This window comes from Medicago sativa, chromosome 3 (assembly GCF_051527215.1).
Source record: "Medicago sativa cultivar Bolivia chromosome 3, Bolivia_mono, whole genome shotgun sequence".
NCBI lineage: Eukaryota > Viridiplantae > Streptophyta > Magnoliopsida > Fabales > Fabaceae > Medicago > Medicago sativa.
The window spans coordinates 97,675,170-97,791,523 of NC_140751.1; the positions used below are offsets into that span (position 1 = coordinate 97,675,170).

A 116,354-nucleotide genomic window follows, 5' to 3' on the forward strand; every position below is an offset into this window, starting at 1 on the left:
CACTCAAATATACAAGATAGATAGATATTTAATATTTTCCCCTTTTTCTTCTCTTCTTCTCTCACGTGTTTTTCTTTCTTTCTTTTTCCTATTCTTCTATTATAATATAGTCCACTCACCATAGGGATACTCACTTAACGGTAAAATAGTAATTATAACAACGGTCACTTACCGGTTCACAACCAATTAGAAATATTACTACTCACTCAACTTAGTAAAATGTCTAATTATCTAACACTGAATTCTAATAATCCCAACCAAAAATACACACACAGACAATTAATCACATATGAGCACATATAACACATGACAATTATTCAAATAAATTATACAAAAAGACACCAAACTTGATAAAATAATAATTAATAAAATAGGGCGTTACAACTCTCCCCAACTTAGAAGAATTTCGTCCTCGAAATTCAGAGCACATAAAAAAATGAATATAATTATTGCTTAAATATCTTTAAAAAAAATAGAAACTTCAAACAATACACAAAAAAAAAAAAAATCATTGGAAAATAAAACTCTACTCCGCTATGCACTCTGATAACAAATTAGTATGACAATTTGAGTAGGTTTTTCGATCATAGAAATAAAATTTTTAGTATAACACCAATAATTAAATAGTTCCCAAGAATGAAGGTTTTACATCAAATAAGAAATTAATCGATAGAAATTTAAAAATACCTTCGCCGAATAGAAAATTCCTTTCATTTTAAAAATAAAACAACACATAAGCAAGTAGTATGCACACAACATACAAGACACCTAATCATGCAACTTTTCAGAATTTCAAATGAGCCACAGTCACAAATACGTTTAGCATATAAGATATACAAATTTTAATTTAGTTCAAGCTCAACCATCGCAACTTTCACATTTTTTTTTTTAATTAATCACAATGTGCTATCATTTTAATACCACATCTTCCAATCCAGCACCGTTATTTAAACCACTCTTAAGATCACATCATTTCCAATACATCCTTTCACCGAATCATAAGTTCAAATATTTTCTACAAATCAATTCATACAAAGTCTAACTTTATAAAAAAAATAATGGTTGATTTTAATCATCATAACTTTATACAGATATTTCATTATTTTTCACGAAAACAAATCCAAAACAATACCACAAAAAAAATATAGGAAACTTGGCATGTAACAAAACAAAATGAACCACAGTAAAAGAAATACATATATCTATTAGAGAGAAGCCATAAAATCCTTCAAAAATTTTAACACTCCAAAATTAAAAAAAAAATAAGTTCATCGGTTGCTTTTAGCTTTTAACACCACAGATAGAGTAGAATCCACTCTTCTTCTTGGAAAATAATATTTCTTTAAGTCTTAACATTTAAAATAATAATAAAACAAATTCATTTTCAAATCAATAAACAAATAAACAAAGCTACAATTTTCCACACTTAGATAATAATAACAGCACTTTAATTCTACAGTATAGAAATCCCATAATTTATTTTTCTAAAATAAATAAATTACAATGATTTTGTTTATAACCACGTATCATGCAAAATAAATATATATCATTTACTAACCTTAAAATATTATTTTCAAGCACTCCCAGTGATCTAAATATAATCCTTTAGTTTATTTCATTTTAAAGTAAGAGAATTGTTCTAAAAATTAGTTTTAGAGTAATAACAACCGGTAAAATCATACCTCAATTATTCTAATAAGAACTGTAAACGTAATTAACTTAACTTGCTAATAGCTGGTCTAAAGATAAAAAAAAATATTTCTAATATACTTTAGATTTCAAAATTAATTCATATTATAAAATAAAAAATATATATATCAAAAATAATTTCAAATATCAGAATCTCAACTTTAATTAATTCCACAAATCCTAATCTTACAATTAATTCAAATTTAGTTCTCAATTAATTCAATTACTCATACTTATAATCAACTTTTTTTTTTTTTTAATAAAACAGTTCTTCATCAATAAAATCATCTTCAGCTATAACTCATGCATAAAATACTTTTAAAAATCAAAATTTCCATAACTCATATCTTTATAAGAAAAATCTCTAGATGTTAAAATATGCAAGAATTCTCTTTTTATTTATTTTTTTTAATTACTACATCTATATTTCTTTGAAAGACCATCCGACCACAAAAAGTTACTCAACCAAGAGTATTACATAGAAAATGGTTGCTAATAATATAGTTCATCATAATAATTATTCCTATTATATAAAAGACTACAAAACTATACGACAGAAAATTCATAAAGAATAGTATAGTTTCTAACAGTAACAAAGTTGTTTACTTTACGCAAGAAGAAAAATCACAAAGATCATCAGACATGAATAAAACAAGGAATTATCGACTATAAAAAAAAAATAACCCACAAATAAATCAAACAAGCACACATAATTAAATCAAGGCATGCGTCATACAACATCGCCCCAACCCAAAAACATTTATCTGAGGATTATTGCTCTAATATCTTAAACCATTTATAGCAAAATAGAAACTTCAAACAATACACAAAAACTACATTAAAGTTAGTCAATTAAACATAATCACATAATAAACATAACCATTAATTAGAAAACACAACGACAGTATTTGACCGTCACACGACACAACGACTCATCTACTTGGCCGGACGGACCGACCTGCTCTGATACCAATTGTAACACCCCGTTTTCCCGACTTGAAAATTTCATTAATAAAAATCAGAGTTTTTCAACGTAAACGGAATGTCACATTCTTTTCTTAAAAAAAAATCGTAAACGGAATAAATAAATATTTATCCTTCAAAAATCCAACAACGTGATATTTAAAACTTTGCAGCAGAATAGTTTCAACATCTTAAATAATCTTTGGCACAAGGGCCTCAACATAAAATCTTAGTTCAACAATAGTTCATAAAAATCTTCTGAAAGTAATACGTAAGGAATAGAAAACAACAACTAAATTCCCATCCCGTTACGTATCAGAGCACCTAAGACACACACTTGTGAGGAGTCCACTCACGACCGCAACTAATCTCGGTTACCTGCAAGTTACCCATATGAAGAGCAACATTTTCAAGCAAAGGGGTGAGATTTCTCAAACAATAATATTAAGCATATAAATCATAAACTACACTTAACAACCTAGACATCATATAATTCAATAATTATATCTAACATCTTAAACTTCATTAACTAGCATCATTAATCTTCCTACATTAGTCATATACTTCATCTTATATCATCTTAATCATAGCATCATATATAATCTTAATCATAGACATAAACATCATCATATAATATCAGTTACTAATCATAAACATCATCATACATCATCAAATAATAATCACAAACTTCATCACATATATTAATCACAACCATCATCACATATATTAATCACAAACATCATCACATATCGTCAAATATTAATCATAAACATCATTGCATGATCAAACATAGCATTATCATAACAACTTCATAATCAAATTCATGGTCAGCTTCATAATCAATCATCAACATCAACTTCGTATTCAACTTATAAATCAATCTTAACAACTTGACATCTTAACTTCTTAACAACTCGACATCTTAACTTCTTAACAACTCGACATCTTAACCTCTTAACAACTCGACTCGACTATGTAACTTCAACTTCTTAAAATCATCTTAAATCATCTTGATATGCAAATGCATGTGGTACCAATCAGGGCATCAAGCCCCCAACATATTTGAGCGTAAATAGGCTCTTCAACAAGTGAGCATAAAGCTGCCGGGCATCAAGCCCCCAACGTAGTTTGAGCATAAAGCTGCCGGGCATCAAGCCCCCAACATGAATGAGTATGCATGAACTCAACATCTTAACAACTTACAACTTGAACTTCTTGAACAACTTATATGATTCCAATAATTTGGACGACTTCTTATGACTTCACAACTTAGACTGACACTTACAACTCAAATAAGATCAACAACAACATATAAATAATTCATATCATATCAACATCATAATACAACATCATCAAATATCACATCCTTAAATAACAAATCTTAAAAGCACGCATATTCAAATAGCACATCTTTATATAGCACATCTTTAAATCACATATCTTAAAATATCACATCTTTATATAGCACATCTTTAAATCACATATCTTAAAATATCACATCTTTATATAACACATCTTACAAACTAATCCTACAACATGTTAATTGCAATCTAATGATATACATACTTAATATTAGTGAAAGATAGTCTCACCCTTACCTTATACGCTTCCCTTCCTAAGCCAAAACTCTATACCTCAAGTTTGCAGCTACGGTGCTAGTACAATTTCATGGTAATTTGAATGGGATTCAATGAGCAAATTGAGAGAGTGGTATGTGACATGTTTTCGGTGCAATTATATATCAAAAGAGGGTTGAGGTTTGGTTTCTAAGTGCTTGTATACATAGAGAAAAGTGAGAGTTTGAATTAGGCCATAGAACCATGAGGACTATGGGAGAGACGTGAGGTACATCATGTACCAATACACTTAGCACCAAGAGGCCTAGGCAGAACTTAATATAGAAGCAAGTGGTCCTCACTATCATGTTTTTCCTTGGCTCCATGACATGTTCCTTAATACTATTTTATTGCAACAAATCAATAATGGATCGGTCCATTGAACAAGAGAGCATACTTGAGGGCCACAATGTATTATTATTATTATAGGAAAAGAACCGCCACTAACATGCTTTTTCCTCATTTTGGTTTCTGTTGGCCACTTGCAGGAAGAAAAACAAGTAGTGGTTCCTTTTGATAAAACCACCAATAATTGTATAATAGGATAATGATCATAGTTTAAAAAATCAATTCTTATATGGAACGGAAACAGGGAGTAGAGAAAACATATTTGTTTCTCTTCAACTACAAATTAACTAATATTCCACTAAACCAAGAAAATAAAGGAATGGAAACTAAGTTTATTTAATGGACCACTCATAGCATAACTATTGGTAAAAATTAAACGTGAGGTGAATTCCTTATATTTAGCAAAGCATACCAAAAAGCATCCCTCAAATAAAACCACTAAAGCCAGGAAATAAGCATATAATGGGGAACGTGTTTTCTCTTGTGGTCCCACTCAAATATACAAGATAGATAGATATTTAATATTTTCCCCTTTTTCTTCTCTTCTTCTCTCACGTGTTTTTCTTTCTTTCTTTTTCCTATTCTTCTATTATAATATAGTCCACTCACCATAGGGATACTCACTTAACGGTAAAATAGTAATTATAACAACGGTCACTTACCGGTTCACAACCAATTAGAAATATTACTACTCACTCAACTTAGTAAAATGTCTAATTATCTAACACTGAATTCTAATAATCCCAACCAAAAATACACACACAGACAATTAATCACATATGAGCACATATAACACATGACAATTATTCAAATAAATTATACAAAAAGACACCAAACTTGATAAAATAATAATTAATAAAATAGGGCGTTACAAGTAGCGCCGCTCCAAACAACTCTCACTAGAGGTATTTCTTTGCCTCTCAACGTCTTCATTTTGCGATCATCAATCCTCAAAGGTAAAGTCTCCACCGTAAGGTTGTCTCTAACTTGCACGTCATCACTCTGAATCACATGGGACGGATCTGGAACATACTTCCTCAGCTGCGACACATGAAACACATCGTGCAAATTTGATAAATGCGGTGGCAAGCCAACTCTATAAGCCACCGTGCCAATTCTCTCAGATATCTGATAAGGACCAATAAACTTTGGAGTCAACTTCTTTGACTTCAATGCACGACCAACACCGGTCGTTGGGGTAACTCTCAAGAACACATGGTCTCCCTCTTGAAACTCAAGGTCTTTCTTACGCTTATCATGGTAACTCTTCTGTCGACTCTGCGACGCTTTCATCTTCTCTTGAATCATTTTCACCTTCTTAGTAGTCTGTTGAACAATTTCTGGTCCTAGAACCACACTTTCACCGGTCTCAAACCAACACAACGGAGTCCTACACCTCCGACCATACAAAGCCTCGAAAGGTGCCATCCCAATACTTGAATGATAGCTGTTATTATAAGTGAACTCTATCAACGGAAGATGACTATCCCAAGTCCCACCTTGCTCAAGTACACAAACTCTCAACAAGTCTTCGAGTGACTGAATTGTTCTTTCCGACTGACCATCTGTCTGAGGATGATAAGCCGAACTCAATCTCAACTTAGAGCCTAAAGCCTCTTGCAAACTCTTCCAAAATCTAGAAGTAAATCGTGGGTCTCTATCTGACACAATGCTCGAAGGAACACCATGCAGCTTCACAATGTCTCGAATATAAATATCTGCCAACTGAGCCACAGGAAAACTAATATTAATCGGAAGGAAATGTGCCGACTTCGTCAATCTGTCAACAATCACCCAAATTGCGTCATTCCCTTTAGGAGTATTTGGCAAACTCGTCACAAAATCCATGGATATACTATCCCATTTCCATTCTGGTACATCTAACGGTGTCATCAATCCAGCAGGTTTCTGATGCTCTACCTTCGACTTCTGACAAATCAAACAAGAGTACACAAATTGTGCCACATCACGTTTCAATCCTGACCACCAAAACAACTTCTTTAAATCATGATACATCTTTGTAGCTCCCGGATGAATGCTCAAGCTACTCCTATGACTCTCTTCCAGAATCATCCTTTTTATCTCGTCATTGTCTGGAATACAAATCCTACCTCGGAACCTCAACACACCTTGATCATCGACTTTAAAGTCACCATCTTCAGTTTGATTACTAGCAACCAACAAGTCCACAAACTTAACATCAACCTTCTGTGCATCTCTAATACTTTTCAAGAAATCGTTATCAATTTTCAGCATTCCTAACTTAACGCTCCGAGACGACATTTCACAAACTAAGCTCATATCTCTAAACTGTTCAAGTAATTCAAATTCCTTCACCATCATAGCAGACATATGTAAACTCTTCCTACTTAAGGCATCCGCAACAACATTAGCTTTACCCGGATGGTAATTCAAACTAAAGTCATAATCCTTCAACAATTCGAGCCACCGTCGCTGTCGCATATTCAATTCTTTCTGATCAAACAAATACTTCAAGCTCTTGTGATCACTAAACACCTCGAATCTCGAACCATACAAGTAGTGTCTCCAAATCTTAAGGACAAATACGACTGCAGCTAATTCAAGGTCATGAGTAGGATAGTTTCGTTCATGAGTTCTCAACTGTCTTGATGCATAAGCAACAACTTTACCATCTTGCATAAGCACACCGCCTAAACCTAATTTGGACGCATCACAATACACCGCAAAAGGTTCATCAGGTTTTGGCAAAATCAAAACTGGAGCCGTCGTCAAACGCTTCTTCAATTCATTAAAACTGTTCTCACAATGAACATCCCACACAAAGGTTTTACCTTTACACGTCAACTGAGTTAACGGAAGTGCCAACTTAGAAAATCCTTCTATAAATCTTCGATAGTATCCTGCCAAACCCAAAAAGCTTCTAATCTCTGTAACTGACTTAGGAGTCTCCCATTGTGATACTGCTTCAACTTTAGATGGATCGACTGCAATACCACTACCGGAAATAACATGGCCCAGAAAACTTACCTCGTTCAACCAGAATTCACACTTAGACAATTTAGCATACAACTTCTTCTCTTTCAGCACTTGCAAAACGATTTTCAAATGTTCTGCATGTTCTTCTTCTGTCTTAGAGTAAATCAAAATATCATCGATGAACACAACCACAAAGCGATCCAAAAATGCATGGAAAATGCGATTCATATACTCCATAAACACGCCAGGCGCATTACTCACACCAAAAGGCATCACCTTATATTCATAATGACCATATCGCGTCCTAAAGGCCGTCTTCTGCATGTCTTCATCTTTTACTTTAATCTGATGATAACCCGACCTTAAATCAATCTTGCTGAACACACGTGCACCCACCAGCTGGTCCATCAAATCATCAATTCTAGGAAGTGGATATCTATTCTTTATAGTTACTTTATTCAGTTGTCGATAATCAATGCACAACCTCATACTTCCATCTTTTTTCTTAACCAACAATACCGGCGCTCCCCAAGGTGAAACACTCGGTCTAATGAACTTCTTATCTAGCAATTCCTCCAACTGTTTCTTCAACTCAGCCAACTCAGAAGCTGACATACGATAAGGTGTCATAGACACAGGCTTCGTTCCCGGAACAAGGTCAATAGAAAATTCAACTTCTCTCTCCGGTGGTACATCAGGGATTTCATCAGGGAAAACTTCAGGAAAATCACACACCACCTGCAACTTATCAATCACTACTTGATTCTCCAAAGATAAGGATGCCATCAAGGAAAACATCAAGATCCCATCGCGTTCTAATTGCTTCAGCTGCTTAGTAGACAAAAATTCTGCTCCACTTTCCTCTTCAGCAGAAGAGAAACGCACCGACTTACTAAAACAATTAATGAGAACATGGTTGTACTCTAACCAGTTCATACCAAGAATTACATCCATTCCACTCAGAGGCAGACAAACTAAATCAATCTCAAAATCTCGATCAAACATAGACAAAGGACATCGTAAACAAACAAGAGAAGTAGTCACCGAACCCTTAGCTGGAGTTTCGACGACCATTTCTCCACTCATATCAGACACAGCAAGACCCAACTTAGAAGCACAATCAAAAGCAACAAAACAATGTGTAGCACCAGTATCAATAATAGCAACTAAAGGAGTATTGTTAATATAACAAGTACCTCTGATCAAACGATCCTCATTTTCAGTCTGAGTACCAGTCAAAGCAAACACTTTCCCTCTAGTCTGAGTCTTCTTTGGATTCGTACACTGAGACCCAATATGACCCTCTTCTTTGCAGTTAAAACACACAATGTCTGCATGCTTACACTCTGCAAGTGTATGTCCTTTACTGCCACAACGAAAGCACCGTTTAATATCCTTAGTACAAGCATTACTCTTATGGCCTTTCTCGCCACAAGTGTAACAAACAACCTCAGCACCAGCATCCTTCTTATTTGACCTCCTCTCATCATTAGCTCTTCCTTTTCCTTTGTCAGCAGGAGCACTGTAAGGCTTTGGGCGACTTTGTTGGCCCTTACCCCTCTTCTCACTCATAATCTTATAATGAGCTTTGCTGTCATCTTCATAGATTCTGCATCTGCTCACCAAAGCAGAAAAGTCACGGATCTGTTGGTAACCAATGGCTCGCTTAATATCAGCACGCAAACCATTCTCGAACTTGATACACTTAGAGAACTCAGCATTGTCCCCAGTGTAGTGTGGATAGAACTGAGCCAGCTCCATAAACTTTGCTGCATACTCTGTCACCGACATGTTTCCTTGCTTCAGCTCAAGGAACTCGATCTCTTTTCTTCCACGAACATCCTCAGGAAAATATCTGTTTAGGAACTCTCTCTTAAACACAGCCCAAGTAATAACTGCATCATCCTGCTCTAGGGTGGGTTGGAGGCTCACCCACCAGTCGTCAGCTTCCTCAGCCAGCATATGCGTTCCAAAACGCACCTTCTGATCATCAGTACATTGCATAACTCTGAAAATTCTCTCAACCTCCTTGAGCCACGTCTGTGCTCCATCAGGGTCGTACCTTCCTTTGAAGGTAGGAGGATGATTTCTCAGAAAGGTCTCCAACATTCTCACATCAGCATTCGCACCAGCACCAGCATTTGGATGTTGTCCCACAGCTTGGGCTACAGCTTCCAAAGTAGCAGCAATCGCAACATCATTTCTTCCAGCCATTCTAGTCCTCTTATAGCAAATAAGATTCGCAGCCTCCAGGTCTCTCCTCTGCACAACACACAACATTTAGAATATCATAATAGTGGTATTCCAACTCCTAAAGATACAACTCGACTCACTACTTGGCCGGACGGACCGACCTGCTCTGATACCAATTGTAACACCCCGTTTTCCCAACATAAAAATTTCATTTAAAATCAGAGTATTTTGATCACAACGGAATGTCACATACTTCATTTAAATCATAAAAATGGATAATAGTAATTATCCTTCAAATTCAACATCATGAAAAATCTTAAACTGTTGCAGCGGAAAATAGTTCAACATTTTAAAGTCTTGGCACGCAGGCCTTATTGGAAAATCTCATAAATTAGTTCATAAAAGAGACACGTAAGGAATAGAAGTAAAAGCACGCCCCCATCCCGTTACGTATCAGAGCACCTAGACACCAAGTGAGGAGTCCACTCACGAACGCCTCTAATCTTTATTACCTGCACATTACCCACGGTCGAGGCAACATATACGCAGAAGGGGTGAGATTTCATAATCAATACATTAAGCATATAATCCAATAAAATGCATTTAACAACTTAAACATTAATAACATATCATCAATTAACAATTAGCATATTTTTCCTTTCATAACAAACACAATCATCAAATACCGTTACTAATTTTCATCGCAAATGATAATCAACTTAACACTCAACTTGACGACACAACTCATCTTTGACCATGCAACTCTATCAACACAACAACAACTTAACAACTTAGACAACATGAAACTTCTTGATATGCAAATGCATGTGGTACCATTCAACAACAAAATGAGCATAATAAGCTCTTCAACGTGTGAGCACAAAGGCTGCCGGGCCTAAAGCCCCCAACTTTAATGAGCACAAAGGCTGCCGGGCCTAAAGCCCCCAACTTTAATGAGCACAAAGGCTGCCGGGCCTAAAGCCCCCAACTTTAATGAGCATGCAATGAACTCAACTTCCAACGACTTAGACGACGAAGTGAACAACTCATACGACTCATAATCATGGACAACTTCTTAAAATTCCAACAACATAGACCGACTCATGCAACTTCAAGACACTAACAGTCAACAGCAGCAACCAGCAACATTTACATCGTAAAACAGTGTTTAAATGACATAACAACATTAAAGGGAATGAATCATAACCACTTATCATCATATAGCATCTTAAATAATTCTTATACAACATCACTACTAATCTCAGTCACCTAAACAGACTTCTGGGACTTCGGAAAGCATCCTAAACAACCCTATTTCTTACTTCTAAGATCAACTCATGACTACACGTGCGAAAGGATCGCATCAGAACAATTTTGGGCAACTAACGGCCTAACTCGCAGTTGCGAGTAACTTTGCTCGCACTGGCGAGCAAAGCGTGCATTCTGGGTTCCTAAGCCTTTACTCGCAGTGGCGAGTTATTCTGCTCGCAGTTGCGAGCTTACAGGTCGCTCGCAGTTGCGAGTTGCATTGCTCGCAGTGGCGAGTTCTGGGTTCTAGCTCGCAGATGCGAGTGTTCTTGCTCGCAGGTGCGAGCGATGAATGTCAGTACGGCCAGAAACCTAAAAATCACTACTTTTCACCTATATTCACGATTCCTTCATCCAAATAGCATCTAATTATCATCTTAAGTCATATCTAAGGTCTGTACACTAATTTTGCATCAATCTAACATCTGTTCTTGATTCATTCATCAAAATTGATCCTAAACCTAAATCTCAATTCTCACCAAAACTTAACCTAATCATGCTAAATTCATCCTATAGAATTATACCCTTAATAATATTGAAAATTAGTCTCACCCTTACCTGGTTATGATGAAATCGCAGCTCTCCCTCTAGTTCTCCTCTTATCTGACTTTTCTCCCTTTTCTCCAAAAGTGTTTCACGTAAAAACGTTTCTAACTTCTGTTTGCCCTATTTATCTTTTCGTATTACTCTTCTCACATCTAAACTTACTCTTTACACATCACAGCCCAACTTCTAATATTTTTATTTTATTTATCATATCTTATTTTATTTAATAATAAAATAAGTCATAACAACATAACAACTTCACCACAACAAAATACCCCACATAATTCATTTATAAATCATATAAACCACTCAACTTCATGAATCATAAAATTCACACATATCAATCATGAAAATCACTTAAATCATATATATAAATATATTTTTAAATAATCAAATAATTAAGACGGGCGTTACACACGATGTAGTCTTCTGTCGTCTCCAAAATCAACTATTGAAAACGGCAGAGGGGAAGGCGTGGTAAAATCAACATCAGGAAACGGTAAGTTGCCGGCAGAAGACATGATGACCAGAGTGAGAACGAAAAGGAAAAGTATAGAAACTTCGCGATGATTAATGTACGACAACTTCGCGATGATTGATGGTCGAAAGCACACGTTACACGTTTTGTCATTTTAGATTTGACAAAAATAGAAATTGAAATGAGGAGAAAAAGTGAAGTTTTGCCGTAGATGAGAGAAGCGGGGAAGTTTTGACAGAAATATGAATATAGAGAATAAAGTTTTTGCCGAAAAATGGAAATGGACGGAGATGAAAGACTCCACCAAATTAACGTATATGGATTATTAAATATTTTTTTTAAGGAATTATTAATTTTTTTACGAGGAATAATTATCCAAGGTTCTGTCCCAGCCAGATTGTGCCAAAAAAGAAGAACTGTTTTTTTCCTGAAGAGAGAAGAAGAGAGGGAATAGGGAAGAAAAAAGACAGGGGTATGTTGGTATTTCTCACATGGCTTGATTCGTTAAAGGCAAAATAGTCATTGCGAATTATAACAATTGATGGTCATTGTGAATTAGGATCCAACAACCAAAAATTGGTGGGTGAAAGTGGTAAATATATCAATTGGATCGATATTTTCCAGCAACTATCAAAGATTTATCAAATCATACGCAATGATTGCAATACCTTTGACTGGCTTACCGAAGAAGTATGCGCATGGTAGCAACACCAGTTTTGGTATTACCGGAGCAATAATCGTCATCCTCATCCCAAACTTGTACTTGCTCTACTCCTATTGTTTTGTGTGATAAAATGGACAACACAATTGCCTTACCTCACAATGACATACATATGGGATTCAGATATCGTATTCGTTTTAACAATTTAGTAATTTGTGACAATAAGACAGTCTCTTCTAACAAATAATCAAAATTACATGATTCAAGATAGAGGAGAGTGCAACCAACGAACATGTGAGCTTCAAGCCGGAAGCATCTCCACCAGTGGGGTTGCCAGGACCCTAGAGCAGGGGGTTCAAACTTCAACCATTAATTACTATATGTGTGTGCGCGTGCGCACGCCCGCGTGTAGGTGTATTTAAAAAATTACGTTGTACTCAAAAGAATTTATACCTACTCTGCATGTTCTGAAATAGATCCTTGCTCATTCAATGGTAATTCCATCTTAAAATAATTCTCCAAAATCTTATACAAAAAGAACAAAGAAAATCGACCCTGCTTTGAATTTTCTTACTATTAGAGTAAACATTTCTGTACATAAATCAATTTACGTCAAACTCAATTTTAATCAAACTGGTTTTACATACTAAATTTCAACAATAAAAAAAAGGTGAATTGAAATTAGTTTGGGCTCTTTGAGTCAGTGGTAAAAATAATAAAATCCAGAGGATTCAAAATGTAAAATAGATAAGGATCTTGGTGTAATTTTTTCAGGTTCACAGGGTTTTAGTCAGTGGTACAAATAATAAAATCCAGAGGATTCAAAATGTAAAATAGATAAGGATCTTGGTGTAATTTTTTCAGGTTCACAGGGGGTTTTGCTGAACCCCATCACCTGCATGTGCCTCCGCCCATGATCTCCACCTCACTGACCGGCAGAGGTGCGACTTATGAGCGTGGTGTTGAATGGCACCACTTAATGAACTTGGGGTAGATAACCGAGTAGAATAGAGCTGAAAGTGCTAAGAAGGCAAAGACGGCGAGGCTGGCTATCAAAAATGTCCAGTGAGCTACACGATGTAGTCTTCTGTCGTCTCCAAAATCAACTATTGGAAACGGCAGAGGGGAAGGCGTGGTAAAATCAACATCAGGAAACGGTAAGTTACCGGCAGAAGACATGATGACCAGAGTGATAACGAAAAGGAAAAGTATAGAAACTTCGCGATGATTAATGTATGACAACTTCGCGATGATTGATGGTCGAAAGCACACGTTACACGTTTTGTCATTTTAGCTATGACAAAAATAGAAATTGAAATGAAGAGAAAATGTGAAGTTTTGCCGTAGATGAGAGAAGCGGGGAAGTTTTGACAGAAATATGAATATAGAGAATAAAGTTTTTGCCGAAAAAAGGAAATGGACGGAGATGAAAGACTCCACCAAATTAACGTATATGGATTATTAAATATTATTTTTTTAAGGAATTATTAATTTTTTTACGAGGATTAATTATCCAAGGTTCTGCCCCATCCAGATTGTGCCAAAAAAGAAGAACTGTTTTTTTCCTGAAGAGAGAAGAAGAGAGGGAATAGGGAAGAAAAAAGACAGGGGTATGTTGGTATTTCTCACATGGCTTGATTCGTTAAAGGCAAAATAGTCATTGCGAATTATAGCAATTGATGGTCATTGTGAATTATAATATAGGATCCAACAACCAAAAATTGGTGGGTGAAAGTGGTAAATATATCAATTGGATATTTTTCAGCAACTGTCAAAGATTTATCAAATCATATGCAGCGATTGCAATACCTTTGACTGGCTTACCGAAGAAGTATGCGCATGGTAGCAACACCAGTTTTGGTATTACCGGAGCAATAATCGTCATCCTCATCCCAAACTTGTACTTGCTCTACTCCTATTATTTTGTGTGATAACAAGGACAACACAATTGCCTTAACTCACAATGACATACATATGAGATTCAGATATCGTATTCGTTGTAACAATTTAGTAATTTGTGACAATAAGACAATCTCTTCTAACAAATAATCAAAATTACATGATTCAAGATAGAGGAGAGTGCAACCAACGAACATGTGAGCTTGAAGCCGGAAGCATCTCCACCAGTGGCGTTGCCAGGACCCTAGAGTAGGGGGTTCAAACTTCAACCTTTAATTATTATATGCATGTGTGCGCGTGCGCACGCGCGCGTGCGCACGCCCGCTTGTAGGTGTATTTAAAAAATTACGTTGTACTCAAAATAATTTATACCTACTCTGCATGTTCTGAAATAGATCCTTGCTCATTCAATGGTAATTCCATCTTAAAATAATTCTCCAAAATCTTATACAAAAAGAACAAAGAAAATCGACCCTGCTTTGAATTTTCTTACTATTAGAGTAAACATTTCTGTACATAAATCAATTTACGTCAAACTCAATTTTAATCAAACTGGTTTTACATACTAAATTTCAACAATAAAAAAAAGGTGAATTGAAATTAGTTTGGGCTCTTTGAGTCAGTGGTACAAATAATAAAATCCAGAGGACTCAAAATGTAAAATAGATAAGGATCTTGGTGTAATTTTTTCAGGTTCACAGGGGGTTTTGCTGAACCCCATCACCTGCATGTGCCTCCGCCCATGATCTCCACCTCACTGACCGGCAGAGGTGCGACTTATGAGCGTGGTGTTGAATGGCGCCACTTAATGAACTTGGGGTAAATAACCGAGTAGAATAGAGCTGAAAGTGCTAAGAAGGCAAAGACGGCGAGGCTGGCTATCAAAAATGTCCAGTGAGCTACACGATGTAGTCTTCTGTCGTCTCCAAAATCAACTATTGAAAACGGCAGAGGGGAAGGCGTGGTAAAATCAACATCAGGAAACGGTAAGTTGCCGGCAGAAGACATGATGACCAGAGTGAGAACGAAAAGGAAAAGTATAGAAACTTCGTGATGATTAATGTACGACAACTTCGCGATGATTGATGGTCGAAAGCACACGTTACACGTTTTGTCATTTTAGCTATGACAAAAATAGAAATTGAAATGAGGAGAAAAAGTGAAGTTTTGCCGTAGATGAGAGAAGCGGGGAAGTTTTGACAGAAATATGAATATAGAGAATAAAGTTTTTGCCGAAAAAAGGAAATGAACGGAGATGAAAGACTCCACCAAATTAATGTATATGGATTATTAAATATTTTTTTTAAGGAATTATTAATTTTTTTACGAGGATTAATTATCCAAGGTTCTGTCCCAGCCACATTGTGCCAAAAAAGAAGAACTGTTTTTTTCCTGAAGAGAGAAGAAGAGAGGGAATAGGGAAGAAAAAAGACAGGGGTATGTTGATATTTCTCACATGGCTTGATTCGTTAAAGGCAAAATAGTCATTGCGAATTATAGCAATTGATGATCATTGTGAATCATAATATAGGATCCAACAACCAAAAATTGGTGGGTGAAAGTGGTAAATGTATCAATTGGATATTTTCCAGCAACTTTATTCTCTAACATGGCCAGCGCTAATGAAGTTGGATGGAGTCGGAGAACGGTAAACCCCGCGGGTGCTTCTAGTCCTCCAATGGGATCAGAACACTTCCCTGATGACGATTTCAAACATGCATGTTTTTTTTTTTGTCAAGTAGCTTAGTCAGGGGCGGATCTGGCCTCACAAAACCAGTGTGGCACAATTTTTTGCAGGTCGTCATTATATATTATTTCTCACAACATTATTCATAAAACAATTGTATGTATAGTAGATTGTACCACAACATTATTCATAAAACAATTGTATGTATAGTAGATTGTGGTACATCTAAATGGATTTTACTTTAAGTACTCCGGTTCAACATTTGCATTATGCATTTTTATGGTTTATGGTATTATTAGTGGCCAATACAAGAATCGAACCTAAGCTCCCTAGTTGAAAGAGACATGCCTTTACCACTAAACCATGCCATACACATGTGATTAATTTACAAAATTTGATTTATATTATACAACATTTAGCTAAAAAAAAAAAAAATTGGGCTTGGACTAGTGTGGCACTTGCCACAGTGGGCCTAGTCCAGGTCCGCCCCTGAGCTTAGTGGTTATAACTCACATATTTTAAATGTGGAAAAGTGGGATGTCCGAAGTTCAAACTTCGACCCCTACATATAATATGCAATATCCCTACCAACTCAACTAAAGGGATTCAAACATGAATGTTAATTTAGGTATATTGGATTTCAAAATGAATCTAAAAAAGATTACGAACCAACTTCCGATATGATAGGTAAATTTAATGATGTCTCGACATCATGTTATGAAGTTAAATACTATGGAGATTAAAGAGGACATGTTGGATATTCTCTTCAATTCGGAGGACCGGTGGTGGTAACTGCGACATTTTTTTTTTTTTTGATATTTTAAAGTTTAGGTGGGTTCGGCTCCGGTCACCACCAGGGTCAGGGCATGCCTCTGGGCCCAAAGGGCACTTATAGAGGTACTTACAGATCACCCACCAACACTGCCCTCACATCGGCAGAGGGAATCGAACACACAACCTTCTGCAAGGAAGTGGCCCGTTCCTTACCAACTGAGCCAACGTGTGTTGGTCACGACATTTAATATATATAGTATCATAATCATTAAATAAATGAATATTACAACCTTTATTGAGAATAACTTCTTTTTCTAATGACTAATGCACATATATGATGCCTTTCTTTTTTTGATTTTGATTAAAAAGAAGTTAAATAAGTTTTTGGTCCTTGTAAATATAGTGAATTTTTTTTAGTCATCATTAAAAAAGTACATGTTTTGATTCTTGTAAAAAAATTCAGCACGGTGTTTTAATTTCTATTAAATTAAAATTTGTTTAATTATGCTTAAACTTTTAAATTTTTGAATGATTTTTTTTACAGATATGTTAATAACATTATAAAAAACTCCTTTATAAAAGATTATATTTTTTTTAACATGTCATTAATTAAATATGAGTTTTTCCACACACCAAAACTTCAAGATTGAAGTAATGAAAATTTGGGTCTAAAAATAAAATTTCGAGTTAATTTTTTGAGGAGAAACTTTGTATAATGTTCCAAATATGTAAAAAAATATTCAAAATTTAAAATTTTGAGCATAATGAAGCAAATTTTAATTTTCCAAGGACTAAAAGTATGTGCTGATTTTTTTTTTAAATTTTAAGCATATTTTAATTTCCAAGGATTAAAAGTATGTGCCGAAAAATTTTATAGGGACCAAAAAGTTTTAAATTTTAAGCATAATGATGCAAATTTTAATTTCCAAGGACTAAAAGTATGTGCTGAAAATTTTTCTAGGGATAAAAAAATGTCACTTTTTCTTATGAGAACTAAAAACAAAATTAACTATATTTTTAAGAAAAAAATTATTTAACCCAACAAAAATTGGTTTGCGTAATGCTTTTTTTAATAAATGGAAAAAAGAAGTTTAAAGTGTTTTTTATTTATGATCAATTAACATAAACATTTTTGAAGAAAATCCAACTAGTTTATTTACCTCATGTACTAAATGTGATGATATCTTAAGTTTTTTTTTTTTTTTTGACAAAGTGAAGATATCTTAAGCTGTGAAGGTAGCAACTAAAGAAAAATAAGTTCACTACCAAAAAAAGAAAAATAAATTCGTCCTAAAAAAAATTAAGGAAATAATGAAGAATTCGCTCAACCAAATAATGAAAAATTCATAAGTTCACTACCAAAAAAAGAAAAATAAATTCGTCCTAAAAAAAATTAAGGAAATAATGAAGAATTCGCTCAACCAAATAATGAAAAATTCGCTCAACCGTCAAGACTCAAAGCATAACCTTTATTATTTTCACAAATTTGCATCTCTCCTACAATGTAGAGATGTATTTGAAGTGAAAATATAAATAAATTAATGTGATTAATCACCTAATTTTTTCTCATTCTCCCTTCAACTGGACTTCTTAGATTCAAGAGGACATATATATGCTCACGGGAACGTGATAGCGATTCTCTTTATTTGTAAAATGCAAGTGAATCATCCAATTAATAATATTTTGACTCGAAAAGAATCCATATCACTATTTATAAAAATATATTCATTTATAAACCACTCCACTGATAACAAGTCAACTTTGCTTTTATCCCCGTGAGCTTAGCTCAATTGGTAGGGATATTGCATTTTATATACAAGGGCCGGGGTTCGAACCCCGGACACTCCACTTCTCCACAATTAAATTGTGTGCAATTAGGCTACTTGACAAAAAAAGTCAACTTTGCTTTTGATGTTGATCAATGGTGGATAAATCTACTTCATTGTTGTATTCATGTTGCATAACATGTGTTTCATTCGTTGTTTTGGTACCATTATTGTAATATATGCTGTATCATACCTTGAGTCCTAGTCTAATATTCCTTGTGCAAGTTTAAAACTTGTTTCAGTCAATATATTTTATTTTGATTTCTTAAAAAAATATAACAAATCAACATTTTTTTTTTCTCCTCCAATAAAAGTCATCATTTTTCTCGCCTCCCAATAATGACTTCCCACTATGATAATTTATTTTGTAAGAAAAAATTGACAAGAACATATTTTCCTCCCGTCAACTTTTCTCAAGCTTTCATCCACACCCTTAAATGTCTTCTCCCTCCTCGTTTTATTATTAAATCTTTTACTCCACCATTGATTTGGGAAATCCTTTCCCAGGGAGGATCCGGTCCCCAAATTGACAAAGTGAAGGACCGCAAATCTATGGACAATTCCAAAATGGAAATAAACAGACGTAATAATGCAGACCTATCAAGTTCACAATTTCTTTTGCTAAATTGAGACGATCCATCATGGCCGGAATGCATGCACAATATGGATATAAATTCCGTTTTCAAAATTTCTCTCATGTATGATCATGGTTTTTAACTGGAACACTTAAGCAATATAATACCAAAAAAGAAAGAAAAACACACACCAAAATTGCCTTATCTCACAAGCAATCCACCTAATCTATGTATAACAAATCACAATATGTATCAAAGTATTTCCGCACTTTTCGTGTAGCAAAACCAACAAAGGAAACCAATTGGTTAGTTCCTCCTGTGGAACAAGGGGCAAGGCATGGTACCCCAGCAGCCAAATCACTAAATTAGCTGGCATTTCAATCAGTTTTCTCCTCTAAACTTGTCATTTCTGATACTTTCTCAGCCTCAGGGCTAGCATTTACAGGACCGTTGCTTGTGATTATGCTCTCTGCAGCAGAAGCATTATCATTTAAAATTGCCTCACCATCGCTTGCTTTTGGAGCCCCTGCATTAGGGGAAGGAAGACCTGAGATATGCTCATCCATTTGCGAAGACCCTGCATTAGGGGAAGGAAGGCCCGAGATACGCTCATCCATTTGCACAGACCCTGCATTAAGGGAAGGAAGGCCCAAGATACCCTCATCCATTTGCACAGACCCTGCATTTGGGGAAGCAAGACCGGAGATACTCCCGTCCAATTGCTTTGGTTTGTTCAGCGCATGGCAATGTGGGCAGTAATAAGTGATAAATGGGAAATCCTCCTTCCGAGCAAGACCTGGTCAGATAAAAATACACTTTTCCCGTTACTACGTTCAACAATTAACATTGATGAATGCCCAAAAAACTAGCACTACAATCTTCTTTTTTATTTCCTGCAATAAATGCAAAAGGACAAAACCATAGACAATAAAATTTAGAGCCCCTTACCGTTATGCATGTGGCAGTTACCGCATATGAGAGCATAAGACTGCGTTGGATCCTCACCCACAAGCAACGCTGCAATTCTTGCAATCCACCCTCCATCTTGTGGGGTTGAACTTTGAGGTTGGTGATGTTCGACAACAGCATGTTGATTATACTCTGAGGTCTGGGTTTGATCAAATCCCCCTGAACCTGCTAATTGTTGATCAGTAAAATTTGGCGTGGATGTCCCTGGACTAGTGGATCTAGTTTGAACTTGTTTACGATTACGAAGTCCAGAGGACTGCACAAGTTCAACATCATTGCTCTTCCCTGTTGAAGCACCACTGAGATTGGATTCATCACCCATGTACAATCTCATACCAGAATCTGCACCCAATTTGGAAGCCAAAACAGTTGCAGCAGCTGCCTTTGCTGCTGGGTCTGGGTCATATCTCTATGTACATCATCACATGTATAATAGTCAGCAATCTTAAAGTAGTGGTAAACATATACCATCAAAAGCTGCTCTACAATTCAAAGCACAGACACGGGCATAACTCATAATGAATTAAGGAACTTTGATTCCATTAGTCAAGTCGTATGTTCACATTGTTGATTCTTCCAAAAAATAAAGCACACATGTTATTATTTCATGCATAAAAAAAATCCTAACTGAGAATCAGAAGGTGTGTCATCAAGCTCTAATAGGATTCTGAAAAATTAAATGTTGTATCTATCAACTTAGATTTTGACATCACTGAACCTTAATAGACCACATAGTGGTCACCACAATCTCAATTTATTTTGTCTGATCCAAATAGCTTGAAAAAAAAAATGATATTGAAAACAATGTAACAAGCCTTCTTTCAGTTCCTCAAACAATCACCTGAATAAGCTGTTGTGTAGTGTAATAATTTGTCTTTTCTTTGAGCTCATCAATTTTTGCTTGCCTTTCAGCTCTAAGCTTTTCAAGAATGTTCTGGTCCCTACGATCACCTACATAATCACACATTATGAATTAAAACTTCAACAAATTTGGAAATTTACTTTTTAAGTATTCGATGTTCAAATACAGCCTTTATAACTTCGTATTGATGGTGTTGAAATTTGGGGCCTAACTCATCCTTACAAAACCGGCTTGTAAGGTGAGGAGTGCCTCCTCTTTATAAACTCTTCTCAAGAATCTTATCTATCTGATGTGGGACTAAATCCACCCCCTCAAAGCCAACATAATGAAGGTGTTGGAGGCTGCAATGAAGGCTAACCAAAGGTCGCAATTTAGGCGACTGGGGGCAGACCGCAATTAAGGCGGAATTTCCAACAGATGGCAACGCTTTTCTTTAACAAATAAAATGCTATTCCTTAAAAAAAAAAAAAAAACTATACATACAAGTTTCATAGTCTGTTTTATTGAATGAACTTTAGGACCTTCTAATGAATTATTAAACTTGCTATGACCAAACATTTTTATCAGCATTCGCTGACTACCATGGAGTCATCGATTTGATAGCATGAGGAAACGTTTTCATTACAAGTATTCATATCAGGAAGTACCGAACTGCAGACTTTTCCAATGGCTCTAACAATTATGAATGTCAGAAATTGTAACGGATGATGAATTTATAACTTGTTCCAATTGTAAACATTATATTTTATCATAAATAAGACCACTAGATGACATCAAATTTGAGAGTTATGATATGAAAGTTAAGATTTCATTCACATAGATGACAATTGCAAAAGAAGCAACACTAGAGCAAACCCAATCAAAGTAGAACACAGACCATACATATAAAGCCGTGATAGCTAAAGATGAAATAAACATGTAGACTACCATCTGTAAGATATGTATGTCTAAAGCTTCTGACACTTACACATTCGTGTGAAGGTGATAAATGCTGAATAAACAGCAGATGATAGTGCAGGCAAAAGAAACATCGGCAAAACCCGGATCGCCCTCATTTTCCAATCTATACCCGCCGATCTTGTTGTCATAATAGCATAACCTACAGCAATGACCTGAAAGTTGAAACTATTTTCAGCGAAATTCTATTTTTTATTACAATGAAAAAAAGGGGGGCTACAGTTTAGGACCACGGCAGCAAGTCTGCTTAGTTACTGAGAGAGACCAAATAACCACTTAATTAGCTATTCAATCAAAATTATATGAACTATTAAACTGAACTGAATAACTACTGCAGTCCCTATATATGTGCCAACCTATAAATAAAAAAAAAAGGGCAACCCGGTGCACTGAAGCTCCCGCATATGTAGGGTCCGGGAAGGGATCCCACCATTTGGTGTATTGTACGCAGCCTTACCCTGTTTTTTACACGAGGCTGTTTCCAGGACTTGAACCCGTGACCTTTCGGTCACATGACAACAACTTTACCAGTTGCGCCAAGGTTACCCCTCTATGTGCCAACCTATAAATATTGTAAAAAAAATAAATAATGTTTGGTACACAGATTAGAACAAGACAGAACATAACATATAATTTTTGTATGATGTTTGATACATATTTTAAAAGTAGAACAAACCATGCTGGTAGACAATCCTATAAATATCTACAATGGGAAAAGGAATGAACAACCGAAGGTTTCTAACAATTAAAGAAACAACTTAAATATCATGTTCAATGTAGAAAACATGAGAAACTGAACGGACAATATTACAGTAAAAATATAAAGGAGTGTTATTAAATAATGGTGCTATAGCACTGTTGCATATCGCAGTTTGCACAAATTGCTATTGTTCTGCAAACCTTATTCAGTACTACAAAGCGCTATATCACTGTTATGTAATAGAATTTGAGCAAACCGCTATTTTCCACGATCAGCAATTGACAACAGTGGCTAAAAGGCATACAAAGTATAATTAAGAATCAACTATATTAAAAAAAAAAATATAACAAACCTCAAATATAACAGAAAAAACAATAAGATTGCGGGAAGTCTGGCGCCTGGATCGTGATCTTCTGGTGACTCTAGCAATAACAGCAGCTTCCTCTTTAGAAATATGTTTAAGGCGCTTCTCAAAATCATCGCCGTGTAACCTAAAAATTCCATTCCAAATTCGGGAAATGAATCCTTTGCGCTTCTTCTTTTCATTCCCAGGAGTAGCAGTAGGACTTGTCTCCTTCTTTTCACCTTCCCCAACTGCTTTGTCATCGGCCATTATTCCCCCCCTTTTTTCCTAAAAACACAAACAAGAATCTAACAGATCAACAATCACACTCACAAGAACACAAATAGGAATTAATCGATCTACTTAACTAATTAAGCGATTAATTAATTAATTAATTAATAAAATTGATGAAGAAAAAGGAAAGTAGGCGTGAAATGGAAAAATTAACCTCCTCCTCTTCCTCTTCCTCTTCCTCTTCCTCGTGTGGTTGATTATTGAGTGGATTGTTCGGATCTTGCGATTGAATATGTAAACGTTGGATTGGATTGGATTGGATTGGATTGCCGGAGGAGGAAGCAAAATCAATCGGGGGAGTTAGTATTTTTGGAGTTTCCAAACACGTCGTGAACACGTAGCACGAGGGTCGTAATCAACAAACAAAGACTTGAATGCCACTCAATGTCAATGTATATACCAATTGTAAAACTAACTTTATGCCATGCCAGGCCAGGCCAGGTGAAAAGGGGAAAAAGAAAACCCACGCAAAAGATGTATTTTAATCATTCAGTACCATATTATTATTATTTAGGCTAAAGTGCAACTTTGGCCCCTTATCTTTCAAAAAGTTGCGATTTTGGCCCCTTAACTTTGAAAATTACAATTTTGGCCCCCTAACTTTGAAAACTGCTGAGAAGGCGACACGTGTCCAAAAAAAGGGGCCATTTTGAAAAGATAAGGGGTCATAATCGCAACATTTTGAAAAGATAAGGGGTTAAAAGACATATTTCCCTTATGTTAGGGGGTTAAAAGAGCATATTTCCCTAAACATGGGGGGCCAAAATTGTAGTTTTCAAAGTTAGGGGGCCAAAATCGCAACTTTTTGAAAGATAGGGGGCCAAAGTTGCACTTTAGCCTATTATTTATGTAAAGCTCTTTCTCCAACCCTTTTCCAAAATCATCTTTGGCTTCCATTTCTAAAAATTTCACGTTTATCCCTAAGAGCAACTTTAGTGCTTGTTCTACACACTGTTCTCTAAGCACAAGAACACAACAATTTTGTTCTATGCATTGGAGGAGGGTGACGTCGATGACAGCTTGGAGAACGGTTCTTGTGGGGGAACTAATTCTTGCAGGTTCTGCGTCAGAGAAAAGAAAGCAAAGAGAGAGAAAAGAGGAAAAGAAAAGGAAAAGAAGGGTGGGGAGTGGGGACACGCGGGGGAAAGAGAAAGGGAAATGAGTTTAAGTTTTTGAAAAATAATAAGTATTGAAATAAATAAAAATATGTGGGGCCAATTGTGGGACCCTATAATGTAAGTTAAGAACACAAATATTGTTCTTTGCATTGGAGTAAAAATGAAAGGATGTTCTTAATACACATGTGGCACCTTTGGACCCCACCAAAATGCTTCAAGAACACAAATATGGTTCTAGCATTGGAGATGCTCTAAGCCACTTGTAAAACAATATTTTACTTTATCCGTCAACATAGCTCAACTACAGCATCCACAATGGGAGAGTCTTAAACATTTAAGACCGGGTACCTAATAGATACTTCCATTGTGAAAAAAAATTAAGGGTCTTAAAAGATGCAAGGTCTAAATTAAGACCTCATTCTTAAATGGACCCACATCACATTTTTATTAAAATAATAATTTTCATGGTTTTTTTTAATACTATAAAATAGATAGTGTATTAAATAAATAATATTGGTGGGACCCAATTAGACCTTTTGTTAGAGGGTCTTCATTGGAGTGGTTGAGTACCTATTAGGTACTATTATTAAAAATTATTAAAAAATGATGTGTCAATGTGGGACTCATTTAAGACCTTAAAGATGAGAGTCACCATTCTGGATGCTCTTAGTATGAACAATACATTATAATATACTATATCATTACAAAATATATAGGGATCGAGTTCAAACAGTGTATTCTCTCAATGATTCATCTCAAGGATAGAATTTTAGTCGTCTAAAAAAATCATTTGAATTGTCCAAAAACACGATTTTAGTTTTTTTTCTTCTGTAAATTAAACTCCATCAAAAGTAACTTTTTTTTTTCTTTTTCAAAATTTATATTAAGGATATAAATTAGAGTGATACTAACTAGAGTCTATCCCACGATATGGAGAATCCATGTTCAAATATTGGATGAGATGAGTGTTCACATTTATACAGTCAATGTCTTGAATAAGGTTACCTCTAATGAATAAGAAAAAAAATAGTGCGAGTGACTTTTAAGACTGTGAACAATGTGACCTGAAACAAATTTTATTTTAATTAGACAAGATAAATATTTTAAAAGTTGTTTTGACAAAATACCACACAATCTAAAAAGTCTCTATGGTCTAATAATATTTTCTACAATTTACTCATTACTATTTATGATCTACATAAAAACTTTGGTGTATAAGTTTATTTAGTGATAAATTTAGGCATATTACAATGTTGGTCCTTTACACACAAAAAAAACATGCAATGTTTGCCATGCTGTTTATTAATCTGACTGTGTAACATTGTTGATAAGTTCATTCTGATAAGAATCATAGCTCATAGCTCCTAACATAATTAGAACATGTCTAAGTCACAGTCCTAGGAGATTAACTATAATTTAGTCAAATAAGCCATAAGCCCAGTTCTTTAGTCAAATAAGCCATAAGCCCAGTTCCTGGATTGTTGATATAGTGTAACATTTTGTACCGATTCTTTGCAATCGAATGATATGTCTGTTGAGTTTTCTTGTAAAAATAGAATAAAAATTGACCATGCTCAAGTTACCATATATAAAATTTGTCTAAAAAAAAATTACAATATAGAAATGGACTACTTCAATTTCAACGGGGGCACAAACTTTCTTATTATCTTTTGATACGCTCCTGGTAAACAAAGCCTATCCTATCTATCATTTAGAAGATCTCCACATCCCACTGAGGATGATGGCATGCATAGAAGTGTGAGATACAGTGATATAACAGGTGGCCATGTTTCTAATTTCCTTGTTCCTCCAAATTTATCTCCTGTTCCATCTTCTTTCATTTCGTCTATCATCACCTCTTCTTGCACCAAGTGACTTGTCCCCATTATTATGTCTACTAGTCGTTCCAAACTTGAGAGGCACAATTTGACGAATGTATAAATTACCAGGAAAGTTCCTTTTTTCTTTTGAGATTGCTCTTAACTGTGGCAACCAGTATGCAACATATTCACCTTCTGGGTCATATGTTTGTGCCTGACAACAAGTATATAATGGTTCCACATCAGAACCAAATTTAAAAATTTACTGAATATTATATCTGTTTCAAGTCCATATTTCAAAGTAAATTGTGAATCTTCTCATAGACACTTACTTGTTTTGGTATGCTGAAATATCGGTCTTCTCTAGGATCATTCCCGACTCCTGATTCAGAAGAAGAAAAAGTAAGAGAGTATGGAGTGTAACTTTCATTGTTTAAAGAATTTATGGACAACATAATAATGTTGGCATGACATATTAAAAAATCTACAAGGATTTTTATTAACAGAAAGAAATGTGGAAATAATAGACTTCATTTGAATTACTTTAAAGAATTTATGGACAACATAATAATGTTAGCATGACATATTAAAAAATCTACAAGGATTTTTATTAACAGAAAGAAATGTGGAAATAATAGACTTCATTTGAATTACTACAGAAAGTGTTACATATACTTCCAAATATTTACCTGATCCATAAGTCCAGTTTCCATAATTAGAACATGGATCATAATCCAAAAGACATGTCTCAAACCATTCTGCTCCCATGCGCCAATCTATGCCCATATCACGAACTAGGAAGGAACACACAATCTGTCAAAAAAGGGTAATCTTTCATGTTCCGGTTACAAAAGGTGTGTGCAAATTCACGTTAGTTCAATGTATCAATTCCTAGCAATTACTATACTGTAGAAACACATTAATGTACTTTGGTTCACCTGCCGTCCTCGGTTTGACATAAATCCTGTAGTGGATAATTCTTTCATGTTTGCATCTATCAGAGGATACCTGAAGGTGTATTACATAGTGAAGAAAAAGTCAATACAGGTTTGAGTTCGCTAAAAGAAAAAACTACAGGTTTGAGTTCTATTCTAGAAGAACAAAAATAATATCAAGAAATAGTATTGTATTGAAACAAACAAGAAAATTGTATAATGATGTGATAGAAACTAACCCTGTACAACCATCTCTCCAGGATTCAAATAATTTTTTGTCTTGGCTCCAATTTTTCTGAACATTTCTAGGTCCACCTACAAAGAAATAAAGACTACACATAAGCAATCTGATAAATTAATTATAACAAAAAGGTTCTATGGAGATGCATCAACACACTTGCACTCCACAACTATGAATAACACCGCCATATTAAACCAGCAGAAGTTTTAATCCATGACCCGATAAATCGCCAGAGGCATCAAAGACTTTGAACAACCCATACCTATATGGAAAAGTGAATTTCCATATTTGACTGATAGAAACCTAAAGTAATCCCTCCATAGCAACTCGAACAAAACCCTGTGAAAATAAAGACGGATTCAGAAGAAGAATGCGTTACAAGAAGATGTAGGATGTCAACCGTGTAATTATTTAACTGTCTACTATTACTGAACTTTCATGAAGAATTAAAGAATGAATAGCTTGGTTTTTCTCCTGTTAGTTTTTCTTTCCTTAAGCATTACCCTTTCTTTGTCACTAAATTTCGCACTAGCCTTTTCTAGATGGAGTTAAAGCAAGTGTGCGAAATTTCAAGTTGACAGATAAGTGAATTATTCAGAAATAGCTACAAAAGTGCAAATAAGAGAATTCTATCAATAAATATGATATAGATCTACAATAATAAGAAAACGAAGTGTTACCAGTAGGTAGAACTATTTGCCTGTCTTTCATTCTCATATCTCTTCACCTATGATGAACAGACAATACTTTATCAAAGGAGTCTAGTTTTTCAATATCATGTAATAAACAAATCAGAATCTGTTGTCAACTTTAACCTCTTCGTGTATGAGACGAGGAGACAAGCTTCCGGATGCAAGCCATGGCGAGAATTTAGTAGAATAATGAGGCCCTAACATCCCATTTCGGGTCTCTTTATATACCTTTAGTAAATCCTAAACATGTACAAGCTTAAGAATGAGTTAGATGACTAAACAATGTTTCGACCACACTATATTTTTAGATCTTGAATATCTTAATTAAGTCCCGGAGCCACCAGTGAACATATTTTCGTTTGACCCTTTTTCCTATTTTATGTTGCACACAATTAAATAATTCCCTTCCATTCTGTATGCAGTTGTATAGACGACTGTTCCCTATCAGTGATAACTCTTGAACCTTCATGTTTACTCAAAAAGGGGAAAAAATATTACTCCTAAATTAACTCATTATTCGGAGAATAGACAGATGCAGAATGACATAAATTAAATCTACATTTTCATTTGGAGATAAGGAGTTCAAGTTTCCATCCCTACTCCCATCATGACTAACATTAATTCCAACATAACATTTATAGTTAAAAAAATGTAGATAAGTGTAACCTCTGACCTTCTTCCAAAAGTATTCATATATTCTGCTCAATGCGGCAGTTTCACCCCCCACAAATTTCATCCCCTTGTTAACCTACATCAAGAGGAAGCAAACAGAAAAGCGAAAGTCATTACTTTTTCATTGTTGAGTTCAAAGGACTAGAGTCTCTTGCATGGATATCCACAAGTATACTTATGGCAAAACCTACATTCTGTGAGGAAAGTCCCAGCAGCTCCAATGAAGGAAGACATCCCCAATCCTCAATTGGGGGAGGTGGTCCAAGTGATGTTGGCAGTTTGATGCATGAGCGCACGGCACATTTCGCTTCAACAGTCTGCATATTCAGTAGCAGTATGAGTAGCAGCAAAAGCCATTTCCTATTTCGGTGGACAACTTAACTAAGTGCTTATAGTATAAGCGCTCATCATATAAGTACTTAAGTACTTATGTCTTGTCAAAAAAAATAATATAAGTACTTATGTATAAACTAATTATATAAACAAAAATGTAGTTAAACTGTTTTCACATAAGCTATGGCTTGTTTTCATAAGCTATCCTGGAGAGCTTATGGAAATAAGATAAAATCAAGTATGGACGTCTTACAAGGTGTTCTCATAAGTTCTCTCAAACAGTCTTACAAGTGCTTATGTCCGTAGATAAGCTTAAATAAGTTAATCCAAATAAATCCATATAAATCTAAACACACATGTCAATTGAAATACCATGCCTTACGAAATTGAGTATAAACATCTGGCAAACAAGTGACATCAAAAGGAAGATCGTCACGGTGGTACATAGTGGTGCCCCAAACAAACTGTAATTTGGGGTGGCTGTTAGAAGCTGATGCCGCCCCAGCGGATCCGTCAGATGGTACTACCACTTGTTGAAGACATTTGTTGAGAGACCTTTCAACATCCAGCTCTTCGCTACAAGTTTCTTTCTGTGCATAAACCTGACAATTTCACATTCACCAATGAACCAACCAACCCTAAAGATGCATCAATTATCATAAAATTTGGAAATTCCATCAATCTAAACTAGCTTATTAAACATAATTAAAAAAGTAATACTCAAATACTAACTGTATGAGCTCCATAAGCTTTAACTAGAGAAGGAAGAATATCTTCAGGTTTGCCATGTTGAATAAGCAAATTAAGTCCCCGTTTCATTAGATTCTTCCTCAAGTCATCCAAACATTCAAGGAGAAATTGTGTTCTCAATGCTGCACAAGGTCATGTTCATAAAGGTGATGCTATATTATATTGCTATCGCATTAATCAAATTCAAATCTATAGCACCAACAAAACAAACAAAGAAGTTAATAAAAGCTACAAAACACTAACACATTAGATTGAAGGTGTATTATTTGGTGTTCAACATGCGTCAAACTATAACATATCACAAAAAAAAAATTATGAAACAACGCTGACAAATGTTACATTCAGGCTCGGTTTAGCAAGGACAAACCGCTAGCTTAGTGTACAAGTTTGTGCGATCAAAGTAAAGCTATTTGGTAACAACCTTTCTACGAGCATAAAGCATTTTTCACTAGCTTATAGTATTTTTTTGATATGCTACTTCGAGCAGTGTTTTAACTAATAGTAGCTTATAACGTATAATTTTGCCTCTCATTTTTACCCTAATTATTTTAATTGGAAAAAAATTAAACATTAATTAAAAACACATTTTTATATCATTTTAAATATTTAAGTTAGTTCAACATTTAAATTTACCTAACAGGCTAACACTTGAAATTCGATCTCTAGCTTATCCGCTATCTGATATAAGTCTATCCAGTATCGGTTAACTTATGCGTCGTCTGCTACAATTACCGAATAAAGTTTCAGTCACTTCTATTTTTGAAATTATTCCCGGTGTGGACATCTCAGTTTCAATGTCATTGAAGAAAAGAGATAAAAGACAGTAATGAAACAAGAATATACCTCCGGTTTTTGGAAATCCGAAATGGTAAGTGGTTGCAAATAGTCGAGGATCAATACAATAAACAGGCAAGAGAGTTTGAGAAGAAAGCCAAGCCTTGTAGAGAGTTTCATTATCCAAAACTCTGAGATCGTTTCTAAACCACACGATTGCCGTACCTTTACCACTCCTCTTGGTGTTATTGGAAGTGTACCTTTGGAATGTTTGGTTTGCCACACTTTCCATTTCGTTAGAGTCTAGCTCTGGCACGTGCTGCATTGACGAAGAAGATGCTGAGGGTTCGGATTTGGTGGTGCACATGTTCATTGCGATGGTTGGGAACTGAAATCGTGTTGTTGGGTTTGTGATTGTGAGGAATGATGTTAGAGTGGATTTGGATGAGTTGAGAGTTGTTGTTGTTGTTAAAGAAAGTAATGGAAGTGTAGTGTTGTAGAGGGAAATGGCCATGTAAAAGCGAATAACGTCGATTTGGTATGGTTTGGGGGAGGGAGATTTGTGAGGAAGAAAGACACGTTATGCAGTTTAAACTGTGACACGTGGCAGAAATGGATTGTTATGACGTGGACATATCTTGTCCTATTGTTGCACTTACCCCTGCGTCAAGGTACAAGTTAATTATTGTTATTTGGCTTAAATAGGTTATTAGTCACTGCACTTTCTTTTGTTTGGATTTGGTCCATGCACTTTGTAAAAAATTTAGTATTGGTCCCTCTGTTAGTTCATCCATAAAAAAACATTCAAAACTAACGGAGTGCCACACGACCCAATTATTTCACGCCACGTGACACACTACAAAACAAAATTTTAACATTAAAAGAATTAAAATATAATAATTGTTTTATAATTATTATTATTATTTATTCTGGTTTTATAAGGGAAAAAAAATCCTCTGTAAGGATGGATTAATCGTTAGGGCAACTCCAATTCCACCTTCTTCTTCATTTTTAGTTCATGATTCATCAACACCCAACTCCATTTCCATCTTCTTCTTTTTAAGTGAATGTTTTTTCATTCTTGCAGTTAATAATTTCTTATCAAGTGACTGTTTTTGTTGTTTCTTTCCCACACATGCCAATAAAGAAATCGATCCAAAGAATAGCAACAAAAGAATATAAACAAGAACAAACCTTTAACAATGATTCCCCAAAAGCTATTTTACTGGAAATTAGCAGTTGAATATACAACAATTATGTTCTGCAAATGTGCTTTTTCAAAACAAATGGAAACAACAGTAGAAGTGTGAACGATCTCAGTGTACAATCACATTTTTGGATTTGGGGTTCAATTTGAAACCCTAGAATCCATTCTTCCCCTTTCTAAATATTCAATCACGTTTCCCCTTGCTTTTATTATTTATCGTTTCTGATGTTTTGTTTTTCTAAATAAATAATTATTATTATATTTATTTTGTTTTAATGTGTTCCACGTGGCGTGAAATAATTGGGCCACGTGGCACTCCGTTAGTTTTGGATTTTTTTTACCGGTCAACTAACAGAGGACCGATAACAAATTTTTTACAAAGTGCAGGGATCAAACCCAAATACAAAAAGTGCAGGGACTAATACCAAAAATTGATGAAAGTGCAAGGACTAATAACCTATTTAATCCTTGTTATTTTTAATAATGGTGGGGATCTTACCAAATACATCATTTATCATTTATGCAATGAACCAACAAATCAAATGTTTCTTGTAAATAGGATCTGAGTAGTCAAATCTCTATTTCCACCTCCTTTTGTAAGAGTAAAATACTATTCATGTAAGCACTCTTTGTCTTTTGGTGCTTAAATATAAGGACGGAGGGAGTATTTGTTTAAAACCGGAGGGAGTAATATAGGGTGCAAAAGGTAAAAATCCCTACCGAAGAGAAGTTCCTGGTACTAGTCGTTTCTAGAAAATTCGCCAACTTTCCTACCTTTCCCTATCTTCGAGCAAATATATTATTCAACTTACTAATTCCAATTATCACACAGAAAAGCACTGCCTGTTTTCGATCGCCGATTGAATCCATAATCATTGTGGTTCTGAATCAGATGTCTCCGTCCGACGGCGTCGTGATCGGAAAATTGAAACTCAAAGGAAAGCCATTGAATGTCAAAAATGGTGGAACCAAAAAGAAGAAGAAGAAACACGACAACAGTCACCATTACTCATCAGAGTTTAATTCAGGTGAAGATTACCCTCTTTCTTATTTATCCGTTGAAACGCAATTGCAAACACATTTCACTTGACTATGCTATGTGCATTTTCTTGTTTCAAATGCATTGAACGAATTCATTAATTTAACGCATTATTTTGTAAGAAATTTTAATTTCATTGAAAAAAAGGGCCAAGATACATGCTATTAGATTGATTCGATTCAATCAATGAATTTGGTTATTGAAAATTTGTTGTTGTATCAGGATGAAGTGATGCAGACTGCTAAAGATTCAGAAAAACATATACTCAATCAAAAGGGCAAAGATACGTTGAAAATACGGTCAATATTTCATTCAATGCCCTAATGTTTATTCCCTAGGTTCATGCATGTTTTTATCCGTTTAAGAGTTTTTCTTTTGTTTTACATGATTGGATTCACTTTTTGGCTGATTCTAAAGACTTACAAATTACTACCTCCGTCCCGGTATAATTGACCTACTTTGGTTTTTCACACAGATTAAGAAAAGTGTATAAATAAAGGGGAAAATGAAATATATTGTATTGGGAATGATAAAAGTAGTATTATTTAGTGTTATATTGTATTGGGAATGATGAAAGTTGTATTGAAAATTGAAATGGGTCAGTTTTTTTGGGACACTTTTTTTTAGAAAATGGGTCAGTTATTCCGGGTCGGAGGGAGTACAATTGATTTTTAGGATGTTTGGTGGTTCTAGCTTATAATGATTTTGTTTTAGAGTTAATTTCAATTTGAAGCTATGATTTACAATTCCCCCCCCCCCCCCCCCCCCCCCCCCCCCCCCCCCCCCCCCCCCCCCCCCCCCCCCCCCCCCCCCAAACTTGATTTTTACACTCAAATTTTATTTTACAAACCATTTTCATGTCAAAGTATTCAAACCTTAATCAATTTATAAACTCTCTTTTAGCTCAAATCAATTCAATTAAAGTAAACTTTTGTCATCTTAAAATCAATAGAAATAATTTGATTTTGGAGTACTTGTTTGGTTATGTGAGTTTGACAATTTTGAGTATTTGGGGTGTTTCTAGTGGTTGAGTTCAGAATTTGGAGTTCTTTATCTTGTTGATAATATTACTCCGGAGGCCAAGTATGCCAAAGTTGACAACCATTCAGCAGATTGGCTGTTGATTGTTCTAACTGTGTATATAAACTACTAAAATCGGGCATGTGTCAAATTCATGTCATTCTTCTTTTGAGTTCTCCTTAGGAGTCTAGTCTTCTTTGAGATTTTGGCATGCAGAGCATATGAATGGATTCATTTGTCATGAGCAAATGAGCAATTGAATAATAGTTTGTAGGAAGAATTCATCTAATTTCATTGAGAAGCTAGATAATTGTGGGTTGTTCTGTCATACTGATTTGATGGTTTATTGTGAGTTTGTTTGAAAACTTTGGCAGAGTTGGATTGCTTTAAGTATGACTGGCATCAGTTAATTAAGCATGAAGCACCAACACTTATAGATACTAGACTCGACATTACTAACACATATTGATACCAAACACGACACTGACATATATATAGGAACTAGTGTTGATTTAAGAAAACAAAAATGATTGAATGTAGAACATCAACAACATTTGCCGAATTTGAACAACAAACACATTGTTGATCTGAATTGTTGGTGCTAACCTAGGTTAACGGTTGTTAACTTTGGATATGATATGATATTTGAAAAAATGTTGTCAACAGGTAACCATGAAGGTAGCATGAAGGAGGGTGACAAGTATGAGGGCAAAGGAAACGGTGCATCTTTTGATGATCACCTAACTCCAGCTGAGAGACGATTTCTCCAACAGACAGAAAAACTTGAACTTCAAAGGCTAGCAAAGATGGCGAGCAGATCTCATCGAGATAGGATTCAGCAGTTCAATCAATATCTCGCTAATCTTAGTGAACATTATGATATTCCAAAAGTGGGGCCTGGCTAACAAAACATTTGGATTCATTTGTTTACTTGTTTTTAAAAGTTTCATTGTTATAAGGTTGGTTGTAGTAGCCTGTATCTGGTTTGGTTTCCCTTGGTCTGATGTGGTTGTAATAGCAAATGCTCCTATGGGAAATATCAAGAGTTGCATTAATCTTGATTTTTTTTCTTTCTCTTTTTTATTGACTTTTAAATTGCAGTTGCATGTGGTTAAAATAATTATAATTAAAACTTAGCTGGTGCAAAGTATTGTTAATTTTGAAATACGAGATAAAACCTACTGGACATAATATGCATATTGTGAAACAGAAGTATTCTACTGATACATATCATCTCTGTTTTTATGTTCAGTTTTCACCCCGCTCATTGTTTTCGTAAGTAATAACTAATAAAGCTAAACTAAAAGTATATGTAGAATAGACAACTACCAAGTGTTGAAAGGACTAGTTTATGTAGATAAAATTATGATTTATTGATACATTACAGAGGGAATAAGATTTTCAGACATTAATTATGTTCACGCTTAATTATTTTATTTTATTTTATGAATTGTTTTAATATATTTACTATTTCTGACTAATTATGTTCACGCTTAATTATTTTATTTTATGAATTGTTTTTAATATATTTACTATTTCTGACTATCATTTGTAAACAATAGTAAGATGTCAAAAAATATATATTAACTGCGATGAATTTTTCAACCACTATACTTCTAAAAGGGTCGTAGTAATTTGAATTTTGGCAAGTAAAATCTATTCGATAATTGTTTCACCTTGAAATCGAACTTGGTTAGAATGATTTATTATTTATTTTTGTGTTAATTCTTCGATTATTAGAAAAAGGTGTTAGTAATTCAAATTTTAGTTAGGAGGTTAGTAAAGTTTTTTTTTTTTGAGGGGGGGGGGGGGGGGGGGGGGGCGGAGGTTAGTAAAGTTATATTTGTCTTTCATTGAAACTCAATAAATACTCGAATATAATCACTTTTAGATTGGATAAAATGCTTAATTTTGGTTTGGTAGATATAAAATGCTTTAATTAATTTCATGCTAAACAAGTATGAAAATATTTGGCTACGGATAAAATTAAAAGAAAATTAGAGAAAATATTGTATTTCTATTGAAGACAGTTGGGCGTGTGAGTGAGGTGGCAAGAACTCCGTAGTTTGATTAAATCTCATAAAATTCTGTTGGCTACCAAAGATCAATTATGAGTTATTATTAATCAAAATATAGTTGCATTTGCATGGCTTTATTGGCCATGAATTAAGGTTTATGTGAGAAATTAATCGTCCTATAATCGTTGTGATGTACGAATGATTCATTCATGATGATAGGGTTAAGAAAACACACATTAAGAAGTCCTGCATTGGTCATTGCATTGGCTTCTGCGGTGTGCTTTGTTATGATTATAACCGCTTACGTTTATACTACACCAACAAGAACAGGTTCCGATAAATGCAACTTCTATTCCTCTGAAGGTTGTCGCACACGCGATCTGTTTCCAAATGATTTTTCAAGGGAATTAACTGATCAAGAGATTGAATCTCGTGTTGTTGTTAAGGATTTACTCAACTTTGTTCCTCCTCAAACTAATACACCTAAGGTTGCTTTTTTGTTCATGACTCCTGGTACATTGCCTTTTGAGAAACTCTGGCACTTGTTCTTTCAAGTACGTCTTTCAATCTTATTTTCTCTTTTCTTTTGGAATGCTATCTTTTATTTTTGTTTTAGATTTATGTATGATTTTATTGAACAGTCGCATATTTTTTCACATTTCTCATGTATGTTGCATTGTAACAAAAAGTGTTGCAATTAACAAATATTGTTTAGTCATATTCTAATTTCAAAATATTTTGTAATTTGTGATGTATGTTGCCTCAAAAGAAAGTTTGTGATGTATGTAGTTAAGAGTCCCGCATTGGATGAGATAAGACATGATCATGGTTTTATAAATGAGTGCAATCTTCACCTTACATACCGGTTTTGTAAGGTTGAGTTAGGTCCAACCCAATTTTTAAGATGGTATCTCAGTCTATCCAAAATTCGTTATTCGTTGGGCCACCTCTTATCTCACCTTTTAAGATGGTATTACTATTAATTGATGCCGTATGAAAATCACATTCACAGCACATACTAGTATACAACATTAATATCCAAGTAGGGTGGGTGAAATGAATGAGTGCCTTTTTTCTTACTAAATCAACCTGAAATGAATAAATGCTTAAGGTCTTTTTAATGAAAAACTCCACTGCATGGTTGCGTCTTTCATTTGTTGAATACAACTGAAAGTTAAAGTTCCAACAAAATGTAAACTCGATGTCCTAGAGATGAAAATGATACTACAATTAGTGGTGCTTATAGAAGACACAATTGGACTAGAAATAAATCCTTTTGAGAGAAAGCCGAAGGTATCTTGCATCATAAAAAGATGATAGAATCTCGTTGTATGTAATTTAGGCACGTGTAAATAAAACATGTTTAAGTACTAGTTACAAGAGGTGGATCGGATGGAGGAGAGTTCAGTGACCGACGTAGAGGGGAGCCAAGAAAAACCATAGTCCTAGTCATTACCAGAGATTGAGTTAAATAGTCCATATTCATGATAGAGCATTATCGCGGTTTTTAAACCATGCAGTGACTCTGCCTACTAAGAAAAGACTTTTGTTATTGTCTGTACAAGGAGTTAGAATATGTAGATATAATCTTACATCATGGCAATCAAGTTTAGTTCTTAATATGAGCTAGTGCACATGCAATGTCTGGAGTTGTGAGAATTTTTGTTAGGGGACTTGCCTATCTATGCAGAAAACAATCTTAGATAATGCAAAGTTATTCTTATCTTTTGTTTTTCAATCAAAACTGTAAATATTTATTTTCAAGTGATGACTCAAAAATATATTTGGAATACAGACAGAACGGAATAGAGCAGCCCATAAAGTTATGTTCTCTTCGGTTCCAACTAAAAAAGGCGAAACCAAAATGTATCATCTTTCCTAACTCTGTCTTGTATTATTCTACTCTTATTATGCATCAAACATAAAACCAAAAGTCATATCTTATGTCCCTTCATTTTCTAACCTAATATTAACTGGAATGAGTAGCATTATCTGCTAGGAAAACTTAACTTTATCTTCTGTTTCATGTAACTTCTTATCTTAACCAAAAATACAGGACATGTTTTTACAGATTTTAACTCATCAATGTGACTGTTGGGACATTTAGCATGAAGCATGTGATTATGTTTTCTATGTTGTCATTTTCTAACAGCTAGGACTTGCTCCTCTTCTTGCGCGGATGTCCTTGCCCAATTTATGAATTCTATTTTCAGCAATATTACTGTTTATAAAGCTTTGAGGGACTTAAGTTGGCCAACGTGTTTATAAAATAAAAAAAAAAAGAAAAATAAATCCTTCTACCGCCCCCTTTATCACCACAGAGCAAGTTTGATGGTATTTAGCATCAAAGAAAGGAATTTATTAATAAAACATACTTTTTTCAACAAGCGAAGATTGTAAAATTCATGACAAAGAATGCTTTGAATTAACAGTGTGTGAAAATTGTACAAAGAAAAGAATGTATGCAAAAGTTGTGTAACCACTCTAACCATTACTTGTGAAGATGGATTTATTCAAGAACCAAATTTATGCAACGGAAATTTAGTTTCTTCCTATTTGATCTTTATTACTTATAACAAAGTGCAGGGGCATGATGGCAGATTTTCAATTTATGTACATGCATCCAGGGAAAAACCAGTACATGTCAGCAGATACTTTGTTGGTCGAGAAATTCACAGTGAACCGGTATGTATGGCACATAAGATATTTTTAGGTATGCCATAATTGTTAATATAATATTAACCAGTCTAAATTTTCATAAAGGTGAGTTGGGGGAGTTTTGCAATGATGGAAGCAGAAAGAAGGCTTCTGGCAAACGCACTTTTAGACCCTGATAACCAACATTTTGTCTTGCTATCTGAAAGGCAATTTTCTTATCAGATTTCTCTTTAGTGTAAAGTCATGGTTGGTTTGGGGATTTGATCTAGTCAATGACATCTTATATTTTGTTTCAGTTGTATACCTATACGTCACTTTGAATTCGTGTACAACTACTTAGTGTTTACAAATGTCAGCTTCATTGAATGGTAAGACGTTATTTTACATTCAAAGAACTAATGCTAATTAGCTCATGAAAATTTCAAACCCTTTTCCTTGCTCCATATTTGTTAGAAGGAAATTCTGACTAAATTCTTCTTCTTCTTCCACCTTTCCAATCATCCACTGAAAAAAAAAAGCTTTGTTGATCCTGGCCCTCATGGTAATGGCCGATATATAGAGCATATGTTGCCTGAAGTAGAAATGAAGGATTTTCGAAAGGGTTCGCAGGTATGATTTATGTACTAGAAATTTTTAGTGCGATCTTAACTGAGAGCAAGTCTTGACAAACTTGACAACAAATGCATATGGGAAAATAATTATTAGAATATTAATCTTACAGTGAAATTTAAATAGTGTATTGTTATAATAGCATCTTCTGATCATTTATCTCACCTCTACATTGTGCAACCACTCGTTGCAATCAAGATTTGGCTCACATCATCGTTTTTGCAATAAGAATGTAGAAACTCAGGAATCAATTTGAAACATTTCTCGTGTGGAGTTAATTTACATCATGTTTGTACTGCAGTGGTTCTCAATGAAGCGGCAGCATGCTGTTATAGTCATTGCAGACAACCTTTATTTCACAAAATTCAAGCATTACTGCAGGGTACTTCTATGTTACTTATCATCACTTTATTGATGCTTTTGCTGATTTGAAGATTGTTTATTCCCTTTTGTATTCTTCTTGTCACCGCTCGTAAGTATGTTAATCGTGATAAATATATTCATAAATCAATGAACTAAAAGATTTAAGGATTTCTTGTTGACCAAGTTACAAAAGCAACACTTAACAATCGCTTATTTCTTTCATTTAAACTGCAATTCCTTATGAGGTTACTCTGATTTCTGTTAATTCTATAGTTTTAGAAATTGTTGGGAAGAATGGGGTCTATAAAAATATATTCACTGACAAACAATATGTTGTTCATGTTTTTAACTTCCACAGCCAAATATGGAGGGAGGACGCAACTGCTACTCGGATGAGCATTACTTACCAACATTATTTAATGTCAGTGTTCAATGTTCATCAGTCTGAGCTCTTCTAATAATTTGCAATGACATCAGTCTCTTTCGTCGCTAACTTATTCGTTCTATATGTTTAGATGCTTGATCCAGGTGGAATTTCGAACAGGTCGGTAACATATGTTGATTGGTCTGAAGGAAAATGGCACCCTAGATCATTCGGGGCTCGACATATTACATATAAACTCCTCAAAACCTTGACAGTATGTGATACAAACTATGCATTTTTTATCGGTTCTCTTTTTTCCGAAGAAAATTAGATTTACTCCTAATGTCTACAATTTGTGTGGATGCTCACTACAAAAAATATCTCTCACGAAAATTATTGACCTTGAAGAGCTACTAAGGCTTCTTTTTAGCACGGCTTACTTTTGACTTGTCTTCTCCATAAAAGAAGTTAGGTTGAATAGTATTTTTTAAAAGATCTTAATTAAGAAACGAGCTTGTAATAAAGAACTTTTAAAAAATTAGTTGAGAGGAGTTTTTCAAATCAAGTAGGAGATCTTTGCTAGTTTCATATATTTTTTTATTATTTAACTCAATTTTTCCATTCTATAAAAAAATATTTTAAGCAAAAAAGTAACAATAATCAACAAACAATTTTAGCTAAGCTTTAACTTTAAAGTAACTTTTAATGTCAAAATAAGTCAAGCCAAACAAAACGAAAACATGAATTTTACTTGACTAGGGTTAGTCCTTTTTTTAAGAATATCACTTTGTTCCCTATTTTTATCCTTATTTACACCACTTGGTTTTTAGGCAGCATTTTTTCTATAATTTTAATGACATAATTTTATTCAATGCAGTCCCTTAATCAAAGTCCACATATTACAAGTGATTCAAAGGTATAAATGTTTGAATGAGGACTTCAATATTGTGATACTAATTATGTTTTTCTTTTTATCAAAGAAATGAATTATTGTTTATTTTAAATTTTATATGCTTTGCAGAGAACAGTGTTGATCACTCCTTGCATGTGGAATGGGTCAAAAAGACCTTGTTATTTATTTGCCAGGAAGTTTTATCCAGAAGCCTTGGATAAATTGATGTATCTTTTCGCTAATTCAACTGTATCTTTTGGAAATTAACATCATATGATTATGATCTTTAGCCTCACCTTGGCTCTTGCACATAACATTTTTGATTTGGTGAAGTCCCACAATCCAGAGGCAATTAGATAAATTTTGTGGGGAGACAAAGAAATTGATTCATTCAAACATGTCTCTAGGCTGGGCCTTGACAAAACTGCTCTGCTAGCTTTCCCTGAAAGATGGATAGTTTGCAGTTTCTATTTTACATTTTTGTGATTATTTGTTTAGCAACATTGTGGATTTTTCTGTTAGATGAAAGTTTTTTGTTCCCTTGATAGAGGCATGGAGAAGAGTTGGACATTTTAGATTTTACTCTGGAAGCTATGTTGTTTTAATGCATGGAAATTTTCAGGCTCACGTACATTAATGTGGTTTTTAGATGAATACTTGAAATAAGCGTTTATTTAACAAGTTCTTATGCTTATATGCATAATGCAATCCAAGTTACTCTATATGAGGTAAACTTAACAATTTATAGGAGAATGTGTACTAAGTCTCTTCTCAATACCATTGCTAATTTTGTATGAATAATTCCCACTCTTGAAGCTCCACCTCTTCAATTCACATCAACCAACAAACGATTAAAGGATTAAGAAGTAACAATCCATAGACAGGGAGAGCCAATTTGTGTTTCATGCAAAGCAAGGTTTCTTACTCACTTGGGAGTCAGAATAAATAAGAGATAGCAATGGCTACATTGCCTCCAAAAAAAATGTAAGCTTTCGAAGCCACTCTCTTCCTTACCACCATCACCAGCAACTCGAAGCTCGCGAGGGTCATTTCTATTCGACTGTTCTTTGTCAAAGACAAAGAAGATAACTCGGACAGTGGCTAAACAAACCGATTCCTCTAGTTTCCCTTCTGCTTATGTTCCTTATTCTACTGCTAAGTTGCGCCCTGAGAGGAAGCACATGATCAAGCTTCAAGCCTAACCAAGAACACCAATGACTCGTTTCATCCATCACCATCTTCATTGAACACTGATTCCTCTCTTTCTTCTTTCATTCCAATGTCTTTTCTTTAATGTGTTCAATGAACTAGAAAATGTAAATGGGTCATTTACTTAATTTTCACGCTCTTTAAATATATCTTGTCTAAAGATTCAATCTTGACCAAGAATAAATGTTGGTTTTTTAAAATTTGTGCCACTTTTTTGTCTAAATCAATATAAATTGAACACAAGTACAAGCAAAAATACGAGGAAATCACATACATGAAGAAACAATATCAAGATAATCGACCAAAAATACAAGGAAAGTGGTTGAGTACTTGAGTTAGCAGAAAATAAAGAAAACTTAGTGTTCACAATAAACTGGAGGAATAAATATAAGTTTGATTATATCAAAAAAGATCAGTAAGAGATGTCAAACTCATCAATAATCAATTCATAAAATTTCTCCTATCAGTAGTTTTTGGCATGGAGATTGTAACCTAATGAAAAAGAATTACAAATACCAGGCTTGTCACGTCAACGCCACACCGTATCGTGTTTAGTTAGGCCACTAAAATATCGCTTTGTACCTCCATGACCTCTTTTTTTGTCTCCTCGACAGCTCTATCTATGGCCCTAGTGACGCGCCCTTGAGATGTAAACCATTTTCTTTCATTTCTCCTTGCAGCTTTTCTTCTCTTTCCCTATCCAAAACATTCAAGCAGAGAGACTGGATCAACTTCTTGTAATCATCAGCACTCGGCAGTAGTGCAGACTGCAGATACCAAAATCTTTCATCTCATACACCAACTCCAAAGCCTCATCAAATCGCTCCAGCCTGCAATATCCGCGGATTAGAGTGTGGTACATTACAGGGCATAACTTTAAATGATTCTTTTTAGCTTCTTCTAAGATCTTCGTAGCCTCTTCCATCTTGCCGACATCTGGTTTCAAACCCCTACTTTCAAGTAGCCTCAACATTTCCACAGCTTGTCCCATTTCCCCAGCTACGGAATAACCAGTGATAACAAAATTGAAAACAGCATTTCTAGGAGGTGGACCATCAGCAATCATTTTCAAAACTAACTTCTTGGCTGCATCAACATCCTTAAAGCTACACAACGCTTGAACAGCATCCGAAAACGTCTTCATTCCACGCTTCCTCATTGTCACAGGGATATCATTCAACACCTCCAACGCCAGTTCTAAGGTTTCTTCTTTATCACATAAACTAACAGAAAAATTAACACAAGACAAAAGTGGATACCTCTTATTCTCAATTAATTGCTGCCATATATACTGCATGAGCTTCTTTAAACGTTCTGTCTCTACACAACCAAGATATTATTCTACCCATTTTTTCGCCATCAGGAAATCTCTGTGCAGCAATCATCTTCTGACACACAGAACAAACCAATTCAGATACCTCGGATTTCTTTGATCCAGTTCCAGTGCAAAGAGCTTCAATGGTTAAACAATAAGTTTCTGCAGTTGGCACCAACTGAAACACCTTAATTTTTTAAAAAACCTCAAGTACAGCTGCTACTGCTCCTTCTTCATGTATGAAAATGTAATTAGTTTCAGGATCATTTGAATCAGTTTGAAGAGGTTGAAAAGTATGATCACATGATTTTGGGAGTGAAACAGGAGCTTATTTTTTGTGATGATGTGAGGTATACTATAGTGGGTTCATTCTTGTTTGATTGCAGAACTTAGTAAGCTTTTCTTACTCTTTTCTTTTGGTTTGTCTTGTTTATGTTAGCCCTGGAAGCTTGTTTTTTCTTCCACATGGTGCTCGAATATACAACAAACTCACTGACTTCATTCAAAGTCAGTACAGAGTCAGGGGCTATGAAGAGGTAAAGTTTCAACATAGAAGTTTCTTGATATGACTAAAAACAATCTTTTTTGCTGGTGCTTGGTTGTACAACTTACTTGGAATCATCAGGTAATATCACCGAATGTCTTCAAAATGGATCTGTGGGACAAACAAGATAAAATGGAACATTATAAAGAGGACATGTTTACCTTTCAGGTACTTTTTTTGTTTGCATGTGGTTTTCTAAAAGAGTAAGTGTTGGATGCATGATGTAGCATCTTTTTACCTTGCTAGTTGAATCATATTTGTGGTCTTTATTGGTCTTGTAGACTTGTACTATTACTTATCTTTTCTCTGTTCTGGCCTTGTAAATCTTGTGCATAAATTCGTAAATAATTTTTAATTTTAATTGCAAAATTAAGAAGTACTCGTATTAATTAGGTCTTTTTTTTTTTTTAATGAAAACATCTACCAAAGCTTCAGTAGAGGTTTTTATTTTGAACGCAATCAAGTTGTCTAACCAAACTATATATATTTTTGTATGTTTTAGATTGAGAAACAGAAGTTTGGATTGAAAACAAAGAATTGCCCAGGACACTGCCTGGTGTTTAAGCGCAAGGGTCGATCATACAGAGGTAATTTTCATTTGTATAGACATATGACTTCATATGGTATCTTAGGGTGTTGAAATTGAGATAATGCACCTGTTGGAGCTTCTTGGTTAATGGATGGACAATTAATTGATTTTGCATGCATTGAAAAATGCATGTCTAGTGTGATTTTATATGGCTCCATATTTCCTTACTTACCTATTCACGTATAGCTCAAGGGGGTGCATTATTTATAATCTATACCTTTTCTATATAATATCATTTTGGCATATAGAGCTCAATCATCTGTCCCAAATGGAATTGGAATGGACTCAAAATTATAACTTTGGTGTGATTTTGTTAGGATGTAGAATAGGGAGAATTATTTAGAAAGGTGGTTAGTTATTTGTTCAGTCAGAGAAGTGTTTGTATAAATAGGGGAATACAATGATGGAGGGGTATGATTGAATATTGTAAACATTCATGATCGTGACTCTATTGTGAAGAGGAAACTCTTGGAGGAGAGATTTCTCTCCGATTCTCTTTTATTCTGTCTCAATCTTTCAATACAATTGTTATTACTTATCAATTCCATTCTGCAGTTCCTAACAGATGGAGGTAAAGATATTTTAGTTTCTATCTTGTTAGTAAGTGAGCGTATAGTTTGAGGAGATTTCAGTTGAGCGGATACTCTCATATGAAATGTTTTCTCATAATATTTTCATCGCTTTGCAGAACTTCCTCTTCGTTTTGCTGACTTTGGGGTTTTGCATCGGAAGGAGGCCATCAATTCCCCGAGTGGATTAACACAAACACATGTTAGGAGATTTCAGCAGGTAAACTTTCTCCTGTGCTATATATATGGGAACAACGAGAAAAATTGGTGGAACCATGGAATGATATATGTTTTCTTTGGATTGCAATGTGAAATGTGAAGTTCCCCAATACATAAGTAAAATGACCTGGTGTTAGTTAGTGTATATATACATTTTAAAAATGCAACTTCAACGTGGAGTCCCTAAATATTTTAAAATTGAAAAAAAAACGGTTAAGCATTTTCAAAAGGACTTCTCGGATTGCCATCCCTAGAATGCAGATCCTCGACATTGGTAGTGGCTTTTGCTTTTGGCCTGCAATTTAATCTGCTGCTTTGAAAGTGAACACCACAATCCAAACTCACTTTGAGGAGTGGTGAAGGTCTTGTGGTTGTAGGTGATCCCGTCACTGTTTTCGGGAAATGATATGCACACCTTACCAGGGTTATTTGTGGTGAGGGAGCAGTGGATTGACAATGGGATAGTGGGATTGATCTCTCAATTGCATCATACTTGACTTTGCCAGCGTTGCGTGCACGCTACTCAGTCAATTATTTGCACTTCAAAACCTGAGAATTCCATTTGCAGAGACCCCAAAACCTATCCTTCGGCTGTGTTTGGAACCACTTGCGATTCCTTAGATTTGGTTCTTAGTAATTACCAGGTCTCTGTACTGCACGTGAATGATTGGCTTGCGGTCCCAAATATAGGGGATACCACATATTCTATGTGAGACTAGAGAGGTGAAGAGGAGGTGGGGGAAAGGTGCGTGGAGAATCTGGGAATGAATTTGAAGCTGAGTCAATAGCAATAAATCAAATTATGCATCAACAGAGATTTACCTACCAATAATTAAATCAAACCGTTCATTCAATTATTTGATGCTTCACATGTAAATCGCCTAGGAGTTGTTTCACCTTAATCGCCACCACATTTTCAAAATATGTTAATTTGTTGCTTTTGTTTATTAAACCTGAGATTACATTCTTATGTAAGTGATGGTATACAGTATTCTTTCAATTTTATGGGCTTGCACTTAGACACAATGAATACGAGGAAATACGAAAACGTCATATGGGAATTCAAACTGCATTTTTGAGTTTTAATTATTTAATGTTGTTAGGACTTTGTGCTAAAACAATGCTTGATGGTGTCTTGAACATGTGAGGTTTTTTAAACAAACTAGGGATTATGGATTGCAACACAGATAAAATGGTTTGCTCATCCAACACCTAGGCTGTAATTATGGGTGTGAATGTGAATTATAGTGTAGAAGATATAGTTTTTCTTTTCTCATGATAACATTTTCCATTTATCAAAGGTATGGTACAATTACAACAAGAGGAGCTTTGCAACCTAGTGATTTGATTATCACCTTCTTTAACTTCTATTTACTATACTATTAGTAGTTCTGATTATTTATGCTCTTTGCTTTGTGTGTTGAACAGGATGATGCATGTATTTTCTGCAGGGAGTCTCAGGTGTGTTAGAACATAAGTTTATGCAATATAAATCTTTAAAATATCTTTTAAGCTGAAGCTGAAATTATTGTTTCGATTCATTTTACAGATAAAAGATGAAGTCATAAAATCCTTGAATTTCATAGATTATGTCTATCAAATATTTGGTTTCACATATGAACTGAAACTTTCGACGGTATGTTTTTGCTTTTTATTATTCTCAATTTCCAACGCTTAGCTCTGATGCTCGTAAGATATAAAGAAGGAAATTAATTTTTCCTTCCTTATCTTGGCTTCCCGCTTAGGAAAAGGTGTTGTGGCCATTTCATGCCCGTATTACTCTTTCAAGGACCTTAGGCGGGAAATGAGTGCGAGGAAAGGGTAGTCATGGAGAAGTAAGATATGTTTGTTATATAGGAAAGTGGTAATGGAATAGTTTTGGGGCTAGAGATCATTCACGTTTGGGAGATTTTTCTCTTTTTATTTTCTTTTCTTTTGATCAATAAAACAAACATGCATAGTTTAGGGAATATTTATCATTATCAGCTTCTGCTCTTGTTATTTTCTTCTCTTTTGATACATGATACAAAAATACAGATTGCTTATAGTAATTGCTATAATTTATTTAATGACTCGGTAATTTATTTTCCCTTGCTTGTGTTATATACTTGAGTAGATGCCAGAGAGATACCTTAAAGATTTTGAAATGTCAGAGAAGGCTGAAAACGCTCTTAGGGAAGCTTTGGATGAGTTTGGCAAGCCATGGCAGGTATTCTAGAGATCTTAAATACTTGCTATAAGATAAGATGGTGCTTTGAATGTATTGATGTAACTCTGACTATGATTGCAGTTGAATGAAGGGGGTGGTGAATCCTATGGACCAAAGATAGACATCAGTGTATCTGATGCATTGAGTAGGAAATTACAGTGGCATTCACAATTTCACATGATTCAGTTGTTAATTTTATTTTTTACTGATAATTGGATAAACTGGCTGCTTGCAGCTTGACTTCCAGCTTCCTGATAGTTTTAAGTTGGGATTCTCGGCTGAGGATGAAGAGGATGAAGACAAAGTTGAGAGACCTGTTATGATACACAGAGCCATTCTAGGAACTGTTGAACACATGTTTACCATACTTTTAGAGCACTACAAGGGTAAATGGCCCTTCTGGCTTAACCCTCGTCAAGCAATTTTGTGCCCCGTGTCCGAGAAATCACAAGCTTATGCACTGCAGGTTTGAACCAATTTGTATATTTTGAGTCTGCTACAAGTGTTTTTTTTTATTAACTGTGGTAACTTCCTCATGAAGCTTGAGCAATCTTCCTTCAATGGTTCTATGACCTAGCTTTTGTCGTTCTTCTAATTATATTGTTGTTTGGGTACTTGTACTATATTTGGTGTGAAAAACATGGTGCTTATTAACTTTATAACATATTATTGTTCTGCAATTTTCTAGGTACTCAATCAGATCCATCGAGCACGGTATTACGTAGATGTTGATACAACTGATATGAATATTCAAAAGAAGGTATCACAAACCTTTAGAACCAATAAAATTTTAATACTTTAGGGGAAAATAGTGCTGTCATGGTTTTGATTTATTGCCTATTCAAAATTTGACAGTTTATTATGTTTGAATATTGAGAAACCAAGGTCTCCTAATGATTATACAGTGTATTGGTTTCTGCAAATTTTCAAATAAAACTTGGCTGATAACCAAAGTGAATTTTATATTAAGTGGTGTTTTTTCAGGTCTCTGTCACGTTGCCTCTAGTTAGTGCATTTACTAGTTAGTGCTATTTTCATTTTATTCATGCAGTGTGGCATTGCTTTTTGGTCATTTACATTTCTATTTTGAATTCGCAATCGGAGATTCTAGTGCCAATTGAAAATTTCTATTTTTACTATGCTTTTATTGTTAAAATCTAAGGTTAAAATAAAAAAAAATTGTATTAACAAGAAGTTATGTCATTATTTAGGTACAAAAAGCCCGGCTAGCAGAGTACAACTACATCTTGGTTGTTGGAGAGGAGGAAGCCAATACCGGACAGGTTCTTCCTCTTTCCGCTATCTAATAAATAAATTGGTTTCAATTTTAACTCTTAGTTTTGTTACCAAAACCTCCAATTGGCATCTACCCTTTCCTTGCTATGATAACATGTCTTTATATTTGTGTTTGATCAAGGGTTTGTAGTCAATCACAAATTTTAACGGGCCTTTCAAACAGTGCTCATTTTAACAAGTCTTTTATTTCGAATAGGAAGCTAAAAGTTGTTTCGTTGTTCCAGGTGAGTGTACATGTTAGGGATAAGGCAGAACATAGTGTTATGAGTATCGAGAAGCTGCTCAAACACTTCAGAGACGAAGTTGCAGCTTTCCACTGATCATTTGTTTGTGAAAACTGTTAAAGCAAGTTTATACACAAATAACTTTCTATTCACACACATTTGTGTGCATTTTTTGCATTTCAACCTGACATGTAGTCCAATTTCAGACATGATTTTGAAGTTCAATGTATTTTTTCATTACTGTTATGATTTATGTTCTTGGTTATACCTTTAGCGCAATCATGTAGATTCATATATTGTCTGTTGAGACAGCATGTCATTCGTATTCAAAAACTAGAGAGGAGTAATGTTAGCAATATACTACAATAGTTGCAATAGTTGAGACATTTTTGTTCTTGACTTATTTTTTAAAAGTCAATTTACACGATCCTCCCAAGAGAAAGTGGTAGGTTTAGAGATAAGAAATACCATCATTATGTAGTTCCATAACTATTTTAGATTGTGACCTTTTGCAAAAAAATTAATAGCCAATGTGTCTAAATTTTTATAGCTGCAACTTCATTATTCTAAACAACATTGTTTAAAATGGCACAATCAACTTCATTGAACTGATACATCAGAAAGCAAAAATATTTAGGGTTGTGTTAACCGGTGCCTCCGGGGCACTGATTAAGGTATCTAGAAAAGGAAAAATTAAATTGAAAAAGACACTTTTTTGACTTTTGAAGCATTGATTACACAATTTTCAATGCAAAAACTTCTACTTTTGCTTCCTTAACCAGTGCCCCAGGGGCACCGGTTAACATTTCCCAAATCTTTATAGCTTTCTTCAATAACATCTGGTGGATATCATTCAAATTTCAACATCATCTTGATTTTGTTGGCTGTGCTGTCTTCAACACCATTAGAAAGTTTAGACTTTAGACTTCAGTTCCTGACAAAAAAAATTGAAGCAACCACATATTAGAGCCGACAACCTTTGATAGTTTCAAAAAATGAAGTCATGAGAATAATAAATGCGAACATATACATGCACCATAACAACATAAGAGTTTGTACAAAAATTTAACTCATAAGATGGAACAACTTGGCAGTTGGCACTAACATTATTTTTAACTTCAAGCAAAAAAACAAAGATCTCTAATAAATAAACCCGAATTCAAAACGTAGAATCATCAGTTTGAAATTTCAACAGATATAGCTCTTTCTAGTCTTAGTTTGAATGATGAGACTTTTTGGATTGATGATACAGCAATTGTAATTTTGATTTGGAAATGTAAGTGTTACAAATTTTATTAACGAAAGGATCAAAGCTCATCCTTTTGAGGTGTTAAATGATAAATCATGTAAGCAATGCCACATAAGCTCATGTGAGCATGCCACATCATCTTGACGGAGAGGGGACCAATAAATTTGTTGATTTTTTAAATATGAGGATCAAAAAACACGTTTTAGAAAAAGAGGTATCAAAAATTAACAATTTCGAAATCAGGAGGATCAAAATTGCATTTAAACCTTTAAAAAATTATATTGTTTTTATAAATACAAAATGTTATATTGTTTTAGAAACGAGGAATGCTAGCAACACACATTTTAACACACATTTTCTTTGATTGGTTAAAATTCACATGGGTCCCACCAAATCATGTATGTCCCATATAAATTTGGTGGGTCCAGTGTAAATTTTAATTAATCAAAGAGAGTGTGCTAGAAAGTGTGTGTTAAAATGTGTGTTGCTACCATTTTTCTTTACAATAAATTTATTAGATTTCTTAACGATGTTTATTGTGATTGGGCCAAGCTCAAAAATCAGGATGTGGATTTACTGCTGTAGAGGTTACACGCAATTCCACACTGTAACCTATCTCGTCCGTTGATTTAAAATCAAGTTAAAAATATATTTTTAACAATGTTTTGAATTTTATCCAACATTACGATTTAATTTTCAATTAAAAAATTTCACAACTACATAAACCAAATTTAAAAAGTGAACAAAAAGTAATCATATTTTGTAAAAAATACAAAAGACTAAGATTTTATCATTCACTAAAAGTTCAAATAGCATATGAATACACTTTTGAAATAAAAAGCAAAGAAGAAACTTATCAAGAGAAAAAATATGTCATTTTATAAAAGTTTTCATTAAGTTTCTATATTGTTCTAGGTGACATATGTTTAATTAGTGTTTTTCTTATGTTGTGGTTTGGTTTGGTTGGTAAAATAAAAACCGTAAACCAAACCAAACTATGCGATTGAGTAAAAAAATGATCTGAATACATCCGAACCAAATGCAGTTTTTTACGGTTTCGGTTTGGGTTGGTTCGGTTTGAGGTTTTTCTATAGGATTTGGTTCGATTTTGAACACCCCTAATTCTAATGGAGGCTCACTATGATCTTCGTTTTTTTAAAAAAAAAAAAAAAAAGACAAATGAACATGAAAATTGCATGCACATTAATATTGTTATTTCATTAACCTACTTGGATTAACCTAGTATTGGTAGTCTAGTGTTGTTGGTTTGAGACCTTGAAGTGTGCTCCTTTCAAAGTTTCAATTTTGGTGGGCTAGCCATACAAAATTTTGTTATGGCTTTAAATTGGGCCTTACAAGTGGACAGTAAGATTAAACCCCTCAAAATAATCGATCCTTGAGCTAGGTATCAAATTTAAGAAGAAAAAAGAAAGTTATTATCATTTCAGCATACTGCTTCCCAATTTCCTCTTAAAAAAATTTTACTTCTCAATTTAGGTAACATTATTTATATATAGTGGTTTTTAATTGTAAATGTCATATTATAAAATAAGTGCAAAAAGGATATCTAGCAAATTGTTACATGATAATGGATGAAAAATCATGAAATAAACTATTTTATGAAACAAAAATTCATGAAAATTGGTATAATCAAATTTCAAACGTTAATTTTAAATTGAACATGTAAAATAAATAAATAAAAACATAAAATTTAGAAATACAAAAATTATTTACGAATAACCTATAAGTAAATATATATATATATAAATAATTGAGACTTATTGAATTTGATAAATACCTAATTGAGACGCTTAATTAAAGGGGGTTATATAGTATTGTTTTATATAGTATTATAAGAAGGTTATATAGTATTATGTTTCCTATTAAAAGACGCCGTAGTTTGCAATCTCTTCTTCTCTCGTCCGATTCCTTCTTCTGTCACTGCGTCTCTGCCATTGGATAGTTATCTTGAAAGTGGAAAATTTACGTCATCCTTACTTAACCCTCCTGTGAGTATAAATAACTTGTTCTTAATTACACCTGTTTGTATTGGCTTTTTTGATTTAATCTAATCGCATAAGTTTTGCTAGATCGTTTTGAAGAACTTTTCAACACAGCTTATGGCATGTTTTTCAACTTATGAAAACAGCTTAAAACATGTACAAAAATAATTTAACTTTATTTTAGAAATAATTTATTGGGATATAAGCCGTAAATAAATTCAGTGCAATTGTAATTATCTCTCGATCAGTTTCCTTTCTTGTCTCATTGCTTTCAGTTGTGGTGTTTATGTAGCAAATCTTGTAGCACAAATTTAGTGTTTTTTTTTTGTTGTTGTGCTGAAACCAAGCATTTTGGTTGCTTTGCATTTTGCAGAAATTTCAAATTTACTACCCTAGTAATGGCGCCATCAATCGATTGGATCAGCAGTTTACCAGACGCTGTCCTCTGCCATATTCTCTCTTTTCTCCCAACTTTCAAAGAGGTGGACGGATCTCTGGCGCTCAGTTCCAACTCTCTACTTCAGGAACATCGTGGTGAATGACCGAGAAGCCTATTTTCGCTTTAACGAGTTTGTCTACTCTGTTTTGCTAGCACGTAATTCCATCAAGAGTTGCATCCTTGGCATTTGGTATAATGATCCTCATCTTGGTCATCTTGGCTTTCCCAATTTCATCAAATGGATCAATGCTGTGGTACAACGCGGAGTTGAACGTCTTGAATTCAGCGCAGGGGTTCATGATAATCTCAAATTGCCTATTAGCATTCTCAGTTGCCGGACCCTTGTTGTTTTCAAAATTTGTGGGTTCACAGTGAAGGGGTTTTCTTCCATTACACTCCCCTCCCTCAAAATCCTTCGTTTAGTGGAGTGTATATTTATAAATGCTCGAGATTTTGTGTTGCTTTTGGCTGGATGTCCAATTCTAAAAAATTTAGATGCATCTGTTTTAGAGTTCATCTCTAAGGACTCTCTTTCCTATCAAGACAAGAGTGTCAAAGCTTAGACTTAAAGAAATTGACCATAGCACACATGCCTTCCACTTTTTGGCATTTTCTATTGAAAGCACTTCATAATGTGGAGGAACTCTACATAGAGATAAACAAGGTTTGAAATTTATTATTGATATATATATATACACACACACACACACACACACACCGATGGTAATGGAATAGAAAAGAAAACATGACTGATTTGTATCTTTGCTTTTGAGAATTTCAACCTTATTTGACATTGTTTGCCTGTTTAGGTGCATCAACGTTTTGATGACATTCCTACCTTTCATAATTTGACAAAGTTGAAACTTTACTCTATCAACTCTAATTGGGATTTGTTGGTTCGAGTGCTCAATCATTGCCCTAATCTTCAAAATGTTGAGCTTAACAAGGTTTGTAAATTTTAGGGATCATATCTGATTTATTATTTCTTAACATGCATTTGTAACTCATTTTATTTTTTCCTATATCAATATTAACAGGGCATTTTTGTTGGTGTTGGGTTAAATGACGATGTCCACGGAAATTGGGTGGACCCAATATTTGTTCCGCAGTGCCTTTCATTACATCTTAAAGTTTGTAAACCTAAGTTCTTCTCAGGCCAACAGGATGAGTTTCTCTTAGCAACATATATTCTAAAAAATGCAAGAGTTTTACAAAGCATGACAATTGGTTGCCTTAATGGCCTCAAAAAAGAAAATAGGCTTGATGAGGATCATTATACCAAATGCCAAGGATGCAATAGCTTTGAGGATCCTCATCGTAGAAATTATGTCCAAGGGCCTCTCCTACATGTGAACTTATTATAAATGTAAACAAGCTATATTTGTAGGAAGCACTTCCTCTAATTAATTTCTACGATGGAATAGGTTTGATGGTTTGAGTTGTAAACATTGATGTCCTGAACTTTGACTTTGGTCCATGGGTTAAGGAAATATGCTAAATTCTGATTCGGTGCACCTCGGGAGAGTGAATGTTAACATTAGTTTTTTTGCATGTGCTAAAGTCTGATTTGATACATGAGACTCTTATCAAACTCGCGTGCTAAATCGTAAAAACGTTTTCACATTGTATCTATCAAATTCGATTTCGTTAGTAAAATCAAAATGGTGAGGCTTATACACCTCTTTTTTTTTTTCTTCTTCTTTTCTTCTTTAAATTTGGGTTTATCCTCCATATTTCATTCCCCATTCAACCACTCTTCCTTTCATCTTCTTCAACCATTCAAAATGGTTGAAGAATAACACTAGGGCTCATCGGTTCATCACCCTTACCACAATCATCCGTTCACCATAAACAATAACACTGGTACTAATGCCAACATAAAAAAAAACCTTTTATGATATTAGGTACTTATTGAACAACAACAACCACAAGAGTCAAATTTTTGTTTCATAACCATTTATAAATCAAAAGGGTTATTTGTTTTCATAATTGAGGTTGGGTATTTTTTTGTTGAAATAAAAAAATATTCGCTTTGAGTGTTTAAAGATGCAGAATTGAAATTACATGGATATGTTATTTGGTTAATGATTATGTGTTCAAATTGAGTTTTTCGTGTTAAAAATGGTTTTTTGTTCCGGGTCGTGTGGGTTTTCAATTGGATCGTTATGACCCGTCTGAAGGTTGAAGATAAAAAAAATAAAAAACACAACGATGGACAACACAGGTATCAAACCAGCAATCCCTACACAAACCATATACAAACTGCACCATGCATTTAAAAACAATTTTTTTTATTTAACTTATACGAATCTTGTAAATTATGATCTATTAATGTATGATTAACATCTGTGAAGCGCGGGAAAAAACATAAAAGGAGTAAGTTAGCAAGCATACGCTCCTTCTCAAACCCTAGCCGTCACCCTTTTTTCTTTTCTTCTTGTCAGAGGGGTGATTTAGGGTCAATTTTGACCCAAAAATCACCCCTCCGAGTTGTTTTTCCTTCAATCCTAATTGAATAAATGATTTCACATATTTTGTTTTCTTTCGTTTGTTTTTGTGATTTCGTCGTCTCTGAACTACTTTGTTTGTTTTGATTTCCCGTCTTTGTTCGGTGTGTTTTTGATTTCCCGTCTTAGTGCGGTGTTTATTTGATTCAGGTTGAAAGATTAGCTTTGAGCAAGTGCACATCCGATCAATGACAATGACTTCAGCGTCGTCAACGTTGCAGATCCGGAGACATGAGTATTCCGGAGACGTGAATATAGTCATATTAGTCATATTTGTAGGCATAGATACTTTGCGTTTTATGTTATTAACATGAATGCTGTGAGTTTGTTCACAGATTCATCCTTTTTGCTTTTAGCGAATTTGGATTTGTATTGTATCGATGTGCTCTATCAATTTAAATGAATGAATATCGTTTACTTTTGTCAAAAAAAAATATGTGAAGCGCGGATACGATACGGATACGATACTGCACCGATACGCTAATAAGGAAATTTTTTAAAATCAAGATACGATACGGCTGAGATACGTTAATAAAAAAATATATAATTAAATCTCCAATATAATTATAACCATTTTTTTTAATATGCAAATATATTAACAAACAAAAGAAAGCAGTCATAGACTCGTAGCACATCGACATAAATATAAATAATATTGACGATTAAGAGAGTGATGATTAATCAATTACATACACAATATATCACAAAAAGAACATTGTGAGTGTATACTATATCCAAAAAGAACATTGTTAGTGTTATACTATATCGATCCAAAAAAGAAGCACTATATCCAAAAAAGAACACATCAGTACTCAAGAGTTAAGTTATTTTAGTTAACATTAATTGGAAAGTATCGAGGCAGGTATCGGTGCAGGATAATTATTAGACACTCTCATGATACGTACGAGAAGTATCGTATCATTATTTAAAAAAAAAAATCTTCGGATACTCTTCTGATACGTATCGGAAAGTATCAGACATGTATCAGTACGCAGAGGATACAATACGCCATCCATTTTGTAGTATCGGGGCTTCACAGATTAACATTCAAACCATGATGAGTTGTTATACGAATTCAATAGCATAACATGCAATAAAAGATCCAATTAATTAATCCATTATATTATTACTAAATGTTTGTAATTATATGTGTGATGTTAAAAATTTAATCATTCAACTATTTAAATTAAAATTAATTGGTCCCATGAGCATAGCTCAGCTGGTAGGATAATGCATTATTATATGCAGGGACCGGGGTTCGAACCCCGGACACCCCACTTATTCACCTTATAAATGAATTCTAGCCACTAATCTACTTGACAAAAAAAATTAAAATTAATTGAGGCTTATAGAAAGTTAGATTTTTTGGTTTGCTGATATGCAAAATAGTAAATGATGTAACGTATTTGAGTCACATTATGAATGTATCTTGACTAGTATTTCCACCCGTGCAACGCACGGGCGAATAAAGATTTTTTGTGGTGCAATTAGGCATGACAATGGGGCGGGGTGGGGACGAGTTTTACCTTCCCCGTCCCCATATCCGATTCTCATATACTTACCCGTTACCATACCCATACCCAACAGGGATGAGAAATTGAATCTCATCTCCGTCCCCGACGGGTTCGGGTATCCCCGCCCCATCCCCGCATTGAATAATTTTTTTTATTAAAAAATAGAAGTTTTTTGGCATCCCTAAGAGCAATGTTGTAATACATTATCCAACAATGCGCTCACTTTAACATTTGTTAGACGTAATGATTTAGTTGATCTTTAAATATCAATGGTAGTTTTTATTAACATGACAAAACGGGAAAAACCCGTCAAATTGAGTTTGGTTCGGACGGGTAACCACGGGTATGAGTTTTGTTGCCATGCCTAGGTGTAATGTACTCTTCTCTAGTCAATTTCGGAGAACAATTTGATTATTTCTAAAAAAATAAAAGAATATACTAAACTTTTTCAGAAGTTAAAAACAGTGCTCTCGATTTCCCAGTACTCTAAATTAACAGGTCAATATATCTAGATACAAACTCTCTGCCGGTTAATTAGCGTTGCAACCAACGGTAATAAACACTTTCCTTATAAAATAGTAGCAACACTGAAACTTAGATCAAGCAAAACTTCTAATTTTAGAGAAAGTAGACCATGCCATATATCACCATCAATTAATCAAAGATTTCCCAAAAATACACATAAAGTCACAAAGCATGGCCAACCATCCAAAATGGTTCCATCTATAAACCACCAGATCAAAATTTCTGTTACAATTTTGACTATAATTAAAATTGACCACTAATCCCACACACCACACATTTGTAAACCAAACGTATATATATACATACACACATCAAAGCCTACAAACTCAACAACTTCATATACCACCAACTTGGTTTCGGTTTGTCCCTGATCAAAGAAGAGAAAGCAAGAAAAAAGAACAATGGGTTTGAAAAACACCTCTGTTCTGTGCTTGGCACTTATGTTGTCTTTCTCTTCGGCGATTAATTGTTTGGACATAACCAAAATTATGGGACAATACCCGGAACTCTCCACGTTCAGCAAATACCTAACCGAAACCAAGTTGGCTGACCAAATAAACAGTGGTAAAGCCGTTACCATTCTTGCCCTTGACAACAAAGCTATTGCTTCTCTTTCTGGTAAACCACTTGACGCCATTAAAGCCGTTATTGGAACCCATGTTATACCTGAATTTTACGATGAGAAAAAACTTTTTGATATCATTGGAAGCCATGCACAATTGCCTACACTTTCAACTGCGCCAGGTTTAGCCGCTAAAATCTACGTATCGCTTATTAATGAAGGTGAAATGGCATTTAGTTCTGCTGTTGAAGGCTCAACCTTCGATGCCACACTTGTTCAAAGCACTGAGGCTGAACCAGGCGTTGTTGAGATTCTCCAGGTTTCACAGCCAATTGTTAAGGTTGGTGCTTCAGCTCCGGCAACACCAGCAACTCCAGCAACACCAGCAACACCATCAAAACCAGCAACACCTGCAGCTGTGTCAACATCCAGTGCCGGTGATGTTGCAACACCAGCAGCATCACCTTCTGTGGTGATTGCCGAGTCACCTAACAGTGTTGCTGAGTCACCTGAGAGTTTTGGTGATGCACCTGCTCCTGCTCCTAGCGCCTCTTCTCGTGCCACATTCGGATTCATTGGTGCTGTTATTGCCTTTGCTTCCATTTTTGTCTCTTTGTAAGCGTTATATAATGTATTTCTAGAGAGAAAATGAAACAATATTGATTGGAAGTGATAAATTAATTAATTTGTTGCTGCTGGGAAAAAATCAATGTAACACCGTTGATTTGTGCTTATGGGATTCATTTGTTCAGATTGAATATATCTCTCACTTTTTTTTAATGATTGATGTGGATTCTTTACATACGTTTTATGGTGCATAGCTTTATGTGTCTTGAGTAAAGAATTCACAATTCAAAACGGTGCTAGCCTGCAATGTAGCTAGGTTCTACTCTGCCAATAAATGCACAATGTAATTAGGAATTTCAAATAACTATGACTTCTGTTAAAAATAATGCCACTCAAAATCTAAAACTAATTGAACATACATATATGCAACCAATCGTAGATTTTATATATGATTCTTTAAATGATCAACAAGTAACCACTCAAAAAGGCAAAAAAGAAAAAATCAAGTGTCAGCGATATGCCTATATAATGCTATGATCTTCTAACAAGGGTTCACAAATTTACAGTGCACGATTAACAAAACATATGATTTTGATTTTAGCATCTTGGAACTGGATGATTTGTATTGTTTGTAATAGTGCCAGAGTAGTTGATATAAGTTATGTTTTGGGGTTCCGTATAAAATAGACCCATCAAAATATTGGCTCATCATGAACCAATTTTTTACACGGTTTGATTATAGTACCTATCCAATTTTATCATGGTTCACTCATACTAAATCTAAACCTCAACTTTATCTCCTCTCATTGTACCTTCTCTCTTCCAACCATGCAATAGAACTGCAACATTTCTTCTCAATTTTTCACTCTAAACCGAGTGGTTCACCTTAACAAAAGCTCAATCCAAAATGAAAATTTTGGTTTCTTTGTTATGAATCATTGTGGCATCCATCTTTGGATCTCACATATTTGCTGGAATTTTGTCAATTTGAATTTGAAATTAATTTCTTGAATAAGCTATCAATGTATAAACTGATAAAATCTTTGTAAGTTGGATACCAAATCTGCTAGTCCATTAATGTTATGAATAAAAAAAATGAAATAATCAAAGAGTCAAATGTTTATTAAAAAAAAGTTTATGTGGACAAAGAAAAAAAATCAGATGTAAAGGAAAAAAAACTAAAAATTAATAGGGGAAAATGGACAATTAATGTAGAACTTTACATACAATTGAGATTAAAATTGGTGAAGCTGGCTTTTCATATTTCGGTGGGTACAAATTGTACCTTACAATCATAGAAAAAAGATTCTTCGATACATAACATAACAATTACAGATTTATTTTTCGGTGAATGGATTTTCGGTGAATCAATAGCCAAAAGATCAGCAATAAAAGAAACTCACCTTCAGCGAATGGATTTTAAGGACAAAGGAAGAAGAAAGTGCAATGAGAGAGAGTTAACAAGTTAGATTTGATGTTGAGGGACTATGATAAGCTTTTGTGGGATAATCTAATCTAATGGTTGAAGTAATTGGTCCATCATGGACCAATACCTCAATAGGTCCAAGCTAAATGGCACCTTCATTGTATATCTGGAAACTGAGAATCAGTTGTTGGATTCCTAACAGTTTAGCTGCTTAGCATGCTTGATCAGACTGAATGATTTGTGTTTGATTGATTATCATTAGTTGAATAAACTTGTCCTGACAAACATTTCCTACCATTTCTTTTAATCAAACACTTTTTTCATAAAACATAAATCTTTGTTGGTCACATAATCCAAGTACATGTTGGGCATACACAAAGCATAACAATTACAGTTTAAGATGACATACAAGTAGGTGTGTAAACTGATAGTTTAGTGACAGTTACACACTTGATAAAGGGTGTACCAAATGAGGTAGATTTTGGACAAGAATGAAAATACTCAAATAGAGTTCAAATCACACATATCCTTCCTGTAGATTGATACATTCTAGTAACGGTACTTGGTGGAGTAATCTTTGGGAGCAATGACAAGACCACGCCCCTTCCTTGCACCTCTGTAGACAGTCTCAATGATGTCAATGAACTCCTGTTTGTCCTTCATAGCCCAATTGATCTTGTTGTTGTTTCCAGTTCCAAGGTCTATCATGATGTGCTTGTTCCTAAAGAAGAACATAACTGTGGAAGGGTCATACAGCTCATACATAGTGTTAAAGTCAGGCACCTCTGTGATGTCCACAAGGTATATCACAGCAAAGTTCTTTATTGTCTCTGCAACCGATGACAGCACCTCATCCATCTTGACACACACCAAAAAAAAAAAAAAAAAGCAAATCAAACAGCAGCACTAACCTAATTAATCAAGTTTCGCTCAATATAACCCTTATCAACCTAAAATTAAGAATTGGTGCATGATGATTGTTGAAAGAAACAAACATTATGTATCATAATACCAATCGCAGTGGTGTTCGTGGTATCATCATGTAAAATCCATGAAATTGTTATTGTGATGGTTGAAGATAATAGCTCTATGACTCAGTTTGAATTAGCTTTATGATTCTTCATATGCAAAGAGAAATATTCCAAGCATATAGAGATGTTGATGTATTTACAGAGAAACAGGCTTCAGAAAAAGTTGAGAAGCAGGAACTATATTGGGGAAATACTGGTTACGAAATAAAACTACACAAATCAGCATGAAACAAATTTGAATTTGGAGCATCTTATTAATCTCCACCTCCCTAAATTCATTACTTTATCTCTCTTATGTCCTATATATATTATTGGCTGTTTTCTGTTCTGTATTGTTTTGTTTTCATACAAGAAAGATTCATGCTATATAGCCAAATTAAGCAGTTTTGTCATCTTTCCTCCATTAAGCAGTTCTTGATATTTTACTGTGAATGAATGAGTAGATGAAAATATAAAACATTGATTGATTGATTGATTGATTGATGTTATACGTACCTGCATACAAGTCTCATCCCAATCGTGACCAAAACGGATGACAACGAGACGTTCCTCCTCAGCGAGGATTGCCTGATCAACAGCCCATCCCGAATGCAAGTGAGGCAGCATGTACGACATCTTTCTAATTTCTTTCAATTCCCCTTTTCTTTTCTTAATTAGGGTTTCCACCTTCAATTCAACAACAATAACATAACATAACGCCGCGAGTGTGGAGAGAAAGTGAAAAAGGAAAATCAATTTAATTTTATTTTATTTAAGTGAAATTCCATATTTATCCCTAACTTATCAGTAAAGTTGATGCCCGTCCCGTCGTCTGTCCCTACCTTAGGTAAGGTTGTCTCACAATTGAAATTGACGATCCAGATTTGTTCAGTTTATTTAACTCTCTCGTTTTTATATTCCTCTCTCTCATATTATCTATCCCCTAAGATGTGTTGAATACTTTAAAATGAGATATGTGACTTGTGAGTTTAAATTTCAATTATGATATAATAAGAGAGATAAATATTAAATATAATTTAGTAATCTTTTAGATGGGATTATGGAAACATGAAGTCCGAATACTTTAAAAATGAAGACATGTCTAAATATGATATCGAAACATCATTTATATACACACTCTATGAATATCAAAATAAATTTTATAATTTTTAAAACATTGTGTTGAATATTTATTAACTACTTCACAAAAACGTATGTTAGATAAGATAAATGGTATAAATAATGTTAGATAAACAAAGAATTTATACATATGACAAAGAGACAAGGATAACTATACCACTTATAAAAAAACATTTTATAGAAGTGATCTCTAAGATAGGGGGAAAAAATGTGAAAGGGTGTTCAATTACACAATACCCATTCAAAGGGGTAGAAATCTTATGTAGTATAAGGACCTCTTTATTTTCGTTTTATGTTAATAATTTTTTTATTTTTTTTTATTTGGGCAGGTATATGTTCCCCTAATTTTTGTTTTTCCTTTTTTTCTTCAATGAATTTTTAACTTTGGAATAAAAATGCAAGATGGCATTGAACTTGTTCAATCTTTACAGCCATCTTTTATAAATCATACTTAAAGGTCATATTTTTTTTATGGATCATAATAATGAGAGAGAAGAAAGTTAATCACTCGCTATACAACACTTGTTTTGAGTTATTTTAATGATGTTTTTGATAATTTAGGAACAAATGGATGGAAATAAATTATAATGTATACGAAAACTCTATTTTATTCTTTGACAGCACATATTTTTTTTTTGTTTGTAAACTTTGATCTTTATAATTGCATGTTAATGATCCCTACAAAAAGTGCATATTAACGTTAGACCCGCATGCATGTATATGCCTTTTCTTCTAAATAATAAATAAGTTTAATTTATTTGTAACGTGAGAGTAAAATTGTTTTCCACATACAACAAATGACATGAGGTGATATCTTACATAAATTAATTAACGAATATGAGAATTTATACATTTTCAAACAACAGATTAACCGAGATAGCAACACAAATAATTTTAGCCTATTAGTATAATTTTTGACGGGATAATGAATAGTAGTAGATATATATCGAGTAAAAAACTGAAAACGCAATAAACCGAAGATAACCGCTTAGGACAATAAAACACCTGGTCTGTTAGTTTCTTGGAAGTAAGGTTTTGAAGCGAAAGAGAAGACTAGTAGAATTAAATTAAAACCTCGTAAGTTATTAAACTAAGAACAAGATTCCAAACTTCACTTCCAATTCAATTCCCACGTGTACTTGCGCGCGTGCGTGTGTTTGCTCTGCTCCATGGCTTCCATTTCCGGATCTCAATCTGGAGGCAAAATGGTCCGCCTCCGCCGTACCGCCGTCGCCAGAAACCGCACTCCGTACTCCCGACCCGCTCCACCACAACCTCAGCCTCAGCCTGAAAGCCCTAATTGGCTTTCACGTTTCGTTATCTCTCCTACTCGTTTCATTGCTTCTGGTGCCGGCAAGATTCTGACTTCTGTTTTGGATCTTGAATCTTCCCCTGCTTCTTCATCCTCCGCTACTTCTTCATCTTCTTCTTATCAAGATTCTGTTGCTGGTAATTCTTCTTATAATTCTATTTATTTATGCAATTTCTACTTTCAAATTCAATACTAGGGTTTATTCTATTCTAATGTTTAATTCACAATTTTTTATTTTTATTTTTATTTTGACCATGTGGACTCTAGTCTAGTGTACTCAAATTCTGTAACTTTACTTGTAGTTTACCTTAGTTCTATTTATTTTGACTATGTGTTAGATTAATTCGGTTTGTTTTTTTTTTTTTTTTTTTATTATTATTTGTTGCCATATGCTTAATTGGATTTCAAAGAGACAAATTGGATAAAACCTGTTTGGTATTTGATAAGTTAAATATACATGTCTTTTGGTATTTGATAAGAGTCATGCTATACACTCCTGAAAAACCTGTTTGCTGTTCAATTTGGCAGCGGAAGTTGGTGAACTTGATGATGTAAGTTACAATCCTTTTGGAGGTGAGGTTGCATTAAAAGAGGTGAGTTATATTGTGCTTCAGATGTAATGCTTTTACTGTTAGAAAAGTTGAAATTAGTCCATTTCCAATAGATTATTTTTGTGTTTTGGTAGTTTAGTTTTGCCTTGTTTTTGGCTGGAGACATTGAATTGTTTTTCATTATTTTATGTTATGTGCATGTTGATAACCTGACACGAGAATAAAATAAGCATAGCGGAGATGATGATGTTTCATTGGATGTGTGGTAGGACTAGACGAGATAGGATGATTAGAAATGACAACATTAGAGAGAGTTGGGGTAGCACCTATAGTAGAAAAGATGGTGGAAACTAGGCTTAGGTGGTGGTTTGGGCATGTAGAGAGAAGACATGTAGATTCTTTAGTAAGAAGAGTAGATCAGATAGGGCATAGTCATATCACCAGAGGTAGAGGAAGACCTAGAAGAGAAACTATAAAAAAGATCTAAAAATAAATGAGTTAAACCAAAATATGATTTATGAGAGAACATTGTGGCTTAATTTGATCCATGTAGTCGACCCCACTTAGTGGGATACGGCTTGGTTGTTGTTGTTGTTGTTGTTGTTGCGTGTTGATAACCTGACATAGGCACTCACATAGACATCGCAAAAACATGACATGATTCTTCCGTCTTCCTTATGTCTTACCTTGTGGTTCTACTTACCAACTGGCCTTTGTTAAGTTTAGAAGATTTCAGTCCTTCAACCTGTTCCCTCCAAAATGGCAGTTGAATCTGAATCATTAAACTATAATATTCAGGAATGTATTGGCTTGTGAGTTGTAATAGTACTGTAGATTATGTTTCCATTCAGTTAGAGGCAATCTTGACTGGTTGTTTCCTGTCTTTATGAGTCCCCGCTTCCATCTATACTGTACATTTGACATTGTTATATCTGTTGAAAGGGTGGGACATCAAAACCCAAAGACTTATCCTCGAAGGAGCTCCAACCATTAGTTGCAAATAGCAAAAGCAAGCATGCCATTGAGCAGCTACTAATGCAGGAGACATTCTCAAGGTACTGAAGAATTTATATTGATTCTAACTTTAACATTGGATTTCCCTTTTCTGTTTCTTACTTTTTTGCACCCTTGTTGTATATTTTGGTTGAAAGTTAGTTTTATCGGCCTCTTTTCTAAACAAAGTAATTTCATCAACACTTACCGGCAGTTAGGTAAAAATGACAAATTTTAGGTCTGGCCAAATTTTTTATTTTTTAAATGGCAAATTTGTTAGATTAATACTTTAATCCTTTGTCTGGGTTTGAACCCTCCAACTCCTTAACCCTTGGCTCAAACCAGTTGAGCTACCCAACCCCCCTAGCTAATATCCTCTGTAGTGTTGAATTTAAAATTAGCAGTCTCTTTATTAGGCTTGAGCAATCCTCGCCTCTTGAGCTAGCTTTTAAGGTTGAGTTAGGCCCAGGTAAAATTCTAAGATAGTATCAGAGCTCATCATATATTTGTTATCAGATGGTGTTATCAATGGCGGATGGCAAAAAGCCAAAAGTCTGCCCTATAAACATGTCATCGTGGGCTATGGTGCTACCATGGCAGGCCTCCCTTCACAAATTACATATGGTGGCTGACATAAAATTCTCCAAACCATTTCACTATGGCCACCATTTAACAACAATGTTATTGGGCCATTCATATTTGTTCACATACACTCTAGATGTCTAGTCCTAGGTGGAAGGGGCTGTGTTGAGATCATTGCACTGAGTTACCCACATTTTTTCCACGCTCCAGATGTGTAGTCTCAGGCACAAGGCAGTGTTGTTCTTAGGCTACCAGCAACGGTCCGTGCTCCATATGTCCAGTTCTAGGCATGAGTGTGTTGAGATCCCATGTCGACTAGCGACATGGTGAGTTATTTCTTTTATGGCTTGGGCAATCCTGACCTCTTTAGCTACCTTTTTAAATTGATTTGCAAGACTTGGCAGCATCTGTCGACTTCAAAAATTTCCTCCAACCATGTACAACTCTGCTTATTTTAACTTTCGAATATTGGGAGCCTTGAAAAGATAAGCATTAAACCAGGCCAGGCAAGGAATGTATTTATTTAAATAGTACAGTGCAGCAGATATCTTGACCTATACTGAATTTAGAGACCTTGAGCCATATGTTATGTGTGAACTATAGGGAGTAGAAGTGCATTTATTGTGTGCTTCACACTGAGGGATTTTATGGTTGCATGAATAGTTTCCTCGTGTTGTTCTAAATAAGATTCTCAAACAACTTAATATTTGATCAGGGAAGAAGGTGATAGGTTGATTAAAATAATAAGATCAAGAGTTGTGGATTCTCCTGCAAATGATGATAGGATTACCAGGCCAAGGGATATATCCAACACGACTCTTGCAACCGGTAATTCTCTATATTCAAAACACAATTTTAACTGCATTCTATTACCTGACCGTGGATTTTCATTTATTTCTTGGATACAGGCTCACCTGAACTATGTAGTGCTGCTGTTATGGAGGCAAAGAAATGGGTTCTAGAAAAGAAGTCTGGATTAGATTCAAATTCTGATTTAGGTTATCGAAGTCATAGTTTGAATTTGATCGCTTTACCTCAAGTTAGTGACTCTCTCTCTTCTCCTTTTGCTCCTTCTTCGTATAGTATATATCTTGGCAATATGAATTGATGTTAATTTTTTGTTTTTACCTATATATCTGGCTGTTATGCAGGCTCCCAAAGACGAAGGATCTCCTGTGGATGTTGCAAAGTCATATATGCGTTCACGCCCTCCATGGTCATCTCCTTCCGTAGACCATACTAAGCCACCTACACTGTCCGAAATTCAGCTCTTTAAAGAAGAAACTCCATATATATTTGGTGGCAATTCTACATCATCCTTGAAGGTGTCATTCGATGTGTTATTTATTTTTGAAATAATGTGTACATCATTTTAATACTTATTTTCTTATGAGTTATTTTTGCCTTCAAACCAATGCTGCCAATCATGGATAGCGGAAAATAGCGGACTGTCAAAACTCCGCTACACAATAATGCTTTAGCGCCGTTATAGCAGCTATTTGACAACATTTTCTACTAAATAGCGTATCGCTGAACAAGAGCGGTATAACACCGCCGCTCTAGCTGCTATTTAACAACACTGCTTCAAACTGAACTTTTACCTTGGTCTTATCCACGTCTGTACTGGACATATATTTAGAGAAAGGTCCCTACATTTTGAACAGACATTGCTGTCATGAAGCGGTAAACCAGACAACTTATTATTATTGAAATTCATGAAGTTCAAATCTTGCTAACAAATTGTGATAGAGTACCAAACAATTGAATACATTGTAGATAGAGAACAATATATGGTTGATGGAAAGGGTCTTTTTTATTTTCAATAATTTTGAACATCATTTCCTTCGGTTGTCTTCAGAAAATATAAACACTGAATTTGGAAAATGTTATATGTATGATGTATGAGGAGATATCATGGTTCATGTGTGTAAATTGAGTGGAAAGGGCAATATTTTGGGACGCCCAATGTGATCTTTTAGAAGACAACAGTACACTAGAGAAATTTTGTGAGTCCCTATCTCTTAAATTTTGATTTGTATTGTCTAGAAACTCCCATACTTCAACTTTAGAAAACAACATAACATAGTTCGGTTGTAAAAGGTAAATAACATGATATCTCTTAGTAGAGTTTCTCATGCTTTGGAATATCATTTGTCAAGAAAGTTACATGCACTGCTCCTGTCAATCAGGGCTCGGTTGTCATTAGGGGGTCATTGAGTTGCAGTATTCAATGTTTATTATCAGTTGTTTCATATTTGTTGAATACTCAATTGCAGTTTAAAAGGGATTCTTCTGCTACCGGGTCATGGAGTATTCAGGACGAGATAAGAAGAGTTAGATCCAGGGCAACAGAAGAGATGCTTAGAACACTTCCCTCCTCAAAAATTGATTGGTCTGCACTTGCTGCGGATAGAAATAATGTCAACTCATCTGCAATTGAGGATATTGGAGCTAGGTCGGGGGAAAAAGTACACAATTTTACAAATTTAGATACAACTGCAAACATGGCCAGTGGCTTAGGTTCTGAGGTCATTCCAGGTATGATTCTACTACAGTGGAAATCCTTGTGCTTTTTTCTGATAGTCAATCCTTTTAATATAAGGACATATTCATTTATTCTTATTACATATATATGTCTTGAATGTTTCACACTCACTTTTAATTTCCTGCCTTTTTATTTTAAAAACACATAACCCGAACCTCTTGGATGTTTTACAATTTTCTCTTGGTTTGCCTTTCAGATTTGCAGAGTAAACTGGATGGGCACCAGCCTGAATCTGTGCTGTCTGACCCAGCTAATATTATTTCTGAACAGAATCAGGTGCTCGTTTGAAGTAGAGTTTATACAACAAGCACATATTTAGGATCCCATCCCCCTCTCCCTGAAATACATTAAGCCTTGTTTAAGATTAACCTATTTTGTGTCATAACATTTTGTTTTTCCTTTTTTTAAGGGCTTTGTAGCTGTTCCAAAAACCAAAGGTAACAATTTTGCTAATTGACACTTTATTAATCACTCGCAACTGCACTGAAACACCACAACAACAAAAAAAAATTAATGCCATATATTGCCTGAATTAGAATTTTGCTTAATTTGCATGTCAAATATATTTTAGAAGCAAAACCATTTTGTTAATTATCAGTGCTTAGCTTATGTAATACTCAGAACAACAATAATTGGCTCTGACACTGTTCATTATTATTTACAAGCTGAGAAGTATGATTTAACTAGCATGCATAAATCCATTGTTCTATCTGTTGGTGCAATCTGACTAGCAGATAGAATGATTGTTCATTGATGAGATTTATTCCCTCGTCCCTCGTCTCTCAGTAAAAGTCTTACTTGGCATATAAAAAACCATGTTACATAGGTACCCAAGATGGCCGTCATGAAACAACTACTTCAGTGCTAAGAGATGGGTCCTCGGATAATATGCACAGGTGAGAGAGTATATATCATTTTGACATTTCTCTGTAATATACTGTGATAGTACCTTCTTCTCCCTTCCTACAACCCTACCCTAACTTTACATTTTCTGTTTCTTTTTTCTTGTTTGATTGATGGAGTCAAAATACAGTGCATTTAAGGTCCTTTATACCCTATAATTGAACTCATTAATCATGTTTTTGACAATTTCTTTAGGCTGTTGAGAGGATTTTTAGTTTACCTACACCACAAATCTTTCATTTGGCCCTATTCGGTCTGAAACTTATCACAACCCTGATAACCCCTGCTTCTCAAAGTCCCTGTATTTTATTATTGTCAATTTGTCGTGTCGTTATCTTTGGCTAATAGGAAAAAATTGTAAGACTAAATGACTTGTGCAGATTACAGTAACAGTTAAACATTATGTTGAGTTTAATCCTATGTCAGTGTTTATGGTTATCAAGAATCTCATGTACAGAGGTCTGGTCATGCTTTTGTGGGGATATCTTGCCCTGTTTGGTTATATTATTTGTCTTCTAATTTTAGCATTTTCCTGAATGCAATAGGGATGGTGATCTTGTGAAAGTCAATGGCATCAATGATAAGCATCAGCCAGGCCCTGTTGAAGAAACTAGGGAAGGTAGGAATTTTTAGTTCCTTTGGCCCCTTATGATTAGAAAATGCACCCAGTTGATGTTACGAGCTATTTGCAATTTATGTAGTCATGGTTGTTAATAATGTTATTGTGAATTTGTGAGAAATTAAACTGTTTGGTTTCACGACCCAGTAGATCGGTGGTATCTTCTCCTGTTAGTAATAGCATTTGATAGTTAAACTGAAGCAAAATTAAAATCACTATGTAGCTTTTGTGATCATTCTAGCTAAATATCTAGTAAAAAGAACCCTTAAACTTCCACGATTTTTTTTACATTGTCTGGCTATTGGAAGCCTTAGATTCACTGGAGGTTTATAGTCATGCAAGGGAGATTCAGTTTTTCAATTTCTATAGTTTAAGAATTCAGGATTTATGTTTGGTCAAACAGAAAAGCCCTCCCAATGGCGTCAGTTAGTGGTAGATCCGACAGACCTTTCATGCAGAGGGCTTTTGCTAGTATACGATCCTCACATTTTATGATGAATAATATGATTGCATCCAATTTATAGATATTTTGGTGAAATATGTTATGCATTTTCTTAAGGACGTGTTTGCAAGATCAGGTTAATTATGTTGGTAGATATGGTATATCACCGTCATTTGCTTATCATAATTTATCTGTCTTTGCCTTCTTATTTTAAATATTTATCCAATATTTTCAAATATTAGTTTGCTTCTTAGATGATCCTTCCTCCGAATGCAGTTTCAGATTCTAGATTACAAGATGGAAATCTCTCAGAATTCAAAGAGAAGGTTGGAGCAGAAGATGCATTGACAAATGGATTCCCCTCTTCGGGACCCAGGTAATCGTGGTTCACATGCTTCTCTTGTTCACTTTTTTTGGTCAACGTTATGTACGCAAAACCTTTTTATTTTAGGGAATGTCGGCAACATATGTTTTATTATTGGGTGAAATTAATGTGGATTCGACCAAATAAGAAATTTCTCTGACCATATAGGGATTAGGGAATGGGAGACGCAAAAATTGGTAAGATCCATGTGAGTTTTACTTGTAATAAAAGGCATATTGCTAGCCTTTTTTAAAATAAGGTTAGTTTTAGTTAATCAATGGAATGTAAAATTGTGATTTAAGTTTTAGTGTTGCCTTCATCATAGTACTTGGTCTCATCACCTACAGATTCTCTTTTGGAAGTCTTACTTCCTCAACTACTAAATTTGGTAACGGCAATGTTTGATTGACTTGAAATGTCATAGTGGGAAAATCTTCCTGTCTTATCCCATTTATCGAAATAGTAAATTAAGTTCTGCCTTTTTTTCTGTTTGCTAGTGTCTGTGTAGGGAAGGTTACTGAACAGAACTCAAAAACATTGAATAATGAACCAAGTACAGTTAATTCAAGTCAGGAGAGGATAGCTCAGGGAGTTCTTGAGCAAGAGACTTGTAAAACGTCACACGGATCTACTGAAGTGCCTGATGTGAGTGTAGATGGTATTGTTGCTTCCAAAGACAGTGGGTCGCAGAACAGCTCCAGTGTACAGTATGAGATTCAACAGAACAGTTCTCAGCCAGGTTCAGAATCAGGTTTGGTAGCCACACCAACTAGTATTGCTAATCGGAAGAGTAAAAGATTGGCCAGATACAACAGAAGGGGTAGCAAAGGTGTCAAATGATGCTGGTTGTATTTTGTATGTTAAATTGTAAGTTACTGTTAGCTTGGAAATAGGGATTATGCTGGGTAGGCCATTTGTTGAGGTTAATAATGTTCACAAATGAGTCTGCGTCAACTTAGGCAGTATTTTTAGTTCATTTGTTTTTGGTTCTACGTCAACAGAAATCAAGCTCAGGGAATTGAATGTATCATCTGTAAAAATAGTTAATTAGCGACATGGAAGTTTTTTATTTTCCTACTTAACTAATTGACATGGATCTGCATGCACAAGCATGTGCAACCTGATATGTAAAATTGGCCCCTAGCAGTCAGGCTCCGTGAGGCTCCTCCATCACAAGCCAACAGAGTTAGAACATGCACCTTCACAGGACAACGGAAGGTATAGATGATTCATGATAATAATATGTAAGGAAGGATGCTTGTTTGTGTGTGATGATAATAATGTGAGGGTGTTTGTTTGTGTATTAATTTAATTGTATTATTAGTATTATTATTTAATTTTAGCCAAATGCATTATGTGATGTGATCTTTTAAGTTGAATGTTTATAACAAGTTAGTTTTTAAGTTATTTTTTTCTTCAACAAATTCGCCTGTTATGTCATAAAATGTTTACACGTTACTGATTTTCATCCCAACTATTAAAATGCTTAGGTGCCATCATGATGATGAGGTGACATGTTCATGCTAGCAAATTATATTTTGTAAATGAATTTTCATGCAAAAACCAGAATAATTACAAATAATTTTTTTTAAGGTTATTAATATTCTTCATCATGTTGCTCTAAAAAAATATTCTTTATTATTTCGTCTACTTTCAAATTAAAACTGGAAATGAACTCGAAAAATATCCCTTCTCTCTTTTCGTTCTCTATCTTAGTCCTCTTAATTCTCACTCCTCCCTAACACAAACAAACTTGCATTCCCTCTCCTCACAAAAATCCCACACACTCCTTTATGAGCCTCTTCTTGATCAAGCAAAATTAATTAATCATCAGCTCTCTAAGAACAAACGAGCAGCGTAATTTTTTTAGGGGAAACAAGCATCATAATTTTGAAAAAGCATAGCTCCTTGATCAACCTTCATTCTTTTCATCTTCTTCGTAAAAGAAAACTAAAATTCCCAAAAAAAAAAAACATTTAAGATCTAAAGAACACATAAATCACAACAAATTAGAGTTTATGAGTTTCTGGATTTAAACCAAGAAACTAAACAACTATAGAAGAAACATTAAAACCATAAATTGAAACGGAGGATTTTAAGGAAGATGAGAATGATCAAGAAGAACTTCTTTTTATGGTTTTGGATATTGGTGGTGGTTTGACATGATGGGTTGGTTTCAAAATTTGAGCTTGAAGTTGTTTACTTCAAAATTTGAAGCTTCAATATTGAATGTAAGGTCGTGGGAGGAAAAGGGAAGCAAGACTTTTTTCTTTTCTTTTTACTTGGGGTGAAACAATGAAAGAAGGGGGGAGTCTGGGTAAAGTTGTTGTCTTGTGACTATTATACATCAAATAGTGGGATCTCTTCCCAGACCATGTGCATGCGAGAGTTTTAGTGCATCATACCGTCCTTTTTTAAGGTGAAATAGTGAAAAGAGTGAAGAAATGTGAAGCGGTGATAATTTTGCAAGTCAAATTTTGGGTTCAAAGGATGAATAGAGGCACAAAGATGGATTGTACCAACGATCAATGCAACAGCACCACAACTCTTATATCTGCACAACGATATGCGTTGCCAAGAATGATAGTCAAGGACAGTAGAGATTCTATATTGAAATTGTGAAGGGCTTAGAAACCCTCAAAACAATTAGATCCTTTAAAAAGTCTATTTGTCTCAAAACCTCTTTTCTTGCTATCTCTAATACCCATCTCTTAAGCTAGTCATCTAATCATTTCCATTTAACCTCAAACTTCTCATCAAAACTTTTCTGCAAAGATCGTAAAACCCAAAATGTTTGAGCAAATTTGGTTGGAGAAGACGATTGCACTGGAATTGTCATGAATACTTTGCAAAATCCAAAGACTCCTTGTTGCATTAAAAAAATCAATTAGATTTTGTAATTTCTCAATTGAGCAAACCCTAGTTTTTGTTTACGCTAGGAGTTAAGGTGGCTATTCATCTCCAATAGTCCAACTAAACCCTATTGGTTATCTTTTTCCCCTTCTCAAGTGCTCTCGAAATTTCAAAATACCCTTGATTTTTTGGATTTTATAAATTGAAATGAGGTTTTTGCATATTTTCAAAGGGCAAAAATATTAGACGTTGTTGTTTTAACCACAATTCAACTGTGATTATTATTATTTTTTTCAATTTAAAACTTTTAATTTACGATCGTGAAAGAGTGTCGAAACATTCGTTAACAAGACACTTTATTTTGATTCTAAGAGAGTTGAATTCGCATAGCTTAGGTGAATCATCAACAGGAGCTTCAGAACCAATTTAAGAAACATCACCATCTTCAGAAGCAGAAGCAGAAGCGTTGATTATAGTCTTCAGTTCATAATTTCATATTCTGATAATGTACGATGTAAATCTTATAAATGGAAACGATTTCGGATTTCTTCATCTCCGGCGAATTCGTCCAAACACACCATACACCCCACCGCTAGCGAAACCCGGATGAAATTATGGATGGCAATTGCCGAAAGAATGAGACAGTGAGAGTGGGATTCCGGCACGGAGCGGCGGAGAAATCGGTGTCGAGGATGGAGGAGGGGTTTTAGTCCTTAAAAAATGCAACTAAAGATCATGAAGTGCAGTGGAAAAAGGGTGGAAAAGTACATAACCAGAGAAGAGGTTGGAAATTAATTTTAATTTAGGGATATTTTAGACATTTTGGGGTGTAACCTGTTATTAGAAAAATTCTTTATATTTTACCCTTTCTTCTAGAGTGCCACTCATTCGCTCGCTCGCTCGCTCGCTCACTCACTCACCGGAGAGAAAGAGAAAGGATTCACCCACGGCGGCGCAATGGAAGCGTCTTCGTCATCATCATCAGCGATAGCACAACAAACATGGGAATTAGAGAACAACATAATCCCAATGGAAACTCCTTCAGACGATTCAATCTTCCACTACGACGAAGCAGGACAAGCCGAATTCCAACGCGATAAGCCATGGGCGAACGATCCTCACTACTTCAAGCGTGTCAAGATCTCTGCACTCGCTCTTCTCAAGATGGTTGTTCACGCGCGTTCTGGTGGAACAATCGAAGTTATGGGTCTTATGCAAGGTAAAACTGATGCTGATTCCATCATCGTTATGGATGCTTTTGCGCTACCTGTTGAAGGTACTGAAACTCGTGTCAATGCTCAAGCTGATGCTTATGAATACATGGTTGATTATTCTCAGACCAACAAACAGGTTCGTCTTTGTCTTTTCAATTTCTTACTTTGTTTAAAGCCCTAACCCTAATTAGAGTATATTTTGCCCCAATTAGCTGCCGTAATTATAATCCCGTAAACCCTAATCCTAATCACGGTTGATTTTTCCCTTAAACCCTAACCCTAATTACAATTTTGATTTTTCCCTTAAACCCTAAAAAGTTTTAAACAACAGGCGATCGTAGCTGTGTGAATTATTCAGAACATTGCCCAAATCTTATTGAACTTATTTATACTATCATAATGTGTAATAACGTAATTTCTCATTGTTAATGTAAATACTTTCATTATGTTGTAACGTTTTTAGAAGAGACAAAGCATAAAAAAGCCAAATGATACAATATATTTGATCCCTACCGTGTGCAGTGTGCACGGTGTATTGTCGTGTCGGTTTCCGTGATTTTTGTTCACTCTGTTAAAACAGAGAAAAACGGTATCATCCACCACCTATACCTTTATGTTGCAGCCGTTTTTGCGGTGACACATTTTAAAACCTTGCTTGACCCTAATTACAATTTTGATTTTTTCCGTAAACCCTATCCCTGATTACAATTGTGATTTTTCCTTATCAGTTGATATTTTGCACTAATTAAAATCCCTAACCCTAATTACAATATTGATTTTTCCCTTAAACCAACACTGATTACAAATGTGATTTTGTCCTTTAACCCTAACCCTAATTATAACTGTGATTTTGACCTAATTAGTTGATATTTGAGTGTGTAGGCTGGGAGGTTGGAGAATGTCGTGGGATGGTATCATTCACATCCTGGTTATGGTTGCTGGCTTTCTGGGATTGATGTTTCAACACAGATGTTGAATCAGCAATTTCAGGAGCCGTTTTTGGCGGTTGTGATTGATCCGACAAGAACTGTTTCTGCTGGGAAAGTGGAGATTGGGGCCTTCAGGACTTACCCTGAAGGTTATAAGCCTGCTGATGATCCTATTTCTGAGTATCAAACTATTCCTCTTAATAAGATTGAAGATTTTGGTGTCCATTGTAAACAGGTTTCTATTCTTTCCTTGCTCCCCATTTCAAACCCTACAAACTCTTGTTTTTTGTATTTTTCTCTCAACTACATTTGTGCGTTTTTTTTCAGTATTATTCCTTGGATATCACTTACTTTAAGTCTTCTCTTGATTCACACCTTTTGGATCTTCTGTGGAACAAATATTGGGTGAATACACTTTCATCTTCTCCTTTATTGGGCAATGGAGACTATGTAGCTGGACAAATCTCGGATTTAGGTACTCTTCAGTGCCATTATTTTTTATGCGATAATTTGTTTTGGTTTTATATTATTCTTATTGAATGTCCTGTCAATGTTATATTTTGTAATTATGAATATCTCAATTGGGAAATTTTCTTTGTTGCAGCCGAAAAGCTAGAACAAGCAGAGAATCAATTGGCACACTCGCGTTTCGGGCCACTGGTAGCACCTACACCTAGAAAGAAAGAAGTGAGTGATTGTTTTTTTATATGTCTTCTGCAATGTACTCTGTCTAATTATTGGAATTTCTTTATTGAGAGTTTCAGATGGATTATTCAAGTTTTTCACTTGTTCATTTGAAGTCTAGGACGACTATAATTTTTTATGATTGAAACTGTTCTTGTTGTTTTGTTACCGTAGAATCCATTCATGCTCTAGGGATATATTTAGATATACATATCTAGTCATTGGAGCATTAAGCCTGTTTATAATATTCAGCCATGAGTGTACCACAGTATACTTTTTGTTCATAAATGTTTGGACTCCAACTGTGGGCTCATATTTCCTAGCTCACGGCGTGGAAATTTATGTTAAGAAAACAATAGTGGGAAGAGGGTAAGTGCTGATGTGGCAGGGAGTGAGGGAAGGGGTGCTATTTGTGTAAAAAGTGTTAAGTTTTGTTGGGATGAAATAGAGGGAGAGGGAGAGGGAGAGGTATCTTTTGGAGAATCTTTTGGCGTTAGTTATATGGACAGAGAATAGTGTTCTCTGTAGGAACTTGGCTCTTGGGACATTAGGATATTCTTTCTTTTGCAGTTATCTTTTACTTTTGGAAATAGTACACTCTTTGTTTTTCCATTATTTATCTGTTTATCTTCCATTTAGTGTTTCTGTAATCTGGGTTTGCATTTGCATATTTATCAGTATTCTATTTTTCTGCCAACATTTTTATGCTTCGAGAGTGTGAAAGAGAAGGATGTATTCTGCACCAATATTTTCTAACATCAACATAATAGGTTTTTTTCTCCTATGTCTCCTTTTTAACTTCTTTATTTTGGTTGCATTGGCTTTTCTAACATCAAAATATTTTGGTTGTATTCATGTAAATGTTGTTTGACTTTTTTTTATTGGGGAATGGGTTTAAAAGTGATATGCATGTGTACTAGTTGCTAGATTCATGAGTGCTCCGACTGGATGTTGAACATTTGCCAGCTCAGCCAATAAATAGCATGCATCCAAACCCTAAAAAATCATATTCTATCCATTGTAACGTGATTTTAGGAAAAATCTAGATATTTGATTACTTTGACCCAAAGCATTTTTCCCTCCAAACATGCTTTTGCATGAAGTTGTAAAATTTACAATATAATTTTTGAGTACATGTAAAGATAAATTACTTCTTTTCAAACTGAACTTTAATGTAATAAATACTACAAAGCCCATGTTTGGCAAGTGCTCATCCAATGACAAAAAAGTTGTTTGCTGATGTCTTCCATGTTGTGTTTTTGTTTAGAGAGGAACATTCTTTATTTTGTTGTTAATGTCCCATCCATTGGTTCCTATTATAAAAGGACAGTTACAATTATAAAAGGACAGTTACAATTTGAATCAGTTATAAATTTCACCTTTAAATTCTAATATCTTAAAAAAACAGTCATTGGAAATATTGCCTAAATTGTACTTTACTTTCTTCATGGCATCTTAGATTTACTTGGTCAATTCACTATTCTATTACAGAAACCCTCTACTTGTTTATTGTACCTGATTAGTTTTCTCTGAATTTCTGCTGGTTTAATTTGCAATGTTGCTTTCCTCATGTCATCTTAGATTTACTTGATCAATTTACTGCTCTTTTACGAAAACCCTCTACTAGTGTGCTATGCATACTCATCATTCATCCCTCACCATCACACATTCTCTCATATTATTTTTCTTTTGTACAAGTTTCATCAAAGAAACAGCCTGTTTGTGTGCACTGGCCATACAGTGCTGTATCAGAATATTTTGATGTTTGATTAGTTTATGCTCACTGTGCTGTATTGCCTCGTCATTCTTCATTTTCCATTACGAACAGATATAGATAAATGTTTTTTAGTTCGGAGCAATCTTCGGCCCATGGCATAGAAGTTAGAACCAATCTTGACCATGCAAATACACGATAAACTGTTATCCATTTGATGTTATCTATCACTATTAACTGTTAATTTTTCGTTCTGACATATCAAATTCTCAAATGATTTGCAGGAAGAATCTCCACTTGCTAAGATCACTCGTGATAGTGCAAAAATAACTGTTGAACAAGTGCATGGTTTAATGTCACAGGTAATTGCCAACACCATCCTCCTACCAAAAAGAGAAAAAATATGTGAAAATATTTCTAGATGGCTAAAATATTACGGTGAATTTTGTTGGATGCAGGTAATCAAGGACATCCTGTTCAACTCTGTTCATCAAGCTAACAAGTCTCGTACAGAAACATCTGACCCTGAACCAATGATTGAAAGTTGATTTTGGTTTCTTTTTTACTAGACATGCAATTGCAGTTTTTGTGTTGCCGTCTTCATCAACGGCCAACAGGTTTACTTTCAGCGGATAGACTGTTAATCTAGTTTTGCGTTTTGTTTAATGCTTTGTATATCCTCGTTGGCGTTGCATCTTACTAAACATTCTTCCAGACTTCAATTATCAACCAGGCAATTGGATTCAAGTTCTCATAGAATTGATTATAAATTGCACACAGTGTAGTTATAAATTTTGTGGTTCACATCTAACAAATTTGATTGTGCTTTATCATTTTGCTATTTCAAATTTTATAAATTGTTTTAAATTTGAAGGATTTGATAGAAACATGAGGCTATTGTTTAAAAAGAATAAAAATATAGTTATTTTTCTTATAGGAGATGATTTATTTATTTTTGTTTGTAGTCTTGAACATTGTTGACAACCGTTCAATTTGTAAAATTGAGGACTTAAATTCAAAAACTAAAATATGAGCAACTAAATTTTCAAGAAATACGAAAATGATATATCAACTACATTTTTAAAAAGAAGTGCAATCAAAACCAAAACCAAAGGTGGGATTTTGGGTAACTTCAAAAAATGAATTGGGAGGAATTTTGGGAACTAAAATATTTCTTTAAATGTTTTTTCTCCTATTATAGTACTACCCACAAAGCAAAGAGAACTCACAAATAAGGTGGGATTCCTGTGCTGTTTCCACACCCCTACGAAAGAGAGGTTTGGTGAAATAGACATACATGTGAAGGTGTAGAACTGGATAGAAAATCCCTATGAAGCTTCTGTGTTTCTTGAGATCAACTTTGGACTTTTCTTGCGTAACTTTGGTGGAGGGCAAAGAAGACCTCCTTCGGTAGGGGCCGAGAGCCTTCAGTGAGATCCTACTCTAGATGAGCTAGAATTCTTCCAGTGTCATGGCGCAAGTCAAGGAACGATCTCAGTGCACAATTTTTGTGGTGAAGGCATCCCAAAAAGTAATGGAGGTGTTTCATGGAGCCGTCCGCTGCACAAGCAGAACAGATATTAACAGATAGATTCACCTGTCGAGCAAGTAGGGAAAAGAAAGGGAGGATGGTCGTCCAACTTGTATGAGATTTTTTTTAGACCAAGAGGTCAAATTTAGGGAACTCGTAAATTATGGATGATGGTGATTTTTATTTTTACAGGTGCTGGGGATGATTTTAGCGATATTTAAAAAATTATTAATTTTTTTTCTCTTATACTCCCAAAACTAACAAATAATTATTATTGATAAGCTTTATGTGACGAATTCTGAAATAAGATTGTCATTATTAGAGGAACTGAAATCCACCTAAAAATAAAGTTCCTGGTACTCGCAAACTAACAACAAGAAATGAACATTTCACAAAGCATACAAGGGAAGTAGAATCATGACCAGAGTGATGAAATTGGATGCATATACTATGTTACTATGTAAGAATAGATGGTTTATACAAAAAAAACAAAAAGGATTGCTCTGAAATTAGTAAGGTAGGTTCTAGAATAGTTCAACGTTGTGCCTGCACATGAATGTACAAGAAAACTAAAATTTTGCAAGTCATTTTCACATGTACGGTAATTCAGACCTATAATCAATTAGATACCCAATACAAGAGGCCTCTATGAAAACGTACTCTTCATCTTTTATCCCCACCACCATCAAGAGCAAAAGTCCAAGTGAAATAGAACTTCCAAAGTTATCTACTTTATAATTTTAGTTGTATTTTTTTCTATCGAGAATCATAATTTTAGTCGTATTTCAACCTCTGCTGATCTTTTAGTTGTATTTCAACCTCTGGTGATCTTTTATGAATTGCCAAAGAAAGTATGCTTCTAATAATGAATTTTTATAGATAATTGGGTCTCTTAAGCATAGTGTGACACGGTTTATAGATAATTGAGTCTCTTAAGCATGTGGTCATAAGTTAAATTTTAACACATGTGTATCAAAAAACACATGTTGGAAGAGACCAATCTCTTAAATGGATTTTTGTCCTTCAAATGTTTAGTTTATAGATAATTGAGTCTCTTAAGCATGTGATCATAAGTTGATTTTTAACACATACGATCAAAACACACATGTTGAGAGACCAATCTCTTAAATGAATTTTTATACTTCAAAGAATTAATCTCTGATTTCCGCCCGAAGAATACCTTTGACAAAAAAAAGTAGTAGGTTAGTATGCGTAGAATTATGTACTAAAATTATAAATGCACATTTTTATCTCAACATTTTTTTATGCATATATTAATAATTGATTTAAATATATTTTTTGATAAATAATGCTTTGGTTGTGTCTGCCAAAGAATGTTTTGATCCCACTCTTTCTATCTCTTTCACTGTCACACCAACATGCAATTGATAAGATTCTCATGGGATAGCATATATCAAAAAGCGACGTCTTCATTCACAAGCAAATGGTCCTTTGAATTCTCTTTTTTGTATGCAACTCTCACATGGCACTTAAACCACACACATAGGCACACAAGAGACTCCTCTCAATTTTTGGTTGGGCATGGAAATGAAAGGCTAGCCACTTCAAGGGGCAACTTAATTTCAGAATACAACAACAAACAGATTACTATATTTTTTTTTCTTACTTTGCCAAAATTATATTTGTCTAAGCTAATTTGTCTTGTGACCACTATCTCACTCACAAACTTCATCATCTAAATTGTCTTTTGGGTTTTAAGAGACATGTCCTAGTCCTACCACTATTTTCTCGTGATAAATCTAACTTGAACCATCCAAGTATCCAACTTCGTGTTGTTAAAACCAACCACAAAAACGTTTTCTATTTTGTGAAAGGTAAAGAATAATTTTAAGGGAAAATATATAATATTTCTGTATTAGTTTATTTAACAAGAGTCTAAGGACTCTCTTTATCATTTTTCATTTTTTTTTTAATTTTTTAAAGAAGGTGATCAATCCTTATACTTTGAAACAAATACTTCCTCTACTACACAATGCGCGACTCATTTGAAAAGTTCAAAGGTATTAAAAATGAACAAATAAAAGATAGAATTAATAATATTTTTATGAAATTACTTTTTCAAGTATTTGTATATTCACCATTACCTTAAGAGCAAAGTAAAATATATTGACTTGAAAGTGATGCCAATGATATACATTAGAAGATATAATAGAAAAGGACAAATATAAACTATCAAGTATAGAAATATTGTAATGGTGCGACGTATTCAATTTCTTTAAAAATTTAAAATTTGTTGTTTTTAACACAAAATATAGAAGATAGAATCAAATACATTAACAAGTGTCGTAAGAACGTATATCAACAAGATTCTTAAAGAGAAAAAAAACTTAATATTATATTGAAATTGAAAATATCGTTTATTTCAGGACAATTATTTTAAAAAATAAGTCATTCATTCTAAGGAGGATGAATTCATTCAGTAGTGTGCAAAAAAATTTAAAATTTGTTATTTTTAACACAAAATATAGAAGATAGAATCAAATACATTAACAAATGTCGTAAGAACGCATATAACAAGATTCTTAAAGAGAAAAAAAAACTTAATATTATACTTTTTTTGAGGGAACTTAATATTATACTGAAATTGAACATATCGTTTATTTCAGAACAATTATTTTAAAAAATAAGTCATTCATTCTAAGGAGGATGAATTCATTCAGTAGTGTGCAAATATTTAAACAATTCTTCAAAACGTAGGTCTTCCATGCTTGAAAACAGCGATATTTTTCTCATATAGTGCAAGCAATTACATGCACAGTAAACCTAATTTATTTAAACAAACATGAGGCAAAAATGCAGATAAAGAAAAAAAATACGGTGGGATCTGTTATTTAGAGAAACTCTTGGGTGGACACAAAGATTTGGACCATTTATTTGGTCACACACACATAAAAAGGAAAAAGTAGAAAAAATAACAATTAAATAATCATTAATTTTCAAATGATCTTAGCATGTTCACTTTTTTGTGTGTGTGACCAAATAGATGGTCCAAATCTTTGTGTCCACCCAAGAATTAGGTGACATTTACCATGGGAAGGGCTAATCCCTTCCCACCATGGGAAAGTTCCTTTTCAATGTACACTTGGCGGTCTAACAAGTTGGAAGAACTTATTGTTGGTCACTTCCCTTGAACAAACAAAAAATAATACAATATTATATTAAACTTGGTTGCATTAAAAAAAAAAAGAATAGTTTTTTTAATAAAAAATAAAAGACTTAATAAAAAATAAAAGAATAGTTGCATTAAAAAAAAATTGTTACGTTATGCTTTTTTTGTTTTGTAGATGTTACGTTATGTTTTTTTAAAAGATTTACATTCAATTTTTTTTTTTGGTACATTACATTCAATTTTTTTATAGATAAGTTTTATTTTTTGTTACACAGATAGAAGAGTTACGTCCAGATTTTTTTTATGTTTAACTTTAATAAGTTTAAAAAACTGAAATAAAATAATATTAAAATAAGATTTTAGAAAATAAAAGTTATTTAAACAATAATAACTAAAAGACATATTAAATTCCTTAAAAAAAGACATATTAAATTAATAAAATTTATTATAAATTAAAAAAAGTTCTTTTATATCATTTTATAATAATTAATAATTATACTAAAATAAAATGAAAATAAATACTGAAATCTAAAATAAAATATATACTAAATAATATATAAAAAGATATATTGAATTAATAAAGGCCCAAAGTTGTGTAGAAAACTCAATAAATAAAATAACATTTCCCCTATACTACGTGGGGTCCGAATTTTTGGTAATTGTCAAAAAACAAAAAGTTAAGAAAAGGTTGAAGGTAAACAATCTCAACCATTCAATTCTTTTAATAATATATCAATGGTCAAAATATGTCTTTTCCATGGTGGGAAAGGATTAGACCTTCCCATGGTAAATGCCATTCATTATTTATTCTAGTTTGAGGGATGAATACGACAGTACTAATAGATAGCATAGCACCGTAACAGTATCAAAAGGGTAAGAGTGGGGGTAAAGAAGAAAAGAGAGCTTTTTGACTTTTTAAATATGGTTGGTTCAGAGAAGTACCAACCTTTCCAAAGTGGATGGTAATTAGAAGAGTGAATCATCATAAATTTATTGGTTTTTGAAATTGTAGATTAGACAATTTTTTTCCTCTAAATTTATGAAATAAAAAAACTAATCTCTAAAATTAAAGACCATTTAATCAATTTAACTCCTTCATAAATCAATTTCAGTCTCCGTAAGCTTAACTCAGTTGGTAAGGACAATGCATAATATATGTAAGGTCTGAGTTCGAACCCCGGACACCAGGAAAAAAAATCAATTTCAAATGTATTTTTGGTATATATCCAAATTGTGATTCATTCTAAATTCAAAAATTATCACAAAAGTGAAAGAGGAGTGATATTTGTACAACTAAAACTAGACAACTTTGATGACAACCAATTTTCTATATATGCCCTTGCCACTTGAGGTTGGAATGTCTATATAGTCCTCTATGTTATGTTCTATTTATGTGTTTCACAATCACACAAACAAACTATGTGGTGATTTTCTTAGATATGTCAAATGCTTGAAGAGAAAAAAACACAACCCTAAATTGTATCCTTGCCTTTGAGAGTGAAAGGTGGGGCACTTCCACTTCCACTATTCAGATCGGATACATTCCTCCTCACCCGGACAGCAATGATTTTTTGCAAACCCAATCCATACTATATGCCTTGTATAAGGCTGTTTATGAAGAATCTTTGCTCCACTTGGAGGTCAATCGCTAGACAATAAATTAATTGATTAATTTTTGTTTAGTGTGCCTAAAATATGGGAGAATTAGTATAACCCCAATCAACTTTTTGGCAGCAATAATAATTATTCTAATGGAATCTCTTATCTTAGCCTTTCTTTCCAGTTTCTTTTTTTCTATTCAACTTTATACTCATGGTGTGTCTATTAGTCCATTGCCTATTTGTTTTGGTAGGTCAAAAAGATAGGGCATGAAGGAACTTAATTTGTGGAGGGTAATGTTAGGATGCAATAACTAAGGATCACTTCATAGAATATAAACAATATTAGGGGTAAATGTGACATTGTTATTGTTAGTGTACACGTATTGAAAATATTGATATATGCCATTTTCGTTAAATGTTAACCATTGCTTGTTTGAGAACTCATTCTATTTTCAAAGGAGACCAAATCTTTTTCTTTTGAAGCATAAATGCTTATTTATCTTCCCATGAGTCATGGAAGATACACATTGAAATTAGCTAAAGGGAAATGATAGCTTCCCAGTGACTATTATTTTTAACCATGCAACTATTTTAATTTGGGTCAACACATATCCAACGTGAAACAAAAAAAATTGGTGAATATCTTGTTAAAAGCTCTTCATTCCCACTACAATTAACTCAATGCTTCAAACATGCTTGTAGTACTAACATATAGTTCCACACAGTGTGGGGATGCTTGAGCTAAAGCAAAACAACACTCTATTTCTAGTTCAAATCTAAAGTTTAAAAAAAAAAAAATTAGAATTTAGCTTTGAATATAGTTCTTGGATTTCTTTTGTACATTTGTACCCCATAACTTTTACCAAATTCTTGGATAGACAAATGCTCGTTGTTAGTAAATTGTTAGCGAAGATGAAAAAATATTAGTTTCCGGTGATCAAACTAAAAACCTCTTCTTCTTTTTTTTTTCTTCGATAATTAGACATTTTATTTATTTATTTTTTTAGTAAGATAATTAGACGTTTATTGATAAGGACTAATTGAAAGACTAGTCAAAGATTAAAATAAATACAAGCTATCTATAATCTACGATCACACTTTAAAACATCTCGTACTACAACTCTTCCTACCAGAGAACACAATGACAAACTCCAAGATTTAAAAACGCCCAAATTTAGCTGACTTTAAAAAGAAATATTAGCCTCAAATGAGATAAAATCAATCAAACCATACAATTTAGGGTTAATTGACACCATCCCCTTTGATACAAATATATAACAGCGTGTCTTACTAAAAGATACATTTGCTTGCATTGGCCATTGACCATCTTCTAGGAATGACACCAAAACTGTTTAGCTAGGACAAGTTAAGCTAAACAATATTAGATTTTTTTATTTTAGATTTTACTTATACTTTTATTTTAGATTTTTTTACCTATCATCAACTTGTTTTCCTCTTATATTCTTTCCTTAGTTTGCCGTATGCATCTTTATCATCTTTAACGTGTGTATACATACATGTATTCACGTTCTTCCAATTTAAAGTTGTAGCATGAAATGTCACCGTCGAATTGATGCCTATACTCTAGGGCCATTATAATGAAGGAAGCAAATGGATGATAACGGACCATTTTACTTGTGTTTTTTATGTGGAAATTGAACAGAAGAAGAAAAGTATAATGGAACAACGATTGTTATTTGCTTCAATAGCACAACAAGAATCAAAGTCGAGGAAAATATAATGCAGCTTGGATCGATTGTATGGCAAAGGCAATTCGAATATTCATAATCATCAAATTTATATACATTATTAATTTCTATTAACCATCCGTGCATGTATGAAGCTCAAACATAGCAAACAAATAATGCATAGGGAAAGAAAGAGGAATCACAAACAAGCTGTTATATTCCACTTTTATGCCCCAAAACTTGTTACATTGAAAGAGTATTTTTGTACTTTGTATATGTATCTCCAGCGCAAAATGTATGTACCAATTGGGAATATTAGGACCCGTGTCTTGATATATTGCTTCTTTTTCATTACATACTCCCTTAATTCATTCCAAAATTGAATATGCTACTTTAGCGCATTGCACAAGAATTAAGAAATATACTTAGTTTTGCAATGAGAATGAGAAATCATGATTAATTGAGAAAAATAAATTAAAAGATCGGAAAGAGAGAATAACAAATTGTCAATCCTATAATAGAAAAAGAAAAAAAAACGTTAATATTTCGTTGATATTTTAAAACGAAATATAAAACGAGACAAATTTTTTTGGGCTAGAAAACATATACGATGGGACAGTGAGTATCAATTAAAATCTAGCCGAGATGAAATTTCATTGTCTTTTGTGTTTGCTGTATAATATTAATTTCTTTGTTCACCCAAATAAAACGTTGATATCTTTGGTAATAAATATAATTAGTTGAGATCATGCATAATGTTTAGTTCAATTTTTATGTGGTTAGTAATTTACTTCGATATTAAGTTAGACAGTTTTTTATAAACGAAAAATATATTAAAATAAAGGAAAAATGACAAAATTCATAAAAAGAACAGTTTTTTCTACATTGACATTTTATATCCTACACTACATTGAGACTTTTTCTTCTTCGTACGAGAACTCACACACATATACGCAAACTCATTTTATGTACACTTTTAAATATTGTTTTTTTATGATGTTATTACAAGATCTCAATTTACGTGAGTTCACATACTTTTTTTTGAATTTATTATAATTTTGGATACGGGCTATGTCATACTATGTGAGTTCCTATACTACATACATATATAGTTCATGTAAACAATTCACACATCATTCTTATACCAGTTCACGTGCTCAGTGCACATCAGTTTTTGTACCACCTACACACTTCACGTACATAATGCAAATTCAGGCATGCGAACTCAGTATAACATAGGTGCACGTGAATTTGATTCACGGATACCCCTACCATATCGAAAAATTAGAATGCAAAAAAATTGTGAAAAAAATGGGCATGGAAAAATGAGTTTAATTCAAAAATGAGAGGAAGACAAAGAAAGAGAAAGAGGATGAATATGAAGATCAATTAGAAAAAGGTGATGATTAAAATTTTGAAAAAGAACAAAGAATATATTCATTTAACTGAAGTTAACTAGAATAAATCTATCTCTAATCTTTTTGACTTTGCGTTAATTAACTATAGTTATCTAAACATTGCACAAAAAAGACATGTTATAATGTGACTATACTTTCACTCTATACACTAATTAAGTGATTTAATCATATTAGCTAGAATCTTAACAATGAATGGGCAAAAGATAGTAAGATAAGTATAAAAATGAAAATTTGGTACGTAAGAAATGTGGTTGGAAAGGAAAGTAAAAAAGAAGTGGATGGGTGAAACTAGAAAAGAGAAATTTAAGTTGTACAAGTAGGAAACAAAAGGGGTAAGGAAGAAAGAAGACGCATTAGAAGAGAATAGTAACCTAACCTAACCATGATGATCATCATAATCTCATCTCATAACCCATAGAAATGAAATCATTCGTGCGTGGCATGTGAAAGAACAAATGACACAAAAAAGTGTTGCTTCTTCTGTCTATGTGGAACCCCACCACCTTCAAAACAAAAACGCATAAACCATACACCTCATCGATTCTCACCTACAAAAATTTGGTACATTACCTGGACCGGTTATTACTTATTGGGGTTTGCTATGATACACCCACTTGTTTTTATTAAGGTGTGTTTTAGCAAAGATATAACTAAAAAATTGTTAAATACACCTTAAGGTGAATGTTGCTAAAACACACATTCTAAAAAATAAGTGGGTGTATGTTAGCAACTCCTATAGGCATTTGCTAGGATACACCCACTTATTTTTTAGAAGGTGTGTTTTAGCAAGTTATAACTAAAAAGTAGTTAAATACACCTTAAGGTGTAGCTTGCTAAAACACTCCCACATAAAAACTAGTGGGAGTGTTCTAGCAAATCCCTTACTTATTAGTACAACTTTATTTATTATCATACATGACATGGATACACATGCATACATTGTATTGCATTGCATACATGTAACATTGGTAGGTAGTATATATATATAGCACCCTATGACTCAAACCAACCGCTGCATCACCCTTTCTTCACTTCATTTTTTTTTTTCGCATTAAAACACAAACATAAACTCCCTGCATTTATATTGTTCCATGACTCTGCATCACTCAGTACTTCATTAATAATATATTTCTATTAAGACTCTGTGTGTTTGGTAATTTGAACACTGTCCAACATGGGAGGTATCAGCCTTGAGGAGATAAAAAACGAGAACGTTGATCTGGTATATACATAATTACATCTTTTTACTCTTTCTTCTTCTTCTTCTGTGTTTACATTTTCTGCATGGTTTGAATATGATTGATTATTCATTTCATTGAGCAACAAAATTGAGACAGTAACTCACAGCACTAATTAATATAGTTATATTCATTCCATTTGAATGATGAACATGCTAATATTTCAATTTAATTTTTTTAATACCCAAAAAGGAGTGTACCTAAATTTTACATTAACAAAAACTTGATTAGCTAATTATTTTTTCACATAATAATTCACAGCACTTTGTGATATAGGAAGGGCGTGGCGTGTTCTTGTGTTTTGGCGCGTCAATAGAGAAATTCCTTTTAAGTTACTGCGCTAACTAACTTTTTGCATTCACCAATCCTCTTTAGGCACTTGTAATTCATTATGATGTGACCCTGTTTCTATATTTTGCTATTTATTTATTAAAAAAAGATGCAAAAAGTTCTTTTAAAACAAAATAATGCAAAAAGTAAAAATTATTGCTAATATTATTTTTTTACCATATAAACATTTTTTTTACAAGAATTTTGATCAAATAACATAACAATTCATTAAACAAGGATATAGAAGCAATATTTTAAAAATCAGATCAACCCAGTGCTTTCAATGAAAAATTAGCCAGTTCACCTATTAGTTTGGTCCAAATTATATTATATTAGAGCTAATAACTAGATTGAATCAATTGATTCAACCTAGCTAAAATATAATATTATAAAAAAATATAGATTTGATTTTCAAAACATTAGATGCTAGTTCTTTTGCAAGTCATTCTTTGAACTCTTTCTTTCATGTGCCTAAACCTAAGTTGTGTGTCATTAAACCATTTTTTGTTACGAGAAACTTGTGTTTTCGTAAAATTTGACACACTCACAAAAATTTTAAAAAATTTAAAAACTAGAAAAAAAATTAAATAATGTGCATTTTTTTATAATTATATTTTTCAAATAATTAAATGATTTGTATTTTATGTGTATATGTCCAAATCTTGTTATAAGTATTTTCCCTTTGTCCATTTTATTTCAAATAATTTCTGTGAAAATGTTTGATTCTGTAGCAAGTTACTAATAAGAAAGAAAACATTGAAACAACGTTGTTTTTCAGGAACGAATTCCAGTAGAGGAAGTGTTCGAGCAGCTGAAATGTTCAAGAGCAGGTTTAACATCAGACGAAGGAGCCAACAGGCTTCAAGTGTTTGGTCCAAACAAATTGGAAGAGAAAAGGGAAAGCAAGTTTTTGAAGTTCTTAGGATTTATGTGGAACCCTTTATCATGGGTTATGGAAGCTGCTGCTATTATGGCCATTGCTTTGGCTAATGGCGGTGGAAGACCTCCTGATTGGCAGGATTTTGTTGGTATCATTTCTCTTTTGGTTATTAACTCAACTATCAGTTTCATTGAAGAGAATAATGCTGGTAATGCTGCTGCTGCTCTCATGGCTGGTTTAGCCCCCAAAACAAGGGTATATAATTATAATCTTAAATCTATTACTATTTTAGTTTTTGAGTGGATAGACATTTTACTATTTTAGTCATTGAAATTATAAATATTGGTTAGTTTAGTATATATATCTGAATTTAAATAGTAATTTCGTCCGTTAAATTGAAAAATATCATCAATTTAGTCATTTTTTTTCAAATTTTGCACCACAATTTTGAAGGTTATATGCTTGTTTTGAGGCGGCAAAACACTATTTAAGTCAATATGTGTATGTTTTATTCGTTTTGATGGATGTTACAAAAGAAATATTTTGGTGAAGTGAAGGGACTTAATTGATTAGTATTTTTCAATTTAAGAGACTAAATTGATTGACTTTTACAATATAATGTCTATTTGCTGTTCAATTTTGTTTGCAATCATTGTTTGGAGAGTAAATACGCAAATTGGTCTTTGAAATTGTAAGACTGTATCAATCTAGTCTCTTACATGATCGATATTCCAAAATGATCCTTGAAATTGTTAGATTTTAATCAAATTTAGTATTTGCAGGGACTAGAATGACATTAAGTTGATAATATCAGTGATGAGTTTGAATCAAAGTGAATAGTGCTAGGGATGTATTTGATAATAGATTTAGACAGAAGGATGAACTTAATTAAAATTTTGCAATCCTAGGGGCCGTTTTGAAATATTGATAATATGGGAGACTAGTTTGATAGAACCCTACAATTTCAATGACCAACTTGAATATTTAGTCATTATTTAGAGTTCTATATCTTTATTTTTTTTTTTATTCTTATTAATTGATGATAATTTACATTTCTTGCTACAAAACATGTAGGTTCTAAGAGATGGTAGGTGGTCTGAAGAAGATGCTGCAATTTTGGTCCCAGGTGATATCATCAGCATTAAATTAGGAGATATCATTCCTGCTGATGCTCGTCTGCTTGAAGGTGATGCTTTGAGTGTTGATCAGTCTGCTTTAACCGGAGAATCTCTTCCGGCAACAAAGAATCCCTCAGATGAAGTGTTTTCTGGTTCAACTGTTAAGAAAGGTGAGATTGAAGCAGTTGTCATTGCTACTGGAGTGCACACATTTTTTGGTAAAGCTGCTCATTTGGTTGACAGCACCAATCAAGTTGGTCACTTTCAGAAAGTCCTAACAGCAATTGGTAATTTCTGCATTTGCTCAATTGCTGTTGGAATACTGATTGAGCTCGTTGTCATGTATCCGATACAACACCGCAAGTATAGAGACGGAATTGACAATCTTTTGGTTCTATTGATTGGAGGAATTCCAATTGCTATGCCAACTGTTTTGTCTGTTACCATGGCTATTGGTTCTCACAGACTTTCTCAACAAGGTGCTATTACAAAGAGAATGACAGCTATTGAGGAAATGGCAGGGATGGATGTCCTCTGCAGTGACAAAACCGGAACTCTGACTTTAAATAAGTTATCTGTTGATAAAAACTTGATTGAGGTTTTTGCTAAGGGTGTAGAGAAGGATTATGTTATCCTTCTTGCAGCAAGGGCTTCTAGGACTGAGAATCAGGATGCCATAGATGCTGCAATTGTTGGCATGCTTGCTGATCCAAAGGAGGTAAATAAATATGCCTAAATGCTACATCTTTCTGGTAACTTTTTTGTCAGTAGGAATCAAACTCAATACCTCGGGGTTTATTATAACACCCACACACTGCACATCGACAACTTGCGCTAGACCCCAGTGGTCTATCTTTCTGATACTGAATTTTAGGATGAAGATAAAAGAAATTCTAACTTGTAGTTTTACTTTGAATTACACAGGCACGAGCTGGTGTCAGGGAGGTTCATTTTTTCCCATTCAATCCTGTAGACAAGAGAACTGCTTTAACTTACATTGACTCTGACGGAAATTGGCATAGATCTAGCAAAGGTGCTCCTGAGCAGGTAAACTATTTGTTTTGTTAGCAGTGGCACCACCGTATGATTATGATTATGTTCATGACGATGACTAAATTGATATTTTTTTTCTGGTTTTAGATATTGAACCTCTGCAACTGCAAAGAGGATGTCAGGAAAAAAGCTCATTCAACAATTGACAAGTTCGCCGAGCGTGGACTCCGTTCTTTGGGTGTTGCTAGACAGGTCTAGAAATTTGATATTACTGTTAGAATTTCTTGTTTATTAGACTTATTCGAACACCCTTCTTTTGTTGATGCTATTGAATGGTTTGTTTATAACAGGAAATACCTGAGAAAGATAAAGATAGCCCTGGTGCACCATGGCAATTTGTTGGTCTGTTACCTCTATTTGATCCTCCTAGGCATGATAGTGCTGAAACCATCACAAGAGCTCTGAACCTTGGTGTGAATGTTAAGATGATTACTGGTAAGATTTGAGGTCTTGTAGCTCATATTTCATATCATAAATGAAATCATGCAGCTTAAACATTGTGGATTTTCTCATTCTCTAGGTGATCAGCTTGCCATTGCCAAGGAAACTGGCCGAAGGCTTGGAATGGGAACAAACATGTATCCATCTTCTTCATTGCTCGGTCAAAGCAAGGATGCTGCTGTTTCAGCTCTTCCAGTTGATGAGTTGATTGAGAAGGCTGATGGATTTGCTGGAGTTTTTCCTGGTAGGTCCTTCACAACAATGATGGTTATGACGATAGCATCATTAATTGCATTTTGCTTTCAATTATTTCAAACATGCTAATCACTTTTTTCTCTTTCTATGACATGGTAGAACACAAGTATGAAATCGTAAAGAAACTGCAAGAGAGGAAACATATATGTGGAATGACAGGTGATGGTGTCAACGACGCTCCTGCGTTAAAGAGAGCAGATATTGGAATTGCTGTTGCTGATGCTACAGATGCCGCTAGAGGTGCTTCTGATATTGTCCTTACTGAGCCTGGTCTGAGTGTCATTATTAGTGCAGTGCTCACAAGCAGAGCAATTTTCCAAAGGATGAAGAACTATACTGTTAGTTTCCAAACTTACTTGATTTAATTGCTTGATTTCATTTCCAAATCTTTAGCATTCTAACACAGAATATTGAATGTTGCAGATCTACGCTGTGTCAATTACCATTCGTATTGTGGTAAGTGCAAAAATAGGTTATTTCACAAGAAAAAGTTAACTTATTTTTGAAGGACAAGAAAATGTTAACTTCTTGTCCATACTTATATAAATGGTTCATACAATTCATGTGCTTTTATTCTTCATTTTTCCAGTTTGGTTTCATGTTCATTGCCTTGATCTGGAAGTTTGATTTTGCACCCTTCATGGTGTTGATTATCGCCATACTAAATGATGGTGAGATAATGTCTGATTGACCTTCATAGTTCATATTGTTTACTTCAAATGTTCTGTGAAAATTTAATATTTAATTTCCTTCACCCCTGTTACTAGGTACCATTATGACAATATCCAAGGATAGAGTGAAACCATCTCCACAACCAGACAGTTGGAAACTGAGAGAGATATTTGCTACTGGTGTTGTGCTAGGTAGCTACATGGCACTAATGACAGTGGTGTTTTTCTGGCTCATGAAGGATACCGATTTCTTCTCGGTAATAATTTACATTCTATAGTTCCCTCAATAGTATCTCCTAGTAGCAAAAAAAATTAAGAGTTATGAACACGACTTCTATTATTGCAGGACAAGTTTGGTGTGAGATCTATCCGAAAAAACCCTGATGAAATGATGGCAGCCCTCTACCTACAAGTCAGTATTATAAGTCAGGCACTAATTTTTGTCACCAGGTCCCGTAGCTGGTCCTTTGTTGAAAGACCTGGTCTTCTCCTATTGGGTGCTTTTATGATTGCTCAGCTGGTAAATTTGCTTCTATCTCTTACGATTTTACGATCGCGTGTCGATGATCATATGCATTTTTCCCTCATTCTTGATGATCATACACTTGTTCCTCATTTCTTCTCCACGACCACCGCTAAATAAAATGTACACTGCATCTCTAACTATAGTAACTAGACTAAGAGTTACACTTCTGTTGCCTTAGGAAGAAATAGTATAAATTAGAATCTAGGAGCTGCCTTATCAGATGGTAACACAATTTATTGATTAATTGTAATAATTTTTTCATGATTTACAGGTGGCAACTTTTATAGCAGTATATGCTAATTGGAGCTTTGCAAGAATTAAGGGAATGGGATGGGGTTGGGCTGGTGTAATCTGGATGTACAGTATAGTGACATATATCCCCCTTGATATACTCAAATTCGTAATCCGCTATGTTCTAAGTGGCAAAGCTTGGGATAATCTTCTGGAGAACAAGGTAATTTCTCCTTCTGTCTTACTACCTCCGTATCTTAATACAAGACCCTCTTGAGAACCTTTTTCAAATTTTCAACTGCATTAATTATTTTCTTTACAAATATATCCCTAATTATATTACATCTTTCTCTACAACCTGTAATAAATACTATGATGAAAACATAAACTAATTTTCTCTCCTGAAAAGTACACTTGTAAAACAATATCAATTGTCAATAAACTTAATACTACTGCCAACTTTCTTAATTTAGTCAACCGAGTCCTAGAAGCAGCATTATATTACTATTAGTTGCATTGTTGATCTTAATCCAGAGATTTCAAGATTCAAAATCTTTTTTATACTTTCTATCTACAGACTGCTTTCACAACAAAGAAAGACTATGGCAAAGAAGAGAGAGAAGCTCAGTGGGCAACTGCTCAGAGGACTCTTCATGGTCTTCAGTCACCTGACACAACCAACCTTTTCAATGACAAGAATAGCTACAGGGAGCTTTCTGAGATTGCTGAGCAAGCCAAGAGACGTGCTGAAGTTGCACGGTAAGTCATCGAGTCTGTGTCTGAAAGGATTCAAGAAGTGTTAGATATATTGATGATACTAGAATATATTATATATATCCTAGTGTCTAAGAGATTTTTTAAATTTGTTCACAGGCTTAGGGAGCTTCACACTCTAAAGGGTCATGTCGAATCAGTCGTGAAGCTTAAGGGACTTGATATCGACACTATGCAACAACATTATACTGTTTAAGAAGCTTGGACAACCTTCAAGAAGAACAGGGTTACGTATGTGCTTTTCCAAGAAGCAAAAACAACAAATGCAGTGGTGAAGACTTAAGTTAATCATGTGTTTTTAGATTAGGTTGAAGGGTCCTTTTGTGAAAAATTGAATGGTTACTCCTCAATGCCACTAGCTAGAGGAGATACTATTCTCTTAGGTACCAAATAACATGGTTGATAGGATTTACTTGCGTCTTATTTTTGGTAATGTTAGTGACTTTAATGTCACGTAAAAACTCTATTTTTTTTTTTAGCTGAACAAAAGTCAATATTTCGACCTTGACTACTAATGTCGTTCAATAATGAATGCATGCAATCTTTACGTTTCCTTTTCTGACTTCATGTCTAGCCTAAAAACAGTGAAAGGGTGAGAAGTGTGTTTAGTTACTGCAATCAGAGTTTTAAATAAAGGCATGCGACCACAATTTGGGCCGCACCTCGCAACACATGAGTTTTTATGTTTTCAAAATCACAATATCAAGGATTGTGATGTGGCTGCAGCTGTTATCGCGGTGGTTGTTTAAAACCCTTACTGCAACAAAGAAGGAAACAAGTGTTTGATAATTGTAAAAAAACTGTTTGATAATTTAATGAACAGAAAAACAAGACGAGTAGTTCAGTTAAGCATTGTGCTGTGCTGTCATGCATCTCACTTTTGTTTCTTGGTTTAGTCGTAACCAATGAGAGGAAAAATCAATCCTATGTTGAGCAGATACATTAACATTATCTGGTATATATTAGGAGCTATTATCTTCTTCTTTCTTTTTTTCTGAACAAAAACGAGATCAAACTATATTAAGCATCAAAACCAGCCAACCTGTCCGGTTACCGTTTCTACCTATGAATACAATATTAGTGTTTTCTTACCTATGAACACATTTGAGAGCAAGTACGAGCTAGCAAGCGTGAAGATTTTTGAGAAACAATTGATTTCACCAACACTTCTGAGTCAATTTCCGATATCACCTTGCCCAGATTCATCATTTCTGCATAAATAATAGCTTGATAAAGACCCATTGTCTTAGCTGTGATGTCATCTGAGAAGGGTAAGCTATGTGAATTCAGCTGTGCTCTCTATGCACGTGGTTGAATGTTATGGTGCCCCAGCCTAATCTTCAATGAAATAAAGCTAATACAGAAAGTCATTAGCAGATAAACACACCACCGGTATGATCTTCCATTAAGAGTGCGGGTCCTAATCTCTTTTTAGAACTAAATTTTCCTTAGGAGAGGATAGATGATAACATAACCCTCTCCTTATTTAATTTAAGAGGAGAGTAGGAAAATATTTGTTATCATATAATAATATTAACAAATTTATACTAATAAGGAAATGCATTTTATTTGACTCATTGTTTAAAATGATAAGCTCGTTCAAAGAAACTGTGGAAGCTACAATACAATCTCTGCATATGCTGTGATAAGAAACATGATATAAAATCAGTAGAGAGCGAGATAACTTCTGAGACAAATGCATGAAAATCAAAATATGATCTTTGAGGGAAATGTGTTGTCTCTTTTTTGGTTAGCTTGTTTGACATATTGATGAAAATCAAAATTGTCTTTGGGGCCAAAACTCAATATGATTAAATAATTAAAAAAAATAGCTTAAATGTTAAGTTGAAAAATCAATGCTTTTACATTGTATTTTACACTAAACATTTTAGAGTAAAATTTTGTTACATGAAAGTTGATAAACTAGATTTTACACTAAAACTATCTATTAGTGTGGACAGAAGTGTACTCGCTTTTAGTAACATAGGATCATATTTCAAATTCTAGATGTACATGCTGGCGGGGGAGGGGGGCTGCCTCACACGAAGATATACTTCCATTTTTTGCTTTTTATGTAGAAAGATAGAACTTATCATATGGAACCAAATTACAGGTATATAGAATTGTGGAGAAGAGATGAATTATAAGAGTCTCAATAGTCAATAAAAGTCAATGTATCCCTGTTGTACAAATGGTACAAGACACCACCAGAGAGGATATTGAAGGAATAACGAGGGAGCAATATATGTTGGTGTATGACATAGTACATCAAATGAATCCTCAACCTATATAACCAACATCAAATGAATCCTCAACCTATATAACCAATTTCGCTAGGTACTATATAACTTCTGGAGTGATATTTTCTAATATTTAATAACATTCTACTAAGAAACTTTTTACAAGAGAATCTAAGACTGCAGAAAGGGCGAAGCTCTAGGTTGTTTAATGATATATCTGCTGAAGTGCTTGTGGAAGATTCAACACAATCTCTGCATATGCTGGGAAAAGAAACATAATATAAAATCAGTAGAGAGCGAGATAACTTTGAAATGGATCCATAAAGACACATATCAGACTTAAGTGTGCATGGGAGCAGGCTTGTAGAATAGGAAAGTTAATAAAAAAAGAACTTGCTAAAGGTTATGTGCAATATTTAATGCATTTGTAACATTAAATTTTTATATTTTGAATAGAAAAAATTATTCATAATCCCTCATAGCCAATATTAATTATGAGGACACTAGTTAGCATTTGCTGAAAAGTGAAAGGCATGTTATTCCAGAGTCTAATTTCATTTAAGTACTATAGAAGTCACCTAGTTGCACACACGATCACATTCAGACAAGAAATGTTGCCGAAAATAAGACATCGTTCTCTTATAATTTAACCGAAGTAATATAGTTTTCACCTTCTGGTAGACTCATGGTTCGTAAGGCGTCTTCTGCGTAGGATAGTCGAACTGGTGCAGGATGACTTCCTGAGATTCCATCTTCCATCATGTTGAAAATTGGAGTAGAATTTATCTTCGACATTGGCCAGGCTAGCACTGAGATTCGAGTTGGAAGCACCGAAATGAGATCTGTGTATCGAAGGCTGACTGTCACTTTGCTGCAAAAAAAAAAAAAAAAAAAAGACTTCTTGATCAATATTACAAGGTTTGAAAACAAGGGAAAATGTAGGAAAGTGAAAGAAAATAAAAGGAGAGAAAAGAGTCAAGAGAATAAGAAAGAGTATATTGTACCAATGATTTCCCGTGTTAACATTTGAAAGGGGGAAGAAAATTTGAAAAGGTTAAAAATACAGTTACAAAATCGAAGAGAAAAATCACTTTAACCCACTAACCAGTCAAAATCATCTAATACAAACTCGATCATGTGATAAGGAAGGCTATGATACAGCTCTCCGATTTGATTTCCATAAAGTTCCTTTATAAGTCTGACCTGCATGACATTTGTAGGAGGCAAAAAGTTAAATGTTAATTTGTAACAGAACAATAGACAGACTAGATATTTACAAGCATACATGAAAAGAGGGAGACAGTAAAGTTCCTATGCCTGCCCCAACCTTTAACATAGAATAGAATGTTTAGGCTTTGTTTGGGAGTTAGGAGCGTAAGTGAAGGTTTGCCAAAATAAAAGAAACATAATCAAGATGATCATACCATCTAATATTTTACATACCAAGATAACTAAGACACCAAGTTTAATATCTTCCACAATTGGTGTTCTTAAATGGCACAGTCAGATAACTGCAACCCAGAATACATGTTTTGACAATTGTTTAGAAAAAATGGGAAGAAAAAAAATGTATGAACAATATAACCGACTTATCAGTAGATAGTGTTCTGAGAATTTAAACTAACAAGGATATGAGTTGTGGTAAAAATGAAAATTATTAAATGCTACAATGCAAATCTATTTCACTAAGTAAATATGGCTACAGGTAAACTAGTCCAAAGATACTAGCTTTAACATGCTCTGACATTATTTTTTCGAACAATAAAACATGCATATGCTTGTTTTAGTGTAAACTTTTGCTCCGTATGCAACATACATGTCCATAAGGATCATGATGACCTAATATCAGTATTCCGCAAAATGAACATATTCAACATTCTCTAAAGATTACATGCATAGGCAGTCTACCTGTTCCCGTCTATCCACGTATGCTTGCAATAGATCTCCAACATGATCAATGAATTTCTGAATGCAAACCAATAGAAACAAGGCTTAGAAAAATGTTCAAATACACATGGTCCATGACAACATCATATATAACTGATTTTACCATTGCATTGGATGAAAGAAGATCATTTTCTGTTTCACGTATTGGCAAGAAAAATGGAACTGTGTGCTCAAGGACAGTCATCTTTTCAAGAAATGACTTACTCTCCAGCACGCAGTGGTAAAACTCACAAATTTCACCTAGAAATAAATGAAAAGATATAATCGTCAGCAAATGGGAAACGGAAGGACCATCTAGAGAAAGATCCAGCCTCCATAATGTCAGCTCATAAACTAGCTAAGTAAGTCATGAACAATTTAGTTCCAAATTACCAGCAAAAGATGTCTCATACTGTATGCCAATTCTTGCTCCTTCCAAACAGCAAATTATCTGCTCCCAAATACATAAAAAATATTAAAAAGATTATATGATTGTGAAGTTAATACACAAACAGCTAATCCAAGTATAGCATTGAACGTGTACGGAAACCAATGATTTTTTTTGGGAGGGGACACAACAAACCCTGCAACCAAGCCTTATTCCATTAAGTGGGTTCAGCGATATACATCAAATGTCACCATCAGTACCTATTTTGTATTCAATTCAAACACTGTTTACCTCTAAATCTCACTTGATGGTTTGGACTATAATCTTTATTGATTTTTACCTCTAGCTATTGGACCATCCAGTATCCACCATTTTGTTAACCCTCCTTGGCAATAATTGCCGCCAAGGAGGCCCATCAATGTCTGCTACCATAGGATGCCTATTAAATCTACCATGTGTCCACCCTAGGCCTGCAGCACCACATCAATGTCTGCTCCACACACCAATATTTTATTATTTCCTTAACACTGCTTGGATCGTCAAATTTATTTGGCCGAGTGGTTATACCAATCAACACCAAGCTGATGGTTGTTCGATTCTCTCTACAACTTCTCCGAAGAAAAAAAAAACACTGCTTGCATCCTGTAATTTACATCTCCCTCTATCTTGTTGTCACTTTGTATGATGGTCACATGTTACTTACAATATGAGACTTGAGGTATATATTCTCCAATTTCAACCTTCAAGCTATGATTTGTATGTCACTTGCTAAATCAGTATTTTACACTCCAATTGTTGTCTCTTACAGTCCTACTTAGTGGAATTTGTATGTTTTAAAGTCTTGTGTCCATATCTCACTTACCATTTATGTATTCTCAACTCTCTACCTAAATAACATGCACCAAGGCAGTGTCTCATCAATTCGAAATGTTAAGTAAGAATATCTAAAATTAAAATGAAAAAGATAATGGCTCGGTGTCGACCTTTTGTGCACACTAGAGTTATTGGGATCTTCAAAACCCATCATCTTATCCCAGGATTTCTGACTTGACTATTTTATTTTATTTTTCTCTCAACATGCATGTCCATAACCAGTACTTTGCTGGGTAGCTAGACTCTCTCTGGACATGACTTTGCAATTCATGTAAATTTTCTATTCAATTTCCTTATCAAAAAGATATCAAGTTGGGACTTGGGAGCATCTCACACCACTGTTGTATTTTAAAAGATGTACCTCTCGTTTTTAGTGTTACCTATAATAAAATCAAAACTATTAGCGAAGTCTAAAATATTTGTACCCTCGGTGTTTATATCCTCGTTGGTTTTTGATAGAAAACTATGGCGTCATTTGATCCATGTAGCCGACCCCACTTAGCGGGATAAGGCTTGGTTGTTGTTGTTGTTGGTGTTTATATCCTCGTTGCCACACCCCCCATACTCAAAACTTTACCTTGTATTGCTCTTCATTCCCTACTTGTCCATATGCATTGGTAACATCACAGATTTTTCGCTCTACTATAAAGTTTAGGGGTATGATCCCAATATCCTATCTCCTACTCTTTTCACATTCTCAATCTCTTTCATCTAAGTCTTATCGACAATATTAACTAAACTGTTGCAGAATTTTGTATTTCTCATGTACAAAAATTTGAATCCATGTGTTTAGTTCTTTAGCGTGTTATCTTACCCGTGTTTTTTATAGGTACATAAAATTGCTACTCTCTAGTCCAAATGACTTAAATATGCAAGCTATTGTGTTTTACCATGAAAAGTTATTCAGGGATGTAATATCATATAACATTTACCTTGTTTCCAGTTTTATATGTAACTTTTTCCTGATGGCTTGTTAATACGTCAGCATCTTTAGACAATGCTTTTCTCTCTGCCTCCATATGCACCTGACAAGATCGCAGTTGAATGGGTCAAACGTTATCATAATCATGAACATCAACAATGAAATTCAAACAAGTGATTACTATGAAGAACATCAAGGAAAAATACCAGAACATAAGTAAAAAGGAAGATAACAATCAAATAACCATACCTGCTCTCTTATTGTAGCAAGTAGACCATCATTCCACTGTTCCCCATCTAAATATATCTCTACAAAAAAAAAAGAGGTTTAGAAGCATTTTTCAGGATATCTCTAAGGAAATGAATGAACAGTAGAAGTTGGTCAGCATTTAAGATGTTACAAAAGTATTATCTCATACAATGACCAAGATTTACATCTTAAGAATCCACGCTGTTAAAATGTTTTAGATTATACAATGCTGCTTCTTTGTTCAACTCTCTGTTGTCATTCCATATGCAAAAAATATTGCTGTTATTTATTCTACATGATCAGCTAACATCAACAGCAAAAATATCTTTTATTTTATTTTGGGTCCAGTTCAATTATTGCCGGTATAAAAATAGTGCAACATTAAGGCTTTTAAACAAACTATTTAAACCAATAGATGACTAAGCCAGGCTACACCAAATAACACAAGGCACTGAAGAACACTACTTGCTAGTTGTTTTCTATGCTTTACAGGTTACTGTGTATCAAACCAAGTCCAAATTTGATGTCAATTTTATTTAGAGATGAAACTGATATCACTTTGTATGGATATATGCATTCACGCATAAACTTAATAAATTGTAATACTGAAATAATAATTTGAAAAATAGAAAGGATAACAGAGGATATAACAGGAATCAACCTTGTGTTTGAGAAGCTCGTGCAGATTCAAACTCTTTGAGTAGACGCTCAAATATTACCTTGTCAGAATCCCTGTTAATTAAAAAGAAGAAATTGTGTATATGTTAATGCAGCATATAACATATTAACAATTAGTGAAGGAGAAAGTTACCTAGAAATACGGTCAGCCAAGTTTTCATGTCTTTTAAGCAAACTTCCAACTGTGATTAAAATAATAGAATTATATATATATATTTGTTTGTATCAGGAAAATGGAAGAAACAGTACTAATGAGATTATAGACTTACATTTAGCTCGTGTAATATCCAAGCGACTATCATCATCTTGCTGCTGCATAAAATTCTGAGAAAAAGAAAATAGAAACATGAATTGAAGAAATGAAAATAGTGTTAGAGATATTGATTGAAATGATGAGAAGCATTACCACTTCCCCCATGGGTGCATACGTCCGTCCAGCATATTGTTCAAACTGCGGCATGATTTTACAATCATCAGTTAAGAATAATAACAACAATAAACCTATTGTAGTGAAATTGATACGAATTAGGGTTTTTATACATGATGATCAGAGAAGAGAAGAAGGGACCTTGTTGCGAGAGGGATAATCGGCGGAGTGAAAGGAATTACTTCGGAGTCTCTTTCGCATAGATTCTTCCGCATCGCTCTCCGTTTCAACGAATCGCATCGCGATGCCAAACTTTACTCAGTTATGTCTTCTTTTCTTCTATGTCACTGAGTGTTGGCTATAAATATGATTCTATCAATCAATTGTGTCTGCCGTAGCTACATGAACTTAACGATGTTTCATTTTTATTTTATTTTTACAAAATGTTTAAAAATAATATTTGTATCAATGGAAAATTACTTCTTTTTTTTTTTTTTTAAATCTTAATTATTCTATGTTTTTAAAGCATGAGTTAACAAGACTCGATGATTAACGATGGAGATATTTTTGCACACCGAAAATATGATTTCTACGAATACACGACTTTGAAAATAAAACAAAATCATAATGATGACTTACGATAAATAAATAAAAAATACATTAAAATGATGATCGTTGATTAATGATATGGGTGGTTGTTTTCTTACAAATAATGAACTAAAATAGGACATGGTTGCTATATGTTGCAAAAGAAAACGGTTGGGGGTAAGAGAAGTAGTTATTAGAGAATTTTCTATCTCACTGCTACTTAGGTTTTACATTTTTTTTACTTTAAAAAGGAGAACAATCCACTGTAACTTCCTTTTTCTTTTTGACAGGAAATCAATTGTAACTTCTGTGCTGCACAATTGCACACAATGGTTCAATACGTGAAATTTCTTAATAATAATGGAACATTTGTGATCATGTGTATCTTGGTCCTTGGATATCAAATAGAGGCAACTGCTAACATGTATCACTTTCATAGGTGGTTCACAGTTCACACAGTGCACTCTCCACATTATATTATATGTTTGGTCCAATGTAGCCTTTATATTATAGTGGTCCACTATAGCCTTCACCATCAAATAGATGCAATCATTAAACAACAAAAAAACTAGCTATAACATTAAAGATGCGATTATTGCCCCGGCAGCTTAACAACAAGTTTCAATCTATCAAGCCAGTGGCTTGTATTATTTGATAATAATTGGTATGAAGATATTGGTTATGTACAAAAGGACTAATAAGAAGAGGTGAGGAGATACTGTACTTTGTACAAAAGTGAAAATCAAAATGAACAGAAAGAGGGGTAGAAAGAAATCAATATCCATTGTCTGGCCTAAAACATAACTAGTGGGACGATGGTGAACTTGACGGTGTCACTGATGCTTTGCAAATAGGACACCAGTTCTTTAGCCGTAGCCACTGCTGTATGCAAACAACATGATATTTGTGCTCGCATAGTAGACTCCCCACTTCATCTGCCTCCACGTACTCCTCCTACAAATCAAGTCAACTTATCTAAATCAGATAAAGTAACAATAACTTCAAAAATAAATAGGAGTCTGAGATCCCTAAATTCCTTCTATTCGTGCAAAGGATAAAACACATACGACAAAAAAGACGCAAAGATCTTAATATGAGATCTGGGAAGAACAAAATACCTGGCAGATGCAGCATTTGATATCATCCTTATTCTCATTGTGACACTTAGTTGCATTGTCTGAGGGTGAGGATTGATGGAAACTTCTCTTTAGGCATTCTGATAGATCTTCCTCTGTTACAGCGGTGCTCACAGTACCCATCCTTTCTTCCAGAGCCAGTAATTCCTGTAATTCGTAGAAAGTTTAGGAGGTAAGAATAGCCTAAAAAAATTAGCACAAAATAACCACATGCGGTATCAAAGGACAATGAACCCTTCTTAAAGCCATGTCCTGCAACTAAGCTAAATTTCAACTCTATTCCCATGAAGTTGAAGATATTGTTACTGCCAATAAACAGCACTTACAATTAGATCATAATCATCACATTTGCTTTAGTTACATGCATTCTTAAAAATATTTTTATCTAAATCTGATGTAATCACAGAAGCTCTAACAACAGTGGATATTGGCAGAAAGAGAATTGTGAAATTAAGCACACAAACTAACAAGAATTGTAGCATTGTGTGGAATTAACAAACCTCATATGACATATTATCGATGTCCAGTCGCATATCTCTATGCTGATCATAGAAGTTTAGTCCAGTAAGGAACAAGTTGGACTCCAACAAGTGAATTTGCTGTCAAGACACAAAACAAATCCATCAAATAACTGATATATTAAGTCAAGCAAATTTTAAATCAAGAAATACCTCATGAAATCGGTGAGATATTAAGTCAACCAAATTTTCAATCAAGTACCTCGTGTGTTAGCTCGACATCTTGTTCAATCCTCTCAAGTGCCAACAGTACCTAAATACAATTTGGAAAACCTTAATTTAGTTGTGAACTTTCACATTAATGACCATGAAAATAAAATATAATATGCAATTCCTATTTTTAAATGAAAATTACCTCTGCAATACCATCCATGTTGTAGCGTCGTCGAAAGCTATCCCGATTTATTAGAGAATGAGTGAGCCCGTATTCTGTAGGAGACGTTGGCATAACACCGTACAACTCCTCGCTACTAGTGCCTGCTCCACTGTAAGAGCTTGGACTTGAAGGAGTCTCCAGAGAATTATGATGTTGTACACCTGGAGCATTAAGATTTCCAGAATGAGAAAAGGAAGGTACCATGATAAGGGACTGATTAGGGGCCACAGGATTAGCATTTCCTTGGCCAGAAAGCCTTCCCCTACCATGACCGCCAATTGATCTTCGTGTTCTAACAGACACTATGTTGTTGTCTGCCCTGTCCCTCTGAGGGGCATTTCTAGATATTCTTGAATCAGAGATAGATATGCCATTTCTGGATACAGAATTCCGTCCTTCAATTGATGGCCCATTAATTTTTTTGCCTCTATCTGTAGAACTACTTTCTCCTTCACAATTTCTCTTTTTTATCGCATCCTTCTTTTTGTTTAGGGTTGAATCAGATGCTGTACAACCGACAGGCATGACATCAGAAATGGAGTTGCATTTTAGGTTCCTTAACCCATACCTACTGGTACCAGCACGCGTCCCTGGACCGGTGCTTTGAATTTCTTGACTACGTAATCCAGGTTTTGGATGAAAATTCCTCCTAGATCTTGTATTAGAGGCTAAACTAGAACTTCCTACTTCCATCAGCACCCCATTACTAGAATCTGTGTTTTCCCCTTCGGCTTGAAGACCCCTCTGGTTTTTTTGCGGATGTGCGAGCTTTGAAGCTTCTGGTTCATCTTGTACACTATTAGTTTCAGATGAATCTGTCTCTGTCTGAGATGATAACTTTTTCTGAGGCTTTCTATGGGGTTTTCCTGGGCTACTACTCCCGGAGAAAGTTCTAGAGGAGCTACCAATTGTTTCCTTACCATTTGATGAGAACCGAAATGAAGGCCTCAAAGATTTACCCTTTTCAGAAGAACCGATTTGAGCACCTTTAGAAGAGTTGACTTTGCTGCTGCAACCAAGGCGGCTACATACTTGACCATTTCGATCTCGGGTAGTGGCAGTATCTTTAAACATGGTGCTCATCCCCTTTCTAGGGACTATCACCCCATCATTGGCTCTCTTACCAGAATATTCATCCATTGGTTTTCAACAGTTTATTCCTTTCAAATCTGTAACACATTGGCATAATGTAGATGATCAAAAACTCATACAAGCTACATGATTGTCAAAAGCAGTATATCTATATAGACTAAGACACAAAATTAACATGTTTCTTCGTAGCAATGATTTATATCAACCTGAAACATGAAGACTAGCTAAGCACACATATTTGGTTTGCATACTATTTATTGGAATTTTCTCACTTCAAATGATATATCTAGAAACCGGAACAAGCTTGTTATATGTCATAGCTAGATTTATTCACAGAAGTGTGTTCTTTATAATCTCCAGTAATAAATTTTAAGCATTGAAAGGAAACAAATAAAGATACATATTTCTATTCAACTAATTTTACTGTTTGGATTCTCTTAAGAAGGTGCTTCCGATGAATGTGGACAAAGTTCTTAAATCAAACGTATACAATGTCTAGAATTCAATTGAAAGAAGACAAAATTATATTTGGCATAAGATAACGGCTTATAATGACATCAATCATTGTTTCTTTTTACTAAATAAGACATCAAACATTGTTAACACATTCAGTTTGTATCAGGGAGGTAGGGAGATCAGCCTATCTCAGTGAGTATTTCCAAAGTTCCTTCGACAAGAAAGAAATTCAATCAAGGCAAAACCATGTTGTAACAATTAACCAATAAATCAATTCATAAGTCTCATGCCAAAACATTATTTGAGGGATTTATTTCTCACAAACTGTATCATTGAATCTGATACAAAATTACAAATCATACAGAAAGTTTGTTTACAGGGTTGCATGCATAATCTACATAAATTTGCGTATCCAAACACGGGAATTCGCCATAGCTACAACTTTGCACGTCTTGTGCTGAAATTTAAGTTACAGCAGTCTACCAACATTCACACGATGATATACAGAATAAAGGCTCGCCAACATGATGACATGAAACATTGAATAAAAATATTTTAACCAGAACAATGTAAAAAATGGAATTGAAATAGAAAATCACAAGCCAATACATGATCGAATGATGAAGATGAAAGTCAATCACCAGAAACCATATCGAGGCAATCCACAAAGCAACATTTTTTATGAGAAAACCGAGAAACCCTTTTCCTCAATCAAAATCAATCATTTTATAATCTGTGAGAGTGAAATAACAGCAATAAGTTAATGAGAAAATAAGAAGAGTAGCCACATAGCCATGAACATGATGATTGATTTTGAGCGCTTCGTTTATGAAAGGAAGCTTTTCATCAAATATTCTCCACACAATCACAAAAACTTCCTCTCCGTTATTTCAGCCCTCAAATTAAGCTCAACATTAGCATACTAACAACAAAATAAACACAAACCCAAAATTATTAAATTAAATTAAAACCACAAATTTCAATTTCTACCAAACTTTTTTTTGAAGGGATTTTCTACCAAACCTATTCCTCACGTAACCAAACACTTCCCTCGATTAATTTCAACAAAACCAAAATTCATTTCATCATAAAAATATATTAAAAATAAAATTCAATCGATATGGTATTCATAAAAAAAAAAAAAAATATATATTATTTATTTTTATCTTATCTTATTATCATCATGATGTTATATTTAGATATAGACGTGGAAAATTGATATATACAAGAAAATCCAATCATCAAGTTATTTAATTAAGGTCAATAGAGAAAGAGAATAAGAAAAATTGTGTGGAAGTTTTAGAATTTGAATAGAAAAAGTTGAGCAGAGAAATTTGAATTCCATAGCTACCTTTTTCGCTTTCTTCTTGTTGTTGTTGTTGTTCTTCGTTTGAAGAAGCTTTAGAAGAAGATGACAGAGGAGGGAAGAGAGAGAAAGTTTGTAGGAGAGAGAAGTAAAGTCCCATAAGCAACGCACGAAGGTGTTTAAAGTTTTAATATTGACTTAATATTATTTTTTATTTTTTTACTAATATTTTTGTTAAGGAAGAAGAGGATTATAGGATTAAAAAAAAATGATTAGTTATGCAAAGAAGGAACTAAAAAGGAAAAGAAAATTGAAAAGGGTCCTATAGTGGCGCCGTCCTAATTGAAAGGCGATGGGGAAAGAGATCTTGATTGTTGATTGGAAGAGTTTGGAGGGAAGGGACAAAATGGAGGGTTTGGATTGATTGTGATGTCATAGACTTAAAAAACCTTTGTTGTTGTTAGGAACCAACAACGTGGTACATTATGCCGGCACACGAAAGGAATGGTAAATTACATAGAATGAATGAATCATTAATTCAAGGTAAATTCTCGTGTCGTTCATGGATTCGTCGGATTAACTCAACTAGCCAAATCACGCACTTAAATGCATTTCTTCATTTTAATCATTACTTTAACATTAATAATTGGGTCCCAAAACCTAAGAAAAATATAAGTTTATATATTTGATACAAATTGTGAACTAAATACATTAATTTTTGTTGACCAATTTTTCCTTATATTTTGGGACGGAGTGGTACTCTTTAAAGATTATAAAATACAAAATTATTTCATAAGAAAATCAAATATTTTAATTTGCAATGTATTGATTATACAAAAAAAATTATTATACTTTTAAGTATTATTCGTTACCAACCATCTTTAAAGTAGGGAGTTTGATACTTCAACCGGTTTGAGTTAAGGATAAAAAACTAGAGGTCTAAATATTAATCTAACAGTTAACTATTAACATTTGTCATTTAAAAAAAAACATCTTTAGAATAGTGAAAATAGGTACTAACAAATGTCCTAAGATATGCTTGCTATTGAGGAATGATACATAGTAATGTAATCAATATTCTAAAGATTATGCTAACAACCGGCATGTTAAAAAAAAAAACTAAAGTAGTAGTTTTGCATTGTATATGTAGATGCATTTCCCTAAGTATAATTTTCATTTTCTCACATACAAATAAATTAGTAGTATTGTATTTTGAAACATAAATTAGTTCATTAAAAAAAAATTAATAAGAAGTCCCAACAAATTTGGGGAAGGAGGTTTTAGTTGTGTCGTCAAATAAAAGAATATTCAACTCATCTCACGAAACGGTCGAGAGAATGAGAAGTCATGTACTGTTCAATTAAAATTTGTAATTTGTTAGTTAATCATCACAACGATTACACTCACATCATGACAACGTGCTCTAACTCACTCCCTGATGACCAACAGAGTCCTCCTTTAGGTTTTGAAATACACAGTCCCAACAATAAAATGGGGAAAATTTGAGTTATCTATTAAAAGACGCTAGTCTAATCCATACTTGAGTCATAAAGTAGTAATCTCATAACACACGAATCACCATTTCTGTCATTATGACACCAATTACAATTTGAAGATATTGCAGGACTCCCCTTTGTGGCACTTGCAATTAGTCTTTTTTTTAAGGACACTTGTGATTAGCCAACATGCGTTCACGAGCAACAATCCACTTGTTTGAATTTTATAAGGATCATTTCCACTTCCCAATTAACTTCCACTATTCATCAGGTAAGTTTGAGTTGTTGCTAGACAATATAAGCATCCACTATTCATCAGGTAAGTTTGAGTTGTTGCTAGACTATTATAAGCATTACTAAGTGAGAACTCATTAGAGCCATTATCTCCCCCAATTAACGTCGTCCATTGCATCAGCGGCTAAAGGAGAAGGTATTGTAACAATATGATTATCAGTTTTCTGCTGCAAACCAATTTTGAAGAAGATCTAGATTAGACTTATTACTGAAGTGATCATATCTTTAAGGCTCTGTTTGGAAGGTAGGAGGGGAAGGGAGGAGAAGTTTTGAAGGGATGAGATTTGGGGGGGGGGGGGGGGGGGGGGGGGGGAAGAAAAATTATTCAAAAAAATTGAGATTGTGTTTTTGTAAATAATGATAAATTAATACTTATGATGATTAATGTATTTTTAATTTTGAAAGTATTATAACGACATATATTGAATTTGAAAAATTTACCCAAACCCTTCAAACTCCTCTTACAATACAATTTTTTAGTCCTCCAAATTGAGAGGATTTTATATTATGAAGAAAACTAAACCCCAAAGGCCCCCATCTCCCAAAACTCTTCATTCTTTCAACCTCTTCCTTCCTTTTTTTACAAGTCCTCCCTTCAAAACTTCCAAAGAGGGTCCAACCGTCACTGCATCATCCATCACTATATTGAAATGAAGAGCATGCATGAAAATAGATTGTTCCGTATGGGTACGTAGGTCAAGCTTGAAATTGAGTATGTTTGTTACTCTCATGCTTCCATACAAGATTTTGGTGAAATTTTCCATAGTCGTGAGAGCTTTCCAAAGCAAAAGGAGTCATAAGGCTTAGAAATCACAGCCTTTAGCAATTTTTTATTCCTATCGTATTGTTAGAGAAACTAAGACCACATATCACTAGGGCTAGCGAATAGCTTCCACAATATTTTAAAAAGAAAAACATCAATTCATAATATGGGATTTTTTATCAATCTTCCATTCATAGTAGAAATATTTATTGCTATTTTGCAAACATAATATTAACTAAAGTTGCTATTTATCTTCGAAATGAAAAGTCAATTATCTATAAAGTAATAGAAATTTATCAATCGGGTATATCTATGATGTCTCCATTCTAGAATCGCTTGATACCCAAATTTCACTCAATAACATCCATCTGTTGTGCCATGCTATGTGATTTCATCTGCCTTACTAGAATTTGTTATAGGAATCTCCATGCTCAGGCTTGCTTCAAACGGTAAAATCAGGATCTTAACAGTGCTAGTATTCCAACACTTGTTATCAATATTCATAAGATCTTTGACCGTCTTTGAACTTGAATTTTGAGGCATTTTACTTCAAGGTTTCATCCTATTTTGGTTAGGGAGTCAATTGTCCTCCCAAATCAATATTTTATTTTACAACTAAAATGATATGAATTATGAAACATGGAAAAATACCTGATTAGCACAAGTGCTTGATCATTAAATTTAGGCACACATACATAATTGAGAAAAGATAAAAGAGAAAATAATTAAATATTACTCTAGTTTTCAAATAATTAAATGAAATATATTTTTGTGTGAGTGTTTAAATGGTATATCCAAAAATTTGTAATCAAACAAGACATTCTCTATGAAATATACGCACACAATCCAACCCCACTTAAGTTACACGTCACAGGAGTAGTTTTTTTTTTTTTTTTATAACATTGGATTATAATTTAGAACGTAGAAATAGAAAGCACTATAATCAATAGTATATATATAAAGTAAGGTTTTTTATGCCACATGTCACTTCCACATTCATTCTCAATATTTTTATTATTTTTTCTATTTTATTTAACATAAATATCTCAACAAACTTTTGATCTTATGCACTCAGTATTTTTTATCTCAACAAACTACACATCAATCAATCAATCAATCAATCAATCAATAGTATATATATAAAGTAAGGTTTTTTATGCCACATGTCACTTCCACATTCATTCTCAATATTTTTATTATTTTTTCTATTTTATTTAACATAAATATCTCAACAAACTTTTGATCTTATGCACTCAGTATTTTTTATCTCAACAAACTACACATCAATCAATCAATCAATCAATCAATCAATAGTATATATATAAAGTAAGGTTTTTTATGCCACATGTCACTTCCACATTCATTCTCAATATTTTTATTATTTTTTCTATTTTATTTAACATAAATATCTCAACAAACTTTTGATCTTATGCACTCAGTATTTTTTATCTCAACAAACTACACATCAATCAATCAATCAATCAATCAATCAATAGTATATATATAAAGTAAGGTTTTTTATGCCACATGTCACTTCCACATTCATTCTCAATATTTTTATTATTTTTTCTATTTTATTTAACATAAATATCTCAACAAACTTTTGATCTTATGCACTCAGTATTTTTTATCTCAACAAACTACACATCAATCAATCAATCAATCAATCAATAGTATATATATAAAGTAAGGTTTTTTATGCCACATGTCACTTCCACATTCATTCTCAATATTTTTATTATTTTTTCTATTTTATTTAACATAAATATCTCAACAAACTTTTGATCTTATGCACTCAGTATTTTTTATCTCAACAAACTACACATCAATCAATCAATCAATCAATCAATAGTATATATATAAAGTAAGGTTTTTTATGCCACATGCCACTTCCACATTCATTCTCAATATTTTTATTATTTTTTCTATTTTATTTAACATAAATATCTCAACAAACTTTTGATCTTATGCACTCAGTATTTTTTATCTCAACAAACTACACATCAATCAATCAATCAATCAATCAATAGTATATATATAAAGTAAGGTTTTTTATGCCACATGTCACTTCCACATTCATTCTCAATATTTTTATTATTTTTTCTAATTTTAAAAACCAATATTTTATTTAACAAAAATCGGGTTTTCGGGCTACTTGATCGGATTGCTCCGAAACATCCCCAGAAAATCAGAAAAAATTCAAGGACCATGACTCCCATAGAAGGGACTTCTTACGGGACTCCGCCCCTCAAAATCCAAAATTGCATCGTTTAGAACCATTTTTCATTTTTATTAATTTTTCATATTCTCATAAAAATCCAAAAAAATTTCGATTAGATTTATTTGATTTTTAGAATTTTCCGGTACTATTTTTATATTTTTATGATTTTATTTGACAGGTTTTTAGCATTTTTTTACTTAGTTTTTTTGTTGTTTTTTAAAGGAAAACTCAAAACTGTTGAAATGTGAGAGAGTCTGATGACTGATTATACATAAGAATTTTCCGGATTAAAGGCAATAGGGTGGGAAAGTAATAGTCCATGTTTAAAGGACCCAAAACTGTTACCACTTGGACTAATTCATTATTGATTTTGTTACACTTTTTATTCTTGCATTGGACATTCATCTCATCATTTATATTTATTTTTAATTTTTTTTGAAATATTTATATTTATTTTTATGATATTATTATAATTGTAAATTTAAATAAATTCAATCTAATATACTGACACGTGTATTCGTGCACACAAACTTATAAAACTTATTTAATATCTAACCCGGGCAACGCCGGGTCTCTAAACTAGTTATTAATATTTTAATAAGTATTGTTATTGTTATCTCACGATGACATTACTAGGGGTGTTTTCTTTCAAACAAAAAGAAAAAATATATGATAAGGGGTGTTTATAGTATAGTGCGGGTCGGCCTACAAACTCGATGACTCGAACCAATCCGATAGTAATTTAATTTTCAGATTTTTTCTTGGTTTAATGGCACCATTATTTTGGTACGTTTTATGTATTCTAAATTTTTTAACTTTTCAATCATAGGATTGGTTCAAAGACAAGACTATTAAGACTCTCATTTTAGGCTTTTCAACAGAAAAAATCAGATGTAACATTGACGCCGCATTTTTTGACCTTCGTAATAGAACCGGTATCGGTATATGTCTCTGAGACGAAGGTGGTGTGTTTGTTTTGGCTAAAACAATCAGTTTTTATGGTGTTTACTCTGTTGATGTTGGCGAAGCTTTGAGTCTCTATCACACCTTGCAATGGGTGAGTGACATGCAACTCGACAATATCGATTTTGAAGTTGATTCCAAAAGCACAAGAGATGCGATTTACTCAGGTAGGGAAGACATTTCTGAATTAGGCAATATCATCACAGCTTCTTGGGCTCTACTTTCCTCCAAATTCAACAACTCTTGGGTGGAGTTTGCTACGCGACAAGCAAACATGGTTGCTCATACTCTCGCAGGAGAGGCCACGTTTCACGCTAGTCCCGTTGTTTATTTTTATATACCCTCTTGTATTGAGACTTTGATTATTGATGAAATGCTATAAACACTTTTGTTTAAAATTTAAAAAAAAAAAAACTGAAAAAATATTTTTCATTAGCAAAAAGGCTCATCTATATTTAAGACGTCCCCTATAAATAAAATTTATTAAGTTGGCCATGTTCGATCAAAGCATTTCATGTGGCTGATTTTTTTTCTTCATGTGGCTGGTTTTATATATCATCTTTTTACCTTTTCAAAAAAGTTAAAAGACAGCTATATTTTGTAGCGATGTTGCTTTAATTAAATCTAACAACATGAACACATTTTATTTTATTTTTAAAAAAATAGTCGCCTAGAAAATAATTACATCAAATGTAAATTGGCAAAAACCTAGTCCCTTTACTCGATAGATTATCATGAGAATCCAAATGAAGCACATAAAAAATAATGAAGTACACATAAGCTTAAGTTTGACTGGTTGCATGGAAGCCAAGTGTAACTCAAAGAGGGGATTGCGCATGCACATCCCATCTCCACCAATACCACTTAGTGATGTAACCATTTGTTAGCAATATTAGTTTACGAGTATTATTTTTGGTCTTTGTTTGTTAGCTAGCTAAAGATTTAGATAAGCTTAAAGACTGGTGTCATAAGCATAAGCTAATCAATGTCATGCTATGTGAAAGGAAAAGAAATAAACTTGAAATGAAATGGATGGGGTTGGCAGGGGACAACTAGGACCACTCAAATCATTCAATTAATTCAATAATATGTTTTAAAAATCAAACAAAATAATAATGAACAAATTGGCTTTGTCCACTATGGTTGGACTTAGCAAAATACCACATAGATAGTTATTTGGTTGGAGGAACCTCAAGTCCAGGTGTGTGGGGTGGCTTTAAGGTAAATCATCCACTCGTGGGTTTAGTTTATCTAACTTTTAAACACTTTGCAGCTCAAAAGGACCCTTTACCAGCAAAACCATTGCTTCAAGGCCAACCGGAGGATTAAATCAGTTGCCAACATGTTTGGTTGTGTTTGGTGGTGCTCCACACGAACTCAACAATTAACCGGACCCATGATGGTTATTTTCATCATATGTTGAGCTAGATTGAAATTGAAATTGAATAAAGAGAAATGATATTTTGACAACCACTTTTTGACAACTTTTGAACAACTTTCTCTCTCATACTCACATGATATTGTTATCCTCTCTCTTCCTTTTTCTCTCTCCATTGTTTTTGACCAATAAGAAGTGAGAAAAACAAGGTTGTCAACAAAGTTGTCATCAAATGGATGTCATAATATAATTACTCTTAAATAAACAACATAAAAATAAAATAGGAGAAATCAATATTATTGCATATGATGATATAATATGAGAGATGAAAACCTTTTTTTTGTTAAGATGATATGAAACCTTGTATATAGAAGAAACATAAAATATGAAAGTTGGTTAGGTTGTTGTTTGTAGTACCATAAGTCCATAACATTAAACTTTAGGGTTTATGGCTTATGCTATCCTAATCAGCTTCTCAAAATCAATTTACCTTTTTTTTTTTTCAAGCAATTTTGGTCCAAAAATTCAATATTTTAAAACGAATAAATTAGATGTTCAAATTCAAAACTTCAACTTCTATATATTATACAATGTATTTAACAATTCAACTAAGCTCATGAAATTATCCCCTAAATTTCTTTATATTGTTTCAATTTTAGCAGATGTCCTGGAAGGACAAACTATCCACCTAAATTTATTAACATTGAAAAAGTAGATATAAACTAAAATAAGGACATCATGGCCCCGTATATTCTATTTTTTTATTTTTAAAAAAGACAACCAGAACCCGAAAAGATCAGGAACATATGATAAAATCTTCATGAAAAATTGAACTGCATAATTAAACCGATACATATATATTGTAACTATTTTTTTTTTTTTGTGTTTATCGGAGACAATGAGTTGCATAGCTTAGAATTGTCGTGGGCTTGGTAATCTACGAACAGTTAGTGCGTTCAAAAAGCTCGTACGAGATAAAAATCCCACATGTGTATTTCTTTCAGAGACTAAGAAAAAAGATTTTGAGATGAACAAGTTTAGGAATGTTCAAGGTTTATCTGGTGTTGTTGCCGTTAGTTGTTCAGGAGAAGGTAATAGACGTGCTGGCGGTCTTGCAATGTTTTGGAAGGAAGGAGTTGAAGTGGAGGTAGTATCTCTTTCCTCTAACCATATTGATATCTTAATTGCTATTGAGAATGGAGATGAGAAATGGAGGCTTACTGGGGTATATGGTTTTCCGGAATCTCAAATGAATCATAAAACTTGC

General features: G+C 34.0%; 12 protein-coding genes, 1 long non-coding RNA gene and 2 pseudogenes across 19 annotated transcripts; 8 read left to right on the forward strand and 7 right to left on the reverse strand.

Moving 5' to 3' along the window:
* Positions 1–2,805: 2,805 nt before the first annotated feature.
* Positions 2,806–4,520, reverse strand: LOC146942596 (uncharacterized). The gene is made up of 2 exons (XR_015032771.1): positions 4,251–4,520; positions 2,806–3,030 (listed from the first exon to the last, which is right to left on the reverse strand). It is a non-coding gene; the product is annotated as an uncharacterized LOC146942596 (long non-coding RNA).
* Positions 4,521–19,601: 15,081 nt separating this feature from the next.
* Positions 19,602–24,010, reverse strand: LOC146942597 (integral membrane metal-binding family protein (DUF2296)). The gene is made up of 6 exons (XM_085756636.1): positions 23,801–24,010; positions 23,362–23,640; positions 22,320–22,464; positions 21,332–21,441; positions 20,470–20,899; positions 19,602–20,317 (listed from the first exon to the last, which is right to left on the reverse strand). Exons 2-6 carry the CDS (start codon positions 23,620–23,622, stop codon positions 19,899–19,901), a joined length of 1,365 nt encoding a protein of 454 aa, XP_085612762.1. The 5' UTR covers positions 23,623–23,640; positions 23,801–24,010; the 3' UTR covers positions 19,602–19,898.
* A 2,318-nt stretch (positions 24,011–26,328) lies between these two features.
* Positions 26,329–31,528, reverse strand: CRY3 (cryptochrome 3). Of its 2 annotated transcripts, none has more exons than XR_015032773.1 (13): positions 31,051–31,528; positions 30,190–30,329; positions 29,835–30,059; positions 29,316–29,441; positions 29,126–29,200; positions 28,576–28,692; positions 28,441–28,487; positions 28,023–28,099; positions 27,759–27,834; positions 27,513–27,592; positions 27,274–27,397; positions 26,917–26,966; positions 26,329–26,798 (listed from the first exon to the last, which is right to left on the reverse strand). XR_015032773.1 is itself a non-coding variant. In XM_085756637.1 (13 exons), exons 1-13 carry the CDS (start codon positions 31,493–31,495, stop codon positions 26,580–26,582), a joined length of 1,791 nt encoding a protein of 596 aa, XP_085612763.1. In that variant the 5' UTR covers positions 31,496–31,528; the 3' UTR covers positions 26,329–26,579. The 2 variants fall into 2 exon arrangements, 1 of the variants encoding a protein (XP_085612763.1); XM_085756637.1 differs by having other exon boundaries at positions 27,523–27,592.
* A 419-nt stretch (positions 31,529–31,947) lies between these two features.
* On the forward strand, positions 31,948–35,308 carry LOC146942599 (uncharacterized). Its single transcript, XM_085756638.1, has 2 exons — positions 31,948–33,216; positions 34,914–35,308. Exons 1-2 carry the CDS (start codon positions 33,081–33,083, stop codon positions 35,150–35,152), a joined length of 375 nt encoding a protein of 124 aa, XP_085612764.1. The 5' UTR covers positions 31,948–33,080; the 3' UTR covers positions 35,153–35,308.
* Positions 35,309–36,143: 835 nt separating this feature from the next.
* On the forward strand, positions 36,144–41,782 carry LOC146942600 (glycosyltransferase BC10-like). Its single transcript, XM_085756640.1, has 10 exons — positions 36,144–36,819; positions 38,852–38,950; positions 39,029–39,129; positions 39,220–39,291; positions 39,442–39,532; positions 39,834–39,914; positions 40,254–40,316; positions 40,411–40,533; positions 41,137–41,175; positions 41,281–41,782. The coding sequence occupies exons 1-10, from the start codon at positions 36,475–36,477 to the stop codon at positions 41,416–41,418; spliced, it is 1,152 nt and encodes a 383-aa protein (XP_085612766.1). The 5' UTR covers positions 36,144–36,474; the 3' UTR covers positions 41,419–41,782.
* On the reverse strand, positions 41,629–43,874 carry LOC146942601 (pentatricopeptide repeat-containing protein At3g61360-like; annotated as a pseudogene). Its single transcript, XR_015032774.1, has one exon. The product of XR_015032774.1 is annotated as a pentatricopeptide repeat-containing protein At3g61360-like (transcript).
* On the forward strand, positions 42,874–49,634 carry LOC146942602 (threonine--tRNA ligase, mitochondrial 1-like). The gene is made up of 12 exons (XM_085756641.1): positions 42,874–44,025; positions 44,115–44,211; positions 44,301–44,387; positions 44,722–44,806; positions 45,497–45,597; positions 47,025–47,057; positions 47,146–47,232; positions 47,713–47,805; positions 48,041–48,271; positions 48,494–48,565; positions 49,017–49,088; positions 49,326–49,634. The coding sequence occupies exons 1-12, from the start codon at positions 43,979–43,981 to the stop codon at positions 49,419–49,421; spliced, it is 1,101 nt and encodes a 366-aa protein (XP_085612767.1). The 5' UTR covers positions 42,874–43,978; the 3' UTR covers positions 49,422–49,634.
* A 2,966-nt stretch (positions 49,635–52,600) lies between these two features.
* On the forward strand, positions 52,601–54,419 carry LOC146942603 (F-box/FBD/LRR-repeat protein At4g00160-like; annotated as a pseudogene). Its single transcript, XR_015032775.1, has 3 exons — positions 52,601–53,680; positions 53,826–53,963; positions 54,054–54,419. The product of XR_015032775.1 is annotated as an F-box/FBD/LRR-repeat protein At4g00160-like (transcript).
* Positions 54,420–57,836: 3,417 nt separating this feature from the next.
* Positions 57,837–58,882, forward strand: LOC146942604 (fasciclin-like arabinogalactan protein 3). The gene has a single exon (XM_085756643.1). It carries the CDS (start codon positions 57,964–57,966, stop codon positions 58,741–58,743), a length of 780 nt encoding a protein of 259 aa, XP_085612769.1. The 5' UTR covers positions 57,837–57,963; the 3' UTR covers positions 58,744–58,882.
* A 1,532-nt stretch (positions 58,883–60,414) lies between these two features.
* LOC146942605 (thioredoxin-like protein YLS8) lies at positions 60,415–61,856 on the reverse strand. The gene is made up of 2 exons (XM_085756645.1): positions 61,644–61,856; positions 60,415–60,975 (listed from the first exon to the last, which is right to left on the reverse strand). The coding sequence occupies exons 1-2, from the start codon at positions 61,761–61,763 to the stop codon at positions 60,667–60,669; spliced, it is 429 nt and encodes a 142-aa protein (XP_085612771.1). The 5' UTR covers positions 61,764–61,856; the 3' UTR covers positions 60,415–60,666.
* Positions 61,857–63,296: 1,440 nt separating this feature from the next.
* LOC146942606 (flocculation protein) lies at positions 63,297–71,885 on the forward strand. The gene is made up of 13 exons (XM_085756642.1): positions 63,297–63,716; positions 64,108–64,172; positions 65,073–65,185; positions 66,421–66,533; positions 66,614–66,744; positions 66,857–67,030; positions 67,982–68,243; positions 68,447–68,526; positions 68,660–68,687; positions 69,077–69,146; positions 69,699–69,772; positions 70,491–70,590; positions 71,076–71,885. Exons 1-13 carry the CDS (start codon positions 63,437–63,439, stop codon positions 71,416–71,418), a joined length of 1,833 nt encoding a protein of 610 aa, XP_085612768.1. The 5' UTR covers positions 63,297–63,436; the 3' UTR covers positions 71,419–71,885.
* A 2,432-nt stretch (positions 71,886–74,317) lies between these two features.
* LOC146942607 (COP9 signalosome complex subunit 5a-like) lies at positions 74,318–78,802 on the forward strand. Its single transcript, XM_085756646.1, has 6 exons — positions 74,318–74,781; positions 75,528–75,809; positions 75,902–76,049; positions 76,179–76,261; positions 78,257–78,334; positions 78,431–78,802. The coding sequence occupies exons 1-6, from the start codon at positions 74,389–74,391 to the stop codon at positions 78,518–78,520; spliced, it is 1,074 nt and encodes a 357-aa protein (XP_085612772.1). The 5' UTR covers positions 74,318–74,388; the 3' UTR covers positions 78,521–78,802.
* Positions 78,803–88,351: 9,549 nt separating this feature from the next.
* On the forward strand, positions 88,352–95,410 carry LOC146942608 (plasma membrane ATPase 4-like). Its single transcript, XM_085756647.1, has 15 exons — positions 88,352–88,562; positions 89,687–90,043; positions 90,863–91,624; positions 91,831–91,953; positions 92,047–92,151; positions 92,250–92,394; positions 92,480–92,644; positions 92,755–92,993; positions 93,079–93,111; positions 93,245–93,326; positions 93,423–93,583; positions 93,673–93,846; positions 94,124–94,306; positions 94,661–94,842; positions 94,957–95,410. The coding sequence occupies exons 1-15, from the start codon at positions 88,515–88,517 to the stop codon at positions 95,051–95,053; spliced, it is 2,856 nt and encodes a 951-aa protein (XP_085612773.1). The 5' UTR covers positions 88,352–88,514; the 3' UTR covers positions 95,054–95,410.
* Positions 95,411–96,994: 1,584 nt separating this feature from the next.
* LOC146942609 (centromere protein O) lies at positions 96,995–102,836 on the reverse strand. Of its 2 annotated transcripts, XR_015032776.1 has the most exons (14): positions 102,702–102,836; positions 102,540–102,584; positions 102,403–102,457; positions 102,267–102,315; positions 102,117–102,187; positions 101,456–101,514; positions 101,217–101,309; positions 99,417–99,474; positions 99,148–99,284; positions 99,006–99,062; positions 98,203–98,300; positions 97,769–97,968; positions 97,174–97,358; positions 96,995–97,142 (listed from the first exon to the last, which is right to left on the reverse strand). XR_015032776.1 is itself a non-coding variant. In XM_085756651.1 (13 exons), the coding sequence occupies exons 1-13, from the start codon at positions 102,798–102,800 to the stop codon at positions 97,303–97,305; spliced, it is 1,077 nt and encodes a 358-aa protein (XP_085612777.1). In that variant the 5' UTR covers positions 102,801–102,836; the 3' UTR covers positions 96,995–97,302. The 2 variants fall into 2 exon arrangements, 1 of the variants encoding a protein (XP_085612777.1); XM_085756651.1 differs by having other exon boundaries at positions 96,995–97,358.
* Positions 102,837–103,707: 871 nt separating this feature from the next.
* LOC146942610 (uncharacterized) lies at positions 103,708–108,132 on the reverse strand. 3 transcript variants are annotated; one of them, XM_085756650.1, is made up of 7 exons: positions 108,018–108,132; positions 107,308–107,399; positions 105,098–106,287; positions 104,945–104,995; positions 104,725–104,823; positions 104,207–104,371; positions 103,708–104,042 (listed from the first exon to the last, which is right to left on the reverse strand). In XM_085756650.1, the coding sequence occupies exons 3-7, from the start codon at positions 106,256–106,258 to the stop codon at positions 103,893–103,895; spliced, it is 1,626 nt and encodes a 541-aa protein (XP_085612776.1). In that variant the 5' UTR covers positions 106,259–106,287; positions 107,308–107,399; positions 108,018–108,132; the 3' UTR covers positions 103,708–103,892. The 3 variants fall into 3 exon arrangements, with proteins under 3 accessions (XP_085612776.1, XP_085612775.1, XP_085612774.1); XM_085756649.1 differs by having other exon boundaries at positions 107,276–107,399; XM_085756648.1 differs by lacking the exon at positions 107,308–107,399.
* Between the last annotated feature and the right edge of the window lie 8,222 nt (positions 108,133–116,354).

Bases quoted from the DNA above. Each gene is read 5' to 3' on its own strand.
- LOC146942599 (XM_085756638.1), top strand. From the start codon at position 33,081: ATGTCTCCGTCCGACGGCGTCGTGATCGGAAAATTGAAACTCAAAGGA. The intron at 33,217-34,913 runs GTGAAGATTACC...TGTTGTCAACAG, and splicing joins CTCATCAGAGTTTAATTCAG to GTAACCATGAAGGTAGCATG.
- LOC146942606 (XM_085756642.1), top strand. From the start codon at position 63,437: ATGGCTTCCATTTCCGGATCTCAATCTGGAGGCAAAATGGTCCGCCTC. The intron at 65,186-66,420 runs GTACTGAAGAAT...ATATTTGATCAG, and splicing joins ATGCAGGAGACATTCTCAAG to GGAAGAAGGTGATAGGTTGA. The intron at 68,688-69,076 runs GTAACAATTTTG...CATGTTACATAG, and splicing joins AGCTGTTCCAAAAACCAAAG to GTACCCAAGATGGCCGTCAT.
- LOC146942609 (XM_085756651.1), bottom strand. From the start codon at position 102,800: ATGCGATTCGTTGAAACGGAGAGCGATGCGGAAGAATCTATGCGAAAG. The intron at 102,585-102,701 runs GTCCCTTCTTCT...ATCATGCCGCAG, and splicing joins ATTATCCCTCTCGCAACAAG to TTTGAACAATATGCTGGACG. The intron at 98,301-99,005 runs GTAGACTGCCTA...AATGTCATGCAG, and splicing joins ACGTGGATAGACGGGAACAG to GTCAGACTTATAAAGGAACT.
- LOC146942610 (XM_085756648.1), bottom strand. From the start codon at position 106,258: ATGGATGAATATTCTGGTAAGAGAGCCAATGATGGGGTGATAGTCCCT. The intron at 104,996-105,097 runs GTAATTTTCATT...AATTGTATTTAG, and splicing joins ACATGGATGGTATTGCAGAG to GTACTGTTGGCACTTGAGAG. The intron at 104,043-104,206 runs GTATTTTGTTCT...CTTGATTTGTAG, and splicing joins TCAAATGCTGCATCTGCCAG to GAGGAGTACGTGGAGGCAGA.
- LOC146942607 (XM_085756646.1), top strand. From the start codon at position 74,389: ATGGAAGCGTCTTCGTCATCATCATCAGCGATAGCACAACAAACATGG. The intron at 75,810-75,901 runs GTTTCTATTCTT...GTTTTTTTTCAG, and splicing joins TTGGTGTCCATTGTAAACAG to TATTATTCCTTGGATATCAC. The intron at 76,050-76,178 runs GTACTCTTCAGT...TCTTTGTTGCAG, and splicing joins TGGACAAATCTCGGATTTAG to CCGAAAAGCTAGAACAAGCA.
- LOC146942605 (XM_085756645.1), bottom strand. From the start codon at position 61,763: ATGTCGTACATGCTGCCTCACTTGCATTCGGGATGGGCTGTTGATCAG. The intron at 60,976-61,643 runs GTACGTATAACA...GTGTGTGTCAAG, and splicing joins GGGATGAGACTTGTATGCAG to ATGGATGAGGTGCTGTCATC.
- LOC146942608 (XM_085756647.1), top strand. From the start codon at position 88,515: ATGGGAGGTATCAGCCTTGAGGAGATAAAAAACGAGAACGTTGATCTG. The intron at 93,327-93,422 runs GTGAGATAATGT...CCCTGTTACTAG, and splicing joins TATCGCCATACTAAATGATG to GTACCATTATGACAATATCC. The intron at 93,584-93,672 runs GTAATAATTTAC...CTATTATTGCAG, and splicing joins AGGATACCGATTTCTTCTCG to GACAAGTTTGGTGTGAGATC.
- LOC146942597 (XM_085756636.1), bottom strand. From the start codon at position 23,622: ATGGCCGATGACAAAGCAGTTGGGGAAGGTGAAAAGAAGGAGACAAGT. The intron at 22,465-23,361 runs GTTTGTTATATT...TTCAACTTTCAG, and splicing joins TTTTTTCTGTTATATTTGAG to GTCATTGCTGTAGGTTATGC. The intron at 20,318-20,469 runs GTAAGGGGCTCT...TTATCTGACCAG, and splicing joins TAACTGCCACATGCATAACG to GTCTTGCTCGGAAGGAGGAT.
- LOC146942604 (XM_085756643.1), top strand. From the start codon at position 57,964: ATGGGTTTGAAAAACACCTCTGTTCTGTGCTTGGCACTTATGTTGTCT.
- LOC146942602 (XM_085756641.1), top strand. From the start codon at position 43,979: ATGATTTTGGGAGTGAAACAGGAGCTTATTTTTTGTGATGATGTGAG. The intron at 45,598-47,024 runs GTAAACTTTCTC...TGTGTTGAACAG, and splicing joins ATGTTAGGAGATTTCAGCAG to GATGATGCATGTATTTTCTG. The intron at 48,566-49,016 runs GTATCACAAACC...GTCATTATTTAG, and splicing joins ATATGAATATTCAAAAGAAG to GTACAAAAAGCCCGGCTAGC.
- CRY3 (XM_085756637.1), bottom strand. From the start codon at position 31,495: ATGGCCATTTCCCTCTACAACACTACACTTCCATTACTTTCTTTAACA. The intron at 29,442-29,834 runs GCATGGTATTTC...CTGAATATGCAG, and splicing joins TTTATACTCAATTTCGTAAG to ACTGTTGAAGCGAAATGTGC. The intron at 28,693-29,125 runs GTCAGAGGTTAC...GTACATGTTTAG, and splicing joins ATGAATACTTTTGGAAGAAG to GATTTACTAAAGGTATATAA.
- LOC146942600 (XM_085756640.1), top strand. From the start codon at position 36,475: ATGATGATAGGGTTAAGAAAACACACATTAAGAAGTCCTGCATTGGTC. The intron at 39,292-39,441 runs GTAAGACGTTAT...GAAAAAAAAAAG, and splicing joins AATGTCAGCTTCATTGAATG to CTTTGTTGATCCTGGCCCTC. The intron at 40,317-40,410 runs GTCAGTGTTCAA...CTATATGTTTAG, and splicing joins ACTTACCAACATTATTTAAT to ATGCTTGATCCAGGTGGAAT.